The sequence below is a fragment of the Lytechinus pictus genome, chromosome 7 (assembly GCF_037042905.1).
Source record: "Lytechinus pictus isolate F3 Inbred chromosome 7, Lp3.0, whole genome shotgun sequence".
NCBI classification, from domain to species: domain Eukaryota; kingdom Metazoa; phylum Echinodermata; class Echinoidea; order Temnopleuroida; family Toxopneustidae; genus Lytechinus; species Lytechinus pictus.
The window spans coordinates 10,375,525-10,497,420 of record NC_087251.1 but is presented as its reverse complement, the minus strand read 5'-3'; the positions used below and the strand labels follow the sequence as shown (position 1 = coordinate 10,497,420).

The window sequence follows — 121,896 nt, the reverse complement described above, 5'->3', positions numbered from 1 at the left end:
TTTTTTTTTTTTGCTTTTCTTTTTTCTTTTCTTTTCCTTTCTTTTTTTCTTTTCTTTCTTTTCATTTCTTTTCTTTTCTTTGTAAAGATGGTAATGAAGATGCCCTCCACTTCATCTCATGCTTTGCAGCTGTCAATCTCATCGTGTCGCCTTCCCGGGTCGCCTTTCATATTGAACGTCAATAAGAAGCTGCCTGATATAGTGACAAACTTCATAGAATTGGGGGGGGGGGCAGTAAAATGTTTTTCAACGTACATGCGTGACCAAATTATTTCCAAACACCCCCTAAATAAGTTTTGTCTCGTGCTCGAACACTTTTCAGAAACGAGGAGGAAAAAGCCCCAGAAAAGGCTTGGGAAAAAACATACCCCATGCAAACACGCTATGGAAAATAAAAGAATAACCTAAATACGTTTGGTTTTGGGGTTCTGATGGCAAACAGCCAGAATTGAAAATTTTTTGCCAAATCTTTTAAAAATAATTTAATGATAGATTCTTTCATATTTTTCTTTTCTTTTCCTTTCCTTTCCTTTCCTTTCCTTTTCTTTTATTTTTTCTTTTCTTTTCTAGTGGAAAGGGAATGTATAAATTTTAGAGAAATCAGCAAATATAACATGTACACTGAAATGAGAAAATACAGATAAACACAATCTACTGGAAAAATACATCAAGTTACATGATGTCGGGTTTATACCTGAGCAAAGTGAATCTCTCATGCATAATTCATCAATCTTCGATTTGATTTGGTTTGCCATCCTACGTTGTGAAAAATTGTACGCTGGATCTGGATACTGGATCTGGACGAACGATTCGCACGTGTCGCGACGTCGCTAATCTGACTTTGCCAAGTTTGGAACAGAGGTCAGAGACTCAGAGCAAGCTAGTGCCAGACGTAGACAGAGAGTCTTAGGAACCAACCATAAAATAAAGCCAAAACAGGAGCTAATCGTAGTCAAGACCAAGACCCAAGACGTACCCTCTGCATCATTGTGGTAAACCCAAACCACTCGAGGACAGAAAATGTTGGAAGGTGTAAGTCGAGATCCCGAATTCCCGGTTCAAGATCATGTGGTACCGGTAACGATACGGTGCTGGAGGCTCACGGCGGGCCTCCGGGCCGGGCTCAAGCCTCGCGGGGGTGGAGCCTGTAGTACAGACCGCGCTGCGCTGCTCTGTCGACAGGCATTGGGAATGCATGGTGATTTTTCTTTGCGTACCGTACTTATGAAGCCTAGTCTTTGAATTTGGATAAATATCCATTTTGAAAGGCCAAATTTGTTATTGAATATTATTATGCCTAGCTGCATTTAAAGGGGATGTTCATCCTGTCAAAAAGTTTATTGTAATGTAAAAATTAGAAAAGAATATCAAAATAAATACATTGGTGAAGGATTTTTTTTGAGGGAAAGCTTTTATAGCTATCAAAGACAAAGAATAGAAAAGAGAGATTAGAATTTTTAATTTAATGAGAGCATTTTCAAATTACCTTTGATCTCAATTCAATATCTTGTGCACAGGTGTATTGAAAATTCATTGTTTTCAGCTTTACACAATTAGACAATGCATATTCAATGAAAGAAAAGATAATGGGAATGATTTCAGAATACAGATTTATCGTAATTTTCACTTTGAAGATACAAAAATATTTGTGTAAGAATCTAGTAAGAGAATCTCTTGAGATGTGGTATTCGTATGTTGCCAGCACATACATTATTTGTACACTACATCAAAAACACTGAAAAATGAGTGGATTGATTGGCTATGATGAAAGTAAAAAATCTGTAACCTGGCTAACCTGGCTTTCATAAACTCTAATGAATTATATATCATAAGAAAGAGAAAAGTATAGGTCTAACGTTAGTCTGACTCTTTGTTTTACATCTAGTTGCAAATTGTCATCGGTCACACATGACACATGAATGATTATAATTCATTCAGTGTGATAATGCATATTTCCATACCATTTTGTGATCATTGAAGCATAACTCGCAATGCTTCGATGATCATGACTTATTTTTTCTTAGAGATGAGATGACATGCCTTAATTTCATATAAAATTCAAATCCTTTTCACCCGTTTTATTCATTTTGACAGGAAATAAAATATTGAAAGTGAATCTAATTACACCCATGTACTTATACACCCATGTACAAAAGTCAATGGGACAACAGCAGACAGGTATCAATTTGTTTAAAATCTTTTATGAAATCTGTAATACCGACTGAAATATTAAGAACTGTATATCAAATGAAAGCACATCATCTCATCTCTCAGAAAAAAAGGAAATGAACCATGATCAATGAAGCATTGCATGCTACACTTCAATAATCACAGCAAGGTCTGAAAATATGCATTGTTGCATATAACAATTCATAATCATTCATGCATGACTGATTACTATCTTGAAGTAGTTGCAAAACAAAGGCCATACTTTCCATTTTATATTAATTTGAAAGGAAATGAAATATAATAAATTAATCTAATTACACCCATTTACAAAAGTTATTGAGTCAAGAGCAGTTAGACATCAATTTGTTATAAATCTTTTACGAAATCTGTAAAACTGACTGAAATATTAAGAATTGAATACTAAATGAAAGCAAATCATCTCATCTTTTGGAAAAATAGGGAATAAGTCATGATCAATGAAGTGTTGCGCATTACGCTTTAATAATCACAGCAAGGTCTGAAAATATGCAAATTGCATTTCATAATCATGCGTGACCGATGACAATTTTCAACTTGGTGCAAAGCAAAGGCTACACTTCCTCTTTCATAGGATATATACGGTAATTCATTATATTTTATGATGGCCAACCAAGTATTTTTTGGGTTCCAGCATAGTTTTTAGAACTTCTCATTTTGCATTGCTGTATGTGTGTAAAAACAATTCTTGTAGACACTACATTACCAGAAAACATAAAAAAATTATGTGAAAAAGAAACAACAATGATTGCAAAAACACTGTTAAAAGGAAATCTATCATGCAAATGTTCTGTATTCTGATAGTCATAAACATGCAAATTGTAGATCAAAGGGAACTGTCATATTGCCATAATGATGGAACATGAAGATAGTTTGGCAATAACCTTCATTTATATCCATAATTATAATGAATTGTTTTTCAAGTTTGCTGATTATCATTTCTGATGCAATTTGAATGTCTTACAATCTGGAATGTTTTATGGACATTGTGTCTTTTTGAGTGATTTCATTTTTTGCGTGCCACAAAATTGAAGGCTATATGTATACAAAGAGAAACACTTATCCAATAGGAGAGGAATGTACATGCTATGGGTAGACCAAAAGATTCAATGGGCTGTCTATCTTTGTTCTACATCTTGTTCCTCCACTTCCATACAAAGAATAAGGAAAATTTTTACTTGTTAAATGATTCCCACTTTCCCGGAACAGAGGGGCATTACTTCCACCTCCTCGTTTGCACTATTCAGGCCTGGAATTTTAGGCCTTTACAATGAGTATTTATGAAAAATCCTATGAAATGATATATTAAAGGACAAGTCCATCCCAACAAAAAGTTGATTTGAATAAAAAGAGAAAAATACAACAAGAATAACACTGAAAATTTTATCAAAAGTGGATGTAAAATATGAAAGTTATGACATTTTTAAGTTTCGCTTAATTTCACAAAACAGTTATATGCGCACCCTTGCTGGTATGCAAATGAGGAGACTGATGACGTCATCCACTCACTATTTCTTTTGTATTTTATTATATGAAATATTCTAATTTTCTTCTCATTGTCAAGTGAAACAACGATTAATTCCTCCCTGAACATGTGGAATTAGCATTGTGTGATACTATATGGTTCAGTCAAGTTGGTCCTTATTGTCAAATCTGTAAAAATTAAAATATTGTGTAATTCAAACAATAAAAAAAAGAAATAGTGAGTGATGGACATCATCAACTGACTCATTTGCATGTCACTGAGTTAAGCACATCACTGTTTTGTGAAAAATAAGCGAAACTTTAAAATGCCATAACTTTCTTATTTTACATCCGATTTTGATGAAATTTTCAGCACTATGCTAGTTTGATTTTTCTCTATTTATTCAAATCAACATTTTCCTGGGGTGGACTTGACCTTTAATGAAATCCTTACATGCTGTCCGCATCTTATATTTTTTAACGAGTCTTTTATCCGAATGACAATATGATTTGGCAGTCAAGAAAAGGTTTGGCATGAGTGAGCACCACTTTTTAATAGTTGATGAAAAAATGACCTGCAAATTTTTTTTTAAAGGAGTAGGGCCTAGTGTGGATAAAATTGGAGAAAATCACTAAGAGCTTATGCACTATAGCTAAGAAGAATGATTTATCCCCTTTTCTAACTTTTTCCCTTCGCGAGCATCGCAACATTCTCTCATGCCCCCCCCCCCCCCACGCACACAAGTAGACCAATGAAGAATATTATTTTTAAAAAATTGATAAAAAATGCTATTCAGGTTTGGAATGGGCTGATATGTTCTTTGTATGTAGCTATTTGACATCCCCTTACTTAATTTGTGAGAGTTATTCATTTTGCTTGGTTTTATTATCATAATATATTTCTAATTTAATTTGCTTATTACAACGTTTTCTATTTTATACAGATTTTTCAAGATGTTGATGAAGATAACAAAGGTTTCCTATCAAGGGAGGATGTGAAAGTGGCTGTGATCAGACTTTTTGGATACAAACCATCAAAGGTGAGTTGGAATAAAGGATATAACAGGATTTTCAGGTCACTGGCATAACTTCAAGCAGCAAAATATTGTTCAGAGGGGGGGGGGGGGGGGGGGAGGGTGATTTCATCTATCATCCTTCACTTGAATGGTGTGGTGTCATGTATTAACGCCCTTGTGTCAGGCAGATTGGGTTACTGCAAAATCCTGTTTTTGTTATTAACTGTATATTTACTCTACAGAAGAGTCTGGTTGATATTTAAATAAATCCTGTGTATTTTCATTTTAGTTTTTAATCATTCAAAGAATCAACCTAAACCTGGCCCTGGCTTGCACAGTAGTCATGCTTCATGCAGATAGATATTGAAATTATGTCCGGCAGTCACACCCTGAAATGAAAATGAATTTGAATAATAGAAAATCACATTACAATAATCAATATGATGTTGGACATCAAGTGGTCAATTTACAGTGCACCTAATAACCTCCATATGATACATCCAAGTGTAAGCTATATTGCTTGAGTGAATACCAAAATGAAATCATGTTTCTTCATGTACATGTACTGTGAATCTCTTCATAAACCTCTTTTTCAATGAATCAGATAGTTTTGTGGGCTATTCAAAAGCATCAAGTTACTGTATAAGCTGTAATTTTCGCGAATTGCCGATCGGCCGCGAATTTAACAACAAGCGAAAATATTGACACACTTCTTAGTCAGTGCCAATGTCCCCAACAGCAAAGCTTTGCTATTGAAAACATATTGTGTAGTGAGAAAATGGAGATATGCACCTCTATATGTACAAAAAATAAGGCTTAGAAAGTACAGTTAGTGATTCAAAAAGTTAGCTAGAATTTCACTTTTTTTAATTTCTCAAACAAAATCAGAGCCTAAACTATTTTCTAACATTATTTTATCAATATCTATACACTCACTGTAATATTAAAATGTATTTTCCATGAAATAATTTGATTTTATTGTCATCTGATTGACTCTATACACACGTATTGGCAGCTATTTGCATACTCATTAATATTCATAAGTCACATGACCAGAGCTTTTAAGGTGAAGATTGTGTTCACAAAATTCCACATTTTTGCACTTTTACCAACTTTTTGAAAAATTAATAGAACAAAACACATTTTCTAAAGATTGCTTAACCCTATAAATTACAGATCAAACTGTGGCATGATGAATTTTCAGATCTAAAGGTAAAAAAATTGAAATTTAAACCACCTTTTTCCACAGTTTGTAACTGTTTTTACAGGGACATATTTATGTATAAAAGACACATCAGCACAGAGTCTGTGAGAAGAGATTTGCATGTGATTAGCACTAGTTTTACTTCTTTTAAATGCTGTGGAAATGTTTACTACATCTTCCGTTCGCTAATTTAACAACCCGCGAAAATGTCGGGACCCCCGCGATTCGCGAAAAATTCTGTACGCGAAAATAACAGCTTCTACAGTATATATTATTTGAAAACTTTCTCAAACTTTTTCCATATGGCCTCATAAAGTAAACATTCATTTTTTCCAAACCATGATGGATTTTGACATGAGCTGGTAGGTTATATTTAATGAATTTCATTGTCTCGTGTCAAGTTTAATTTGATGTATTAACCAGCTTTAATAGCCAGGAAGGTCTAAGGGGGTAGACATGGTAAAAGGAATACACCTGTGAATATATGCTTTACAATTTTCATTTTGTTAGTTTGTTTAATGCAACATTGATAACTTTAGAAAAAAATTAAAGAAGTATTATTTGTCACTCAGACCTAATTAAATGAAACATTTGTTTAATGTTGGCCTTAAAGGTCATGAGAATGCAATAATGTACTCTGTAACTGGACAAGTGAGTGAAAATTGAATGTGGTTTGACTTTTGGATTTGTCATAGTTTTTAAGACAATGAACACTAACTGTTTTAAACTTGATTGTTGTAGGATGCAATAGAAATAATGCATGAGACACAAGTATTGACTTAAAATATAAATGATTTGTTTGTTTTCTTCTCTAGTTTGAGGTTGATGAGCTGATGAAAAATATTGATGGACCTGGTGAGTTCAAGACAACAAACTTCTTAAAAGTATTTAAGTAGTGAAATGAAGATTGGAGCATTGCTTTGAAAATATTTGAAAGATACACATCCCCTTTGAAAGACAAAAGCAAACAAAATTGGGAATAGAATAACATACTCTAATTGCTTTCTATATTATTCCTGATTAAGCTATTTGATGTATTGAAAGAAGTGGGTTTTCATAGTTGTCCATAATTTCTTAAATCTCAATGGAAATTTCTTATTTTCATTAATTGAACTTTTAATGTGGAAAAGATGCAAACGATCATTGTGAGCTTCCAGGTATTTAGGAAGAATGTTAATTATGGTAAACACACTTAGGTCCTCTGTAAAGGATTGCTCTTCAGCTGCCTTTATATGTTAAATCTGGCAAAAAAGTGGCTGAAATGTTCAGGCTGAATATGTGTTGTGTCCCTCATATTCGTTTCTGTGTGCAGTGCATGTGACTCTATGATTTCACATGATACAACAATTCTTTGGTGCATTATTGATTATATTTTCTGATTACTTTAAAACAGTTTCTTTCTCAGTTCAATCTTAATAATAGAATATATGTTTAAATCCTTAAAAAATATAAAAACACTTATTGATGAAGTGTAACATTTGAAAGTAATGTTAAAACAAAATTTTATTTCTAGTAGATAAATCCTGATTCACTGACTCACCTTGACCTCTAAATTACCTTTTCACCCACTTGATTTTATGCAACTCATGTAGCTACGGTATTCTTTTTCCCACAAAGGTATAACATTGAATGAATTCAAATCTGCAATGAAACCCAAATTGGCAGCACAAGACCCAGATGAAAAAATCAGACAAATATTTGTGGCATTTGACTCTAAATGTAAGTACAAGACTTTGATTCCCAAGAGAGTTTATAGAATGAAGAGTTTTGGTGACTCCAGATATAGGATGAAGGTTATTTTGCTGTATCTTCATTGTTGTGTATGATTCTTTGTATTATGTTCTCAGCCTTATGTCCCTTCTTTATAACCTGTTAACTGCAAGTTTAATAGAGATGTCCAAAGTGGTGTGGACTCTCTCTTGTACATGTACAAAGATGTCAATTTTCATTTCCACATGTTGAGGTTTTTACAGTATTTTTTGTTTCTGTTTTTTAAGTGCTAATAATGTGGAAAATTACCTTATACATTTAAAATGATAATTGTACAACTTACAAATATCTGCTACATAGAATATGGATCCAAATTATTTATTCATATTGCATTCATGCTACAAAGTTGTCTACATGTTAAGGATTCTTACCCGTTTAACTAATCTAAAACTTAAATTGAATTTTTTTACGATAATCAAGTTCATATGTTTCATAAAGAAATTTGGGATTGAATGAAGTATGATGAAAGAGTCAATGTCATTGGTGTATCTTAATGTGTAGGTAGAGGATTTCTTACTCTTGAAGATGTAGAGAAAGCCTGCAAATTGGTAGCTCCAAAGATCCAGCCTCACCATATCCAGAAAGCATTCAGGTAAAGACTAAATTGATTTATAAAGTTTATAAGGAAGACATTAAACATTTGAATTTATTTGAATGAACCCAAACACTGTAGCTTGTATGGTGAAATTTACCAAGAATATTATTAATTTTGATTTGTAATAGACCTTCACTAGAGAATATGAAAGGGGATGTGTAAAAAAGCTAATTTCCTACTTTTATACTTCCATTAATTTTCTTTTAGCTTCTCTTTGATCAATATGCTGGCTTTTGATACACATAATAGGTTTATCTTAACCTGTGATCTAAAATGGTTCTTGAAATTAGTTTGCTATATTTTTCTGAATGAGAATCACTCCTTCCTCTTTACAAACATCTTCATAATGTTCTTTTACTGAATAATGAAATCATATTAGTTGAAATTTATTCCTTTTTTTTTTTTAAGTGAACTAGATGGAGATGGTGATGGCCGTGTAAGCTACAGAGATTTTGAGTTCATGATGATGTACACTCTCCCTGCCGGAATATGAAAGATCATTTGGCAATGCTGTAAGTATTCTTCATTTTCTGTTATTTGATTCCATTTGTTTATTTTTATTTTTTAGATGTATTGATATGATTTGTACAGTGTGAATTGTATAATGTGAACTTTGCCTTTTTTATTGAAAAATGAATAAATTGCATATGTTTGGACACATTGTACCTGTAGCATATTCATTTATTCTCTGTATGATAAAAAAGTAATGTATAGAAATGCCTTGCCCAAGGTGTCATGGTCAGAAGTGGATGCCTTGGCTTTCATGTGTCTATTCAGGCGCTTTAGATATACAGTCATGGACATAAATCTTGTTGCAGGTACTTCTCATGAAGTAAACACTTTCTAACATTACCCAAAATCTTCTGATTTTTATGACTATATATGTTTCAAATGAATTCTACTGATTCAAATATTTGGTAGCAGTGATAAAACATTTAATCCAACCTTCTTAGAACAGTAACAAAATAATGTTAAATAGGCCAATTTTCAGCTGGACAAAAGTCATGGTGCAATTTACATATCATTCAGACTGAATCAACAAGCTTCGTTTCTGATACATCAACATCAAACTGACTGCAAACACCAGGAATTAACTCGTAGTATCTGCTTTGACTTTCTTTGGCCTTGATAACAGTTGCCATACGTCTTTGGAGAGAGTCGTACACTAATGTAAGTTAATCAGGGGTGTGAGAGTTCAGATTTTTATCTGATTTCAGATTTTTTTTTTTTGATTTTCAGCTTAATTCCAGCTTATTTTGGGCCTTTGTACAAAAACTTTGGGAGCTCTTTCTATTTCAGAGTTTTTCAACACTCTTCAGCTTTTTTCAGATCTTTTTATTTGTGACCACTCACACCCCTGGTTAATGTAGGCATCAGGAATGGCATAAAAGGCGGCCTAACAATCATTCCACAACCCCCCCCCCCCCCCACATTCTTTGGCTTTGTTTTCCATGTTCCTTGTTCATTCTGTCCCATACATGCGCAATAATGTTGATATCTGGAGACTGTGTTGGCCAATTTTCAAGACATTTGATCTTCGTGAGCATTAGAATAAATTTATTGGTGGAAGCTGAAGTGTGACAAGGAACTCTGTCCTGCTGGAAAATCTGCCCTTTCTTGTAGGTGGGAATGTAGGTAGACGTCAGAATCTGTTGATACTTAATGCTGTTAATGTTCCCATCTACTCTGCAGATCTTTCTTGCACCACCATATCTGATGTAGCCCCACAACATTATTTTCCCACCTCCAAATTTGACGGTCTTCTGGGTGTACCTCGCATTTAGACAGGTGCCACTTGATCGCCGGCAGTGCTGATGACGTTTGGGATGTATTGTAGTGTTGAGAATGGATGGACTCTAGAAAAATGGAAAAAAATTGACTTTTTGGATGAATCTTCCATTGAACTACATCCCAAACGTCGTCAGCAAGTCATATGGCAACTGTTATCAAGGCCAAAGGAAGTCACAGCAGATACTAAAGTGTTAATTCCTGGTGTTGCAGTTGGTTTGATGTTGATATGATGTCAGAAACGAAGTTTGTTGATTCAGTCTGAATGATTTGTAAATTGTGACATGACTTTTGTCCAGCTGAAAATAGGCCTATATGAGATTATGTCACTATTTTAAGGTGGTTGGATTAAATCTTTTATCACTGCTACCAAATAATATTTGAATCATTGGAATTAATTTGAAACATATTCGTAAAAAATCAGAGGATTTTCTGTAAAGTTAGAAAGTGTTTACTTCATGAGATGTACCTGCGTCCATGACATGTCCATGACTGTAGAATAATATAATCCTTAATATAATGGAATGTTATATACAAAGCACATTGAAATTTTGTTAATGTAATGAGCAGTAGTAATGTAACTGGTTTTTATTTAGTTTTGTATCTGAAAATATGTTGAATATGTAATATTGAAATCTTCTTTGTTTTCCTTTCTCCCCCCCCCCCCTCATTTCCCAGTCCGTCTGTGATCCGTTCGCACTTGTACGATGTGAATTGTACAAAAGAAACACAGGAGATCCCTGAATGCATTGGTAACAGCACAGCATGGATCTCCAGTACTGCAGTGCAGGCCAGTGAGGAGAGTGATAATCTTCAATGGAATACATGCTCATTGGTAGGCAGAATGTATCTGTGAGGATAGTATGGCAGTGATTCCGATGATTGCGTCTTCTTTCCCTGAACAGGAGGGCCAGTTTTTTAGCCAAAAGCCTTAAATCACATTAAAACAGTTTAATTTAGGCCTTCTTGATTTCCTTTCTGCGTAGAAGTACAGATAAAATACCGGTATTCTGATCATTTTTCTGGCATCCCTTGTTGAAATATTCTAATTCACTGATTTAATGGGGTTTTGTTAAACTCAAGAATGTGTGCTCATTGATGTGGGTGGTCCATGTCTGTGTGGGTGATCGTATACAGGAAGTGATTAATTTAAACAGTTGGAAGACACTGGAACCAGTCTTGTGGCTATGAAAATTCAGTTGCTTCTCTGATAAACATAAACATGGTTGTTTTCACTTTTATCTACCATTGGTGCTCCCAAGTTGTGTATCGGGGTTGGAAATTTCCCCGGAAATACTGGGAAAACTTGTAAATGTTTGGAAATACTTAAGATGTACGGAGAGGTACAGGGAAATGGAAGAATATGCCTGAGAAACACCTGGACAATACCTGAAAATATTCAAGAAGTATATTTTGTAGTTTTTCCCTGCTTTATCAACTATTTCCCATTTAACTCAAAAATGTATTTCCCGGTATTTACCACCAATATTTCCCACCCCAGACAACCCTGTTGTGTATGTCTCACTGAAGCCAATTCATAATTTGAAGAAAAAATCTCGGAAAGAGGTATCAAATTCAGGGGTATCAAGAATTTTTAAGATATCCAGAAAGGGTTGGAAATTTTGGGATGACTCTTCAAACCATGCAAGACATAAAATCCTTGTTTAGGGTCTAAAAATCTGAAATGTAAAAAGGGCTTTAGAAGGTGATTTATTTGGATGATTATGTCCCCCCCCCCAGCTCTGTATAGGAATACTCTCTCCCTTGATTGAACTTATCTCGAACCCCCCCCCCCCAGCTCTGTAGAGGAATACTCTCTCCCTGGATTGAACTTATCTCGAACCCCCCCCCCCCCAGCTCTGTAGAGGAATACTCTCTCCCTGGATTGAACTTATCTCGAACCCCCCCCCCCCAGCTCTGTAGAGGAATACTCTCTCCCTTGATTGAACTTATCTCGAACCCCCCCCCCCCCAGCTCTGTAGAGGAATACTCTCTCCCTGGATTGAACTTATCTCGAACCCCCCCCCCCCAGCTCTGTAGAGGAATACTCTCTCCCTGGATTGAACTTATCTCGAACCCCCCCCCCCCCCCAGCTCTGTAGAGGAATACTCTCTCCCTGGATTGAACTTATCTCGAGCAGCAACTCCTTTAGAGATATTTCCAAGTCATGCGGGTCCTTCATCTATACCATAGAATACATTTATTGAAATGAAAATTTGACAGAAATAAGATATTCGTAATCTTCTTTTTTAAGTCTGTCTATAGGAAAAAATCATTAATAAAAGAATCGCACATGTGAACTTGTTAATTTCTTAATTGCCAATTCAGCTCTCATATTTACTTTGCATAATCTGAACTTTTTTCTTACTTGAAGTTTTGGTATATGAAAAGCTGAACCCGTTCTTCCATCTTGTGACCTAGAAGCATCCGTGTAGATTCGGAGAACATGAGACCACTTTTAGTAATTATTTCATTTGCATCTATTTTTTACTATCGGTAAATTTGAGTGGTTTGTGAATACCAAGCTGATAGAATATTTTTAAGATGGTGTGTGAGGGGGTGATGTGAAATTTGCATAGCTGTGCTAGAGACAACTTTTCTGTATTTGACAGTTTATGATAAAATCGACTGTAAGAGGGACAATGTCCTTGCAATATTCCTTCAGCAATTTATTACATCTTATTTATGAATGTACTTGTCCTGTCAAACATAATGCTACTAGTGTCTAAGAGAATATCCATTGCTGCATCATCCAAGCTTGCTTAAACTTCCTCAATATTTTTATAAATCGATATCATGGTATTTAACTCATCCTGTCCCAGGATGAGTTAAAGTGTCTCTGAGGCAGAGAACTCTCATCCTCCCTCGTGAGTCACTGATATCCTTCATACTTGCATCCAGATTGTGATATCTCATCACTCAAGGAGCCAATGTTACTGTGGCTTGGCAAATCTTTGGCTAGCTGACTGCTCCATTTCTCGATCCATTATACTAAAAGGCTGCCATAACAATTAGACAAGATTCTCGCAAATACTGCGAAGGAGCACTTAATTTTGAGGTATATTTTATTTTCCTCTGATGTAGAATGCGGCCTAGCATTGGACACGGCATGCGTTAAGTCAGGTGATAGTCTTGACTTCAGACCATGTTCTGACCTGACTGAAATGTATAAAAAGTAGTTATAAAGATAGTACCAGATGTCAATGAGAAGATCATTAAACTGAAGCTGAAGAGACTTTCCACTTTTCTTTGCAGACAGATGCATGAGGTGACAGGAACAACCACAAATATACACAATGGGATTTTCCATCTGAATGTATGTTTTTACTCCTTATGCTTACCATGCATAACCGATGTGTTATCAGTTCCAAAACTGACACAATTTATCCAAAAATTCCCCAGTTTTTCAATTCACTATCCATTTGAAAATATTCACACCAGTTGAGTTTTCGGAACATTCTCTGAGCAACAGAAGTTCACACACTACCTTGCCAATGTTCTCATGAAATGTTTTTAGTAGAGCAGGATAGAATTTGACTGCAACTTGGTCGGTGTTCCCGTCGGTAGCGATGCTGTATGTTTGATTTTGTCACATTAGCTACCAGACATTTGTTTCATTGTCGGCTAGAGAATGCATCACATTTGTTGTTTTGTATGAGCAGCAGCATATTCCTTTGCAACTTTTTAGTCCCGAAACATATTGTGGAAACAGTTGTCCAGTATGACCAAAAGCATTTAAGGTGATGTTGTGCTCAACTAAAAAATCTGTAAAGTGAACATCTGTATCAATAACAGATGTGTCTTTCTTCTTACCAAAGAATGATCTTATTTTCTGTAATATCCTGGATGCATTCACTTCAGCTTGCTTATAGCCTACATGCCAATTCTTTGACCTGTGCCACGTGATGTCATTGGCTCCCCCCCTAATGATCTCAAAATCTTGCTGACAATAAATGCAATATGCATATTCCTCCCCCTTTTAGCTTGATCTAAACCATTTTCCTCTTAGACTTAGTATACACAATTAGTTAATCTTGGGGTAAAAGGAAACACTTTCTGATACAGGGTTTGGAAAACGTGGAATTGCCCTGATTGTACTGGGATTTTGAGGGCGTCCCTTAGGCTAAAAATAGTACCCAGTTAATCCCAGTTGAAATTCAGTTGAACTGATTCCAGTTAACTTTTTGTAGTTGGTTTCCATATACAGTTGAAAATTCCATTTCCTACTGGTCTCAACTGGGAAATATTCAATTTAATTGGACTTGTTTCAATTGGGACATTTCATTTTCATTTGAAAGCAACGTAACAAACTGAAACAAGTTAGATCCAATAGGAAACCGGATTTTAGTTGAATTAGTTTAGGACCATTTGGGGATTGTGGTTCCAACTAATACTTTAACTGGTTGTCACTGGTATTTTTATAAACTGGTTGTTACTGGTATCATGAAACATTGTTTGGCATTATAACTAGAAAAAACTGGAATCCACTGGCACTATAAACCCTTGAAACCATGTCACAGAATTGTTGCCTTGACATTTTCTGCCTTGTAGTTGCCATTACGTCATCAGTCTGAACAAAATAAATACATTAAAATCATTTAATTAATAGTCAAACCAAAATGTCTGAATAATATTCAATTCTTGTCACTCTCCTTTAACCTCATGAAACTTTTTTAAAGCTCATTTGAAAAAGGAAACAAAGTAAATAATATAATGATATTAAAGATAATACAAAATATGTGCTGACTGTACTACACAGACTCTTATACCCCTTTCATAAACCTATCCTCCAATTAGCCGCCTAATAGTAATGCGGATAATTCAATAAAAATTGCGTTCACAAACTCCGAAAATTATCCGCATTATTTTTACGAGCGCCCATCCTGAAAAAGGCGGATAATCGTCATGACAACTGGATACGCCCCCTCCGATGCGGTTATGTTGGAAAAGGGTGACCTTGTGACCGCACCATGGCAATTATCCGCATTATTTGGAAATACGTTCATAAACTCAAAATCTTGTCCCGATGCTGCTATTATGCGGATAATTGCAGCATAAAAATAATGCGGATAACTCTGGTCCTCCTCCGATTTTACGACCAAATTATGCTGCTATTAGCCGCGTAATTGGGTTTATGAAAGGGATATTATTTGACACAGAGTCTTTGGAGTGTGTTCTTTACTCTAGATATGTTATAATTTAAGGTGTCAAAATATGGGTCTGCGCTAACAGAGTAGTTGGAGGTGCACGGCTAATCAAAGCAGTAGAAATAAAACAATAACAATCATAACTCAAGTTCGCAGCAAATCCTGGGAACTACACAATATGAAAATAACTACTTGTGTAACCCTGTCGACGCCTTGGTTTGCCAAAGGAAATTCATCTTGACCAATGTTGTTACCCCTCACTCTTCTTCCGCACTTCACTTTTCTTTGTCCCGTGGAGTGGAATAGGGATGGCTTGCGTCACAGTAATATGTCACTGTGAGACAACTCGGCCTTACTCTTTGTGATGAATAGTAGAGTCGCACAGGAAGAATGTCCACATGCAGATACTCCAGTGATTTGATAATGTGTGCTGAAGAAAAAATGCAAGAAAGCACAGACATACAGAAAAAGAATATACCTTAAAATACATGTACATAAATACATCAATTACAAAATCATTTGTTATTTTTTACAAAAACAGATGAACAGATCATGGAAAGAAAGCTTAATTATGTAAAAATTTCAAATACTTAAAATGATAGGATAACAGATTTTAAGGACACAACAATGTGAGTTATGATATTGTTGTAATCCGTAAGCATTTGTCTTCTAATGACTGGGCTGTGATTCATTATACCCCCGCCAAACGAAGTTTGAAGGGGGTATATGGGAATTGGTTAGTCGGTTGGTCAGTCCGTTGCAAATCTTGTGCATCAAACTACTTTCTCAATTTTCAACCAATTCTCTTGAAATTGGCATCATCGCGTCCAGGGTACTTATTTAGAAAAGGAAGCATACATTTCAAATTAATTGGTGTTTGGGCCTGGCACCCGCTTGCTGCTGGCGGCGGCGGTGGGTTTGATGCAAGCGTGGGCACCATGGGAGGTTGCACAGTTTCTGCATCTGTGCAGAAAACGGCAGTCAATTCGGCTGCTTGATCCGGTGTCATTGAATGCAAAACAGAGCAGTGGGGGTCGGGGGCTGACGATGCGGTTTGACCCATACGGCCAAGACAGGTGCGTGCGGCCTTTTCTCCGACCGTATGGATGAAAGGGCTGACTCCGGGAAGCGAGGGATGACAAGGCAGGATGTTGAAACCTGTTGCTCGCTGTTGTAATTGTCAGTATCGATTGACGTCCAGGATCTAAAAGGCTGACGCCTGACGGAGGCGAAATTGAGCGTCATAAGACCGCCAATTAAACCCCACATATCTAACAATGGAACGTACGATGTCCATGTACTTTAACAATTCCCTAGCCCGGGCTGGATGACACTCTAGATAGATCAACGCGAATATCAGAATAGCTGACATCCACTGTTCAATATTAGACAGCACAGGGGGCTTGCTATTTGGCCGCAAAACTACTGCAGCCCCTGTAGAACAGAGGCTGAAAGATTGAGGGGAATCTACCTGCATCCCTTTTTAGCAGCAAACCTAGATCAATGTATTCACTGCTCCAAATTTTTTCTTTAATTCCAACAGAAACCTCACTACCCAGCTCATCACACAAACAGCTCAGCATAGCCGGCTGTGACGAAGGGGTAATGCTGGAAGCATTGTTGAGGGTAACAGGAGTAGCTGGGGGATGTGAATTTCATGGGTTGCCTCAGAACTATTCGTAGCGCTGGGAGGGGTAACTATGGGCCAGGGAGCCCCTACAGAAACAGACTCACTGTTTATATTACTTGTGCCGGCTCCAGTGACGTCCTCTACGACGACCGGGATGGTCGATGCATTCCCAATCCCAGCTTTCTGCGAGCGAGGAGACGTTGCGGACTTGATCACATTTTTCCTTCCCTGTTTGACTTTCAGCATAATTTCAACTACTTCCAAAGATGTCGCGGAAAGACAAAAGGCCACTCAATAATTAGCGTAAACGTAGAATCCGAGCGCAAAATTTCCCAGATGACCAACATGAGGATGATGCACCGAGGTAAATTTAACGACTTCAGAATAAAGGTAAAAAAATTAAACTTAAACTGTAAACGTAGAATCCGAGCACTAAAATTCGCAGTCGCGAAACAGGAGGCTGATGAAATACACTGTGGGTTCCAACAGATCATATCCGTAGACAGCGATTACATTTTAATGTCATTTGTTTGGGTAACACTAACATCAACTCCAAGTTACATACAATCGTTTTTTCTTGTCTTCCGGTTGTGTGTCATTGAATATACAAAATATAAAGGAAAATATCTCCAGATATTACAGCTGATGGACCGTGGTACATTCAATGACTTAAACATGATTGGAACAAAAATGAAACGTAAACTGTAAACGTAGAATCCGAGCACAAAAGCTCACTGTCGACAAAACAGGAGGATGATGTACCATGGTAAATTCAACGATTTCGAAATAGTGGTCAAAAAGTTCGAATGTTACACCAGGCAGATCATAATAGCACAAGGAGAATAAACAAACGACGAGTTAGGCACCGAAACAGAGGTAAACACCTTAGTGGCAAATAGCTAGCCTCAAATTTATGCAAAGCGTCCAAAGAAACTGTAACATCAATAAAGAAAAAAGTAATTCCAGCAAAGCGTCCTGAGTTTTCCTACCATAAAAATGTGTTAAACCAGTGCAGCAAAGCGTCCAAATTTTTAGAAATACGAAAAAATCAACCAAGCGAAAGAAAGTAACATGACCCGCTACTCTGAATGAACACCACAAAGAAAAGTGAGGAGGCCTGAACGAAATCTCCCCACCGATACTTTTTGGTCAACAAAGTCGTAAAACTGGACCACCTGTCCGCGCCAAGATCGCCAGGCGGGGAGATTTCCAACTACGTCCTTGATGTCTAGACTCTGGATAACCGCTTGTTAACGAAATATTTTCGCTCAAGAATATTACCTGTTCTATTTGTTATATTAACATTATGAAAGCTACACAAAATATGCATGTACAATAACATTTAGAAATATCAATATCTAACCATGTGAAATATGTCCTGCTCATGGTAATGGTGGGAAGGACGTGGTCGATAGGTCCAGCGATGTAGTATCCTCACTCTCAGTCTCTTGCCACGAAACATCATTCATTTTCGCATAAACCTCATGGAGGAGCAAGGGGATGCCGCTGCACTCGCTGAGGTGCACCCCATCTCAAGCCCATAAAACCAGAATGCTCCTTCTTTACAAATAGCAGCAAAGGTTTTATTGAATAATTCAACTAAATCTCCTTTTTGATCGAGACGTGGTTCGATGCTTAGGCCTAGGACCTGCAACGAATCATACAGAATGTTTTTCTTTATTAAGAATTTTTATTATACTTTTCTTTTTGCAAACAAATTCAATTTCTATATGAAATAAATTATATATAGCAAAAAGAATATAACTTCTTTACTGTTTGAGGTCCTGCTCGATGTGATGGCACGTACCACCGGCTGTGCTGTTAAACGCCAGCTGGATTGGACCTTGCGGTAGCTTAACTGATCCCTGGACAACAGTCTCCAAAGAAGTAGGCAACCTACAAGAATGAGATCAATTATTAAATGTATCAGGACAGCATTGCAAGACGGCCGGTGGCCGCCCACCGTCTTGCGCTGCCCACGTACCAAGAAAGACAGAATAAAAAAATGACAAGTTCGAACGAAGAGATGAACAGGCATGAGACTTTCTTGAAAAATATCTGAAAGGAAATTAAACCTACGGACGGGGTTCCAGGGACAGCGCCCCCTGAAGCTCCTGGGTTTTAGCATTTAAAGGGGGTATAGGAAGCCATTCTGGAGTACCAATTTGATCGAAAAAGGAACCCATTGTGGAGTACCAATTTGACAGAAAAAGGAAATAAAATTTTTACAAACTATACAATGCAATTTGTACTTTATGAACACCGTTTGTGTATAGACCTATACACCACACCTATAGTAAAGTAAACCATATGCTGCTGACATTGAGAGACAATTATGGAACACAAGCATGTACAATGCAGTAGACTATTCTGGAAGCGACATAAGTATTTACCCAATCATCTGTTCTTAGCTCCCTGGTTCTAGTTCACTTGTATTCATGTGAACTACAACCAGGGAGCTACCCCTGCAATTCTAATATTGTTCCTTTTTCTTCTTCTTGTCCATCCTCTTGGCAACAAGTGTATCCAGTGCCTTTTTCCTTGCTATCTTGCGCTGTTTGGATACATATTGCACCTGCGCTGCCTTCTCATCTGTTACAGCCTTTCTCTTGAAAGCTGCTTTCGTGGCTAGCTTCTTTTCCATCTTTTTTACTTCACCTTTTCTCGCTGTTTTGTAAGCAGCTGCTGCACTGAACATGTTACGGGTGAGATGGCGATCAGGCTGCTTGAAAGCAGTAATGGCATCTTCGCCTCTTGCAAGCATATAGTACTTCACCGTTTGGATTGATGTGAATGTGGAAATATTCATTCTCCCTGTGTGTTGGTCTAGTATGTCCCCCATAATGCTGAAACTACTTTCTACTTGGGGACCGTGAAAAATTGATATCACTCCCTTAATCACTCTTCCAAGAACATTGTATTTTCTGTTCCTGAACACGTTGGTATGATACCAGGAGTCAATCCTGGAATCATCTTCTAGTGCCGGTAGCTTGTCTGTATGGAATGCTTGAACCTCCAAGTCAAAGCTATCGCTCTCATCATCAGTGAGAGGGATAGGCATCATGTCTTTCAACCGCTTCATCCACTTGCAGCTGAGACTATGACCTCTAGCTCCAGGGTCAATGGCTGATATGGCTTGCAAATTTTTATTTGTAAGAGGCAACTTCCGCTGTAAGCATTTGCCACATTCCTTGTAGGCTGCTGATGTCTTCTCAAGAAACTCAACCACAGTCTTATCCTTTGCTCCTCGCTGCTTGATTATCTTTGATGCTGCTGAGCCAAAGAACATGTCACCCTGGGCCACATACTTACTGTTGTCATCAAGATCAAGTTCCATAAGTTGTCTAGTACTTATTCCAATCAAATATTCTTGCTTCATGTAACAGGACAAGAACTTGATGTAGAGTTTTTTCCAGTTCATCATAGACTTTGTGAATGAGTGGTTCCTTTGACTGAAACAGCACAACATAAGACTCAAGTTGTGGTAGTGCAGATTTGTACAAGTGAAGTATCAGGAGGGTCTTCGGTGATGTGTAGAGAATTTTCTCATAGATCCTCTTCTTTCGGTTAGCACCATCTTCTGTGAGCTTCTTCGCTGTCAGCATTTTATGAATCTCTCTGATCTTGTCCCTATCTTCATCGCTTAATCCATGCTTTCGATACAACCCAACCAGCTGCGATTTGTAGGTCAGTTTCATATTCGATGGTAGAAATCCATGATAAAATATCTGAAGTGCATCAAACATGCGCAGGGTTGATACTGCTACATCATAGCATGACAGCCATCTGTACCAATTTGAAATAAAAGAAGAAAAAAAACAAAAATTCTATGGATGAAAATCAAGACACAGACACAAATTTCAGTGAACATTTATATTCTGAGTGAGGTGCAGAATTGTACATTTTTCATCATTTAATGGCAATGTACCGTTAATTTTTTTCCAAGAATGATACCATAGATAAAAATTCTGCACCTTGATGTACATTCTGAAGTTGATCATTTTGATCTTTATTGAAAAATGTTCACTTCACACCTACAAGGCATTAGCCAGAAGTGTGTCACTTTGGACACCCTGATTTTAATTTTTCTGATTTTTTTTTAAATGGAGAGAACAGGAAGTGGCCACCCTGATCTTGTAGAGTTAGGTATTTTGGACCATGATTGACACCCCATTTCAAAATTCTGGATAATGCTTTGCTTACCTATGTTCTAAGAAGCGGTCTGTCATAGTAAAAGATATCCCAATCAGCTCACATATGTCACCCAAGGCCTGTCGTAAATCTGGCAACCACTTCATATCTTTGTGCAAATCATTGAAGAGCTCTACATACTTCTCAAAGGGCTTGCAAAACATCTTGGTGGCATTGTGTACGTGATGGCATATGTCACCATATATATCTAGCATCTGCGGTGCCTTGTTATCCCTTATTCTCTTTTCAAAACCTGCAAAACACAAATGATGTACAGAGCAGTCAACTTTTTATCTGGTTAATCCTTCAATCACATCATAAGGATGCCATCCTCACGCTACCTAGAGTTGCTATGGAAACCTCGCTACAACTTGAGAAAAGACACAAAGGAATACACCCACAAGATGGACCTGCAGAAAAGAAACATCTACTCCCTTATCCAAGCAGAAAGACCCCCAATTGAAATTTAAAACAAAATTCTCACCTGACTTGTTTCCACGCATCACAGCACATGAGTCCATCAGGATGGAGACAAGATTCTCCCACGGTATTCCATGTTCTTCAAACAGCTGCACTAAACTGTTGTACAGGGATTCAGCTTTGACCGTCAACATCTCGATCGAAGCCAGGTGCTCTACTACGACATGACTGTCCGCTTCTGAGTAATAGCTCACTAATATAGCAAGTACCTTCTTGTTGGCACTTGTTGCCTCATCGATGTTGAGTGAAAATGGGCATGTGGAAATGCTGGCAAGCGTCTTCTGCAGAATAGTTTTCTTTAATCCGTACTGCATCTTGTACGATGCAGTAGTTCTGTCCATAGACAGCCCATCAAGAGTCTTCTTGTCTTTAGCAAGGGTCTTGGCCGTCTCTATTGTAACTGGTGCCATTGTGAATGGCATTGAATGTTCTGCCAGAGTACCCAGAACTAAGGCCTGCCAATTAAAATAACACAAAGAACAATACAATTAAAATTAGTCAAACTTTTGGCATTATAATAATAGGGGCCTTACTATTAATAAGTACAAGATTCTGAGATTTCGATTTCATCAGACAGCCCATATTTTTCTGATAGTAACTGAATATTCATCTCAAAATTCCTTGTAGGTTTTAAGATATGGATTTGGGCCCTGGGCTGTATGTCTTGAAAGGAAAGGTTGACCTAACAAAAATGAAAAAACATACATAATAATGGACCAAACCCTGTAAATCTTCAATCTGCTATCATTTACATTATTTGGTAAAAATCACTATGCCCATAGGAAAATTTATGCTCAATCATTAAAATAAGTGACTGTGACTTTTAACTATACAAAAAAAAAGTACCTTACCTGTGCCTTTGCAGATCTATCTGCCACAGTGACATGGGGCTTTGGATCAGTCGATGTCTTTCTTTCTACTTGAGGGACCTGTAGCAGGGGATTCAGTCCATATGGCCCAGAACTGGTGGAGGATTGACCTGTAGAGGATTGAACTGTGTAAAGCAAATTTAATATTCAGTACTTGTCATCCTTGTTTTCCACCAGATTTGTACCCATTTTCCACATTTTTCCTCAGTCATGTCAGTATTTTGAAAACTAAAAAATACATTGAGGCCCCAAAATGGAAAAGGGCGGGGACAAGAAACATTTTTTTTTGTTGTTGCCAGGCTTAAGGGCGTAGGCTGGTTTTGGCATGGGGAGGTGCACATCTCGGCAGGGGAAGTAGGGGAAGTGGAATAGGGAGTTGCACATCTTCTTAGGGATCATGATGGAGGTGGAACTAAAGTTGAGAAAATCAGGAATTAAAAGCAAAAAAAGGTGGGGAAATTTCTTTCTTGCTATTAGGGTGGAACTCCTATGGCTCTGCGCGGGCCAGGGGGGGGGGGGGGGTTGCACTCCCCAGCCTATGCCCTTGGGTACCCATCAATCATTCATGCCCATACAGACCACCCGATGGCTTGGTAGTCTGGCTCACGCCTGGGGCTTGTGTCACTCCATACATTGGACCATCGTGACTTGCCCCATGGGTGGTGGCAAAACAATGATAAATTGACGAAGCTCAACATAAAATCAATAAGATCAAGAGTTACTTTGTTAGGTCATCATTCAATCGTTAACAGTTAGGTGTAAGCACTTGCACTTTGCAACCACCCTGCCTGTGGTGAATCTATGCATCATACAACACACACTCAAAAAAATCTTTAAAATACCACTTTTATGACAATAAAAAAAATCAGTTCCCATCCAGTTATGATTTTTTTCATTCTAGACTTGGGAATCATTTTTTTATTCACCAGAGCGCTCAAAAACTTTAATTTTGAGCATATTTTTGTGACGACCTCTATTGGTAGAAAACTGAGATTGATGGCAATCTCCATCTCCACAGACTCTTTTTAATTCAGAAAAAAATAATTAAAAGAATTTAATCTACATTAGAGCCTAGTTACATGATGAATAACTACATTAGAAACTGACAGTGTAAAAACAATCAAGCATTCATCCCCCAAACAAGAGAAAATAAGCCAAACATTACCCACCTTATTTCACCACACAGGGTACAAACTGAGGTTTGTGGGTCTAAGTTGGTCATCAAGTTCAGAAAGTTAGTAAGCTTAACTTTAAAATGAATGTCATGTAGAGTCTACAGTAATTTATATAATATTCACAAACAAAGTATTCAAATTACCAAAGTTCAGGCAGTAGTTGGTCCTTCTTTCACGGAATCTCTTCTTGTGTTTGTCTCCAGTGGCATGCTGACGCAGTGTTTTAAGACCTCCGTTGCCATACCTTATGCTGTCATTGCACCAAGCTTCACCGGGATTGTACAGCTTACGAAAACAATCCCCGGCCAAATGTTGATCTGGGGGGCGTTTCATGAAAGGACTTGTCGGACGTTTTATCCGACAAGTCCCATTTTATCCGACAACTTTTATTCGTCCGACAACTTTCCATTTCATGAAACTTTGTCGGATGAAAAATCCGACAAGTGCTCTAATTTGATCCGACAAGTATCTTGAATTTGGTCGGTCACTCTTTACCTACCGACAAATGCCAATTTCATCCGACAAGTCCACTGCCCATGACAACAGTAACAGGATGGCGTTGGTGAATGCTCTTGTTGGAGCTGCTCTGCGTAGGGAGCGTGTTTTTCGCGACAGATCCAATCCTTATGAACTGTACGATGACAGAGATATGTTCAGAAAATACCGATTCACCAGAGATGGTGTAAGCTTCATCATAGATTATATCGGAGATGAATTGAAACACACTACTCAAAGGAGTAATGCACTGACCCCAGCACTGCAAATTTTTGTAGCACTGCGGTTCTACGCCATGGGATCTGTGCTGGATAGTTCAGCCACTATCCACGGGTGCAGTAGATCAACAGCATGAAGAGTCATAAGAAGGGTGACACTTGCTTCGTGCTCTAAAAGAGATGAGGTAAGTTCTTAATTGTCCTTTTCTATTAATTTGGATCTAGTTCTACTACGTCGTAGAGACAGTCTAACTTTAGTTTGGCCATCATGAATAATTTTTTTTTTTTTTTTTAGATCTAGTCTCTAGAATACACTAAGTTATATAGTGGGGTCCTAAAATATTGAAAAGTCATGATCCTGAGAGCAAGATTGATATAATGTATTTCATTCATTTTATTTCTTTTTCTTTCAAGTCGATATGGGGGAAAGAAGAGTGCGATTGACCATCGATCGATCGCACTCACTTCTCGTTGCACCGCACAGCCTTCACTTCAGTCCCATACATACCAAATATTGTTGGCGATTGTATGTCGTCTGCAAACAGTCAATAGTATTGTCAATACAACTCGCTCACTCGTAATCGTATACTGTACGTCCATGTCTGCAAGACTGCAGCTGTTTGCGTCCAAATATTTCAAGTTAGATAAAAACAGTTGATATGCCTAGAGATCTGTATTACTTACATCAGTTTATGAACATTTTGGAAGGTTATTCTTCAATTAAGCCGAAGTTCTAACAGTTCTCAGAGAACGGAAGACTGTCGTGACCACAACTGTATACCGTACTGTTTACATTTTGTCCAGGGTTGTTTACACATGGTCGAAAGCTGGCGGCATTTCGAAGAATATTTCAATGTCGTTTCGGCCCGCAGTGGAATACTTCAGAAATAATGATAAAAATTATATTTTAAACAAATCCTGGGAGGTTGATACACCTAATTTTGTACCTGCATGCCTTTTGATCTTGTGTTTTAATGACGACATATCTCAAACAAATGCATATTTCTCTACAAATCATTTGTATACTGTAACTGGTTTCTCATAAGACAAAACAAATTGAAATACAGCATTTATTTCTCATGAACAACTAATTCCACAACCCTTGCAAGCAGGGGTGAACCCCCCTAAATTTTTGTTGGGTATGCTACTTTTGGGAAGATTAAAAATCACCTTCATTTGGTAGTCATTAAAGACCACTTTCCTTCTTCTTTTTGGCTTGTCAATTTTTTTTTAAGTTGACAGAAATCAACTTTATTCTATGAATATGAAGACCCCCTTCGGGGGGGGGGGGGGTTCTCACAATTTTCTTTTCCCTTTCTTTTTAATTTAGACGGGGTGGGGTGGCACAGTTAGCCAAATTTGAGGGGCCCGATTTATGTAGGCCTATGGGGTAAAAAAAAATTGAACCCGCAAAGCGAACTAGCAAAAATTTTGACATTTTGATATAAATAAAATTTTTGATGCATTTTGACATTAAAAAAAACATCATATTCACCCTTCTTCCTTCTCTTTTTTCTACCCTCCTTTTGATCATGAAACTTCTGGGGTCCATGGCCCCAAGACCTTATATTTAGGCCAATATCTCCATATCTCCCTCTGGATCGACACCCCTATCCCACCCTCAATTTTAAATCAATTTTGATATGTTGGATAATTAAACAAAAAATATTTGTTTACTGGTTAACGATGCTAATTCTCGAATCAAGCATATTTTTCTAATATGAAATGAGACATACAGATGCAGTTATAATTAGAGAAGGTAGAAGCAAGATAACTAAAGAAATTAGTGAACAGGCAGTGGGGAGAAATATTCTCAATAGCCCTTTATGAAAAAGATCCAACATTGGTGGATCAAAAAGCTGCATTCTCTATATCTTGGAAAGTTATTATTCATATTTCTAGGGTTTATTAGATATGTAAATCTACATGTTACAAGTTAATTATGTTTCTTAAAAAAACTCAATGATTTTTTTCTTATTTCAAAACTTATAAAAAGATGAACATATCAACTGTAGAAGATGTGAACATTTTTATGAAAGATGGAAAAATAAAGGCAGCTCATTGCTAATCCCCTATACCATCTGCAAAAAGTAAAGGAATAGAAGCAAGCAAGTTATCTATTATAATTTACAGCATACAATTTTATTGCTAACATTAATTAATCAATTTCATTTTACACATATGTTTTCATTAATTACTACTGGCAGTTATTTTAAATATTTTCTTTAAATTCACAAATACAGGTATTATAAAATTCATTCATAAATATTATCATTTATAATTACCCACCACATAAAATATGTATTTACAGCAATTGTTAGTTACCTGGAACATATGCAAAATAGAGACAACATCCAAAAAGTAAAGAAATATAGGGAGGCAATTGCTTTAATTCTGGGATTGGAATTTATTAATAAATAATCATCAAACATGTACCGGTATCTTATTTTCATATATTACTTGTACTATATATTGCTATTTTAAACAATACTGTGTTAAATTCAAATATATATTTTTCAATAAAAATATCCAATATAATAATATTCATTATAACAATATTCATTTGTATCCTGCATCAAATAAATATGTTTGTACAACAATTGTTTTACTTTTCTGTAGAAAATACAATATGTGAAAGTAACCATGCAGTTAATAAATTATTTCAAATTTCAAGAAAATACATCAAAGAAATACACATGAGTGTTAGTGTGGAATTTTGCTGTTAACATTTTCATTGAAAAAATATTCATATCTTCTGTTCAATTTTATCATCTTGATAATTATTCTAAATCATGCATATTTATAAATAATTTAAAGACATTTCTTACTTGCTGGACATTTAGCACATGTGTAATTTTATGTACAAATATTGACCTGCTAACTGGATGTTGTACAATATGAGCATACGATTGAGTTAATCAATATCTATATAAATATGTACATATATTATTTCATTTGTTAACACAATATATCGGATACTTGGTTAAAACAACAAAGCAAGTTCTTATTCCTTGCAGGCAAGCTCCATTAGCCTTAATCTCAAATGAAGAGAGTCTTAATATTCAAACAATTCTTTTTTTATCAATCATTTTTCTACAGTTCATTAAATTTCCCTGCACACAAGAAGAAGTGCGTAATACCCAAAGACGTTTCTTCCTTCTGGCAAGCTTTCCCAACGTGGTTGGGGCTATTGACGGTACTCATGTTCGGATCAATGGAGTCCCCCTAGGAGCAGCCGAACATCTCTATGTAAACAGAATGGGCTTCTACAGTATAAATGTCCAACTAACATGCAATGCCCGGTATGAGATAACGAGCATTTCTGCTCGATGGCCTGGATCTACTCACGATAGCAGGATTTGCAGGGTAAAATTTGAAGGTTTTTTATCCTCCCTTCCCCCTCCCCCCCCCCCCAAAACAACAAAAAATAGATAACATGAAAAAAAAAATCAACATGACTCAGTTATTATTCTTGAACTGTATAAAGTGCTTTATAAATGTTGTATATTATTATTATTATTTAAAGTTAGATGAATTCATAGGTAGGGCTATAAAATGAACCTGGAGCCATAACTAGGAATTTGAAACATTATACTGAACAAAAAGAAATTTTCAGTACAATGAATACTATAAAATGTAAATGTACCTCATAGCTATAGATTGGGGATTTCGTCAATAACAACCACTGCTAATTCAAGCCAGAAGGAAGCAAATTGTGGTATAGAGGAATAATGAAGCTAAAGTTACAATGTTAGTCACTCTTTATACAAATGCCAGAAGAAAACTGAGGGGGAAATTTTCATAGGAAATGTCTTGCTCTCATTTCAACAGACCAGCGTAATTGCCCAGGCCTTCAGAGAAGGTGCACTAAATGGATTGTTGCTGGGGGACTCTGGCTACGGCCTCCAATCGTGGCTAATGACACCGGTACCACTGCCAAGAACACGAGGAGAGAGAAGATATAATCAGTATGTAACATCAATGCCACAATTTTTTAGTTAATAATACCTACTGCATTACCTGTCCACTGTATACCAATATCATATTTATCTTACAACAGATAACATGGCATTTGAAACTTCACTCACAATAATCATGTGTAAGAGTAAAGGAGCAAGAAGAAAAAAAAAATCCTGAGATCATCATAGATAACATTGTTTCTTCCTTCATACAAAAAACGGCCGGGGGGGGGGGGTGAATCAACCCCCTACGGCCACAGAACAACCAAAAAAGCCAGGCCTAGTTAGGGTTAAAAGACCTCTGAGAAGAAAATTAGTAGTCCTATTAATCTTCTCTCTCTCATTTTCAAACAGAGCTCACAGTTGCACCAGAGCTGTGATAGAACAAGTCAACGGACAATTGAAGTCTAAATTCCGTTGCCTGATTGGTGGAGGGCTCAACTTGATTCCTGAACGAGCGAGCGATGTTATAACGGCATGTGCCTGCCTTCATAACATAAGCAAGCAGATGAAGCAGCCAGAGGTTGAACAGGAGAGGGTTGACGACGACGCTGATGATGAAGCCAATGACCTCAATGAAGAGGGGGATGCCATGACAGGAAAACAAGTTAGAGATGACATCATTCGTATTTTTTTGCATAAATCCACTGTCAGTTTGTCATCCTTTAAATTTACTTGTACCAAACTTTATCTGACGTCGGTTTTAATACCAAACTTTTGAAGGAAAAGTACCAAACTTTTGAAGAAAAAGTCCTTTACTATTGTCTGGTTGCTATAAAATTCCTAATCATCAATTGTAAGTTTTCATTTGAAACCATATCTAATGAAACAAATTAGAACACAGTACCTTTGTGTGCTAGACTAGACCCATTCTGGAAAAAGAGGCCTATATAAACTTTAAGGAGCATTTTGGGGTAAAAGTTGGGAACTGGACTATTTCACACAATTCAAATATGACAAATCTGATAAGATCGGTTCCCAAGCTAATTTCTCATGTTTTGACCACCTAATTTGCATAAACAAAATGGCTGCCAAATTGACAATTCAGAATATTATTTCGACAATGTTCTTTAATTATATTCGCTTTCACAGACATGAATACTGCAAAATCCTGCATACATACGTGTCCCTTTGGGGAAAACTTGTTAATTTTGTTTGCGGCTAATTAATTATGCAAATTTATGCATATTTTGGATCATTATGCTATAATTTGATAATTTCAGCTCAAATGTTTATATTTTTGGTACAAATAGCATTTACATCATTATAAATAATTGTACGGCCCTTAGAATATAATATCCCAGTGATAATAATGTATTTTATTGTTTTTGAATTTCTTATGTATTTCTTTGTATTTTGTACCTTTTGCTTTGTACATGTTTTGTTATGGGATCTGTCAAATTATTGATTATCAGTGGCAGAAAATAATTAGCTTCAATGATTTAATTATGTAATCACTTTTTTATTCGCATATATCCATGGGCATAAACAGATGCACCCACTCCCACACCCACATCTGCATACAAAGGTAAACTCCTGCACGGAGGGCGTTCCCATTTAAAAGCACACTGATGGAGATCCAACGAATTTCATGAACCTATCTGTATTCAAGCGAATGTCACTATTATTGCTTATATTTTTATTATAAAATGGTATCTTGAATTATGATATCAATCAATTCATTCATATTTACAATTTTAGATGATGAATTATTAAATTTGAATCATAGCAGTACTGTAATTCTCAACTCCTAATAGTCAATCAGTTGCATTTAATATCCTTTGAAGTAGTTATGTTCCCGACCAACAGAAGCTGATCATACATACATGTATATATATTTAGTGTGTTTTTCTTCAGCAAAATGAAGTGAAAACAGTCTGCTGAAAATGAGATGTCTTGTGTTTTTCTCCATTACGCTTTTCAAATTGTCCCAATTTTGAAAAAAAATTATCAGAACTGAACCCACATATAATCCATCTAATTTCTCATTTTACCTATCAATTAGACCGTTTTCCGTGTTTTAAAAGCCAGACTGATGTTCTAAAGTTCCACAAGGAATAAGTCACTGCATATCCTTTAAATAACAATTTTTTATCGTTGGACTTCATTAACGGATTACATGTGCATCTCCATAATATATCTTTTCCAATGCAGTACTGCACCTGTCCTATCAAGGATTGCCGCTTCATCCAACTTAGAGGCATCCAGCTTCCCCCAGCTTGATATACACCTTTACCTTCGGGGTGTTGAATGATCAATGTCAGTTATCATCGATTTGGTGTTCCATTGGATGGCTTGATTGATAGGGCAGCCTCATATTATAAAAGTCATCTCTAATTGTTGAAATCAAACCAATTTAGTACAAGTATTCTGCGGAGGCAGTCCGTATCGAAGTCATTGTGTTTGTGTTCTTGAGATATGTCCGATTCTCATGTCACAGATCCATAGAGAAAACCTAAACTTTTGTCTTGCATGTCTTGAGAGAGAATCTGCTGTCTAACCAGATCTTGTTTCAGGTGTTAAAATGCTCGGAGTGCACCTTTTTAATACCGCAGTGAATTGTGTTATGTCTTCTAGGCCATTTATCGAACTTCTAATATTCACACATCTTCATATCTTCATAAGATAGACTATTTCAAATTGATAACGAAGATATCTTTCAGAGGATGGTGGGTTCCTGGCATGTTTGGCGTTCATTTAGGTGAATTTTAATCCACTTATTTTGATCGGTATTAAACCCAACAGCATCCAATTGCTTACCCAGCTCTAATATGCTGCATGCGAGTCTGAGATATCACCATCAAAGTCTAGGTCGAGAATTTCTTCGATTGTAGAGCCAGGATTTCTCTTTCTATGAGGAAAGCAGTTGCCTAAGTTATGTATGACTTGTCAACCGGTTTTTATACCAGTGAATATGTCATTCTTCTTGGGAGACTGACAGTCTGTTTTGGAATTGATGATTCTGCACTCCAATGGCAAGTTTAACAGAGCTGTATGAAGCTGTATTCATCACTGGCATGCAGTCTCCTGTGACTACCCTTTGATATGGAGTTCCTTGGGAGTCTGTCCTTGTCCCTTGTTCTTCAAACTGTACATCACTCCTCTTGGCTCTGTAATGTGGCAACATGGTCTTGGTATACACTTCCATGCTGATGACATCCAGCTGTATACCTCACTTTTGATCCAAAAGTTAAAGATCCAGATGTTCGTGCAGCTGCTGTTGTTGGTGCTGCCATTGAGGATTCGATGTAGGATGAAGGTCAACTTCCTGGAGCTTAACAATAAAAAGCGAAGTATCTTGTTCTGTCATCTCCATATATGCGTAATTATTATGACTACAACTCCAGTCTTAATAGGTGAGGAAGCTATATCTCTCCAGTATGCAAGGCTAGATCTCTTGGCGTAGTCTTTGATAGAACAATGAGCATGAAGAAACACACATCACATGTCTGCCAATCTGCATATTACCTGCTCCACAGAATTGCTGAGATCAGACATTGTCTTACATGAGTTGGTGCAGAAAATATCATCCATGACTGGATAACCTCTAGACTGGACTTCTGCAACTGTCTCCATGCTGGTTTACCTTCAACAGGCATCTCTAGCACTTTTTAACCATAGGACACACTGTGAAAATTTGATCTGCATTGGGCAGTGACTGGGCTGGAAACCTTCTTGTTTTTCCCATGTTTTAACCATGGAGCTAATCTGTGTTTAGCCCCATGTTTTTATAATTTCCTCTTCTGTATTCAGTATCGTTCGTCAAAGAATCTTCCAAGGCAAGGATTGGATAAAAGCTGTGGTTTTCAGTTATCACTTTCATGGTTGACTTGGGGAAAATGTATCGTTGCCAAATAAATAAATAAATCGGTAATGACCAAAAAAAACCTAGTAAGTGATCCAGTAATACAGACCCTTTGCATTTATTACAAATTGTTCTTTGGTTAACTGCCATGATTGCAGTTCTGATGAAGCTGAATCAAAAATATAATTTTGCTACAAGGATAATAACAATGTACTGATACTTATGTCCGATTGATAAACTACACTGCGTAAATCATACGTTTAATTCATTATAAAACATTTTAATATATCTATTTTAAGAAATTTAAGTTCAGCATGATTACAGGTTTTCCAACTTCTAAACTCTTCTTTTCTTACTGGTTCATTGAATTTGGTAATTGTCATGATTATAGGATCAGCATCAATGTTTTTATATTGGGCATGTCTACTATACCTTGCAAGTATATTACTTTCTATATACAGGTGTGGGTGTGGGAGCATGTGTGTGTATTTGTTCCTGAGTACAATTAACAGTTGTGGCAAAAGAAGTTTATCAAATGATTCAATCATTGAAGCTTAATATTTGTCTGCCATTGATATTAGTTTTTTAAAGATCTCATATCAAACATATACAAAGCAAATGGCAGAAAATACAAGAACACAAAAGAAATATCAAATAACAATAAAATACATATAAAAATTGACTTGAGTTTTATATCTAAGGGCCAAACAATTATCATAATGATACAAATTCTATTTGTACCCAATATGATAAACATTTTAGGTGTAATTATCAAATTATAGCATAATATTGCAAAATATGCATAAATTTGCATAATTAATTAGCCGCAAACAGAAATAACAAATTTTCCCGAATGGTACATGTTAGGTATGCAGGATTTTGCAGTATCCATATCGGTGAAAGCGAATATTATAAAAGAATATTGTAGAAATAAGATTATAAATTTTTAATTTGGCAGCCATTTTGTTTATGCAAATTAGGTGGTCAAAACATGAAAAATTGGCTTGGGAACCGGTCTTATCAGATTCAGCACATTCAAATTAGGTGAAATAGACCGGTTCCCAACTTTTACCCCAAAATGCTTCTTGAACTCAAGTTCTCCCCATATTGGTCTTGTCTATGCATTTAATGATAAATGCAATTATTTCCAATCACTTTCATTCAAACCGTGATTGTTCTAACTATTCCAAAATTGGTCTTTATAGTTATTACTTTCTTTACTCTATCAAAATTGTTTATGGAATTATGCTTCATTCTCTGACACATTGCCACTAAGTTTGTTAAATATTTGCTTCAATACTTGAACTTTTTCTCTCTCAACCTCTAGTCTCTGCCTCATTACACCTAGCTTTTCCTTTTCACACTCCAGCAACTCCCACTGATAATCTGCTTTCCTTTTTTGCACTTGTCGAAGGTTAGAATGCTGTGGTTTTTGCCGTCGATCTTGTTGATGCTGTTGTTGCAAAGGTTGCACTTGCTGTTGCTGGGTCTGGAGTGACTGGTGTTGTTGTTGGGTCTGGTGCTGTGTCTGGTGTTGTTGCTGTGTCTGGTGTTGTTACTGTTGTTGCTGTGTCTGGTGTTGTTGCTGTTGTTGCTGCCGCTGCTGCTGTTGTTGATGCTGCCGTGTTGTCTGATATTGCTCTTCCATGTCATCAAAGTCTTCCGTATTCGTTAGCTGAAATTTAAATACAGTACAATGTTAAATTTTTTACCTTTGAAATACAGAGACTTTTTAATCAGCAATGAAAAAACAAAAACTCATTTAGACTTTGTAAATATTTTTTATTAATCCAAAGAAGATTTATTACTGTAGATCATCGTTAATAGTGCATGTATCATTAAATTGATATTTTCATAAGAATATTACAAATATCATTTTTTTGTGTGTCATTTAAGGTCTAATTTCATTACATCTTTTTTAAGTAAGAAAGCTGTAGAGACTCCATTTTTCTGTGATAAATAAAATTAAAGAGTTTGAGGAACATAGAAAGAACATTCAAATCTAATTTTTTGCAATTTAAGAAAGTAAATAGAAAAAAAATCTGTATAATCATGAAAATCATTTCCAAATCTAAAAAAAAAAAATCAGTTCAAAGCAGTATCTACGAATTAACGCTGCTTTCACTATCTATTCTTCAAGTAAAAAAGTATCTGCATACCGGGTGACATGTTCATAAAATGTCTAATGAAAATGTAAACTTTGATGTTTAGAACATCAAGATTTGCATTTTAGAAAACTGAAAAAATGGTGTCTCTAGGGTAAAGCGATAATATGCCCTTTCTATTGGAAAACTTCAAAAAAAAGAGAGAGAGAAATTGGGAGGGGAGATTGCACAGATCATAAAATTTACTAGTTTTATCAAATGGTAAAACTACAATTTACAACATGCATAATTTTTGTTTTATTTAGGGGGAGGTAATCTAGCTTATTAAAAGGTACCCCCTCCCAAAAAAAAGCGGGTAATTTTCCTCATTTTAATAACAACATAGAAATGTAAATATTGAAGATCTAGGAGATGAACAAGAGCAAAAGGTAGATTTGAAAAGGAGAAAGAGAAGAATAAGTAGTACAAGATTCACAGGTGTGCTTTGGCACCACTCTTGCATTCTTATGTAATTGTTTTCACAAGAACTGGTGGTGTATGTTTGCAGACAAAGTTTCTGTTTCCATTGTAAGAAGAGAAGAAGAAATATACAGAGGATACATGAAATATATGAATGACAGAAGAGTTGCAAGTGAAGCATTAGAAATGATTACTCACTAAGGCAATTAAATTCCCTCCTTCACTCTCTTGGCCGAGAAAGCCCATGCATGCAGGTTTAGGGAGCACCTCCATGACCATTTCATGGCGCTGATGGAATCTGGGTCGAGGGCCACCACCTATTAAGATGAGTTAATGTGTTTAAAGGATTTTCCTGCTAACTTCATGAACTTATCGTTGGGATAAATGATAGTTCCTTCATTCTGATGTGAAATCAATTATCAATGTCTATCAAAATTATTTAGCAAATATTTAAGGTCCATTTGATTTCAACATGTGATTGACTTTTAGGAAAATCTAATTCAATTAAACATGAACAACATTCTAATTGGCACAAACAGTAATCAAATTTGCACAGGATACAACATTACAAAGGTTCCAATGATCAATCAATTTCATCAACAAGCATGGAATTTTTGTATTTCATGCATCTTATTCTATATTATATGAACCAATACTTGTTAAAATCCTACGATGAATAAATTCACAAGGAAAAACAAATTGTTACAACAGGACACATATTGGGTGATTTCAAGTTCAGTGTTGACCTTTTGGTGTTGGTGTTGGGTCAATTTTTACACAATTATAACACCAAACATAAAATGAGGATGGTCCCGAAAAGTCACTCACTAGTTGTTGAGATGTCAATAATGTGATCTGGATCAGTTTTACAAACTCTGAATAAGTTTTGGAGCTAGGGGAAGCAATAGAAATTTCAACACCAACACCAAGGCCAACACCGAACTTGAAATCACCCATTGTCGACGGGCATTCAAAGTGTCACGATATACGAAAGTGCGAGAACCAATTCAGAGTTAAAAGTTCAAACTGTACTATAATTCCAATTTTTGTCCCATGCCGTCCACAGTTTTTCTTGCTAGAAAAGTACATGGTTGGAAAAACAGAGACATGCTTAACCCTATCTAGGCCGGGGGGGGGGGGGGCTCCGAGGCCCCCCCTCAACGAGTCGCGTGATATTTTCGCCACGCAAATTTTTTTGACCGCGCTGCTCCCTGACTTTTTACTTTCAAGTCTTGCGCAAATTTTGAGACCAATTTTGCATCAACCGGGTACGCGGTTACGAAATTACGCAACATTATGTAAGTGCATGTCAGACCAAAAATTGCTCAAAAACGTAATTTTGTGTACAAAGTCAATGTAAATTGTGTTTTCAACCAAAAATCATAAATGTATGATGATTTTTAGTTTTGCTGGTCTAAATGTATGTATTTTATGATCTTAGAAGAGTCCCCAACGAATTTCATTGCAAAAATAATGAAAAACAAAGGGTTAAAAAAACAAAGAAATTGCAAAAAGCAGTATAATACATAAGAAATTGATCTGATATCACAAATTTTTTCATGCAAACTTGCTAAGAACACCACAAAGAATTTCTATGCCAAAAATTAGAACATTTGGAGCCTTATTTAGGAAGTTTGAGGAAAAACTATGATTTCGCATACTAATGACGCATAAATTAGCATAATTACTTAATAACAATTCGCATGAAATTATATACAATTTTGTAGATTATATCCCAGACAACCTGCGTGCCAATTTTTGGCGCGATCGTGCGGTCGAGATCTCAAGGGGGGGCCTGGGAGGCCCCCCCCCCCCCCCGGCCATATGAACTCCCAAAATACCCTGGCCTAGATATGGTTAACCCTGATCATCATCCTTTTATAGAACCATGAACTTAGAGAGAAGATATCGCAAAAGAGCCCCCTCTCTTGTAATTTTGGATTGAGCGCTTTATATTCTAATATGTTGGACATACAATAATTTCAAAATGTAACCAAGGTTCGTGAAATATGTCTCAATCTTACCTGTACGTGAACGGTCATCACGGTACTTTTTGGCCCTCGACACCATCTTGTGCCATAGGTCCCGGAGGTGCACACCAGGGGCCTTCTTGGCATTAGAAATGGGCAGACCACCACTCATCAATGTGGTGGCTGCCCTGTCCCATGCCTCTGCAACCCGTCCTTTGGTCTGAAAGGTAGACGAAAAAATGCATTAAATCTGTGTTTTGTTTATCAAATTTGATGTTTTGTTCTGAATGACACACACTCAATAACAAGTGGAACGCCTCTGGCAGTCTCGCCTGCATTACGCAATTCAATACAGCAGCAGTGCTGATGGTTAACGTTCGTTCATTTACCCTAAATGACCTTTGACCTTGATCATGTGACCTGACACTGATGCAAGATAATCAGCAATACTTGTTTAATCCTTTGTTCAAGTATCATGAAAAAGGCCTTTAAACTTTTAAAGTTATGTTGACATTTCAAAAAAACTTAACCATGGTCAAAGTTCATTTACCTTAAATGACCTTTGACCTTCATAATCTGACCTGGAAATTTGTGCAGGATGAGCAGTGATACTTGGTTACCCTTATGTCCAAGTTTCATGAAGTACATGTAGGTCCATATACTTTCTAAGTTATGACATTTCATAAAATAAACCTTGGTCAAGATTTCATTGTTGACGCTGCCGTCGTCGCCGCTGCTATCATCGCCATCGGAAAAGCGGCGCCTATAGTCTCGCTATGCTATGCAGGCGAGACAAAAATTATGAAATGTCCTAGATATTTTGAACATAAATTTTACCATTTTCATTACTAGACTAATAATTTCTTTATTTATTAAACAGATTTAGTTCATTGTATGTTGTAAATGTAAAAAGGTGTATGTCAATATTTTTTTAACAATAAAAAGTCTGTGCAGATGACCACAAGAAACACTTTAAAAGTTCAAAATCAAATCAAGATTCATTCATTTAATGAAGCATATGAAATTAAATTTAAACAAGATCAATTATACAATTTATCAAGTAAAACAATTTGGGAACATTGAATGAAACAAAACATGTTTTGTGAGGAAGATTGGGAGGATATGGAGAAAATGGCTCGAGGTGAAAACAGGGTTGAGAAAGACAAATTAAAAATGATAACTTGCATTTAAAAAGATGAAGCTGAATAGGATTATAGGATAATTTGCATGCATACTATTGAATGTTGCAGGGACCTTCATAAAACAAAACTCGATTCTGGATGGTTATTTCTTTAATTTTGACATTATAAAATAGCAATAATAAAATTTCTTTGAAATATTGGGAAAATTGCGATACAACAAGTTACAGAAATAAGAATCCTGTGTAATAACTATTGTCTGCATATGAATTAAACTGGTACTTGGATTAAACAATGTCATGGTTTCTACAATAAAGTGGTACTTACATTTGGCTTGTCACTACACGGAAATAATTCAGTGTAATTCTCTCTCACATACGAACATATCGCCTGAACTTGGGCGTCGTTATATGTTACTCTCGGTCCATCCTGTTTCAAAACAATGGAAAATTTAAGAATAAAGAATGGATGGAATTTACAATGAACACTGACCCATTTTATACATCAAAATCAGACCTAATTTCACTAAAGTTCATGTTACAAAAAATATCAATGATGAAGTGCTCATTCAGCATCCTGCAAAAAAAAATCATGTAATTTTTCCAAGGTTGAAGTTAAATTTATAACAATGGCAATTGTCTCATCGAAATGACAAAATTAAAGATTTTTAGCACTCTGGTGAATGAAAAAAAAAATGATTCCCAAGACCAAGTCTACGTCACTTTCACTCTGCAACCACCGTCTGTGGTGGGTCATACATTAAACATTTAACATACATTAAAATAAGTCTTTAAAATATCACTTTTGAGTTTTGTGAAGAAAAAAAAACAACAACACCCAGTTCCAGTCTTAGGAATCATATTTTTATTCACCAGAAAGTCCAGAGCGCTCAAAAGCTTTAATTTTGAGCATATTTTGGTGACCTCTATTGGTGGAAAACTGAGATTGATGCAGATCTTCATCTCCAGACTCTCTTTAGAGTCTAATTAGAAAAAAAATAATTTAAAGAATCCAATTTAGTTTTGGGCCAAGACATATTTTTTTTATGATGAATTAGAATCTACTGTAGTAAAATCTGACTGTGCCAAGAAATCAAGCATTTATCCCTTCTAGATCAAGAGAAATAAGTCAAACATTGACAATCTTATTCATGTAATTTTAACACACATGGGTTTTTAACTGAGGACAAGATTATCATAATATTTATAGGTGAACATTGGATAAGTGGTCTACGTTACATCTATTAGTAATACTAATAGATCTCACGTAGACCATTTATCCAATGTATTACATTCAAGGACGAGGTGCTCCATAAAGATAAAGTGCGATCGAGTTTGGAAAACTCTGTGGGGATGATAGTTAAATGTCAGAAATTATTAATAAATCCCCAGAATCTGACGGCTTTTTATGTCTAGGCCTAGACCACTTGCACTCTGCAACCACCCTGTATGTGATGAATCTATGCATCATACAACACACACTCAAAAAGTCTTTAAAATACCCTTTGTGACAATAAAAAAATCAGTTGCCATTGATTAAGTTATGATTTTCTAGACTTTGGGGAATCATTTTTTTTTTATTCACCAGAGCGCAAAAAAAAAAAAAAAAACTCTTTAATTTTAGGCAGATATTTATGACAACCTCTATTGGTGGAAAACTGAGATTGATGGCATTCTCCATCTCCATAGTCACAGACTCTCTTTTTAATTCAGAAAGAATAAGTAAAAGAATTCATTCTACTACTTTCATTGTCAAAACAAATCACGCATTCATCCCCCCAAACAAGAGAAAAAACCCAAACATTATACCCACCTTATTTCACCACACAGGGATTACTAACTCAGGACAAGGTTGTATCATAACCTTGTACATTGGATAAATTACCTAGACTAAGTATAGCTCTAGTCTAGGTCTAGTATAACCCAGGGAGCTCCCGCCGCGCAGCGGGCGGGAGCTTCCTGGGTTAGGTCTAGTACAACTACAAACTACAAGTTAGAATTGTCGAGCTCGCGTACCTTTCGCGAAAGTAAAAGGCATTGGTGGGACCACAATGAGTCTTGTCGCACCAATTTTTATACCTCTAAACTGTTGCTCCAATACCATTCAGTATCAAGGCAATCTAAATATACAGGCCAATATGCACAAGTAATATCATTATTTTAATTTCATCAGCTCAAATACTTTAAAAAACTGTACTTACCGTCGGTTCTTCGGTGTTCGTGTCCATCTTCGCTCAGACAGCAGCAGCAGCAGAAGGGTACGATCGCGAGAATTTTTAATGTTTTTCTTTGCCGCTAGTTTGGGGCGGAGCCTAATTGGTCAGTAGGCTCGTTCACTACGATGTAATAATTAAAAACCGTCTGACAAGATGTCAGACGGCCGCTGCGAGCTTCATGAAACGGTTTTTTGGTCAGTTCTGACAAGATGTCAGACGATGACGTAGTTGTCGGATCTGACAAGATGTCAGACGGGAAATGTTGATGAAACGCCCCCCCAGAAGTGCCTTCCAAAATTATATGGTCACACCACGACCAGTTCCATCTATTTTTGACGGATTTATCTATCTCCTTCGGGTCCGCTTCTCCCCCATCGCGATCAACGAACTTCGGTGTAGATGCCGCCATTTTGATACTAGAGACTGAATTAAAGCCACCGCACGATTTTCGCTCGCATCGTTCATGTCAGTGGTGCGACCGAAGTAGTGTGCGGTGCAGTCTCGCACTCCGTGCGTGTTGCTGCTTGAGCTAGCGTAGCTAGCAACGGATCGATCAGTGCGTTCCCCGCCGGCGCGGCCCGGTAAGGATTCAGCCTCGCGGTGGCTCGCTACCCCCCAAATATATCAAATTCACATCGAACTCGGTGACCACAGATTTTGATGAAAAAAAATCGGAATTCCGATAAAAATCGGGACAATTCTCATGCCTGGATGAAGTAAAGTTGTGCATTAAGTTTATTTTAAATCAACGTCAAATCAATGTGTTGGTACAATATAATAACGTCGCATCTCTGGGCTGGACGACAATTAAGTAAAATTAAGCTGACATTGCTAACGGCAGCAAACCAATTACGAATGAAAAGAATCCAACTGCCGACTTAACCCTCTCCCTTTTATCATTCTTGGCTCAAACACCACATGGCAAGAAAACCCTTCCACCAAATCGGGCCTATCACTTTTGGCGTAATGCGCCAAATTAATCCGCCCGCAATATTAGTGTATAAAGCGAAACTAATTAATGTGCGTACTCTGATTCCAAATTCAAGTTCTTTGGCTTTCCATTATTCTTCCCACTTAGTATTAGGCAACTCCTTTTACACTCCCCCAATTGCTCTCTAGATCAACTTTTCCTCTCTCTGCGACTCTCACCCTTTAACCACTCCCATTACAGCTCTCTCATTCACTCTCTCACTCAATTCTCTCGTTCTACGACTCTTCATCTTACAACTCAGTTATCTCTCCCACCTGTTCATTCTCTTTCTCTCTCTCTCTCTCTCTCCCTTTATAACCGCTGAAGAATGTAAGCGAGCCGTAGAACTGGAAATCAGAAGCAGAACAGAAAGATATTTAAGTTCAGCTGGACTGCCCATAAATTCTAATTGGGTATTCAATTCAGCTCTTCCAAATCCATCAAGTCCCGAAAAATACTCATTCAAAATCCCAGACAGCCTTTAGCAACACCTAGCAACCCAGCCAGTTTGCATTCTTTCACTTCCACATCTAAAGCACTAGCCTGGCCCAGAAAAACTAGCAACTGAAATCAACACATGAAGGAATGTAAACAATGGAAGAAGGCAAACAAACTTTTTACCAAAACAAACAAATCTCTATTTCCACCCCGCTATAACTTTCCCCTACTGAATCGATCTGTTCCATAAGATCGTAAAAAATTAAGGGAAAAGGTTTTGTTGTTACTGACGGAAGTCCATCCATGACACTTACAATTTTTGTCATAAGCAATAGAAACATTTCAATATCATTCTATATTTATGCCAAATCTATCACTCTATTTTGGCAAATAAACTGTATATACCTTTATCTTCTCCAATTAGGATATGGAGGGCTTCTTATGAGGGAAATGTCAACGCATAGGCATTTGGAAGTGGATGACCCAGGCATCCTGCTGCTTCATCGATGATATCACCCCTTCAAAGATTAACACTCCATACCCCTGTATAAAAATGAATTCAAATGTTTAGTTTAAAGGACGACGTCTAAGCATCAATTAAACGTTCATTATACTTTTTATGCACAACTAGTTATATCAAATACTACATGTACATTTACCCATCATATATACATTAGCAATAATAGCAATGATACATGTAGAAAAAAGTTTCTTGGCCTATACTTAAGGTCTCACACAAAATCTTTTTACAAAGAAAATCATACCAATGACCAACCAATTTCGAAGTCAGCAAAGATACTTAGGATCAAGGTGGATAGCGTCATGTTAGGAAAATGTCACACCAAATTTACGGAAAGCCTTGCCAACGGACATCTAGCTATGAAGTGCTCTCCCCTTCAGTAGCCCTGTACTTGTAATTACAAGCGTAAAATGATATTTACAAAGTACATGCAATGTAAAAGGTACCAATATAATAATATCAAAACCTTATTTAATTCCTTAACCCCCAATCTCTAAGAATAGGGTTAATGTGCTTCCTTTCCACAATTCAATTAATCTAACCAAATATTTCCACTTTCTTTCTGTGCCTGAAAATTATTATTTTTACTTATTGTGTTTTTGTCCTTTTCTGTATTTTTTTAAATTTTGTTTCAAATGTCCAAAATAATTGATTTTACAAATCCTTGCACATGGACAAATATAACTCATTTAAAATATTATTACAAGTAACACCCGTTCCTGATTAAATCCCATTTACCAAGACTTTGGGATGATATCAAGACTACCATCAGAGGTAGATATCCCATGCCTCCTCCAGTTCCGTTTGACACCATCCTGCCGTCTGATACAGAATTTTCCTACAAATATAATTGATATTTACATTATAACTTATATAACAGGGATACAAAGAATATGTTAAATGATCCATGTCGGCAAATCAAACTGGGTCAATTAAATCATTGCAAAATCAATCAAGAATCAATCAAGAAAATAAAACAATTATACATCATATAATAAATGATAACTAATTTACTTCATTCACCCCACAATAATAAAAAATCAATTAAACCCCAAAATGGGTCTGACAGAAACTTATCACCCTACGCATGTAGAACTCCTTCCCTCTCTCTGTCAGATGCACTCCATCAAGAATATGATGGGTTGCATCCGACAGGGAACGGTGCTCCCAAACCTAGAGCAGACTACAGACAAAAGTCTGTTGAACCTTTCCACACGGAGATTAGATTCCGAGAGAGAAAGAGCTGAACATGTGTACGCCCGAGTCCTTGGGAGGATTGGAAGGACAAAAATACTGCTGGGGCAACTCCCATTCCCCTCAAACCATCTATAAACTGTAGAAAATGTACCAGTACAGTCAATGGGTCCTTAGAACATAAATCATTGGTACCCAAATCTAAAATCAATATGTCGGGCTTACTTGCTTGAAGCACTCTTATATATTTGGAGTTCTGTAATATCCTTTTTAAGTTGAGCCTCCCTTCCCCAAAGCTACCCGGTCCTCCAATCTTTCTGCCTTTATGTCTATTTTCAATTGAAGAAAGGCATACTTTTTAGCAGTAGCTATAATAATCTGAAATAGTTTCACAACTTGTTATGACCTCTTTCTCTTCTGAGGTAGAGTCTCTCGTCAAGATTGAGTCACGTTCAGTTGACAAATCTGCAGTTTCAGTATTGTTGCTAGTACTGGAACTTGCTGATGATACAGATGTCTCATGCACAGTGTCGGTATAATTGACTTTATTCACAAAACAGTGCATCAACGAAAAAGATTTCCTTAAACTAATGTTTGTGTTACCAAACCATGTTCCTCGTCAAATTGGTACAACATTCTTTTTTTTTTTTCACGGCGCTTTGTCTTATTGAACTGAAACTGTTGTTTCACACGTCTTCCACTTTGATTGTTTTTGTAGTTTTGTTAATGTTTCTCCTCAACATGGGCAGTTGACAGTCTTCGCTATGAGTTCACTATCTTGGCCAAACCTTATCGCTTCGTCTTCTGTAATTAATCATTTCAAAAGCCTATAAAAGTTTTATTCCACACACTTTAGTTTTTCCCCCAGATGAGGCAGATGTCAATGGGCGAATCCATTTCCTCTGAGCGCACACGTGCATCTGAGTTCGAACGAAACGTCACGATAACATTTCAATTCCCAAGCCTCCCTCCCAAAATAAATATAAATATATATATACGCAAGCGACAGTCGTAAGGCCAGAACTAAGTATGAACGCATGCTCACAATCAGATTCACAATTCACTGGCGACAGTAATTAGTTGTGGGCTAATCAATGTCACATGGCTTTATTCCGTCATCTCTCAATATTACAGTACGAGGTTGTCCAGAAGGTGTCACGCGCGTAAAACATTCCCCATAGACTTGTGTGTTATAATGGCACTTTTCAAAAATTCATAAAAAATAAATGTGAAATTAGAGGGTCGAATGTTTACTACCATTGGATAGGATATATATCTGACATTCCATATCTGACCAGGAAAGGGTACCGTAGCCAGCTCATTTAAAAAATAAATCGCCATTTATGAAGATAACTATGAATGGATCAAATTCATCAACTGAAACAGTAAAATAGCCCTATTTCTCCCGCCAGTCAAAAAATAGTCCCAAGTCACTTATGTATCTCCCCAATTTGGGCAAAGGAAGTTCAGTAGTTACCATTTCTAGAATCAGTGTTAAATTTTCAATCATATTCATGCATTTTTGTCAATCAGCTATATCAAATTAAAAAAAAAATTATTTGGGTTGGGTCGAATGAATATCTTATGCCTTCCCAATGTAATTAGGCTCGTGGGACCTATAATGTATGACGTAAGAATTTTAAAAATTATTTCAGCCCCCTTGGTGTTCTTTCACATCTGTACAGTCACATGATTACAATAAATTGCACTCAAAATACAAATGTAATAAGTAATGACTCATTTAATTGACTCATATATGTACATGTTTATAGGCACTCTACACAATATTCTACCTGCACACTCATAAAAAATGTATTGTAATAAGTGATATACTTATGTAACATAAAGGTGTAAATATGTACAATTTCTGATCATATCTGTGTGCTAGAGGCCCCAAGACAATGTCCTCCCTCATTGGTACATGATTTGCATAAGAAGGAAATGAGAAAACAATAAAATAATGTTTCTTTTTACATATATTACAAATATTTGTCTTTTCTTCAGTTTATTATCATGGTATAAAGAATGAGAAAGGAGTATGGGATGAAGAGAAAAGAGAGAGAGATAGATAGATAGAAAGAAAGACATAGAGGGAAAGGGGGAGACATAAAGAGAAGGGGGGGGGCAAGAAAAAGGAGAGAGAGAGAGAGAAAGAAATAAAGAGGAAGTAAGAGATACACTGAATGGTAGTTGTGCAAGTCTATTGAGGGTGATTGAAGAAATCTGAACATTGATTCTCTGTGCACATCTTCCCAGTAAAAGATTTCAAATGTAAAATAAAATAATAACCTTATTAATTCTAAATGTCTGCGGTTCAACAGAACAAAGGAAGGATTAACTCACTGGTGCATACAAGAGTGTAAATAAACTACTCTTCTACAAGATTGAGAGAGATGATGGGGGGGAGAGGGAGTGATTTTTAGATCTCATCTAAACATCATACTGCTCAGTTTGTTCTTGTCATCATGTAGTGTGAAGAAAATTCAGTTGGTGAGATGACATTGCATCATGGCTAGGAGGAAAGATTCATACAATAAAGTAAAAAAGACACAATTTAAAGTTAAACACCAACCCTGGAATAAAGGTCAATCATGTGAAAGGGAATTGCTGAAGCCTACCAGCTACGTGCGACTGACAAGCAACGATATGAACAGAACAACTTCTGTCCATGGTGATCTACAGTCAAGCACTATCGAAACACAAGTTAAAACAGTAATGCTTCTTCGCCCTAAAATGGGAGAAAGTTTACCTTTGCAAGAATTCACAGAGCCAATATCTTTATCTGGAAACGCCACTGGCAATCGCTTTGTGGACATGGAGAAATTAGCAGAGTGCTTCAACAACGTGATCAGTCAGCATCAAGTCGGTAGTCCTTCTTGTTTGGCTCCAAATCTGTTGATAAGTGATAAGGGTGAAAATGTCAAGAGGACTAGCAGTAAGTGAGCGGTTTGAGTGCACCAACTGCAATTTTAAGAGTACCCACCAAAAACTATACAAGGAGATTGAAAGCAACAGGAGAGGAAGGAAGGCAGCTGTACCAAACATGGCGCTCCAAGTTGGTCTTTACCAAACCAGTATTGCTGGTACAGCTGTAACAAGGATGCTTACCTCTATGAATACCCCTGTCCCTGCAATGAGCTCCCTTCAAAGAAATGCTAACAAGTGTGGACAAATCATGATAGCAGAAAACAAAAGTGATATGGGTCGAATGAAGAAGAGGGTGAAGGATATACTTGAATGGAGGGGAATGGCAAGGGATACTCCCATAAACATTGAAATTGATCGCCAATACAATACTCCATTAAGCCATGCTCGACGAAAGACCCCTTTTGCCCCAGCAAGCCAGTCCAGGGACACAGTAGCTGAAAATGTAACCCATGAAAAGTACATTCTAGCATATAATGGAACAAATAAACTGTGTCGACATGGGCAGAGGCTTGTCAGGGAGGGAAAGAAACCTTTATGCCCCAATCATGGAAAGTGCACTGCAACTGTACCACTCTCTGCAAACATTGGAGATGAGGAGGATGGAGGAGAGCGGTGTGCCAAGATGCTACTAGATGGATCAGAGAGCATAACTGTGGGAGCAGTGACCACAGATAGCGATGGTCACTTTGCAAGAGGTATAAGGAAAGTAATGTACAAAAGAGCAAATATAGACCCAGAGCCGCTTCTGTGCAACACTCACCTGAACCGAGGCTTGGCACGAAGGCTTGGTAAACTTGAACTTAGCAAGCAGGCATTTCCAGCAAAGTATGTCACAGGCCGGCACAAACTGCAGAGGAACTTTTCTGATGACGTTGCATACCGCGTTGAGGCTGAAATGAGAGCAGCAAAATTGAAAAAAGGTGATATATCAAAAGTGGATTTTAGCCAATGTGTGCCAGCTATCATTCTCTGCTTCACTGGAAACCATGAATTGTGTCATATAAATAGTAATGTATGTAGAGGTGACTTTGAATTTGTGTACTCCAGTCTCAGAGTTGGACAAACCACATGTTTCACACAGCTTGATCGCCAACGAATTCAGACTGTTATAATGCAGCACCTGAACCCATCTACTGTGTCCAAATCAAGGCTACTTAGCACAACCCAGAAATGTGAGTCGATGAATAGTGCATTTAATACCACCCATCCCAAGCAAACTAAAACCTTTACCAAAAACTATGAAGGTAGAGACCACTCTGCTATCAGCTTAACCAACAATGGAGCAGGGGCATCCATCCTCTCCAAGACTGCAGCTGCAAAGGTTCCACTGTCTCAGAGTCGTGAAGAGACTGAAAGAGATGCAGAAAAGACGGGATTATTGGAAGGTCAGATCAAAGAGGATTCATGTCAAGCATGCAAGAGCTGTTCATCGCATATATAAGTTCAGACTGTACGAGAGAAAGCGAATGGACATTAACTCCAAAGAATGTTATTTGAAAGGACAGTTGGACCAAGACCATAGTCATATATATGTAGATCATAGCTATGATATAACCCTGCTGAACACTGAGAGTGATAGTGACTAGACTCTCCCAGAATAGAGGAAATAAGTGACATTAATCAGGTTTCTAGGATGAATGATTATTTTCAAGGAATAGTCTCATGCTAGTGTAGGCCAACACCTGATCTACTTTAGATGTGAGCCTAACTCATTTTTGTTCTGTTGGCCCAGTAACTAACCTGCACTGTGTTTAGATCTTGACTGCTATAGGCCTAAATTAGATTAGAATTCTTCATTCAAATTCTAACATAAAAATAAAATTAGGCCTGACTTAATAATAGACAGCCTACTTCTAGCCTACCTTAATTGGATCGGGGGACCTAACTTAGTCCAACTAAGGGAGGAGCAACTAACTATAATGTAACTTAGTCTAATTCAAAGATACATGATGGTCTGGTTCCATGCCCTAGACATCTTTGCAAAGAATTACAATTCCGTCTAGATAGGTTTTCTTCATGGCTTTCAAGGATCAAATGTGCTGGTCTAACACAAGACGGCTGACAGCACAAATGAGATACTTCAAGCTCAGGAGGCAGGGACCAAGACCCTGCAATACTGGTCATATAGGCCACCCTGTGTGCTGCACGCACGGTCTGGCCTATCCCCGGTATTGTCACATCGATACATTTGTAATTCGAGCCTTTCTTGCTCCTCCCATTAAATATCCAGCATATAGATATTGGGTCCCCCTCAGACCCGTTGTGCCTTTCTCTCAATTTTTTTCTGTAGTGCTCGCACCACTCTTCTTCAGTCAGATCTTTCAATTGACTTCTCCCCATTCCTCTTCCAACTTCAGCCATGTCTCTTTTTTCACAAGCACAAGTTATCAAACGGTGTTAACGTTCCTATCGACCGAACGTAAGAAAAGCACAACATCACAATCGTCGGTAGATATGGATGTAGAACACGCACAGGCACTTTAAGTTAGGCCTGTCCACACACAAGCATCGGCCTAGCCCTAGGCCCTACAGTATATTTACCTGCATTATGCATATAGCCCCATTCCGTCGGTCGTACGGCCTTCAAATTCCACTTTTTTGCGTCACCTGATGATTTAAACATGGAAATTAGTGCACAATATTGGCTATTGACGAGTTTTGACAGGTATTTCAGCAACATCCCCAAAACTGAAATTTTCTCCTATTCTCCAGTAGAGGTGTCAGGCGCGTAAAACATTCCCCATAGACTTGTGTGTTATAATGGCACTTTTCAAAAATTCAAAAAAATAAATGTGAAATTAGAGGGTCGAATGTTTACTACCATTGGATAGGATATATATCTGACATTCCATATCTGACCAGGAAAGGGTACCGTAGCCAGCTCATTTAAAAAATAAATCGCCATTTATGAAGATAACTATGAATGGATCAAATTCATCAACTGAAACAGTAAAATAGCCCTATTTCTTCCGCCAGTCAAAAAATAGTCCCAAGTCACTTATGTATCTCCCCAATTTGGGCAAAGGAAGTTCAGTAGTTACCATTTCTAGAATCAGTGTTAAATTTTCAATCATATTCATGCATTTTTGTCAATCAGCTATATCAAATTAAAAAAAAATTATTTGGGTTGGGTCGAATGAATATCTTATGCCTTCCCAATGTAATTAGGCTCGTGGGACCAGAAGGTTGACTTGCTACAAGGCTAGAATTATAAGCAAAAGTGAGAGCCCCATCTATTGGCCAATGCCTTACAGTTGTATCTACCTGTCTATGCCCTTTTGAAGTGCAAGCTCTCAATCTGTCTCATAGAACTGTACACTTGTATGCTGAAGGCCATTTGACAACTTGTTTCTAAAATGTTTAATTAACCCAGGCATGAATATGACAAACCTGTGATTACTCCAGTTAACAAAGATGTCATGCTAATAAGATGCGATTGTCAAATACATTGGCCCACAATCAAAAGTAGAGTCAAACACCTGGGGCCCATTTAATAAAACTTGTTAGGATAACAATCATTCTATTTGATTGGCTGATCATAAACTGAATTGCAATAGATACTGTACATTTGTTTTAATAAGCCCAGAACCTCTTTTCTTCATCTCTCATCTTCAGTTTGCTTATCTGTGTATAACACACATTGTGGCATTTATCAGCTTTCTCTTTCATGACAAAATCTACTTTCTTTACAAATTCATGTTAAGAAGCTCATTAAAATCAGAGCTCTTTAAAAAAAAAATATGATCAATGTTGTTCCAGTTTTGTGTACATTTTAAAATTAATTATCATATCTCAAAATAAATGTACATGTAGTTATTTTGAAGAAAAAATATGTTCTACTGCATGGATAAATTGTGACATCTCCTGTAACTCATGCTGGTCAAATAATTGTTCCAAATTAAACAATAATAGTAATTATATCTATTAATGTTACATACAGAACAGCCATTTTTTCTAAGGTTCACAGATGGAGTAGAAAACAAATTATGAACATTGAATTGTTCAATTTATCTTTACGAATATTTGCAGATTCGCACACTGAACACTCAAAAGAGTTATTAATATACATTCATGAGGCCATACCTTGCTTGGAGAACTGCGGTTTAGTCCACATCAATTCGCTCATCCGTTTGGGCTGAAAAGCACGTCGTCCACTAAAAGCAGACCATTGACATGGCAGTGATGTACAGGCAGGATTGTTCAAACCATGTCTCCAAGCAAAATCTACTTTGAACAGTAGGGCGGCAATATGATTGCAAGTTTTGCTGAACCTGCAGAAAAAAGAAATGAAAAAAAAAATACAAAATGTAAGTACATGGATTTCTTCATAGCTATTTTTGACAATGAAAAACCAGGAACTATGAAACAAGTGTATTTATTGTTGAATTCATGGGTTTGAAGATTTTCCAGCGGCAATTTTTTTTCTTCAAATGCTGATAGTCGTCGTAGACATATTTCTACACACTGATTAAACCATAAATATTTCATAGACTCACAGACTAAGTCTAGTGACTACAGTTGTTTATTGTTACATGATAATATTACAATTTGTTATATTCACTGATTCCCTGATCCTGACGTTTCTGCAACATTTACCAAACTGTAGATCTAGATATATACAAAGAATCACAAACACTCACCCGGCTAAGCATGTACAGTAAGTACAGTGAATTTTCCCACTCTTCTTTTCAATCGAAACCCACACTTTCCATGGAATATCTCGGATCCGTTGGGATGGAGTACACTCTGCTCTTAATGCACGATATTTATTGTCATGACTGATTTCGTTGTACTCTACCTCCCCTATCCAACCCGACGCGAAATAAGAATATGCTTTCTGGTACTTGTAGTTGGCCATCAGTCTGGTTCTCAAGTCAACATCGTCAATATTGTTCAGATAGTCTCCGATGTCAAAGGCCATTGTTGGAGGCCACTTCTTTACACCTTCCTCCTCTGATTCCCAATTTAACAAGTTTTGGGGATCCGGTATTGTCCCAGTTGGAGTTTTCAGAAGATCGGCATATTCCCCTTTCTTCTCTGCCTCAGCTTCGGCTGCGCTGGTGGCCGGCGGTGCGATACCTGGCATGATCTTGGCAGCATACACGAGAGCGACCAACTCGTCTTTTTGACCAGAAACCTTGAGATTTCTGCTCTGAAGAAAGTCTTTCAGGGCGCTCACTGTCCAAAGCCGTATCTCATCTATCGATACCTCTGTTTCGTCAGCCATTGCAGGAATTACGGAGAAATGGAGATGAATAATCGATGATATTGATGAAAAGTTCATTCACTGGAATTCAGAAAGAAAGCTACAAACACTGGTTTGTTATTAATAACGGCACGCGCAATTTACATTCGTTTTGTACATGTTCCGAGCGGCCCACGGACGAGTATGACCTTTCTCGTTATCGTCGGCAAGCACGATCGCATTTTGGGTCTCCAATGACCTCTCGAGCCGTGACGTCAGAAATCGCCGAGTGTATCTGTGAACTCGCTTATTAATTCATTGCAAAATCTATCAAGAATCAATCAAGAAAATCAAACAATTATACATCATATAATCAATGATCACTAATCCACACGGAGATTATATTCCGAGAGGGAAAGAGCTGAACCTGTGTACGCCCGAGTCCTTGGGAGGACTGGGAGGACAAAAATTACTGCTGGGGCAACTCCCATTCCCCTCAAACCATCTTTAAACTGTAGAAAATGTACCAGTACAGTCAATGGGTCCTGAGAACATAAATCATTGGTACCCAAATCTAAAATCAATATGTCGGGCTTACTTGCTTGAAGCACTCTTATATATTTGGAGTTCTGTAATATCCTTTTGAAGTTGAGCCTCCCCTCCCGAAAGCTACCCGGTCCTCCAATCTTTCTGCCTTTATGTCTATTTTCAATTGAAGAAAGGCATACTTTTTAGCAGTTGCTATAATAATCTGAAATAGTTTCACAACTTGTTATGACCTCTTTCTCTTCTGAGGTAGAGTCTCTCGTCAAGATTGACAGAGTCACGTTCAGTTGACAAATCTGCAGTTTCAGTATTGTTGCTAGTACTGGAACTTGCTGATGATACAGATGTTTCATGCACAGTGTCTGTATAATTGACTTTATTCACAAAACAGTGCATCAACGAAAAAGATTTCCTTACACTAATGTTTGTGTTACCAAACCATGTTCCTCGTCAAATTGGTACAACGTTCTTTTTCTTTTTTTTCACGGCGCTTTCTCTTGTTGAACTGAAACTGTTGTTTCACACATCTTCCACTTTGATTGTTTTTGTACAGTTTTGTTAATGTTTCTCCACAAGATGGGCAGTTGACAGTCTTCGCTTTGAGTCCACTATCTTGGCCAAACCTTATCGCTTCGTCTTCTGTAATTAATCATTTCAAAAGCCTTTAAAAGTTTTATTCCACACACTGTCGATGGGCAAATCCATTCCTTTGAGCGCACACGTGCATCTGAGTTCAAAATGTCACAATAACATTTCAATTCCCACCCCCCCCTAAAAAAAAAAATATATATATATAAATATATATATATATAAAACGATATTATATTTCACGTGTTGGACATAGATGAGATAAAAGAGGCAAAGAGGTAATGCATTGTACTAGTTCCAACAGAGCTTATTTCCAAGTCCAAATTTTCGAAATAAATCCCTCGTCTTTTTCAGGAATACATTAAAGCTCACAGTGACAAGATATTGAAATAATAGATGCATTCATGAATATGGTATATATATATATATATAAGCAAGCGACAGTCGTAAGGCCAGAACTAAGTATGAACGCATGCTCAGTTAGCAGATTCACAATTCACTGGCGAAAGTCATTAGTTGTGGGCTAATCAATGTCACATGGCTTTATTCCGTCATCTCTCAATATTACAGTACGAGGTTGTCCAGAAGGTTGACTTGCTTCAGGGCACACACCACTAACTATTTCCCCATAGACTCATGTGTTAAAAATGAGATTTGAAAAAATCGCCCAAAATAAGTCTTAATAACGACATCATCCACACCTTCATCATTTGGTAGTTCATCCAATATCCTTCAAACGCTAAAGATATGAAAAGGTGTTTTTCAACATTTTTTCGCGCTACAGGGGCTCGAACCAAGACTACATGCAAACTTGGTTGCAGTCGCAGTGCCCACAGGGTTTCTTGGGCAACTAATTAAGGTCCCATAAAATCTAGCATTGACAAATTACTGCTCTCCCATGGGTGTGAACAGATCCAGTAGTAATCCCTCTCTATGCCCATATGAAAAAAATTGCTGAGATATGCACCGTTGATTTTATATGAATATTTTTCCAACCATTACATCATTTTAGGTACGGGTCTAAAGGGGATTCCCGAAATTGCCGGATCCTATTAGTGGTGTGCGCCCTTCAGAGGGTGCGATTCTCACTGAACTTGGGATTTTTTTTTTTGGCACAACCTTAGGGTATCATATGCATAATGTTTAAAAAAAAAAAAAAAATTGAGACCCTGTTCTCTTATGATCAGGGAGTAAACATTGTCTCTCCAGGGTTATAATACAGACAGAATACACAATGTTGAAACAATGCACCTATAAGAAAATTTTGTAATGTTTAAGCTCAATCCATGTTCATGAATTGAAATTTAATGATAATCATCACCTTTGAAATGTTGTAAATGTGTTTTAATAGTACTTGATTCATTTTTCTAAGTCATTATCACTTGAAATTAATATCACAATTCAAGAGAAAAAACAATAAAAACAAAAGAAAAAGCAAATCTAAGTGCCTCGTGTGTAATAACATTCATAGTTTTACAGAAGGCAGAGAAAATGAGTGGCATGTTGACAGAAAGGGATGAGAAATGGAAGGAGGAAAGGGAGAGAGTGGGGGGGGGGAGAGAGAGAGAGAGAGGAAGGGGAAAGGGGAGGGGGTTATTGAGAAGAGCCAAATGACAGAGAATGATAGCTGAATACATTGTGATTATTATCATGATCCAGAGTATTAATTCAGTAGTATACTAAAGGGACATTTATTGCTGGCCAGTGTGGAATATGAATCTGTCACCATAGCAATTGTGTAATGTAAACTAGGTGAAGGACATGGAAGTACTCATGGAATTCTGGCTACAAAATACGTCACTGCTGCCCTTCTGGGTTAAAAAGAAAATGATTTCCCTGTAAAATAGGGAGGAAATCATGACATAATTTTGATTTTTTTTTTCTTCTCCTTATTGTGGGGAGGAGGGGGGGGGGGAGGATGCACAGTAGAAAAGTGTATAAATACAAGTAAAAACTTTCCCTGCCAAACCAAAAGCAGTCACAATGGGCCCCAAGAAACTATCTGACAAGCGAAAGAACCTCCTTGTACCTGGCCATAGAGCATGGAATAAGGGGCTGAAGTGGGAAGCTGGTAATTCCAACAGTATTCTCAAGACCAAATATGTACGTCTAACAAGAGAGGACTTGGACCGCACAATGTCCGGTGATGAGCGTGGCAACTTTCTTCACAAGCATGATCAACCTGTCAGTCGCTCTTCTACAACCATGATTCTCAGGCAAAAGACATCAGAAGACTCTGTACCACTGGCAAAAATGTTAACATCCACTGATGGTTCAGCTGTCGGTCATCGGATTGTTGATGTAGAGAAGCTCACCATGTCCATCAATGAAGCTTGCCAACAGCATTCACATTGTAGCCCTGGGTGTTCAAACATGGACTGGATGATTCCTGAAGAAAAAGAAAAGATAAGAGGAATTGCAGTTACTGTCGTATTCAGGTGCAGGACTTGTAAATTTGAATCAACCGCTCTAAAGTTTTTCAGAGAGATTGATAAAACAGAATCAGGGAGAAAAACTGCTGTACCAAACATGGCTCTACAGGTGGGGCTATACCAAAGCAGTATTGCAAATGCTGCTGCAAACAGGATTCTAACAGCAATGAGTATTCCAACTGAATCACTTAGCGGTTTCCAAAAGAAGCTAACAAATGTGGTGATATCTTGGCCGCTGCCAATGAATTGGATATGGCAGAAAAGCGCAGGAAGGTGAAAGACAGTTTGGAGTACAGAGGGATGGACAGAAATACACCTATTAACATAGAAATTGACAGACAATATAACATACCTCTCAGCCATGCAAAGGGGAGAACACCATTTGCACCAGCGACTCAAGCTCGCGATGTTGTGACAGAAAATGTGACCCCAGAGAAGTACATTGTAACTTACAATTCAACAAACAAACTTTGTAGAGTAGGCCAGAGATTAGTTGGTCAAGGAAAAGAACCTGCCTGCCCTAACCATCCTAAGTGTACAGCCACAATAAAGATGAGTGATAACATAGGGGACGAAATGCTTGGTGGACAAAAATGTGCACAAAAATTACTTACTGGAGATGAAACGCAGCTACTTGTCAAAGGTGTTAGCGATAGTGATGGACACTTTCACAGGGGAGTCCAAGAAGTCATGAAGAGCGCAGCTGGTGTAGATCCAACATCATACCTCTGTGTCAATCACCTGAAGCGGTCTCTGTGTAAAAAATTGGAAAGACTTACTCTGAGCAAAAATACTTTCCCAGGTAAAACTTCAAGACTGAGAGACAAGCAGCAGAGAGCAATGGCAGGCGACATTGCTTACAGGGTTCAAGCTGAATTAAATTCAGCACATAATCAATCAGGGGACATTTTAGTATACGAAGAACAGTTACAAAGATGTGGGGAGGCAATGATTTTGTGTTATACTGGAAATCATGAACTGTGCTGGAACCAGAGCCTAGCATGTAACGGAGGGTTCAAATTTCCCTTTTTACCTTTGGAGTTTAGACAGCGGATAACGCTTAATATGAGAGATCAGCAACAAATTTTGGGAACAATACGTCAAAGACTGTCCACTCAAACCCTCAGGAGAACAAGGTTTAATTTGTCAACACAAAAGGCAGAGTCAATGAATTCTGCTTTCAGAGTAACCTACCCAAAACATTCCACTACCTATGTAAGAAATCAAGCAAACAGAGAGCATTCTGCAACAACTTACCAACGGGGGCCCCGCATCGATCCTTGACAAGGCCTTAGCTGCCCAGGTTCCAGTGAAAGGGGGATCAAGACTTCGACACAAGCTCTTGCATCTGCAGCAGAGAAGGGACTACTGGAGAAAGAGAAGTAAAAAGATGACAGCAATTAAGTCCAAAGCTACACATAGGGAGTATAAATACAAACTGTATCAAAAGGTAAAAAGGTGGAAAGATGACAGCAATTTCCACTCTTATGTGAAGGGACAATTAGAAAACACTCGCATATCTATTCAAAGTGATCACTCCTATGACAGAAAGATCTGCGATAAAGGGGAAACTAGATCTTGACTTTGGATCACTTTATTTGTTTAATAATTAAGTAGTCTAGGCCCAGACCTCTATGCCTACTTTCCCTAAAATTAGTTAATAAACTCACTGTCGTCTCGGTTAGTCACAGTGATACTTAAGTCAGGCTGATATGATGCAAGGGGGCTCGTGGGATTGGCAAGTTTTCAAATTATGGCAAATTTGACGCTGTTTGTTCTCTTCATGGCTCTCAAACACTAAATGGCTTGGCCTCACACAGATGCGATTACCGCAAAGGTGAGAGGCATAGAGCTCAGACGAAACCTCCCAAGTCATCGCCACCTTTGTCATCAGCACAAGCCGATGGGCATGCCTAGTGGTCTTACGGCTGCCTGGGATGTTAACATCCACTAGGCCATACCCATTTTTTTTTCGCCCTTTAAATGGCCAGCATGCCGACGGCTCATTTCCCCTCTTTTCTGTCTTACTGTCTAATATTTTTGAATATTTTGAGCACCATTCCTGATGTGGATCAGCCATGATTGTGTACAGCCAAATAACATTACTTAATAGTAAGTTTTGCCCTCTGTAATGAATTTCAGTAACCAGACATTCATTGCTATAAAATTCCATATAAAAACTTTAAATTTTACCTTGCCATGCTATTCCTTTTAACTTGACTCAAAATCCTATCTTAGGAAGATGTTGAAAGAGAATTACTAACAATAAACTAGGTGCCGGTGTCGGTGCTGGCCTGTTTATGTTTTGGTCTACGATCTACACGTATTTCTGATTATTGCGCGCGTGCTAGTCTTGCATTTAAGACCCCCAATGTAGGAGAGTGCCAAAATTACATACAAAGTCAATGGCAAAAGTGGCATTTTTATATTTGTTTGAGTATTTTGATGAAAATGGTGCCTAGTTAGCTGCCAATTGGGTTTTCATGATAGAACAACAGGGCAGGCATTTATTCAGAGTGTTTGCACCCCTTCTTTTTAATCAGTTTCCCTTCCAGGAGCAAGACATCCAGCTAGCCCTGTTCACCACACATCATCCATTCAGGGCACACACCACTAACTATTTCCCCATAGACTCATGTGTTAAAAATGAGATTTGAAAAAATCGCCCAAAATAAGTCTTAATAACGACATCATCCACACCTTCCTCATTTGGTAGTTCATCCAATATCCTTCAAACGCTAAAGATATGAAAAGGTGTTTTTCAACATTTTTTCGCGCTACAGGGGCTCGAACCAAGACTACATGCAAACTTGGTTGCAGTCGCAGTGCTCACAGGGTTTCTTGGGCAACTAATTAAGGTCCCATAATATCTAGCATTGACAAATTACTGCTCTCCCATGGATGTGAACAGATCCAGTAGTAATCCCTCTCTATGCCCTGAAAAAAATTTCTGAGATATGCACCGTTGATTTTATATGAATATTTTTCCAACCATTACGTCATTTTAGGTACGGGTATAAAGGGGATTCCCGAAATTGCCGGATCCTATTAGTGGTGTGCGCCCTTCAAGGCTAGAATTATAAGCAAAAGTGAGAGCCCCATCTATTGGCCAATGCCTTACAGTTGTATCTACTTGTCTATACCTTATGACCACCCGAGCTGCTAACTTCTTTTCGCAGATTCATTGTGAAGGCGAGGGACTCACATGCTCAAAGACTCGGGTTTAAGTCAGCATTTTCGTTTCTTGATCAATAAATGTAATTATGTTAATTGTTCAATTCACATTCTATAATCCTGACAGATACAAAATAGCAAGCAATACAAGGTTACAGAGTGACGGTGCACATGGATTGACAGAAAGAGAGGGAGGAAGAGAGATGGAGAGAAAGCAAGAGTCAGTTAAAAAAAGTATTTTTTTTTTTTTTTTCATTTTCTTTTATAATAACCAAAAGAAATTCCACGCCTAATTTGTTGCTCAACCCCCATAAAAAATTTGCCCTCATTAAGAATGCTGGCTAGTCTAATATTAATATCCATCGATTTTGGGTGGCTGTCGCAAAAGGAACTCTATCCATCTCTTCTCCCATGAATTTAATTGTCCCCGGCAACATTCTGACACCCAGTTTAGCTAGCTTGGCTTCACAGTTTCTCTTATGATGAAGTATGCAGTGAAAATTCCTTGAAGCTTGAGGTTGCTGCTATGCCCTTTTGAAGTGCAAGCTCTCAATCTGTCCCATAGAACTGTACACTTGTATGCTGAAGGCCATTTGACAACTTGTTTCTAAAATGTTTAATTAACCCAGGCATGAATATGACAAACCTGTGATTACTCCATTTAACAAAGATGTCATGCTAATAAGATGCGATTGTCAAATACATTGGCCCACAATCAAAATTAGAGTCAAACACCTGGGGCCCATTTAATAAAACTTGTTAGGATAACAATCATTCTATTTGATTGGCTGATCATAAACTGAATTGCAATAGATACTGTACATTTGTTTTAATAAGCCCAGAACCTCTCTTTTCTCATCTCTCGTTGTCTTCAGTTTGCTTATCTGTGTATAACACACATTGTGGCATTTATCAGCTCTTTCTTTCATGACAAAATTTACTTTCTTTACAAGTCTCCTAACAAATTCATGTTAAGAAGCTCATTAAAATCAGAGCTCTTTAATACACTTGCTCCCTAACCCTTGGTACAGAGGCAACAAGTGCTGGTAACACTGAGGGGCAATGTGAAGACTTCATTTTTTTTTTTGTTGGGGGGGGACTCAAGGAAGTTTCTATATTTTGATATTGGCAGCCATTTATTGTGGACAAATGTGGGGGGAAATTAGCCAGCGTCCTGCCTTTCTCGCTGCAAAAAGAACTGGTATTTGTGCTAGTCTTGACCTTCTTATGAGCATGTGAATGTCCTCCCTGATAGACATTTTTTTTCTTTCATAATTTTTGCATTGCATATGTTTTCTCTTTTGGTGTATGGCACGAAACGTCCTTTGATAGGGGTGTGGCATCGATCCCGCTGCAATTCTATGCAACCACTGTTATTCTACCCCATCAGTCTCCTCTTCAGTCAGTGAATTTTTGTAAAAATCATTCAGAAGTGGCTTTATATCTTCATCTTCATTCCTCACTAGTCACGTGAAGATCAGATTCTCTCTTGCCACATACATAAACATCTTATCAATTTCCATTTGCAAAATTGATTCTAATTCTACCACTTCCATCTGCTTCCATCACCTTCAGTTTTTCGCTCCTTTCTTCTCAACTCTTCACTTTTAATAGGTAATAGTTTCTTTCACATCTTTAAATTGTTTTATCTGTCCTTTCAAAACTGGCTTCAGATGATGAAAACCTTGCCTCTGATCTTTTTGTTTGCTGGTTTCGCTGGGTAGCCGGCTTCAGCCTGCGGCCTTCTTGTTTTTGTTTTTCTTTTCCTTGAATTCCTTGAGGCTCAAGAAAATACTTCTTCACAATTTCCTTCTAAATCAAAACAATTATAAGGTTTCTTTCACATCTTTAAATTGTTTTATTTGTCCTTTCAAAACTGGCTTCAGATGATGAAAACCTTGCCTCTAATCTTTTTGTTTGCTGGTTTCGCTGGGTAGCCGGCTTCAGCCTGCGGTCTTTTTGTTTTTCTTTTCCTTGAATTCCTTGAGGCTCAAGAAAATACTTCTTCACAATTTCCTTCTAAATCAAAACAATTATAAGGATATGCCGGTATGGAAAATGGATGGTAATTTTGTGGATGTAAAGATTAAAAATGTGAAATTTCAGTAATTTTTGGTAAAGATTTATTACTGCATCACATAATTTACAAACCCAACGGTTTTAAAGATGCAAATTATTGGTTAACTAATGAGACCCTAGTGATGTGTGACTGACAGTCATATTTACCATTTTTTGTAGTGTAGGTAAGTATTCCAAAGAATAGTTTTAACAAGTATTTTACCTAACTTAATTGTTGAATCAACCAATTATTCCCTCTTGTGAGACATGATAAGAAAATATGGCAATGAATTATTCATGTGTTTGTCCATGGCCTTTTTCTAAGGGTCAAATCCCTCTTCACCTCCTGCAACTTCAGTTGCGTTGTCATTGACATATATCAGTGGTGAACAAGAACAACCAATATGGTATCACGGAGCTGAAATATGGGTTTGTCTTGCTTGCTCGTGTGGACCAATACTCGGAATGGTGCTCCTTTCTCACAAGCCCCATACTCATGCTTAGTCTCAAGTGTTTTTTGAGCAAAACAATATTGATACCATTCACAGGCCATTTCTTGAACCGCAAATTAGGTTGCCCGCTCATTCATGTTACAGCCGCTTCATTTGTGAGGAACACATTGGCATAACAATTAGTTCTATTTACAATTTTTATCAGCAGTTCTCTGCCAAGGAACAATTCCACATATGCTATTGGTGGGCTGTTTTTTGCAGGAACATTTATGGGTCAAACATTTCTTGGTAGAAACGATGCTCTCCCTGCTGGATCAGCCTCTGGTTCCGGTAGTTGAACCGGAACCCAATCAGAATCCCCATCATCACCTTTCCGGCGCTGCCGGACTGCAGGATGGTCTTCATGCGTTTTGCGAAAATGCACTTGATTGTGATGATAGACGCCAGAAGGCTTCCCACTGACATAGGAATGCTCATTAAATTGTCGCCTTAATATTGCTCTTTCCTAACCTTTCTTGCCCTGAACAAGGGTTTGCGTTCTTACTGTATCCCCTTTTCCAAGGGAGGTAGATCTTTGGCTGACTTGTAGTTGTCAGCTTGCTTTTGCACTTGTGGTTTTGTATGCTCTCACTCTCCAACTACTCTTGGTTCGAGCAGTTCAGCCATTGTTGGCAGGATTGTGTGAGTATGCCGATTCATTAGATGCTGGGCCAGTGCTCAACCCTTGGGATGGCGTATTCTGATAATGTAACAACGCTAGGTAGGGATCAGAATGTGATTTGTTAGTCTTCATCAGAATTCGCTTCACTGTTTTGACCGCTGACTCAGCTTTTCTACAATGGAGACATGTCACTGTCAGGCTGATCATCAACTTTGTGGGCTTTCTTTTTGTTCATTATGCATACATTGGCAAAATGGTTTGACTAACCAGATGCCTTGCATGTCTCTCCATAGGCTGGACACTGGCTTTTATCCCTAGTACTAGCATGTTGCTGATTGTCCTGTTTTCCCGGTCCTCTTCTGCTTGTTCTGGCTCTTATTTAGCTGCTCCCCCATGCTTTCCAAAGTACCTGGGGTTCTGCTTCACCTTATGGATGGCAGCTGCTGATCTGTTGCTGGTATCAGAGAAGGCTTTCAATAGGGAATTAGCTGTCTCTGCGCTCTTGTAAGGACGTTCATCAGGTAAATTGATAAATTTTTATTTTCAGGGGGTACTTTTCACAACTTGCTTCTTGAATCTGCAACATTGAATAAGCTATACTATTGCAACAAATTGGAATTCTGGGGCTCTTTTATGAGTTTGCAGGGCTGTTTTGAGCATTTCAGGGGCTCATTCGCCCCCAGCCCCTGTGTAAATTTTCCCTGGTGTCCAGTAAATATGATATGCATGGCATATCTACCACATGGAGCAGAAACAATCCCTCAACTCTGACAGATGATGTTTATACGCATTGTTGATGACCAACATTGCATGGTTGCATTTATCACTTTTGTTCTGATTTATTGTAAAATTGATAAAAGCTCAACAAACTACATTAATCATGAAATTGGTGAAGTCATTTTGACCACATATTTTTACGAGTAAAAAGATTTGGGAAAAGAACCACCCTTTCACCTCTCACCTTGCTCTTGAACATTTTTTTGTTAAGAATAAGAATACTACCCCTCCCCTCCTTTTGCTTCTTTAAAGGTCAAGTCCACCCCGGAAAACTGTTGATTTGAATAAATAGAGAAAAATCAAACTAGCATAATGGTAAAAATTTCATCAAAATCGGATATAAGATAAGAAAGGTATGGCATTCTAAAGTTTCGCTTATTTTTCACAAAACAGTGATATGCACGACTTAGTGGCATGCAAATGAGTCAGTCGATGATGTCCATCACTCACTACTTCTTTTGTTTTTTCATTGTTTGAATTATACAATATTTAATTTTTTACAGATTTGACAATTAGGACCAACATGACTGAACCATATAATATTAAACAATTTGAATTACACATGTTCAGGGAGGAATTAATCATTGTTTCACTTGACAATGAGGAGAAAATTAGAATATTCCATATTTCATATAATAAAATACAAAATAAATAGTAAGTGGATGATGTCATCAGTCTCCTCATTTGCATAACAACCAGGATGTGCATATAACTGTTTTGTGAAATTAAGCGAAAATTTTAAATGTCATAACTTTCTTATTTTACATCCGATTTCAATGAAATTTTCAGTGTTATTCTTGTTGGATTTTTCTCTTTTTATTCAAATCAACTCTTTGCTGGGGTGGACTTGTCCTTTAACCTAGTCTGTCACTAAATGATTCATTCTGACTTGTTCAAATGCGTACTCCAATAGACTAAGACATTGGCCTAATGCCATAGCATACCAATAATTGATTCCACTCTGTTGTCTGTTCTATTTTATTATCATGCTGCATGAGGGGCAGGGGGCTTGCAGTATTTAAGATGAGAGACTTGTGGCATCATGATGCAAAGGATATGTTTTCAAAGTGCATCACAAGATATCTGTAATAGATCCTAATAAAATAATTAGCCATGTAATAATGTCCATATGACCCACATACAGTACATGTGTTGCGGAAACTGTTGCCAGTTGTTTCTCAAATTTGCTGAAGGAAATTTGATACATATTGATCTCAATGCATGATCAGGATTTCCAATGTCACCCTTTATAGACGGGCAATATAATTGTTCAGGGTTCCCACAGTTATGGAAATCCTGGAAAAATTTGTGGTCATAGAAAGTCAGGGAATTCGGATAATTTGTGAAAAGTCGTGGAATTGCATTTACCTCTTGGCTATGGCAGTTTTCCATTTTGTCATGTCTTGCAACTCTCATACTCAGTGATCATACTTTGCTATTGTAATTGGTGATCATGATTTTCATTTTTCCCAGTTTTGTGACATCCCAAGTTCTACATAACTGCTCTGATGTCACGGGAAGTCATGGAAAGCAGCAATTTAGTCATGGAAAAGTTGTGGAATTCCGTTTTTAAATTTCTGTGGGAACCCTGTTGTTGTTTCTAATGATGGCTTAGAATATAAGATTATCATATGTAACGAGATCACATTGTAATTGATTAATTTCTATAATAATATTGTAATGTAAAAACGTGTTATTTCATTTCAAGATGGTGAAAGTCTATTAATCTTGACTACATTATAAAAGGACTAGTTTGAGCTATACTTTCAAAAGAGCTACTTCATGAAAGTAGTCTTATTGTTGTATCAAATATTTATTTGTATTTGCTTATTTGTGTTTAATACAATGCTTTAAAAGTAGTTTAGTTAAACTTTATTGAATCACTTTGTTTTTAACAAACAAGTGGTTTTCACAATCAAAATAAGAAGAAAATTAATTGATTTATAATGACATTATGTTGTTTTTTATTAATTTATTCAAGATAAATAAAGTTCCTAAAGCCTGGGTGACATATTGGTAAAGCTAAATCATTTTCTTACCAATGTGAGATGAAATTTATTTGTAGTAAAGAAATTAATGTGAAAAAGATGTGATTTAAAATAATAGTCCAGTATAATTGAATTTTTACCGAAACCCTAGACAGGGTTTAAATTAAGTTTGGGTGGTTGTAGTAAGATTTGCAAATGTTAAAAGCTAACAAATGTCCAAGCTTCTACCAACACCTATGGACAATCTCAAGCCAAGTGATCTGTCACAGGTCCCCCCCCCCCCCTCCTGTCATCTTGTGATCACTGGACTCGACCAAAGATCAGTGACGGTGAATATCAAGAGTTCCTATTTAGAGTTGGATAAATCACATAGAATTACTCACCTTTCTTTGCCAGAAATTCTTTCAAACTCGGTAATGAAGACATAATTCCATTCTATATTGACTCCTGTCTTGAAGGTTTGTTCAGCCAGAACATAATGGGATGGGTTTAATCAATCAGAGTATTACCAAGAGAAAGTCCATAGAATTGGACAAAAAATTGCATTCTAAATCAATAGAAAGGGAGAAGCTTGAACATCTTTTTATATATATATTATTTGATCATCCCCACCCAATCTTGAGATTGTGCCAAAATATTCCAGTGGTTAAAAAATATAATATGAACACTTAGTATGTTTTTACAAATCTCTTTATTATAATAAAGGGTTTTTTCAGTATATGAAAAGTACAACACCAGCAGAACTGCAGACTGTTGGGACAACAATCCATGTACATAAGACAAACAAGCAGCATTTAAAATTTCTACACCTTAGCTTTATTGCATGTTTAGCCTGAAACTCCATATACAGTTACACTTACTTTCTTATGCTTTTACAATTGTATACATCTTTTCCTATTTTCATTTTGTAATTTCTATAGAATATGTGTAAAGATAATAATGCTATTTTCCATGTTTAATAAATTATATTTCATCAAAACACTCATAAAAATTTCAATTTTATTTTTGTGAGTAATTTGTTTATTGTGCATATAAAGATTAATACACCACACACATATTTACATTTTGCCCATATCGTCGGCGTTCATTCGAACCGTCATATCAGTCAATTTTAGTATAAAAAAACAATTTTGAGATTTTTGCAGAAAATGAAAGTACATTTCCTATCCTTTTCCCAACTAAATTTCTAGGCAGCAATGTATTTTAGTTTCTGAGATATGTGGGGATTTTCATGGCGATGCCATGCAAATTGTTGATAAAATGCGCAAATCCCATATTAAACAAGTACCATAGCAAAGCAAATAACAGCTGCATGCACTTAATATGCAAATGCGCTGTCAGTCAAACCGTCGTATCAGCATTGCATTGAGTTTGCAGGTGAAAAAGAGATATGACGTTTTGACGCATTGAAATCATGGTCAGCGTTGTTGTATAGCCTATGGCGTTTTTGTACCTGGGGAAAATCTAAACCACTCAAACCAAAATTACAAGCATGTACATGTAGCTCTTTTGCGATATTTTCTCTGATCCTTGGTTTTTTTTTTGTAAAAAAAGATACCAATGTCAAGCAATTGTCTTGGTCTTTCTAACCATGTATTTTTATAGCAATGAATATGTTGTAAGGCTGGGGAACTAAGTGAAAATTACAGTGAACTTTGAAGTTGATTTTCACTGAAATGGGTTTGCACTGTCGTTTGTGTGATACAATGGTTCGGATGACCGCCAATGATACATAGTCTTTATCAATATCAACTGAATGTTGATAATGATAAGGATAATGATATGATCTTCTTTATATGAATTAAGGTAAAATAAAGCGTGAATTGCAACAGAATGAAACATTTGAATGATACAAGTTATCAGTAGATGAAAATTTGAATTTAAAAAATGGGAATACATGTTACAACTTACTTGTTTAGACAAGCGGCCATTCATGTTTCGCTCAAAGAACTCCATTGATAATCGCAAACTGTCACAACAAGTGAGTGGCATTATGCATTTCTTAGAATTTAATGCCATCTTATTGAAAAAGACTGAACAAATAAAGGATTTAATACATAGCAGTCTAAATATCAAGATTGATTGAGACAGTTACACAAACCACATGGTATTTACAATGCAAATGAAAACGTTTTTTTTTTTGCTTTTAAAACACAATTATTCAAGCTCTAAAAGCACTAATGACAATTTGATTGGTGGAAGACGGAAGGGTTATATTTTTACCATTAATTGCTTTGAGAAATATGTATCAATTCTCAACTCATTTTGCTCCTTGTTAAGGGTTACCAAAATACAACTGGTCATTGTATACTATTTATCACAACTTATTCTTTACAGTGAATTGATTATGAACTGTATGTGCCTGGTTGCTAATGTTTGAAAATGTACAATTTTCACACATTGGGACATACAGTCAATCTCAAAAGTTGGTGAACCCCACCAAAAAAGCACTCATTCATGCTGAGTGTTGAATTTAGACAAAAAGCACTATTATGTTTGGCGAACCCAGAGAAACAAACTTAATTGAATGTAATATTTTATCACCTGACTTCACAATTAAATGTCTATAATATGGTAGAAAGTGAACAATTTATATTTGTTCATTTTCTGGTGAGGTTCACTAACTTTTGAGCACCTTTGTATATCCATATACTAGTAATGTTATGCATGAAAAAAGCAATGCTTTTAATGGTTTAACTTCTACTCCTTTATTTAGGGTGGGCATTAGTAGTAAATATTTGATAATTCATAAGCACATATCTTTTGTCGTATTGAAGAACACATTCTTTCTTCTTGACTCTTTCCTGTAAAATTGGTTATCCTGTACAAACCATTTTTTGTAATGAATTTACAATTAACATAGATGGTGTGAATGTAAAAAAAGAAAACTCTGATGTTAGTCATTTTGAGTTTTTGTCAATTATACTTAAGTTCCTATTTTATTATTTCATAAATCTTATTTGGGTTAGAATAAGGTGAATTGCTTCTTTTAATCAAATTTACCATGAAACAAGCAATTATATAATGTCATCAAGAATTATCGGTAAAATTAAAAATTATTATGATCTTATTCTTTTGAATTGATAACATCATAAAGCAATATCTAATATCGGATGTTCTCTAATTTCTGTTCATACTGCCTTATAAGTCATAATCATACATTTTAAATGCCCATTTTTATTTAATATTTTTTGGGGGCAGAAAGCAGTGAGTAAAAGCCTTTGCTGCTAGTTTATTGCAGAACAACTGCAAATCACAAAAATGCATTTTATAAATTGTTGTATAAAGTTATGAAATGTGGATCTGTTTGCTAGAAAAAAAAAGAATATTTCAATTGTTCCTGATAGTTTTCCATATATCTATTTTGTTTTGTTGCTATGAAATAGGGATCAGTCTTTCTGCCAAAGTTATATTTTTTTGCCTACAATTTTAAAGTCACCTTTTTTCCTGGAAGACTGAATTTTGTTTTACAAATACTATATACAACATATTTTATTGATTAGTTTCAAACTTTTAAACCAAGTTTGTGATATTGCTCTCTTATATATTTGCATTTTTATTTTCTGGTTTCATTCTAGCTTTTTTTTTTTGGTGTGTGCAACCATCATGCATTCATTTGGCATGTGATTCTTTATGATTATCATAAATATTCCTCCTAATGAATTTTGTTATTTGCAATATATTTTGCTTATACCAGTGCATGGAAATCTGTAAGCACTTATATCTGCCAGCAAAATATGTTCATACCTTACGAGTGATCATTCTTGAAGATATGAAAATTAATATGGCTACAAATTATCCCACATAGCAAAACTGTCTATATCCCTTTTGCAAAGGCAGTCAAACCTTCGTCCTTCCTTTTGCTCTAATGCTTAACTGGTAAGCATCAACTTTGGTCAGAGCTTTTGATGTTGGAGCAAATTTTGCAGAATATTTATTATTGAATGTCATGCTTTGAGGCTGTAGGAACAACCACAGCTACTGTTACTATGGCATATATCATGGAGCCATATGTCACAGAGTAATTGTTGATGAACTGGGGTGCTGGGAGCCATCTTTCCTGCAAGACATCTCTAACAAGAACTAAAAGGATGGACTGCTTGTGGTTACTGGTCCTTATTGAGATCTGGAAGTCTTGATGCTCTTCTGTCTGGTGAAACATGAGTCTTGCTGTAAGCTATCATGGCATGATCAAAACCCATGGCTACCAACATAGCGGAGAAGACCATTGTTGCTATGAGAAACATTGAGAAGAAACCAACCTCTGACATCCACTGCATAGGGAGGAATGATACAAAAATATAAAGGTTTCTCGGAGACAATTCAGGATAAAAGTGAATAAGAAACATTTAAAAATTGTTAGAGAGGAACAATGATTTAGAGGGAAATACATGAGTATAAAAGAAATAAGAGGAGAAATTTAAGAAAATAGAATTAAATGAATAAGTGTTTAGTACCGCAAAATTGTAAAATAGCCTTAAAACAGACATACTGAAGCTCTTTGACATGCACTCATTTGAATAGAAAAAATAGAATTGGAGGCAAAACATGAGATTGGGATAAAGAGAGCATGAAAAGAAAAAGAATTAAGTGTGTATCAGAGATGACAGTGGTGAAGAAAACTGAAGAGGTTTATTTATAGGGGATAAGAGAGGAATATTTCGATGAGAAATTTCTATAGTATTGAAAGAGCAAACAAGCAAATAATAATTTTTTGATGTATTCTTCTTTCAAGTCTTCTATTCTATGTAATGCTGCTCTTTGGCGATTAATTGTGAAATATTTAGAGTCCGGTGAAAGATTATCAATTTTTTTCACCAAATTTCAAGACTCTTTCACATAATATATACACTTTGATACATTTAGTTCACTGCATCAGAAGCTCCAAAATTATAAGCCCACATTGATATGGTTCTACCAAGGTGGGTCTTTGAGGGTATTTTCTTCTCCAAGAGCAGAACATGACTTATTGTTGAATTTATGCTTCTCAAGAAACTTAAAATTAATCTGAAATAACATTAATAATGTTGCATATGATTTATAGGACTTGTACTCACCAAACCAATCAATGAAAACAAGACAATACAGGCTACAACTCCTATTTTTACATACATCCTTGGTTTAGTGGTCAGTAATGAAATGGAAATCGATGTCCAGTAGACTGAGTAGTTGGTCAGACTTATCCAACAGTTAGAAATAATTGCTGAAATGCAGCAAATCAGATGACCTGTATAATGTGAGAGAGAAGACAAGAAATCTTGTTCTTGAGACTGTATGAAGTAATATCAAAGAACTGAAGACAAGAGTAAATACAAGTGAAAAAAAATGCAATAGAAGAACACATCAATATCCCTTATACATACAGTCTACGTGTTGATATGTAAGGGAAGAATAAAATGTAAGAAAAAAATGCTTGGTTTATGATTATGTATCAAGTTTGTAGCGAAAATTGAAATTGGTTTCCCAGTCTTTCATGATGTAATTATCATGATTAGGTCAAGAGAAAATGTATTGTGAGAAAGCTTGTTTTTTAGTAAATGAGATTAGACCTTGACACGGGGGGGGGGGGGGTGGAATGGAGATTAAGGACACAGTGTAGTCTGCTGTGCAAACCCTTCACTCGAGTTATGGGTCTGAATTGCAGCCTACTCATGCCTTGTGCCTTGTGTACTGAAGGCCCTCTCGCCCAGGGTCCGCTTCATCTTTCGAAGTTGGGCACAAATTGAAACAGCAAGTTTTGTATGTGCTGGTCTTTGCATGGAGACACACTTGTTGATCAAAGTTTCAATCAGGGTCTGTGCCTGCAGACTAGACACGGTGTATTGATAAATTTGAATTAGTGGAAGGTAGAATGGGAAGTTAAATTTCGTCAAGAAAAATGCATTATTCTTAAGATCAAAATTCAATTAATAAATATCTGAGGACAAAATGACAAGATTCCTACTTCCAAAATTATTATAGTGAAGTTACACGAATATGATAGCTCAATTGTTTTCTGAAATAGCAACATTCTGAAGCCCATGTACTGTCACCCAAGGCATAGATATATCAAAACATGGGGTTCTTGCTGGTGGGTATTAATTCATCTCCAGACTGTTGATTACGCCCCATTGAGAAGGGAATTTCTGCTTGTTACTTTGGAAAATGATTAGAGATGTGGAAGGGCAAGAAGAGTAGAATTATCAGAGTGGGGGTACTGCACAGGAAGATTCAGTATACACACAAAAATGTAATTATGGAAGATCTGTGAGGGAGAGTTCATTTAAAAAAAAAACTTTTATTAATTATTAAATCTTTTTGCCCATTTAGGCTTCATGAGTGGGTTAAACAATTGTTATTAATGGAAGGGAAGAATATGCACCGATTTATGGCTTTCAACCTCCCCACATTAAGCGGAAATCTTAAGCTAATTCGGACATTGACATTCCTGATGCTCTTCCACACTAAAACAAGTAAACATCCAGCTTGATGATAAACCTCTAAAAAAACTTCCCCCAAATTGAGGTTTTTCAATTCTCTAGTCTTGGCCAGAAATATAGTTGCACATCATACTGGACATTTGGGGGAACAATAAGTTTGAAATATATATCATTATAAAATGTTCATATCTTACAAAGATGTGTGCCAATGCTTATTGAATTTATTTTCATTAAAAAAGAACAACAGTATTCATATGTTTAAATCAATTCTTTACATTTTTTTAAAAGATAAGTAGGTTTTTATTTTTAAAAGATTTCTTGTTACACAGTCAATTTTGGAGTAAAAGCAAATTATTTTTTCTTTGCCGAAAAGTACCAAGGATATGATTTTTAGTAAGGAAGTAAATGTAGTTCAAGCCATGAAGTGGCTGTAATTAGCAAAGGTTTTAAGTCTTCATCAAAGGTTTAAAGAAATTGATCTATCATTTAGTTTCAGGAAACTTTAGTACAAAAATCTAGTTATAAATTTATAATATACAGAAGAGCTGTGATGGGAAGTTCATTTTTTTTTTTACTCATTAAGTCTTTTTGCCCATTCAGGCTTCATGAGTGGGTTAAACAATTGTAATTAACAGAATAGAAGAGTATGCACCGATTCATGGCTTTCAACCTCCCCACATTAAGCGGAAATCTTAAGCTAATTCGGACATTGACATTCCCGTTGCTCTTCCACATTAAAACAAGTAAACATCCAGCTAGAAAATAAACCTCTAATTCTAAACTTTACTGAGTTTTTTTAGTTTTTCAATCTTCTTGTCTTGGTCAGAAATGTAGATGAACATCATACTAGACATTACTAGGGAAAAATTAAGATCCAAAATATGTACCATTATAAAATGTTCATATCTAACAAAGATGTGAGTGAATGCAGATTAAATATATTTTCAATAAAAAAAAACAACTTTGCTTTTTCAGCCAATTATTGCAATATTTTTTTTAGTTTGCCAGTTATGAATAAAGCAGCATTTTGATGCTTTCAGTTATGGATTTATAGCAAATAATGTAGTTTTATTTGCCTACAAGTACCAAGGATATTATTTGAAGAAAGTTTAATATAGATCAAGCCAGGAAGTGGCTATAATTTAATCTTCATCAAAGGTTTGAAAAATTTATCCTTTAATTTCAATTGCTCCTATTAAAATTTATTTCTGTTGAAAACTCTTTATTTTCTTATATTCTGATATTCAGACAAAGTATGCTTGGTGGGAGGATAATTAAAGATAAATTAATGTTTTTGCAGTGAATACTGATTTCATCTGAAATTCTGTAAGACTAAGGTTGAATAATAAAAAAAACTTTTTGAAAAATTTTTAGGCTTAATCTTTTAAAGAAATGTATATCGTTAAAAGTGATTAGGATTCTTTGTTATACACAGATCCAGATATGAAACTAATTGATATATGCTGACATCATAAAGAAGTGAGGTCTGATCAAAGACTAAGTAACCAATTCAAAACATGATCTATGATAGGAGTCGTCTGACTACTAAGGTAGGGTGTCTGTATATAAATAGAACATTTGAAATCGGAACTCCATGTTGCTCTATTCTAGATGCACAAATTGGAATACCTTCTGGTGCATCTTAACCATTTGGTTTCTGTCACAGTCCCTATAGTCAACCAACTTTATTAGTATAAAGCATGCTTGGAATCGTTTGGTGACATTCAACAACAAAAAAATAAAAATTGCGAAGGATTAATTGATCTGTTGACTACCTTTAATCATCTATTGTAAAAGATTTTGAAATTCATATTTTGCCATGAGTATAGATTAGAGCACACAAGAGATAACAATCAACAATTTTCTTTTTAAAAAACCTGAAAGGATAATATCTGTGAAATGTATCAAACATTTCTTGTGAGATGTCCAACAAATTGATAATTTCTAAGAGTGCATAAAGTAAAGTGGTGCAGATATTTCTTTTGATGTTATCAGAATCTCATTACGATTACCCATAACAACTCTCTACTTGTCCTTTTCTATGTGAAATTTTTAAATCCTTTTAAAAAGTTTTTTTTTTGGTAAGCTTGAAAACTCCATTCTTTCATCTTCCTTTCCCTGTGTTAGGGTTAGATCAATGTCATTTGTAAAATACTTGAGTTTGATCTATGAAGGATGTGGTATGGCTTCTGTCTGTCAGCGAGGGACATGTGGTTAATTGGGGTAAACATGGTCAACTGAAGTGAATAATAAGCATTTCTAATTAGAATAAGACAAAAAGGAAGTTTTAAGCTTGTTCTGAGGCAGCGTCCTTTATTCATGCCCATCTTATCCTCTGTTTGGAAGGAAATAGAAAGAATGAATGAGGAATATAAACCATCTTTCATCCTAAGTTTTATAATGTTTGATTGTAAAGTTTTTTCAATAAAATATTTGTTATGTCCACAAATTAATAACAAAAAACAGCACAATTTAACAACTATACATGAAAACCTGAGAAACAAAAGTCAAATGCTGGCAAATATCTTCCAGTCTGCCAGTTTATATTATCAAATATCCCAAAATGTTCTGATAATATTCATGATTTTCATATAATCTGCTGGTATAAATTAGTAAATATCCCCAAAAGTTCTGATAACATTCCTGACTTTCATTATGATTGAAATTTGAGAAACCAGATGTGGTTTGATCTTACTCTAAAATTGTTCTCAGATAGATTATTATGCAGTTCATCTACCTCATAATGTCAAAGAGTTGTACTATCAACACTACTGTAGGCCTATAGATAATACTGGCACCATGAGTGAAGATGATCTCTTCAGTATCAAATGATCCTCCTTCACTGGCCATGATTGTAATGAAGTATCCAGCTTATCATAACATCTACTTGTCATCTGTCATATGTTATCATTCTCTAAACACTATCTATTTCAATTGTAAATGAATACCTCTTAACACCAGTGATCAAAGACCCATGTGTTGGGTTTAGCCTACGTAGTTTGTCATTGGATGCAACATAAGTCAGTGTAACTGTACAAGTAGATGAAGTTTCAAAATGATGTATGATTATGGCAACCTTTTTTCCAGTAATTTACATACATTGGGTAACTTTTCATTGACTACTGAGCCCTTTTTGCTATGGTATTGTCAATAAAGCAAAGTTGCCATAAACCGTCCTGGAAAATTCTTTTTTTAATGGGCATCAGATCCATGGACATGATAAAATGTTATTTGAAAGGGAATAAAATTTGTCATATCTCAATTTAATAAGTCAGCAGTATGCAAATAATATACATCAGAGGTATTGGTAAGAATTACATGCGCAAGGTACTTCTGGAACAATTCTAACAATTGGCGTTTCTAATGTAACAAGTATGGGCAATTCTAATGCCTGAAGAAAATTATGATATGTTTTATAAGATAGTATTGTAGTTCCTTTGTCCTGTTTCATAAACACTTGTTATAATAAAACATGGCACGATTTCTATAACCAATTTTCCATCAGCCAACCAGGTTTGAAGGATTTCAGTAGCTTTTAAATGTTATTGTAGATTTTGTTGTTATAACAATGTTTTGAAATGAACCATCTATTGTTTAATATATCATCCTCAAAACCATGACCGGTCAATAGAAGTAGTCATTGTTACCAATCATGAGCAAATATGACTCTTAGCTAAAATGAATAATTGGTCATGTGATGGATTTTAGCCAATCATCTTATTAGGCTCTACATCACCGTTTCATAATGTTCTCTACTTCCTGGTGATATAATTCTTCCATTTGTCTCTGTGGCATATAAATTACATCTCACACATGAATCAGAATTAAAGGTCGTTTTTTTTATCCTATAAGGATTCGTTCTTTATGTAAGCTTGACTATGTTTATATCTTCATAAGATATCAGTTTCTGTGATATGTTCAGTTATATGAAAGCAAAATATTCAAGAGCCTACTACTGAATGTCTGGATCATACCAAATAGATCAACATAGATTAAACACAATATTCATGTTGTTAAATCATTTCAAATACAAGCTTAAGAAAGTTTTAAAACTACACAGGATTGGTGATTGCAGCAATTCAATTTCTCATATCTTCAAAAGAATATATTTCTAGATGTGTAACAAAGTAATTTACAGAATTGTAAGGTTTGTAAAAAAAAAAATTTTACCTGCAAGATAGCTTGACTAAATCCCCAAATTAAGTGATCCACAAAGAAGAAATCTCAACAACCTGACCTCAATCCCATTGGATACACAAGAGAGTGTTGCAAAAAAGAATAGAAATCCAAATTAAGTTCCCTAGTAGATTCACAGCAAGAGCATTGTCTGAGGACAGGTCCAATTAATCAATTCCTGTCTAATAGGTGCTGGTCCATTGATCGAGATAGACAGTAATTGTTTCGGCTGCCTGCAGTTTGTTTGACGTGTACACAAACAAAACACAACCCTCACTTCCAAGTTGATGGTAGAAGAATTACCTCCTCACTGGGCTGGAGTAGTTGCACCCCACATGGGTATAATCTGTAGGATAATGTTGCCTAGCGATAGTCTTAGGGAGGACGTGTTGGATGTAGGTGCTAGTATGGAGGGAGTTAGCCCATTTACTCTTGACTTTGGATCTTAAAGGAATGGCCCTATTGAAATGGATTTTAGTTTCTTGGCAGAACAAAATATATATTATTGAAAGCTCATTGAGTACTAATGTCAGGGATGATCATGATTCACAAGCAGGTATAATCAATTCAAAGTTAGATCAAATCAAATGGAATGGGATATGATTAGATTATAGCTTTATTATATTTATTGTAGCTGTGAGTGAATCATCCCCAGGTGGTAGGAGTCAAAGGGTTAGATTCCATTTTACTATTGTATAGGACTTTTACTTTTACTTACTGCAAAGTATATAAACAAAAGTACAGGAAAAACTTTATGACAAAGTTCCTTTTCCATTAAAGAAATTCATGGAATCCATTTTCTTTAGTGGTTATAATCTTCTAAGACATCCAGTATTTAAATAATAACAACAAAGTTTACATCCGAGTGAATGTGTTGTTTTATCAAACGATATGAGGTTCCTGAGAACATGCATTAACCCCCAGTTTCATGCAAGCCAAAACCATAAATGACTTTATCATGTGTCCAGTATTAATGGGGTTAACCAAGTAGGGTTGTCCCAAGGAGGTGACGGCAAACCAAGCCTGGATTTGGCGAGACTTGACTGGCTGGAATGTAAGGTATGAGAGTTATGCTACGATGCAAGTTCAAACTGATGGTAGGCCTCAGTCAAGCCCATGTTACTACAAATCAAAAACAATGTCATCTTAAAATGAAGTCTGTTGGACTTGGTCATAGAAGCGATGGAGCTACTGGGGAGGGGGAACACCCCTGAGAAAAGTTTTGTTAAAGAAAATCAATCTTTTCCATAGATCTCTTGCCATAAATGTATATGTAGGTAATTCAATGAGAGGAAAATGTCTGAAGTCTCTAATGGGGAAAAGACGTCCTGATATGTTTTTTTTTTCATGCAAAATACATGTTTGGATTTTTGCCAATGCCTGCCCAACTTCTTGGATTCCATATTCCTTCATTTGCACCACAAGAACTGCCATGTTGTCCCGTTTAGCTTAGTTATACCATGGACCATCAGTCATCCAGTTCACTTTAAATGTTAGGATAAATATTTGTAAGCCATCATGAATTATTGGATGCTTCAAGATATCTTTACTGCATTTCTGATACCATTTATCCTACTCTGGCAAAACATTTTTAAAGAGTTGAATAAATGTTCAACATACTAATTCTTAGTTATTTTTGGTTATATGCTCAAGCAATAAGCTACTTTGTCAATTTTTCCTTTAGACCTTTTATTGATTACAAATATGAAATTGCTATGGCAAATTTAGTTAGTATTTCAGAAGCTTTAATTTTTTATGACCAATTTTCTGAAAAAGGACCAGGAATATTACACACACATCATTTAAATATATACAGGATTACAAGATTAAGGAGGAAGAGCAAGATGAGGAGGAATCAGAGGCGGATGAAAGAGAAGAATAACTGTCTTTAATTATATCTTAAATTCCTGTTCCTGTCAGGAAATGAAACATTTGTTATATTTAATGACACTATTGTAAAACTGTAGTAGAACTTATTTAAGAACTGTTTCCCATTATTTCATTCTGTTTCAGCATTATGGAAGATGTGTATATTTACAATAGCCTTGTTTTATTCACACATGGTATACCTTACATTAACACCACATGGTTCAACTTACAGACGCCCCAAGCTGTATTCAAGCTGGTGAACCTGTCAAATTTTAAATGCAGCTTGATTAGTTCATAATTTTACACAAATTAAAACAGAGTAGGATAGTAAATTGAAGATACAAAATCTCTAGGAGGCAGTTTATTGGTATTCTCAGAGGTTTTGTACCCATGAAGGACTTCCTAATTTATAATATCCATGATTGAAATTCAGTCAAGTTATCTTTCTTTTGATATTAAATCTAATTATTTTTAATCTTCAGAGAACCTTAACTTACAAGTGTTTACTTTGTGGAAAGAATGTAGGATAAGAAGAATGAGAGTAAAAGAGGCTGCATGGTGAGTTAGAAAGGAGAGAGAGAGGGGGAGAGATGGGTAATATACTTGGGAGAAGGGGAAAGAGAAGAGAACATAATAGATAGGAGATTAGAGGGGCACCATTTTAAGATTGAAGGAGAGAGAGGAGTGACGTAGAAATAGACTGAGGAGAAGGGGAGAGAAAACAAAAAAATAAGAGATAAGAAATGGGAGTGAGAGGGGCAATATTGTGAGATTGAAGGAGAGAGATGGGGAAATAGACTGGGAAGAAGGGGAGAGAAAACAAAAAATAAAGAGAGGAAATGGGAGTGAGAGGGGCAATATTGTGAGATTGAAGGAGAGGGGGGGGGGTGATGAGGAAATAGACTGGGGAGAAGGGGAGAGAAAACAAAAATAAAGATAGAAAATGGGAGTGAGAGGGGCAATATTGTGAGATTAAAGGAGAGAGAGAGGGGGAGTGTTGGGAAAAGGGGGGGGGCAAAAAATAAAGATAGGAAATGGGAATATGAGGGGCAATATTGTGAGATTGAAGGAGAGGGGGAGTGATGGGGAAATAGACTGGGGAAAAGGGGGGGGAATAAGGATAGGAAATGGGAATAAGAGGGGCAATATTATGAGATTGAAGGAGAGAGATGGAAAATAGATTAGGGAGAAGGGGAAAGAGAAAAGAACATGAGAGATAGGAGATGTGAATGAGAGTGAGAGGGGCACCATTGAAAACAAAAAATAAAGATAGGAAATGGGAATGAGAGGGACAATATTGTGAGATTGAAGGAGAGAGGGAGAGGGAGAGAGAGAGAGAACATGAGAGATAAGAAAGAGAGAGATGGGGTGAGAGAGAGAGAAAGAGAGGAGGATATTTTAAAGAGAGAGACTGCAGGGATGTATTCAAGGCCAGCCTGGGCCACATTTTGCTGGCCTTGGTCTCAGGCCGACTCACAGTTACAAAGACTCTGGGAGAAGGGTTTTTTCCAGCGGCCTCGCTACTCAGAAGTATGGGCGTTAGACAACATCCTAAAAAGAAAGAAAGTGATGGAAGTTAAAGGAGTAGAGGAGAAAGAGAAAAGAAGAGTGATGATTTCAATTGATACCAAGGGATTTGCTCTATATACCCAAAGATCGGGGGAAATATAGACTTTTTAAATGAAGTAGACACAGTGCGTTACTTTGCTGCATGTGCTGATGTCTTGTTAAGTCTACTTGCATGCAGATGTGATGATTGATTATAGAATTAAGTCACATGTGTACAGAAGTTGTTATCTATCTCCTGAGGTTCATTATGAGTAATTGGTTGTTGGTCTCTAATTATACTTAGTTGATATCTACTGCTGATATCCAAAGTCTTAGTCTACATTGCCTTCACTTTTGGACAAAAAATCAGAGAAAAAATAAATTACATGGAAGAATACATCATAGGTGAAATTCTATTTAGATGGTATTTTTGCCATTTTGTATTTTACACATTACGTCCGATAACTTCAATTGTTTATTAAGACCTGTGTATTTGGATTTTTTTTTTTTTAAGTTGTAATAAAACTTTTTAATGGATGGAAATGCATTTTTATAGAAGTGAAATTATATTGTGTTATACTATTCTTTTTCTGATGTCTGTCGAGTGCATCATGTAAATCAGAACATGATTCAATGAGATATGACATGAGTTCCTCCTCCCAGTTATAGTTCCTCTGATCAACCTATAGATAGAAGGCATTGATAATACTTTACAGATGTTTATGATATAGCGTCTCAGACTAGAATGATATTGACAGGAGAATCTCAATTATTTTACAAGAACATTCAAAGGTATTAAAGGCCCCATTTCCAGCTACCAAAAAGGAGCATTCATTATATGTCAATTTATTTATTTTTTCTGAAGTAATGGAAAGGTATGGATTTTTCTTAAAAAGAAATACTGGTAATTCTGCAAACATTGAATTTGGAACCTAAGTTTTGCTCTCTTCAAACACTAACATCATGAAGAGAATTTAAGGTCAGTCTTATAACTCATGTTGGTGTGCAGTTTGCCTACAAATTATTTTTGTTTATTTAAACGTCTGGATATGTTTCCTTATTTCTTGAACTGATTTTGCTTTATCTTCAATGGAATAAGTGTGATATTCATGTAATGTATTAATTGGTGGATGGGAGCTGTGACTTGTCTTATGAACATAGTCATTATCACAGACAATTGTATAGATTTACTTGTAATGAGTTGCTGTGTTTTAAGTATTCCATAGTACCTATAGAACATTAATAGCTGACCCTGGGTGTGTGTATAGGGGCAAAGGGGTAGGAATGTGATTAATTATATAATATTGACTGGCATAGAATGAGATACAAACCTATATTGCCCTATGTGAATCCAATATTGCCCGCGCCTTCGGCTTGGGCAATATTGGATTCAGAGAGGGAAATATAGGTTTGTATCTCATTCTATGCCAGTTAATACTATTATTATTACCTATATAGTAAATTGATTTTAAAAAATCCCCAAAATCTGTGTTGATAAATTTCCCCAAAATTTGACACATAAAATTTCCCCAAAATCTTTCCAAGGGTCTCTTTATCCAGTGTCTCGAAATCGCCCGGAATAGATTTTTCAAGCGGATACTCACGGAATACAGCAACGGCCTGTTTCATAGACTTTTTGGTATTTTCAGCGTCTTTGTCACTATATTTTCAAATTCGTCTGCACCATAACAAGCGAATCTCTTAGAAGTAGCCATTTTCTCACGTCTATGTGCATGACATGCATCGCACTATGCGCTGCGCTGTATAGAGCCGCGCTGCGCTACAACTGCGGTCTCTTCACAAACTGGTTCCAACCGGATTTCGCGAATATTGCCCGCTGTTAAATTTACACACAAAGTCAATGGGAAAACCCGGAAGAGAGAAAATACGGCACGATATTGACCGCTGCGAAATCAGAGAAAGCAAAATATGGATAATGATTGCCAAGGAGAAACACTTCGTATAGGTAATAATAGTAAATATGAAAGGACAATTACGATTGGTTCCTGGTCAATATTCTAAGCAAAATACACATGCAACAGTGATCTTGATTGCCCAAGCTGGAAAAAAATGAGTACTAGAAAGTTTGTTAGTGGAAAATGAAAAGAAGTAATGAAGCCCTCATCTATTTCTAATTCATGTCACTGTTATTATCCTCAGATTAATGTAGTATAAGGAATATCTTTTAATTCTATTTTCATATCACTTTTATAATCCTCAGATTTAATCAGGGATAAATATATCTACAAAGGCTTGTGAGACTTGCATATTTTGTTGTACACATGCATTGCGATCTTTGTGCAGGTGCATTTTGGTGTGTGACGTCATGATTAGTCTTACTAACAAGCGATTGCAATTTTTAAATTCTTTAAAAAATGGGTAAAGTACGTAAAGACTCATGTCACATATTCGCAGAACTGTGACTTTTTGTGATTAGAAAGTGTAGACCCTGTACTTCGTAGAGGATGCGTTTTTATGACTGCTCAGAATGCGATAGCGAACCATGACATGATTACATGAGTACACATTGCAAGCCATCAATTAATGATTAAACCGTCATAAAATTAGGATGAAGGATATCTTCTAATGATGAAGCCCTTATTCAGTTCTATTTTCATATCACTTTTATAATCCTCAGATTTATATCAGAAGGAATCTTGTCTGCTAATGATCATGGAAGCCATATAAAATTTGTCCTGTCCTTTAAGCAGTCCGCAGATGAGAAGGTAAGATGAAGATAGTCTTAACTGAAATGCAGGAAGTATCCACCGTGAAATTTGAACTAGGTTCAACAGTTTTGTCTGTTTAATTCTTAATATCTAGTAGATCAACACCAGGGCGTGGTGACTCAGTGTTGAGCACCCTTCTCATGAATGGCAGGTTGTGGGTTCAATTCTATTTTTAATCATACCAATATGTTGTGGATGTGAGGTTAGATAATGATAATAATACATTTTTTGGGGGGCCCCTCATTAGAACAGTTTCAAAACTGAAGTTGCTATATTATTCTTTGTAGATGAAGCACTATCATTAGTCTTGTAATTTTTTCTACACGCAACATGCATGTGACTTCAATTCAAAGCCACAGTCAAGCAGGCAAATTGTGGCTCTGAGGCCAGCCTCTTCTTAACACGAGTTATATTGGTTTGTTTTATATGAATATGAAATTTAATTGATTGTGTACTCCAATCAATGAGTTCCATGGCACCTATCAAGAGAAATGATATGCTGCCCTCTACCTTGAAGTGTTACGGTACATCAGTTACTATTGTCCATATTTTTTTTATTCTCCCTCCAATTGTCAGTATAAATTTCAGAAACGGAATACCGTATACAGTCTGTCTGTATTTTTGTTTACAGTCTCATTTTTCTCCATCGCATACTCTTTCATCTTGATTTGTTAACAAATCGGCTAATTTTACTATTTATCTTTGGACGGTAGTGGTACTGTAATTTTGATTTACCTCACACAATAGCAGGATAATGTAATTTACAGTCAATTAAGTTTAGTTTCTGTGCACCTCAGTAGATGTGACCTGTGGCTAATTTTATGAAAAACCCTTGAAGTTCATGCACAACTCTGCAACTTTATCATCAAGCATGCAGGACCATGCAAAACATGCAGTTTGACACATCATCGTACAAACTCTACATGTGGCCACATGTTTTTATAAACGCAAGTGCACAGCCATATCATACCCCTGCACATGTCATTTTCAGCCTGCTTGGAACTTGTGCACAAAAACTTTCACAAATTGTATAATTAAGGAAAGCCCCAGAAAATTGCAGTGACACAAAACATTGGAAAGGTTGATAGTAATTAATTTCTGAAGATTTGATTAATCTATCTATTTTGTATTGAAATCAAATTCTCAGCTAAAATTCTACCATCAACTGATTGGAGGGCAGTTGTGGACTCAGGGGACATCTGTTTTCTCTTCAACGGTTGAACACTAGAACATTCAGCAATATTTTAGTATTTTTCTCATCAACCCAGTTATTATTCTTAAGATGGATATATTAACAAAAAAATCATTTTCTCAATTGTTTATTTTATTCATATCTTTCTTCAGCTGTGGATTGCTTTTAAGTTACTAGTTTTTGTCTCACCTGCATAGCAGAGTGAGACTATAGGCGCCGCTTTTCCGGCGGCGGCGTCAACACCAAATCTTAACCTAAGTTAAGTTTTTGAAATGACAGCATAACTTAGAAAGTATATGGACCTAGTTCATGAAACTTGGCCATAAGGTTAATCAAGTATTACTGAACATTCTGCCTGAGTTACCATCATAACTTTGAAAGTTTAATGGTCTAGTTCATAAAACTTGGACATAAGAGTAATCAAGTATCACTGAACATCTGTGCGAATTTCAGGTCACATGACCAATGTCAAAGGTCAATGAACTTTGGCCATAATGGGGTATCTGTTGAATTACCATCATAACTTTGAAAGTTTATGGATCTAATTCATGAAACTTGGCCATAAGAGTAATCAAGTATCTTTAAATATCCCATCCGAGTTTCAGGTCACATGACCAAGGTCAAAGGTCATTTAAGGTCAATGAACTTTGGCCATGTTGGGGGTATTTGTTGAATTACCATCATATCTCTGTAAGTGTATTGGTCTAGTTCATAAAACGTGGACATAAGAGTAACCAAGTATCACTGAACATCTTGTGTGAGTTTCAGGTCACATGACCAAGGTCAAAGGTCATTTAAGGTCATTGAACTTTGGCCATTTTAGAGGTAATTATTAGATTGCTGTCATAACTTTCAAAGTTTATAGATCTAGGGGTAATCAAGTATCACTGACAAGTTTTAGGTCACATGATCAAGGTCAAATGTTAATGAACGTAGTATTATATCATTATATGAATGGTGTTTTTTGTGAATAATTGTTTTATAGTAGTTTTCAAAGTCAGCACTGCTGCTATATTGAATCGCGTGATGCAGGTGAGACAGCCAGAGGCATTCCACTTGTTATTGTATTACTGTAAGTTAATATAGTACTAATTTTGTTTGTAAACTATAAGTAAATAAGTTTAATTTGATTCAAAAGAAACAATTTAATTTTCAATCTTTTTATTATGCTAGTGCCTATCTAAAATCTCCTGTATCGTATAGAATTTTTTCTTTCTTTCAACCCATAGACTTCAATTTTCTGCTTCCAGTTATCGTTTTCAAATCAGATTTGCGTGTGATGATTTATGTACTGAATCCAATTGACAGGTGTGTCTTGAGAATGTAGAATGATATACTAGATTGATTAAAATGTCACTAGACATAGACAATTAATTGACCTGATCTTAGCAATGAATAGTATGGTACCATGACAGGGGTTCCATGTTGGAAATTGCTTGTTAGTAAATCACTTTGATTTTGATGTTCTCATTTCCGATATTGGTCAACTTGTTATTGCTTTTATTTTTTTCTTTCTCAGAAATTTCCCGTTTTTGATAGGGATTCAGGAAACGTTGATAAGAAAATAATGATAAAGATTCTTTTTTTTATAAATTATTGGAGAGGAAATAGCATAGAATGATAATGATGTTAGTCAAAAGATGGAGGAAAACTGGAGAAAGAAAAACAACCAATAATGAGTCTTTTCATGTAATTCTTTATGAAGGCAAACTTTCTTTAACAATGGAATACAAGGAGAGCCTTAAACATTATGTGTGATCACACTAAATTACAGCTTAAATTTGATTACAGCTTAAAATATTATTGATGAGTATGAATAAAAATGGAACATCTTGGTAAATGGTTCAGCTTATTAGTAGTGCAAACAATGTGAATTTGATTTTATTGAATTGCTGAGGAAATATATACATTAAAATGATTTATGCCTTGATGGGCTGTAGATATTGTGACAATATAGTCTGATTAATCCTGATTAATCTTGCATTTGAGAATATCATCAATAGTATGATTAGGTCAAACTTACAAAGACTTTGGGGTATATCATTAGTGACAGTATAGGGTCAAATTTACATATAGGCTTCTTTGATGTTCAGTTACAATACTACATTCTTGACAAGTTATGACATTAGAGAGACATCTTAAGCATAATTATATGATGTTAAATGATTATACTCTGAATGAAATATTTTGCAGGAATGCCACAAGATTGAGTTTATTGAAAATATTGAAACATTGAAGTGGGATTACATTCATCTTCACCATTTCATATACCCCCCCCCCCTTTATATCATAAAATTTCCCTTTGCTATTTTGTATGAATACGTGTTTATGATTTATCTTTGATATGTAATTGTGAACAATTGCCAATCAGATCTAAAGGAGAAATTCATTGTAAGCAAGCAATGGTTTCTGCATTTTGAAATGCAGATGACATTATAAAATTCATTTTAATGTAGATACAATTTTTGTGATGATGGAATGCAATATTCATTATAATGGATTCATTGAATTTCAACTAGCCTAATAACTGACAGTTTTTTGTTTTTTTATTTGTGTTAATCAACATGCAGGTTATATATATATGTAACCCATCCTGAAAAATTGGGTATTATAAATTAAAGGTTAAGTCCACCCCAGAAAAATGTTGATTTGAATCAATAGAGAAAAAGCAAACAAGAATAACGTTGAAAGTTATGACATTTTAAAAAGCTTTGCTTATTTTTCACAAAACAGTTAGACACTGTAAAAAATGAAGTGCTAATTTAGCACTTACAGTGCTTGTATAGTGACTGCACTACGAGTGCTGATTTTCTAGTTCAAATTTAAACTAGAGCACTCGTAGCGCAGTCACTATACAAGCACTGTAAGTGCTAAATTAGCACTTCATTTTTTACAGTGTATGCACAACCCGGCAACACGCAAATGAGAGAGTCTGTGATGTATTTCTTTTGTTATTTATTTTTTTAATTATACAATATTTCCATTTTTTAAAGATTTGACAATAAGGACCAGTTTTACGGAACCATAAAATTGTTATTCCACATGTTCATGGAGGAAGAAAACTTATATCACCTTCCAATGAGGAGGAAAATAAGATATTTCATATTTCATGTAATGAAATACAAAAGAAATAGTGAGTGAGTGACGTCTTAAGTCCCCTCATTTGCATATACTGACCAGGATATGCATATAACTGTTTTGTGAAATTTAGCAAAACTTTGAAATGTCGTAACTTTCCTATTTTACATCCAATTTTGATGAAATTTTTAGTGTTATGCTTCTTGGATTTTTCTCTATTTGTTCAAATCAACTTTTTGTTGGGGTGGACGTGTCCTTTGATAGGTGAAATTTCAGATTTTGGTTTTTTATATCGACATACCTGGACACATGTGTAATTCATACGCCTCACATATACTTTTTTGTAAGTTGTACAACAATGTGACACATGAAAGAAAAAGAAAACTCTGACATTTGCAGAATCACGCCCACTTACTCCTCTGATCTTAAGTAATCCAATACACAAGGTTGAATGATACAGAGGTGGTTATTAAGTCATCGGATAGAATAGTTCAGGGAATGCAAGAAATTCCTAGAAGACCTTAATAATTAGTCTCTTGTTAGTTAGGAACAGGAAGTCAATAGTTAGTTGGGCAATTCCATAAAATACGCATGTCCAACCCCGTATGTGTGGGACCTTCATGACATTTTCTGTCTCTGATTTCTGGTTCTTTTGACAGTCTGTAATGTTGTCAAAGGACCATGACTTGGTCAGTTTATGAAGTAAAGTAAGACTTGAGAAAATGAGGGTTGGAGGTACAAAAAGGTTGATCATTTAATGGAATTGCCCAGCTATATAAGCCAGAATCCAATCATACAGATATATACGCATAACTGTTAAGGGCCCTCACACACTTTACAACTCATCTACATTCTGATTTTAGAACAAAATCGCATTTTGATCATTTTCTGAGAATGTGAATGTAAAGTATCTTTTTATTTGAGACGCAGATTAATTGAAAAAATACTAATATAACAATTTTAGATGATTACCAGCCTTTATTTTGGAGTAAAAGTCCAAAATAGTTTCAAATCGTAGCCAATTATATGATTGCTCTGATGTCAGTACGACTAGAAATTAAATTTGATTTTGTTCTAATAAGGATGATAGCTGAGTCTCAGATTTGAACATAGGTATTTGTACGATGATTTAGAATATTACACTGTTAGATATTTCATATCACAATATTTGCATCAAATTCTAGTACTATTTATTCCAGAATCAGGTCGGAGACCAATCGTAAGGTGTGCGGTCGCCTTAAAAATCGAGTACATTCAGGAGCAGCTATGGAATGCACAAAAGTGTTATTTTAGTAACATGGACGATCGTAATTGATGACAAATAAAACCACAGCAGTGACAGCACAAATTTACACTTTTGCAGTAACCCCTCCCCTCTCTCTCTCTCCCTCTCTCTTTTTCTTTCTTCTTTTGCCCTTAATGCATTCTACTCTTGTGTGAATATTATAAATGTGACCTACCTACCACAAAACTAACAATAAGTTACAACGGAAAGTTCTATGTAAATAGCCAAAATAATAATTTGGGCTTGCTAATGCAAAAATCATAAAATTTGCTTATCTGAAGGAATAATTCTACTTCTTCATAGTTCAAAAAATTGAGGTTGTATTTAAGTTTAATAAGAAACCGTACAACAGTTCTTCGACAATAGATTGTCCAAATTTCTTGAAAGTTTCACTGAGATCGCACAGTGTGCACAGCTCATGCTCAAGTGAACCTCAAACTTCAAACCTTGATATATCCGTACTCTTTGACACTCACTGAATATATGGGTTATGGCTGATTAATTTTGACAATTTATGTATCAATTTGATGCTCAATAAAAATCTCAAAATTCATTTTTTCACATCTTATTGTTGATTTTTTTTTTTTTTTGGGGGGGGGGCTGGTCACAAATGAAATTTATAACATATTTAGAAGATTGATTATCAATTGATAATCAATTAAGGATGTAACGGTAAACTCTCCTCCAACAGAGAATCAGATAAGTAGTGCACTGAAAATTTCATAAAAATCAGAACTGAAATGAGAAAGTTAGGGGATAATTGGGTTTTGTCTATTTTCACAAAAGAGTTGCATGTACACATCCTGGGCCCGTTTTGTAAAGGACTGTTCTAACTTTGCCATAATGGCAATTACCATGGCAACGGGGCTCAACAGCCAATCAAAATCAAGGTTACCATGGTAGTTGCCATAATGGCAAGTTACAACAGTTGCAAGTTCTTTATGAAACAGGCCCCTTGTCAGTGTGCAAATAATATCACACACAAACAGTTCTTTTACATTTCTAGTCTAACATAGGAAGTATAATAATATCAATTTTTATCAATTTCATGATGAATTCAAGAGGATCTCCACCAGATTACAATGAATTATGATAATGATGTAATTTTACATTTATATGAGATCATATGGTATAGTGGTCATAGCATTGAATTCATATTTGTAAGGTTGTCAGTTCAAATCCCCACTCTGCCATTGTCTCCACTTTGATAAAAAGACTCGAGAGTAATTTCTGTCATCTAAAAGGCCAGTCTCTATGCCTGATTGACTTAGACGTAACATCTTTCCAATGTAATTGGTTATAAACCAGCTTGGTGTTTACCAGCGAATAGCTGTCCTGCCAAAATCCTGTGGGAGTTACCATAACAGTGAGAGAAACAGGATTGAACCATGTTTAACAATTTTTGAAGAAAAATTGAAATATTTGATATGTCGTACATATAATAGATCATGGATATGTATGTCATCAGTTCTCTCATTTGCATATCTATGTGTGGTGTATGTCACTGTTTTCTGCGAATGGTTGGAACGTTAAATACCATAGATTTCATATTTGACATCCCAATTTTGTTTGTTTTGTTTTTCTCTATTAAAGTCAACTGTCTTATTGGGATTGACTTGTCTGTAAACAATACACCAGTTGAAATTTCTAGAATAAATCCAAGGATAAGTGGGATATGTAGACAGTCAGAAGACAAGTGTCAAGCCTAGTTTACTTCATGTGATTCACCTATTCTACCTTAATGATCATTTGATGAAAGCACTCCAATCTCAGCAAATAAATTCCATCCTTCCCTTCTATCCAGAATGCGATATCAACCCGTGTAGGCACAAATTGAAGTTAAACATTTCTTAAAATGAGACCACTTTTTCTGAGTAATTCCCTATCAGAGATGGTGGAATGTTGGAGAATGTGCAATTATTCCCTCTCTCTACAGGAACTTCACCTCAGACAATGTTTGAGCAATATTATTGACAATATCATTCATTATCATGATTTCTGTTTCTGCGTAATCAAGTTCCAGATAGCCTGTCATAGGATTTCCTCCTCTCTCTCACTGTCTTTTCCCCTCTTCTTTTCCTGTAGGCACATCTCTCCCTCTCCCGCTCTCTTCATTTCAGTTGCCTTCTTTCATCCTGGATGCAAGTTTTCTCATCCTGCATGGGGCAGTCTTTTCATCAATATTGACATGTGCAGACATGCTGTCCATTCATTTCTTTTTAAATATCAAAGTGACATTTCCATTCATATCCATGTTCTATGAATTTTTTTGCCTTCTTCACACACGATCTACAGTAGATGTGAAGTTATCTAAATGACAATTTTGCTCATTCTTGCGGACAAGACTTTGCCGATATTGACAAGTGAGACCATTTGTGTGTGCTTACAGCGGCAGTCTTAGCCAGACCTAAATTTCAACCTTTCAATATTCTGTTGTAGTGACACTCTACATGTAAACATGTAATTATTTGGTGGCCAGAGGTGGTCACAGTGTAGTACCAGGCCGAATCGCATTTGTACTGCGTTTGGCCTTTTGAGCGTTTACACTGAAAATTATGCAAGCTTGGCACTGCTTTTCTTTCACTGTAAATGGGGTCTAAGATAGCTTCTCAACATAACGATGTGAGATCGAAGTATCAGAGATTCACTTAGTGCTTATTTGTGATGTATTGTCCATTTATTTAATTATGCTTGAAATGATATTACATGCCTTTTAAACACATGAGCCCATGTTACATAATTTAAGCCTAATGTTATAGATTTAAGGGTTTTCTTCAAAGTCCGGCTTGAAAGAAGAAGTTGGAATCTAGTCCTGGATAAGTAATTATGAAGATCTTTATCCAAATTTGTGATTTATTAATAGATCACAGGTTGGGGAAAAATTAAATTGTTACTTACCTGATATTTAATGCACTTTTACATTTGGGTATATTGAAAAATATGAATGATTTGTTGAGTATTATATATTCCTTACTGCATTTAACAAAAAGAGCCTGTATTAATATCATCGTTCAACTGATATATAATAAACCATACATCTTCATGTATGTAATGGTGAGTGCTCATCATAGATTAGATATACTTTATAGATTCTGTTCAATTTCATAGAAATCTGACATATGATAAAGTATCTGCTAGATACAATGATGTAACTCAATGATCCCATTGGGATAAACACTGGGGAAAAGAATTGTTTTCTCTAACACCTTCTTGCTCTCCATCTTAATGGCACAATTTATGAGCGCAACAGATCATCTGAGACTGTATTCCATTTCATGTTGCTGCACGTAAACCACGTGGGAGCACAAACGAGATTGACGTAGAAATCCTCTGATGTTTGCGCATGTTTGTGCGTCCAAAGGGGATGAAAAGATAGGGAGAGAGAGAAAGGGGAATTGGTGCTATCCAAATGAAATATCCCTTTTTATATTCTGCTTTGTGGGCTTATTTTGCAAAGTAGACTTCTCTTCTTTGGTCGTATCCTGTGGTTATAGTTTTCCAATCAGGCAAATAGGGCCAAAATGTGTGGAGGTGGCGGCGAATATAAATGCATTTGATCTCTTCAGGATTGTAATTGAAAGAGTCTAGAGGTAGTTGACCTATTGTTAGGAGAAAAAAGGCGTGGGTAGTTTTCTGTGAATGGGAATGTGTTCCCTCTTGTTTAGTCTCGTAATCAAAGGAAAATCTGATGTAAAATAAATCAGATGGGACTGATCAGGGTTGTGTTATTACATATTATGCACTCTCTATGTGAATTATCTGATGAAAGTGCTTTGCTAATTCCTTTATCCAAGAAAATGAGAATGACTCATCTTTGAATGTGGAAATATAGAAATCATGTTATCAATATGCAAAAACCTTTAGTAGATTGTGAAATATATCAGGCAATTTAGTTTTTATCATGATCTCCTGATCACTCATGCTTTGTTAATGCTTGTGTTACAAAAGTAAGATTTCCATGATATGGAATATAATTTTTCCTCAATATACAATGTAGAGTGCAATGTTGAATTCACAAAATAAAATTAACAAGTTAAGTTGAAACATTTATTATTGCCTTTACAATTCATCGATTGGATTGCATTGGCTTGACTGGGAAGGCTGCAAGGCATTTAGGGTGAAAGAATGAAAAATGAGAACCTAACTATCTTCTACCTGTCATAGTCGTAATTGTATAATTAACCAATTTAACTTACTCAAACAATTCACTATTTTATTAATACCTTTATAAATGTTGTATATTATAATCATTATTATTTGACCATCTTTTCTGCTCAGATTGTTCTGGTGCTGTGAGTTTGACCAAAAGCATCTCTGCTCTTGGAACAGTTTCAAGAGAATATATTTTTCTCAAATTTTCCCAGGAAAAGAGAGACTCGGGAGGTAATTAGTAAATGGGCCCCCAAAACACAATTCTGTTAAATCATTGAAAGTGAATAATAATCAAGAATTTAGAATTTCTCATTACTGGTAATGAATCCTCTTAACAGAAAATAGTGTGAGAAAGGAAGGAGAAAGAGAAAAGGAGAAAAACAGAGACAGAGACAGATGAGAAGGTGCAAACAGATAAAAAAAGGCAAACATGCACTGATATTTAAACCCTTTTTATCATTCTTAGCTTGCAATGCTTTAATGAACATGACTTTTTTATTTCCTGAGATGAGATGATATGTTTTTACAGGATTTACAATGCTTTGTATTTCAATCAGTATATACTCTTCTTGCAAACAGTTTTGGATGAATTAATTTCAAAATACTGTTGCATCATTAACTTTTGTATAGGGGTTGCAATAGGTTCATACTTAATATACTGTCAAAATGAAAAAAAAAAAAATGTCAGAATTCCATCAAATGAAAGGCTATCACAGAAAGGTCAGAAAATAATAAATCATTTATAATCATTCAGGCATGCATGATCACAATTGCAAATAGGTGCAAAACAAAGGCTATTCTTTCCTATGATAATATACAGATATTGACTGATGGGGTGTGTAATATAAACATTCTTTTGACTGCCGGATTTATATTTTCCTGAAGCGCACAGCGCTGAGGGAAAATGTAAATCCTTTAGGCATTCCAAAGAATGTTTTTTTTACACACCCCATCAGTCAATATCTGTTATATTAGATAGCCTTGAATGATGAAGATATAGATCTAACCTTAGATCTAAAGTTAGGTCTGCGATGCGTGCATATTAAGTGACTGATGGAACTGGTATAGATCTAAGTAACGTTAGCCTAACGTAATGAATGACCCTTTTCTAATCAAAATCAAGTTTGTTTAGGCCTAGATCTAGATCTAATTTAGAGTCCGGTCCAGGCCCAGGACCCACCCAAGGCAGATCGAATGCATGTGCATGTTGAGCAATGATCAGGTGCAGATTAATTGGGGATGAGATAAACATGACTAGAGGTCTAGATCTAGGTCAGACTACTGTTGGTGGTGGTCCGGACCTTTTTGTTGTCGAACCAGGTCCAGGACCAAATCTAACTAACAAGTACGTTAGATCTAGATGTAACTGTTAATGTTTTGTCAACACTAATGTTAACTTACGTTGTCGTTGAAGTTAGCAAGATTAACATTAGATTTCTCTAACTTTTAACGATAGAATCAAGCCTGGCCCTAGATCTATCATTAGATCTAAAAAAAATAGGTCTAACATAAGTCTAGAACTTATTTATAATGTAGATCTAACGTTAGATCTAGATCTATCTACTTACCCAATTTTATTGTCCAAAAGCTGATCTTATTCCTCATTGCTCATCAGACATCACACATCACACAAATCTTTGACGTTAATAGACCAAGTCCAAAAGTCTGGATCTAAAAGTTTTAAAACTAACTAGACTAGTCTAGGTCTAATTTAAGCTTCTTCAGTCTCTATCTGGCGATATTGGCTCCACTCACCAATACATATCCAGAAATTGTTAAATAAATCCCCAGAATTTCAGAAATGACGGTTATTCCTGTCTACACAAATCTATATACTCCATTTTAGTACCTGAAGAAGGCCTAACGTTAAACCTAACTCGTCGTCGTTGGACTCACTTAAATTCGGCGGTCCGGTTCGAAAATTGATTTATTCCAATTGATATCGAGTGTTGATCGATTGCAAAAGAATGCTACTTTAGCCTCACATATGTTATTTCCGTGTAATTGGTAACATCTAATCCACAAGAGGGCGCCATACACGAAGAATATATTCATCGAAGGTGAACCGGCTGGAAAATACATTGATTTCGATAATATCACGTGACACGCTATGGACCAATCGCGCTTGGCTATCTGTCTTGGCTATCTAATATTTCATTATATTTAATGATGGCCAAAGTTAAGAATTATTTTGTTTAAGCGTTGTTCATCTTCTCCTTTTGCTTTCTTGTATGTAGTGCACAAAATTCATTGAGACACTGCATAATGAAGTACAGCAACACATAAATATCTATGTCACAGATAATTATATAATGAAGTGTTTGGTAACAGCATAACCAATTTTGTATTTTTTAATGCCTTGTACCACACTACAGTACCCTTACAATGTTTAACTTGAGTTTATACATGTATTTTAGAAAGATATATGCAACTTATGACTCATAAATAAAACCAATTTCAATGTATGATCACCGGAACTTAATTCATGTATGGAAGTGGTTTCTAAGAAGAAATTAAAATGAAAATAATCGATCTTGGATATGGATAAATTGCCAATTCAAATTCTTTGTGCCCCCTTCATCCACTCCACTTGGTGATGCTTATAGCCCCATCATGTTATTTACATGGCGACGCTAAGTATCAGCCCATTTACAGTAGGGCGGGATACCGTCCCCTCTCAGACAGCTCTCCATGCCTTTTGATTTCCCCTCACATCTTGGTACTTGATATGGATATTGGTCATTCCCTAGGAATACATACCCTCCAGCTCATCCTAATACATCATAATGTGGTGCACAATGAAGAATGCTAAAGCAATAGGGCCTATATGGAGGCATGATGATTAAAAGGTGGTATGATGGCTCAGTTGGTAGAGCAGTGCTTCTCACAGATGAATCAGTCCTCTGGTAACTTGCTATCAAGCATTCATGCTCTAAAGTTAAAAAAAAAAAAAAAAAGACACCACCACTACCTCATTCCAAATAAGTGTTTCTTTAAGCTGTTCGTAAGTTACGAAAAGACTGACGGTGACTCTTTTGTAGGAACTACATCAACACCCATGAAAAATCTGATGTCTATCATATACCATAACAAAGGTTCACCATTCGTTCGTAAAGTCACTCGTAACTTACGAACAGCTTTATGAAACACCCACCCAATCAAAGAATTGTGATCACTTGCCTCTTTCAATCAATGAATCTAATTGGTTGATAGTGAGTATGTTAAACAATATGTGTATGGAAGGGTGATCTTGATTGGATATCTTCATATTGCAATTGATTGCAAGCCTTTATTTTACAGGGTTCTGGATGGTAACATAAATAAAATCCATCACCACTTGTCAAACATTCTTGACACGGTTTTAGAAATTGGAATGATTAATATATTCAAACAAGCTTTAATATACCAAACAAGTAATTATCTTCAACTTTTCTCTCCTTTGGGGGTACAGTATATAATAGAGAAAAAGTTCAAAGCAATAGAAGGTGTTATTAAATATTGAGACTAGTTTGCCCTTGCATTTTCTTGTGTTAGTGGTGTACAATTATTATACCTTGTCTTTGCCTATTCACTCCAAGTGACAGTTCATATCCTTTGATGAAGGTTGTGTAGTTAGATGTCAATGCCCATTTTCTATTCAATTTCCTGTTTTGAGGCCCTTTTCATAGAATTTATTTTTTTAATGAGTATCAAAAAAACTGCAACAAAATGAATAATAGTGTAGTAAGTGCCATCTATCTGGAGTTCAGGTTCTGCAAATTAGTTATAATTGATATACTACTCTTGTTCCTTTTGGCTCCTGTCCTCTTTTTATGTATGTTGTGTTTTGGGGGGGTTTTTTGGTAGAAAATAACATGGAGTTTACCCACAAAGATTGAGCAAGGTTATTTGATAAATATCCAATCCGAGTATGCGAGATCAATCAATTGCATTTAAAATGATAAATGAAATAAAAATACCCACATGATCTGTTTGTTGATTCTGTTGATTTGCTTTCATAAGTTCTTTTTTTTTTGGGGGGGGGCACTCGGAAATGTTACAATACAGCATCTTGACAAATAAAGTAGAATATCAAATGTATCTACCTTTTATTACAATAACAGATGAAAAGTGATTAAAAAGTTTCTTCTTTTCAGTCATGAAAAAGTCTTGTAGACAGTCACATGTATGTTTTACAAACACTGCTTCATCCTATTAAGTCCCTACTTTTCCTTTTGCCAGATAAATTGAGATAAAAAAACACTTGACAATCTGAGTAGATTCATTAATCATAGAGTGGTCCAGTATCACTACAAAGGGTTATAGAACAAATTATGCATCTTTTACCTTACTTTTTTTTTTTTACTTTCGTAAAGGATTTATAGCTTTGTGTGTTGTGATATATGAAAATTATTATTATCATCATCATCATCATGACCATCATTACTATTGAAATAAGAGGTTGGACCTATCATTTTTCCTATGGTTTCATAAAGCCCAATGAAATCATTCAACATCTGAATGTGCTCTGATGATGCTAACTTCAACAATACAATACATTTTTATTTTAATTAAAATTAATGTCTAATGCACATCAAGATCATTGAAAAAAAAGACATTGATAACAGAAAAAACTATCAAAAGAAGGAGATTTTGTAATTTGAATAAACATTAGTGTTACATAATGGGGAAATTGTTAATGCTTTGATGAAAAGATTCACCACAAAAAGGTTAAGTACTACTCTTCTTATCTTTCAGGACTTTCCATTCCCCCCATGGATGCCTTGACTACCCCATCTGCTCATACCAAAGCCCTCATGGTGAGTGCACTTTTTTGTTCTAATGGAGATTGATTTAATTGCTTAGGGTGAATGTATCCTGTATTAATGATCTCAATTTGATTGTTGTTGATGAAATGATTTAAACCACTTTGTGACCTTAATCTTAATGAAATTCAGATATTGTATTTCCAAAATTATTGTATAGCTGTACTTTTATGATAAATGGTGCCCCCCCCCCTCCCCACATAAAGAATGTGATCAGATATTTCCCAGCACTTTGCCTTCCCCTTACTCCTCAGCCTCTATCTCTCTCTCTTTCTACCATTGATTCTTCAGATTTACATATCATCTTTCTCTCATCTTTTTATAATCATAATTAGTAACGAAAATTGAAGTAGAATTAAGTGAATGGGCCAATTAGCAGACACCATACAGTATGTAATGTGATTAATTCAACTACATCAAATAAAATCAGTGACTACTTTGTCAGGTAGAGTATTGGTTAATCATTTGATGGTATCTACATCATTGGAAGCCCCTGGATATCTTCCATCTGGACTTTTTCTCAATGAACTTTCCGTTGGATGTTATTACTTACCGTAAAAGCCGAAATGTGAGATTGTATCTCACTTCACCTCAAGGGCTGCGTACGCTAATCATTGGCTCTCTAAGTACTGAGATGCCTTTTAAAACATAGAAAAGAAAGAAGAGAATCAGTTGATTTTATTTTGACTAATTGAAATTTTTGGAGTAGATGTAATGCAAGGCTGTTCCAGTAATGTATAGCTACGTACGCCCCATACAAAGTATTTTTTTAATCAGCTTCAGTGAGACTGAAAAGATATTTAGAAAGCTGTTTGAAAATGCTGAGGATTGATTACAGAAATTCCCTTAATTTCAAAATTGATAGTGATACTCCCTAGATTTATTAGTAATAATCAATTTAGAAAATTCAAAATCCCAAATTTTTAATATCAGTCCATGGATATTTATTTTTATTAATCACATGTTATTCTATTGATGGAACATCTTTGTAGTGGAAAATGGCTGTAGCTGTGATGAAGGGTTTACTATTTCATCTCCCCCCCCCCCTCTTAAAGTTTTTTTTTTATTGTATACTCCACCCACCACCGTTCTAGTTGTGCATAGATTGTTGTGCACTGCTGAGTTGATCTCAAAGCAGGTGAAGTGCTGAAAGTTCAATATTCTTTTCCAATCATTCTTGAAAAGTTCTTTCCAATGTATGTCAAGAGTGTATCAAATTGCCAGTCATCTCATTCTCATCATATCTTTGCAGATACCCTACACCCTACATCAATTTCACCTTCTTCAAGTACCAAATACTTGACCGTTTATCACCTGTACTTTCATATTTCAATTAAGTCGTATAGTTAGTGCCCCATATTTTTGGGAAGGTTCTAGATGAAAATTATAGAGTCCTATTTGAAAGAAATATGACGATGAGCTAAAGTCAGCAGCCCTTTAATATTATGTACTTTTTAAATTTATTGCTTACGAGTTACTCAGGAGTTCTCATCAAACTATGAAGTTGACACTTCTTGTTTAATGCTTTATATTCAAATTTTGCTTGATACATAAATAAAATGAATGTGATTTCTTATAAATAGACACTGTTTTTAATTGCATGAATTGAGAAATTGTCTTAATCATTGTCTTGTATTGTACTTTTCTCTTTCTTTCTGTCTTTTACTGCGGCTTTGGCACTCTGCCAAGTGGATTTGGCGCATTACAAATTCCATATATATTACTATTATTAAGTGGATAGCTTTCCCTGAGCATGATAATGCTGTATTAAATATATTTCTTTCCAGTAATCAATAATATAATGTATAGTAAGGATATTATTTATTATTCAATGGCATACACAGATAAATATTAGCCAACAGAAGAGCTGAAAGGGCCAATTTGCAATGCCATTACAAATGAAAATTACATAGATCAAAGTACAGTATGTAGAATTGTAAGTTTTAAAGATAGAATTGCATCAACTTTAGAATCAACTTACAATATGTAGATCTATGTATTTCAGAAAGTAATACAAGGAGATTGATCGGAGAGAGAAAAGTGAGGGAGCAGGGAGAGACAGCAGTAGAAAAGGAATGCATTATAAGAAAATTGAGAGAGAGAGAGAGAATGGGGTAGAGCATGGCCGCAGAGACTAAAGAGATGAAGCCAAAACCCCAGTACATCATAAATTATTATTAAAATTGCAAATAAGCACATAAGTAAACATTCTACACAATTAACATAAATAATATATCTTGCAACATTTCATGTCAAATATACAAAGAATGGTATAAAGGGAGGAGAAGAAGACGAAGAAGAAGAAGGATCTTTTCACAAATTTTTGCCAACTATCTGGTCATTTGCTATTAGAACATGGTCATAAGATTTTTTATAGAAGATTTTCATCATTATTTTTTCTTTGAACTAACACAAGAGTACATTGCAGAAGAGTTAGAATCAAACTTAAAGATTATATTCCCGTTGATTTTCTGCCAATCAGGAATACATATTTGTGTACAATACAATACAATTGCCAGGTTTTTTAAATTTTATTTATTATGTTTTGTTCAAAAGCATACAATTGCTTCTGATTAATTCCATGTTGAGAGTTACTAAGACCCCTGCTACATCTAGAAAATCAGTGAAGAAAAAGGAAGAGGAAGAAGAAGGAAAAGAAGAGGAAGAAGGAGGAGAAGAAGAAGAGGAAAGAGAAGTAAAGGGAGTGGAATGCAAAGTATCGTGAATAAGATAATATTGCAATACAGGCATATCATTTACTTCTGTACAATAATCACAAACCTACAATACATCCAAAAAGGTATGAGTGATTGTATAAATTGCTTAGGAGACTTATTGTTATTGTATATTTGATTTTTAGAAAAAAAAATAAATTGATAACATCATGTTATCAAACAAAAAAACCTAGTGGTCCCATATCCCACTCTTTCATTTCTTTACATGCAGCTCGACCCGTGCGTCCATGTTCCAGAGAGGGGAGGAAAAATGCTGTGATGTAAACAGGCACACTTACGGACCAGGTCCGTTTTCGAAGCTAATCCTCGTAATTCTCGTCAAGGTTGCAACTGGATTCGGGCCGGCCCCCCGGGACACCGATTTCCAGATGCAACAGAAAATAAATACTTTTAATCATGCATAATATCATATTCGAGCATAAAAATAAGGTATTTTGTGATGTCTTGTTGAATATAAATCCAAGACTGAACCAGCCTCTGCTTACAACAAGCCTTTAATGGTGTTTATCAGATGAATAACAGACTTGTTGATCTTTTGTCATGCTCCACTTAAATTCAAGACCTGTTTGCTTTTATGAATTCATCTATTTTTAAACACACTCTCCTCAGATCGTCTGTATAATGAGAATTTCTTAGTACCCTAATGCTTTTACTCATTTTAGGATGTTTTATCTCAGTATCTCATCAGGGAGATTGAAAATTATTTATCCAAGATACTCTGTTTTTTTAGCTGATCATATTTAGGTCACTAGGCTATCATTCTCAGAACCTGTTTTCTTATTCTATCAGCCTGGAAAGTGATAACCTTATTCCAATCTTACACTTAATTTGTCATGCTTAAACTTCATTTAATTCCATGCATTGTTATTGCAGGGCTTTATTTCTTTCTTCTTTTATACAGATAAGTTTTGTGTTTCTGAGTTAATAAAAACAGACTGGTATGAGATCAAAATCTTGTTGAGTAAATTGGATAATGGACCCACTATAACCCTCCTTGGTAACCCTCCTGTTATTCCTTTATGATGGGTTATATACAGCAATCTGAATTTGGGTCACTGTCAGTGGATATATATTTCATCTGTTTATGGGGCTGATTATTTACTTTATCTTGAATGAATTCATTGTTGACAACTCATAAATTGCATTTAATTGGAAAAGATATGTGTTCTGAGTGCATATTAGATTCTATGATTATAATGAAATTAAAACATTATGCGTTTAATAATCAAGCGTCAGCACAAATGGTTTTGGGATTCACAAGCTGTCAATTGCTGTAGGTAATCTTCTTCAATTATTTTTTTTCCTCCATGTGTCATGTACAATTTTGTTTTTTTTTACTACCGTTAAAGCAATCTTCCCTTCCACATTATTACAAGCAATACAAACATAAGGATAAGCCTGAAATCTGCCTTTATTTTACTACCTGGGGAGTGTTTTATGTACATTTGGCATCTGCCATGTTGTCAGATCTGACAACTTTCCTTGATTTTGATTGGCTGAGAAGCATTGTTACTATGGTAATTATCAGATAAGTCCAGTATTGTCGATAAAACAGTCCTATCTTGAAATGCGTCTCAGATAAGTTATTGTGCATAGATGGAAATTCATCTTGTTATCATGCATGCTGTGCAAAAACATATTTTAATAATGAAAAAAAAATTATCGGTTCCAGTATACAATGGGTTAAATTATCTCTCTGTGTAATATCCTGTTTCTTATTTCTAGACTTCATTTCCCATTAACTTAAGACGTTTCATGACGTCTATACACTGAATTTCATCCATAATTCTTCTTGTGAATCCTTGGATATTTCCTTTGACATGGAGTTTCAGTGTCATGTTGTATGTCTTTTACAACACAAATACAAAATGAATCTCAGGATAATGAAACCCTGGTGAAAAGAGAACACTCTAGAAAAAGGCAAAGACAGCTAGAATGCAAATGCTTGATCAAAAGAAGTTTTTGAAAATGACAAAGTTATAGGCATGTATTCTGAAGTCTGTAGATTAATAACTAGTTCAGAATATGGGCTGTTGAGTTTAAATGTCTTTATCTTGAAGAAAAATTAAACCCTCATCCAAAGAAAAGAGATGGTAACTGTCATGGTAACAATCCTAATCAGCCAATCAGAATCAAGGATTTCAGGGAAGCTACCATTTGATGGCAAAGTTACCATTGTAGTAACTTTTATGCAATAACGAAAGGACAATGGTTTATCTGACAAGTCCTGTTTTAACCTGACATTTACCATAGTAACATTGCCTTTCAGCCAATCAAAATCAAGGAAAGTAGTCCAATCTGACGACTTGTCAGATGATAAATGTTGATGACATGCACCCTGATCAAAATAAGATACAAAATGTCAGTAAGTTTTAATTCTATGATTTAGAAAAAAAAAAATCTTGGTGAAAAAATATTAGAGGAAAGAGTGAACAATGAGAAACCAGATATCAAAACAATTTGAAAATGACACATTTTAATGGTTTCACGTTCTATGGTTATCTATAAACTGGCAATACTGCTTTAAATTGGGGTTTCAAGAGAAATATCAATGTCTATAATATATTCCCCAGTATCTGACAAAAAACATGGAGTTTGTGTTCTTAAGATACATTGTGCATAAGTTTACAATGAAAGTTTATATGTATTTATTTTGATCATCAGATGATAATGAGTAGGATACATAAAAATGTGGGTTAAGCTGTGAAGGAAATTTTGATGAGTTACCAGCTGAGTCAACTATTGTTTTTACAGCAAGAGGCAAAAATTTCATGTATTCCAAGAAAATGTGATTATTTCTCAGATATTCCAAAAAGATTGTGCTTACTCTGTTGTGCTTGTTGTACTATTTATTTATTCATTATTTATTTATTTATCTATTTATTTATTAATTTATTTGTTTATTTATTTATGATATTCAGACAGGTTGACTCATCCATACCAATGATGGTGGTCTTAAAACAATAGTAGCATAAAATAAACATATAATGTTATGATATTACAGATCAAGAATATAAACTCATAACAGCAACAAAGAATAAGGACATGTATAAAAATATATACAAAGTATTTGATGTCCTCATAATAAATGTTTTATTTATTTTGTTTTTGCTATGTTTATGATTTATTTTGTTAAATTCCAAAAAACATTTTGGCATTATTATAATATCTTTATATAACATTACAGTAAAGAGGGTATAATAGGGTTTTTTTTAATTCAATAAAAGTAACTTCTAACACAGATAAATATTTCTAACAAAAGTTAACACACTGCCAACACCACTTTAGATATTATCTCTTTTTACATGGGAAACTTGGATGTAATAAAGCAATATCTTTGAATAAGCAATAAACATACAGACTTCAAGTGATAGAGTAAAGTAATATGGAGAACAGTTTCATCTACCAACTCACTCAAAGAAATTTACCTTTTATAAACGCATTGCATTCATTGCTATTGTCTATTACCTTACATGTAGAGGCTTTTCATAAAAATTCTTGAATTGTAATTGAAAGTGCCAATGTTAGCACTGCTCCAAACAACAGAAGTGCACACTCAGTATATTTGTGATACATTTTATCTTCTTTTATAGAATCTTCCATCCTTTGAAAATAATCCTGTCAAAAATCCATTTAATAAAGTTCTATGTCAACAAATGGAAATTAGATCAAATAATCTTTCTTTTCAAATCTGAAATACTGTCATAAAAGAAGTTGCCCTCCCTCACTTTCACAAAGTAATTCTGATTTTCCCTCTTATGATATCGTTGAGGAGTAAAGGTGATATTGATAGTGAATCATGATTGGATTGGGCCGGATGTTTGTAAAAAAGTGGAGCTTCTCGACAAGCTTCCTTGCTACAACGCTTAGGTGTTTTCCGGTTTTGATGAAGGCAGGCAATTATTAAGGAAGTGATGGCCTCGGGTGAAGGAATCTTTGATTTCTTCAAGTATTCCTAGACCCTGTCATTTTACTCTCAATGTGAAAAAAGGAGTTGATTTAATCTTAAGAAATAAGAAACCACCATTATAATGAAAATTATTGTTTGTTTCTTCTGATTTGCCTAGTTTCTTCGTACTCTGCTCCTTAATCGTCCCATATGTACATCACAAAATGTTATTAGTCGTTATAAAACCATGCGGTCCTTAAGTGTAATGGCACACACATATCCTATACCTTTTTGTTACCTTCATATTCTTCTGGAAAGTTTCACAAGATATATAGCAGATATATTTCTAAGCCCATGATATTATTAAATGCTTTATAGCGTAATTAAAAATGTCTACCAAAGAATTCTTGCAAGGTAGATGATTTATTCCAGTATATTTGCAATGTATGCGTGTAATAGAACTATGATGGTTCACATATTTTCCAAGTTATTGGCTATTTCATGATTGGGAAGTTAGGGACACTAGTCCACTGAAATTGTCAACATAAAAAAAGAACTTTTTATAACTTGCTAGCATTTGATTATATATTAGGTCAATATTGTCCCTCTAATTGGGGTTTTTTTTTGCTCACATTTTATTTTGCTGGTCACTAAGACAGGTACAATTATCATCACAGTGAGAAATTATAAATGACTCTATTTTTCTAGTATCTTAATTCTCATTTATATTTCAAGGAAAGCGACAAGCAGTCTTTTGTAAGGATGGCAGAAGACGTCAAAGCACTGTAAGCACAAGGTCATTGTAAAGAGGATCATAACATCATGATGAGGAGGAGGAAGGGAATGGCATGTGTCTTGTTAGTATCTAAGATCCTTGACTGAGATCACGCACCAAGAGATAATATTTACAAAACAAATACTTCAGCATTTTGAATCGTGTCTACTAGTTTTATAGGGTTAAAGCATCTTGGCAATGGATTATCTTATCTGCTGGAAAGAACACAGTGTCCCACAGTGTCAAACAATGTGTTCACAATTCATTCACAGTTTGTTCACACTTCAGTGTGTTCAAAGTGTGTTCACAGTGTGTTTACAGTGTGTTCAAAGTGTTTTCTCAATTTGTTCACACTTCAGTGTGTTCTAAGTGTGTTCACAGTGTGTTCTCAATCTGTTCACATAGACTGCATGAAGATGTGATTCACATACATGCTCAAATTCAAGAGTGTGAAATTAAACACACTGGACACCTCAACAGTATGAGTGTCCACAGTGTTCTGTGTGAAAGTGTAATTCACACTGTCGAATTGCATAGTTGTGAAGTGATTTCACATTGTATTTCACACTTTAGGATACTGATTTTTTTCCAGCAGGGTTACAAGGTACTGCTGGTAGTCTTTTATATTTTTCATTTTGAGAGATATATATATATCTGGCGTATATATGGAGGAGGGCTGGGGGCTATGGCCTCCCAAGGGGGAGAAGAGGGAAAGGAGCAGCAAAATATATTTATTATTTATTTATTTATTTATTTATTCATGCATGTTCACAATATACGATGTAAAAGAATACACAGATAATGTATAAATATATGAAAACACAAGTAAATAATGAACATTCAAAGGTGTATCATTTCTTTAACATTATGTTAAAATTTAGTGTTTTGTATTTAAAAGGTCAACATTTTTGCTTGCTCATTTGCATCTTTTAAAATCTTTTGCTCCATCCACAATATGACCCCCTCAATATATTTGGGGTTCATCACACCACTGGGGGATGGGGGTCTTTCAACAATTCAAATATATCAGTTTTCTTGTTCTCAAGGTTTTAAAAAAATGTCATCTCATCGTTCAAATTATGAAAATCTCAAAATATTATATTACTTGTAAAGTAATCAAATAAGCCTTCTTGTTTGATTGATATTTGAGAAAAAAAGAACAATCTTTCAAGTGGGCAATACTTTTAGATTCCCCTCAAGGCAGACTTGTAAAAGATTTTTGTTATAAATTTGATTTAATGAATGATCATTTCATATGTGAAAAAGGCCATGACAGTGATTTAATCCCCTTGCCATGAGCAGTAAACATTTGAAGTGGGAATCTAATATTTTCCAGAGAAATATTTTGTATATTTTGTACTTAAACACCACTTGAGGAAAAAAAAAACTGTTTAGACGTTGGCATGAAATAAGTGTTTAATGTAATTGATGCCATGGGAACAGTTTTACGCAAGTGATCAATGCAAGGAAGTTCTACCTAACCTCACGGGGTCCTTGCAGTGTCAGCATAAGTGATGCTTTGAGATGCATAAAAAAATTTCATGAAAATGAAGAGCACAAGAGTGAATGAATTAAAAAGATTGATAATGATAACAGTTAATTAGTAAGAAAATTACAAATGTAGAAAATAAAAGCAGTAAATGGATTACAATTTATTAATAATGAAATTTCTAAATTGAAATATGAGTTGGGATATAAGATGTATTGTCTTGAGAGTAAAACTTAAGTGGGATGAAATATTTATTTCTTGAGAGTGAGATATAAGTAGCATAAAATATTTACTGTCTTGAGAGTAAGATTTAAGGAGGATAAACCAATTCATTAACATGTTAGCTTAGCTCCTGCCTTGCTACTGATCTGCTGAAATCAAGAAATGTGTCTGAAAAGCATTCCAAAACTCATATACCCCACCCACTTGAATGGGGGCATATTTTCCCCCTCGCTCATCATTATCCCTACTTGGTCCACTAAATTCTTTTTTCTTTCTTTCTTAATCAACATTATTAAGCAAAGGAGAAATAAAATTGTTGAGAAAGTAGTTTGAAGCATTGATGAGTATCCTGATAGCCAGATGTTTAAGTCATCGTCATGGTGATGATTGATGAGAGAAAGGTTTGGAGGAAGAGGCTGCTGGTGTCATGAATGACATTCAAAAAGGCTCAAGGCTGAATCATTGTACTAGACTCATACAATAATAATTGCTTTATCCAGTCAGGTAATTGACCCAAGTATACATATGTGATCTGAAAAAAAAAGGATCTTGATGAATTGGTTAATCTTGTATATATATCTTTGTTTTAATTTCTTGTATAAAACATTTGCCATACAAATGTAAACAGAATATTTAAATGTTTACTTCCAAAAACAGTATCCTATATTAGAGTACATTTGTAGTATAGTGTGAATGAATTTCTAATGTAAAATGATGAGATATGTGTAAAGCAATCAAAAAAGGAAACTTTCTTCAAAGATTTACCAGAAGACAAAGTGTTCAAGAATTTTTTTTAAAGCAAATCATATGATCAGACTATCAAAGATAAGTATTTGATTACTGTTCCACGTTTTAAAGAGTTTTAATTGATATGTAAATAAGCCATTATTAGAACAAAGACTTTCATTTCATGTTTTCATTGATTTGATTAATGGAGGATAATAAATTCAGTTTGATGTTTTTCCGATCACTACATCACCCTTTACACACAGGAAGTGAACAATCACATGATAGCTCATTTCTCAGCTGCCATTTGTGAATGTTACAAATATTTGTGGTATTTTTTTTCTCACTACATTGGCATCGATTACAGTAATAAAATTTTGTGATCTCTGACATTTATTTTCGGTCCAAAATGTCACTATAACAGAACTTAATGTAGGCTGTTCAAGTAAAAATGAATGTCGGACTGTAATTTATGTTTTACCTCATCTTGTTAATTTGTGAACAGTTGTCTTGGGGAATGTTTTCATTGATTATTATGTTTTCATATCTACTGGAGATGATTTTTGTAATATTAAGAATTTCAGCAGAAAACCATTAATAAAAATTATACAATGATAATAGATAATAGAGTACCCCTCCCCTTTCCCCTCCTATCTCTGTCCATTTATTGCCATCTTTCTCTCCCTTCCCCTCCTCTCTTACTTTCTCTCTTTCCCCTTCTCTCTCATTCACTCCTATATAGTGGGTGCGTCGTGGTCTAGTGGTTCTGACTCTCGCCTTTGAAACAGAGGGTCGTGTGTTCGAATCGTAGCCATGGCGTATTTTCCTTCAGCAAGAAATTTATCCACACTGTGCTGCACTCGACCCAGGTGAGGTGAATGGGTACCCGACAGGAGTAATTCCTTACATGCACTGAGCGCCGGTGATGGTAGCTCGAGCTAAAGCCGGGGTAATAATAGCAGCACTTTGTATCCTCTGGCAAAAAGCGCTTTATAAATCCAACTATTATTATTATTATTATTCATTCTCTCTTCCTCTTCTGATTTCTTACCTAACTGTATGTACAAGCATGAGACCCTATCATGTCCCCTCAACTATTTTATATTCTAGCCTGCCATTCCTTTTTTTAAAATATGTCTCTCTGTTTTTGCCATTTTATCTCTTTTTCCTCCCATCACAATCACTAAATCTATCATTCTTAGTAAAAAAATCTTTGTTTTTTTATTATGTCTGTACCCGTTTATCACTTTCATAACAGTTCTACTTTTATTAGACCATATTGGTATGTAACAGTTCTATTGTTATTCTAAGAGAACTCCCTCTTTTATAAATTCTTCATTGTAGTTTTTTCTGGATGTTTTTTCAAACTCATTTTAGGATTACTCCCAGAACACTTTTATACAGAATCGTGACATTTTAAAACTTTTATCTGCTCATAGAAAAAGCGCTTGATTTGCAAAGTCATATATTTTTTGTATTGAATTTATTCTATCACTGATTTGAGTTTGGCCTTCTATTCATAAACTTTTGACATTGTAGTATCATAATACACTTTGACACTGAATTGTTTTAACTGAAATAAAAAATATCCCCTTCATAGTGTTGTCGTCACATCAAATTAACGAGCTGAGTCATCAAAGATTTTCTATAATTCACTTTTCTGAATGATCATCCAACCTGCCTGTAGTAAGAGCGTACTAATGATGTCTAAAAGCTGTTTGTATAAAGCTTCTCTTCTTCATCATTGATGTAGGGACTAGCATCTAATGAAAGACATTTTCTTACTATATCTTACAAATTCAAAGGCTAGTTAAGAATCAAAAGATGATTGTCATGGAATTAACCAGAGTTTGCTTCATCAAACAGATGATACAGAACACAAATGAAAAGAGCAGGGCACATAGAGGCAAGATAATGAGAAGTCAGATGATACATAATCATTTCATTTGATTTTTGTCCATGTCTTTCAATCAAGTAGAGCTCAAAGCATAATCATATTAATCTTTTCCTTGAATGAAGAAAGAGACCTGGGGAAAGCTGGTGCTGAAGAGAACAACCTGGAGCCAAAGCACCGTCATTGTCGTCACTTTGTTAACCCAAGAACGATGACAAGAGATGAGAAGATCTACGTCCTTCCATCCTTGCCACTTCACCTGGCAAAATTGAGCCTAATTTGATAAGCCTGCGTATACAATGCAGTTCATTTGTTTGTTTGGTGGGCGGAATTAGGCACCCAGGCAGACTTGGGGACGTCTTGTATATTAATATTCTTGCTTATTGTGTGCCCTGGAGGGGGCGCTTGTTGGAGTATGGGTTATTACAAGTCAAAATATTATTCTAATGATGTTTCTCATTAGAAAAATCAGTTCAGTGGTTTAAGGCAATTTTGTGTAGATAAGTTGTTCATCCATGTACTTTTGGTAATGAAAGCCATCCCATTAGAAATGCAGTCTTGTATTCCCTTTCTCATCCCATTTCATAATAAACACATATCAATGCTGCATGTCACTTAGTCTTGAATCATATTTCTTTCAGGAATATCGTTATTTTGCTTCAAATGAAGGACAAAAAAGGATGTTAGATATATGATTTATTTACTAGGAATGCTTCAGATACCCATATTTCATCCTTCATCTTCTTTTAGTTTTCATATTTTTTGCAACCAGTATTTTGTTCAACCCTCCTTTTTAACTAAAACATTAAAGGCATACAGAAAGAGAGGCAAAACCACCATTTTTATACCTTGTACTGATACTGCCTGACATGTTTTTATGATAGAGAGAAGATTGTTTTCTGGTATAAATGGATGGACACTCAAACCTTGAGGTATGTGCCTAAAGGTACTCTCACTTTACAAATACTATCATCCCCAAAGTGCGATAGGTTCACCTTCCTACAGCTGCATTTAACAGAAACACCTATAATGGAATGGGTAAGGTTTATCTAGTAACATGCTGCATTGTTATCATGAGAAAGGCAAGAAAGGGGACATACTTGATAGCTTTTAGCAACCAATTAAGGTTTGGGTGAATAATAGAGGCTTCCTTCTCACCCTGCAAAGAAAAATGCTTCCTGTGCCTTTTTATGTTCAATTTATTTTATGTGGCTGCAATAAACACCTCTAGATGATCATGATGATGATAAGGATGAGGAGGAGGAGGAGGAGGATGAAGATGATGCAAAAAATTATTAACTCTCTTGTAGGGATTCTTTTGTGTGGTAAAAATAAAGGATATTGGCTCTTTGGAGTTAGCCAGTTTGGCTTCTTTGTTGTAGCAAAACATGAAAATTGAAGGACTCGGGATTATTTCAAGATGTTTGTGTCGTGAAGTAGAACAGAGCATGCTTTTTTAAGGATTCACCCAATTTCATAATTAAAAAGAGGTCACAAAACTCTTAAATTATAACATCACTAAATTAATACCACAGTTATATATCTTAAGCCGCAGGTCAAATCCTTTTTGTAAAAAAGTTGATTTATAATGAACTGAATGAATGTGATAAGTTAAATTGTACAGTGCCTACTTAGCTTGTTGTACGCGAGCAAATGGGAGGCTGAACATTCGTACCGTTGCACACGACTTACCATCCTAAATGTACCGTTGCACGGGTCAAGAAAAGGTGACGTCACAATAAAAAATAAAGATTCAACGCATCGCATGCGCTTAGTAATTGCAAACTCATTATCTGAATAAATATCTATGAAAACAGTGACTTTGTATTTGAACATTTCTTGAATATAACGAACCTATGTTTTCGTGTTTTTTTTTTGCAATAAGATATGTAAATGAGGTCATTTTTTACCTAGTAAGCATGGTGAGTCCACACAAACCATTATTTTAAAGACTGGTCCGTATTCTGAACTCGGGTTTAAATTAAACCCTGGTTTTAAGTTGTGGTTTAACAATGGAGAGCCAATGGGGCACAAATCCCTAACAGTACAAATCCACTTTATTAATTAATTTGACACTCAAATTGTTCATAATTGTCTGGAAATGATAACTGAAGATTTTTTTTCATTACGAAATCAAAAGAATATGAAATAGTAAACATAAGAAAAATAAACAGAATTTTTGAAATTTTGGCTCCCCATAATTTTAGTAGAGTTAGACCGTAGTCTAAGTTAAACCTGACTTCAGAATACGGACCCTAGGGTTTACTGGCTAAATGCGCATTTTCTCTCTCATTTTCATAGATTAACAGAGGAAAAACTTAATTATTGTTTGTATTTTTGCTAACTTCCGAGGCGTTGTACAACACAAATATTGAATATTTTTATTCGTGCAATGGTGCGAGATTTCGCATTCAGTGAAATACTCTATTCAACTTGGCTAACGCCTCGTTGAATAGAGCATCTATCTTTCACTTCATGCGTTATCTCGCACCATTGTTATTTCGCTATTTGTATAATGAACTTTCCATGAAATTATTGTTATCACTAGAATACTAGAACAAAGATTCTTGTTGCTTTTCTTTAGGTTAGGAGTGATATTACAGGGGTCATGGGATGTAGGCAATTCAAGATTTTGTTTGATGTTTTTAAGGGTTTTTTTTTTTAAGAGGATTTTTACCTGGTGAAATATGGTGAGCATTGGAACAGAATGCATTTGAATTTCATTTTAAATGATACAGATTTAAATCTCACTACTGACACTTTTAACAAATTTAATACCTCAGTTGAAAAAATATAGCTATGGACTTTTCAATTGAGTACCTTTAGCGTTTTGAAGATTATATTCATATTTGAAGTATAGATATAAACACTGATAGATTCAGCTAAAGTTCATTGAAAATGTGGGTATATGACATTTTTATATTTCATAGACTAGTGATAGATTTCACTTCGGGGGAAATTATGACATATTTTTGGCCAGATTGATTGATCACATTTGATCCCTTGGAGTTCACTAGGAAGATTACTTCATCTCCGTTGTTGTAATGTTATGGGTTTTAATGAAAGACATACCAAAGGCCTTTTAAGACACAAAAACACTCATGATACCGTCTTTCTTCTAAATTTCGTCAAATGCAAGATGGTGTTAGATGGCCAAAAACATCATTTTTTCCTTGCCATGGATGATTTTGTAAATAAACTTAAGAGAGAAATAAATTTATGTGCTAATTTATCAGTTGGTATCAAATCATTTATTTCCACAATAATATAAAAACATTACAAATATGTACAAAGTAGGAAACAAACATAATTGAAATTGTATCATTAGATGGCACCTTGTGAGATGGCCTTAAAAAGTAATAGCTCAAATAATTGACCTGCAATACCATTTTTCATAATCACTGCTACTATTAAAAAGAATATTGTCCGAATGCTCTCTTTTACTCTTTATTGAGATATTTGAATTTTGTGTTGATAAGATTAACAAGATTCCGCCTCAAAATTTCTATTTTTTAGCCACCATTTATAGAAAAATAACATATTATATTGTCTGTTTACTCGTGTCAGGACTTTGATTTATTAAAAACGCTTTTTTTCCTCTGCAGTTAGTGCCATATTAAGGATTTTCCATATGATAGGCAAATTGCTCTACAAAGAAAGTAAATTTGTCTTTTTAGGTTATTTGAAACACAGAACTTGTTTTGTCTTTCGAATTTTCGAATTTTCCTGTTTTCCAAATCTGATATGGTTTGAAGTTAAAACTTTCCTCTTATTCCCTTCAAATTTATGATAATATAGGGTAAACAGGTTCAGCACCCATAACAAAAATCATTCAAAATTGATATTTTAATTACTTTTCATGTTATGTAACCTTTCAGTCGAAGAATCATGCTAATAATCAGTGACAAAATATGATACATTGTAAAAAATTATTGGTCGAAACAATGGGTAGGCAAAAACAGTGGTCAGAATCTGCCCCAAAAAATTGTTATTTGGAAATAATGACTATCCAATTGGCCAATCCTTGCCATTTATATTTTGGATTGGATACAAGTCATATTCACCAACACAAAATTTATTTTGATCAACCCTTTATAATAGGAGGATAGACTTTTAATTGATTTTGATATATCAATTTAATGATATTGTTACATTATCTCACAAAAGTATGATGATGTATGACCCTTCATAATATTAGTGTCTTCATGGATGTTTAATAAGTAGTTCCATTGTGTATCTACTAATTTATTGCCACTCACTCATTTGAAATAAACCAGTTCTTTCTATATTACAATCCCCCATATACCCATCAAAAGTCCTTCCATGTCAAAATGCCATCATTTGAAATGGTTCCCTATTTAGTCAGATCAATGCTCATTCATTGTGTTTTTACTAGGTCAAATGGATTATTCCAACATTTCAAGTGAGTATCGAAGTGGTTCATGTGTATTCCACCAGGAGCGGGCTCTCGTTTTGCAACAGTACAGATAAATTCTTCTAGGATGTTTATATTCCGGGACTTTCTATTGCTTTAAATTGTAGGTTATTATGATGGAGAGCTTTCCTGGGCAGCCATTCTAAGAACATGAAGATTATTACTGAAAGAATCCTCATCTAAATCAATTTGGCTAAAATTTTGATGAATGTCAGAAATTGTGATTACTGATGCAGTAATATAGTCAGAATTCCGTAATATAATTTAATGAAAATTGTATAAAGTGTATTCCCTGTGTAGAGACAACAGTAGAATACATTTTCAGAGCCATCATTCAGTTTTGATGAAACTACAGATTATTCTTTTTTTCAAAGTTTGATTTCACTGTCAGATGAAAAGATTATGTAATGTTTTGTGAGAGATGTGATCTGAGATGAGAGGTTAGATGTACTATTAAAATGTCGAACTTTTAAAACTTGAGTCCCTAACAATTTGATCTTGTTTTCATTTTGGTATCGAAACCAGTTCTCAAGCATGATAGAACTTGATAGAACTGTTTCAAGTTTAAAGAATCAACTGATAGGATATACCTTTCTAAGACTGGCATGTTCAAGTATTGTCCAATATCAGATTCGCAGCATTTACTCTTTACCAAAACTTAAAGGTGAAAAAAGGGTAAAGACTGGTGTCATATTTATCAAAGATTATCTCTCTTTAAAACAAAAAAAAGCAAGAAATACAAATTACATACCAAATAAAGCTGGGGGAAAGGAAATATTTTCTGTGGAGGATAGGGAATCATCACTCTAGTATTTGCCACTGTAGGAAAAAAAATTTACAGGGCTCTGGGAATGATTTTTTTTAATGGGGTGCTGACAGCTGAAATCTCTCCTAAAAGGTGGGGGACACAATTGAGTTTTTCATTGTTCTTTTATATACGCACACATGCAAGGGCACCCCCCCCCCATACACACATTATATACAGTCACTTCTAAGCTTTATTTTTTGTAAAAGAATTCAGATATAAAATAGTGCGAGTGCGGAGCACGTGCTAAAATTTTTTGAAATTTCATGTATTTTGTCCTGAAAATTGAAAATTTTGAGCAATGTTTGTCAGTGACCCTGAACAAGATACGTACGCAACAAATAATTACTGTGAGCGCGATCAGCGCGAGCAGATATTTTTTACGTTCTGACCTGTTATAAGGACTGTTTGCAGTCACCCAGCACGCCCACTTCCCAGGGCCATGCAAAGCAAGATACTCTCATGAACACATCACCAAAGGTTCTTTAGTGAATGTCTATGTATTGTTCATTTTTATTTTCAATTCTATGTAATTATTTTTTTTCTAATTTTTTAGATAAATGTAATCATTTTATATTTTGTATGCAGTTGATTCATTGATAAATTAGTATTAATTAATTAATAAATTAATGAACAAAACTATGAATTCACAAACCAAATCAATATATAAAGAATTGGTAAATAGAAATCGAACATTTTGGAAAGCAAAGGCTGTTTTTGCAGGTTTCCCCAGAAAAAAGAATAGTTTCTGTTGTGAGAATTACTTTGAGCTATTTTTGTGTGCAGTGATATTGTACTTACTTACATAAATATTATAGTTATTGGTAGGTCTTGTTACTTTGAGTCATAAATGTAGCTGGGTGTAGAAAACTAAGACCCTGTTCTCATCTAATTATTTGAATCGGTTTCCTTTAAATCAATTTAGGAAACCAGTTTAGAAGATTGATATAAATAATAATAATATAGGGTATTTATATTGCGCACATATCCACCTTGTTAGGTGCTCAAGGCGCTCCTATATTACCCGGCTAAGCTAGGCGTTCATAGCGCACACAGCTTTTTAAGGAATTACTTCCTACCGGTACCCATTTACGTCACCTGGGCTGAGTGCAGCACATTGTGGATCAGTTTCTTGCTGAAGGAAATTACGCCATGGCTGGGATTCGAACACACGACCCTCTGTTTCAAAGTCCGAAGACTAATCCACTGGGCCACAACGCTCCACACTAGCCATATACTAGCATCCTCATTGCCATCTCCTGAATTGGTTACCAAAACCACTTTACATATAGTGATCTTGTTGTTGTAGAAATGCTCTCAGTGGGCCACATTAAATATCATGAAATTTCAAACTGCAGTGTAGCATTCTACACACGTTGTTAACTTAGTAGTGCACCAAACATGCACACACTCTCACTCTCATACTTCCGTGCAAAGATTGCTTCCCCAAGAACAGTTGTGTCCTCATCTACGCCTAAACCAGTTTATCAATAGAAGCAAAGCGGTCTTGAAAGCTTCATCATGAGGTGTTTCCATTATTTGTTTCCACTTAAACTAGTTTAAGAAACTAGATGAGAACGAGAACAGTAAATTCCCAGTCATAAAGACCTCTGATGTATAGTAGCCTCTCTGTGGGCTTTCAGCTATGTTGACATTCCAAGAAATGCTTTTTAAACTTCAAGCATATGTCACACACAGAGTACTTTCAAACTGATACCTCTTTGACCAGTAAGAAAAGCGTTTGTGAAAAGGATATAGGGAATATTTCTAATGAGTTGAAGAGAAATCTATGGAAACACAATATTTACGTTCATCAATACTACTGGTATCATGTGATAAATTAATAGTAGTGACCTTTACTTTTTTATATTGATTACACAATGTCACATTAATGTTATATCAGGTTTATGTAATATTTTGATTAATTGCATTTGCATTGTTCCCCATTCGTATAATGCTTTTTACACAAATGCATTTCATGTTCAGGAAATTTTTCTCCTTTTACAATTTTTTTTGGGGTGAGGGGATTTTCTATTCTGTCATGTACTCATGGTGCATAATTATAATTTTATTTCAAATACCTTTGTTTATTAAGTGCTTATATATAGTTAATTTAATTTGATTTAATTCAATTTACTGATGTTTATTTGATTTCTATATTTATGTACATAGTTTAATAAAATGATTTTCTTTAAAAAAAAACACACAATTTTATACTGATCTCTACCAAACTAAGATTTTGTCTGGTTTGTTTTATCTTAAAGCAGATACGAACCAATAGCGCCATCAGTTCTCAACTACTTATACCTGGTCAGTTTCCTTACCCATAATGCTAGTGTAGTCTAGTAATATAGACCCACTTGAATGATAACACGCTTATTAACTACTCAATACATTTATACTGCAATAATTATGTTACCAAGTAGCAAAACAGTTACTTTTCCTCTCAAAACATTTTAGTTTCTCTATACAAATACAATTATAGGTCAATAATAATAATGGTCTTTATTAGGCATCAAAACATTCTTGGCAGCCAAGGCTGAATTGTAAATGTTTGTACAGAGTAAAAAGATTCACATACAAATTTAACAGAACAGTATACAAAATACAGAATATATATATGTGAAATATAATTAATCAATATACACAAGAAAGGGCGGACTCCATCCAACCTTGCAAAGATAACTAGAAAAAAAAAGGGAAACGTTTGATTGGGACGGTATGAAGTTGATTAAGCAGTTTGAAAAACCATATTAAACTGACTGAAAGAAAGAGAGACAAAGAAAAACAAAAGCGTATCCACGGGCACAGTTGAGTGGGATTGTTGGTAATTGAATGAAATTGGGTAAAAAAAAACAGTATAAAGATACAAAAGGCACTTTGCAAAGCTGAATGGAGCATTAAACAATGACGTAAGCATGAGACTTGGTTCAAAACTTTAAACAAAACTTGAAACGTAATCAAAATCCTTCTCTTTAGTATAAGTAGATATCTGAAAAGTGTATATTTTAAGACTATGTACTTATAACACACAGTCAATGAGAGACCGCATGCAGTTCACTCCCCCTTTAATTTCTGAATTTGTTGAGAGTCTTTTTGAAAGCTCGAAAATAACACTTAAAATCAACACTAAGAAAGTAATCATTATTATTGATTGTTATTCTCAGAACATCAGCATTGTTTTACCAAGGGTTTGAATCAGTCTTTATAGTGAGGTAACTAAATCGCCCGGAAGCAGAAGAGGATATGGTTTGCATGTTGAAAAAATCTGACTGGAAGAAAATGGCATGATGTTATACTAGTAGTTGAAAGGAAGTGCTGTTTCTTTTTTACTCTTTGTGATGAGGAGTTATATTTCATTTGTATCGGAAACGATCAGACAAGCTTCAAGGCATGAAAAAATAGTATGATTTCTCATTCTTCAGTGGCGACCGCACAGAAGCGTTGTTAGCGTAACAGAACACTAACATTAGGGCCAGTCACACCTTTCACGGGTGACCACTGCCTTGACGCATTGTTTCCACTAACAGAGCACTAAAAGTAGGCCTACCAGTATATCGATAAACTCACAGAAGCTTAGCCGAATTCCTAATAATCTAACAATAAAAGGCTTAGCAGAAGCTAACAGTGGCGCTAATGTTAATACAAATCACTAACAGTGCCAAGGGCACCAATAGTGACGATGTTAGTGAATAATTTCTCTCTTTAAAACTTGTCTCCCTTTCTTATACCAAAATAACTTAAAATATACCTTGACCGAATTAAAGGGGTATTCTGGGCCCAACAATATATGAATAAATTGAGTAAAATTAGATAAGCAAATTGCTGAAAATTTCATCAAAATCTGATAAAAATAACAAAATTCTTGAATATTAAAAATTAAACACTGCATTTTGCAACTGATATTACTCTGCAGCATGTGGCTACAAATATGCAATAAATGGAACGATAATGCCATATCTTCTAGCTCTTTCCCCTTTTTCTGTTTTTATTGAAATGAATTCGTAATTGTCATAAATGTGTGTATGCAATATTCTGTGTGGACAAAATTTAAATAAACCTAATTTTGTATGATACAACAGACCCTCATTACATATTCCTGAAGACATGAATATAAATTTCACCGAAATAGGGCCTAATGCAAAATTTTAAGATACCATGATTTTTTGTATTCATTTCCAATTTTTATCAATTTGTCAGTGTTTTGTTTGTCTCACTTTACTGTTCAAACCGTATTATTTTCTTCAGCCTGGAGTACCCCTTTAGGAATAGGTATATAGCGGGGGTTGTTGATTAGTGCCAAGATATATGATCCTTTTCACCTTTTAGGTGTTTGAAGACATTTTTATGAATGGACCCTACATTAGAAAGAAGAACAATAGCTGATGAAATTTATCGCATGATAACCATCATTGGCAAATACTCTATCATGAGCATGATGAGTGAGGTCTGTGAAGAGCATTTTCAAACAAAAGAAACTGATGAAAAATGAGATTGCATTTTTTTTGTACAAAATCTCCATCGTAATATCATGATAGGCTAATTTTTCTAAATCTTTTTTGAAGCTTATTCGATATATTTTAAAATTAAATTAGTAAATATATATTTACTACCTGCTGCCATTTCATGTTTAAAATGTAATAATAATTCAATTTTGTAGGCCTATATGATAATGAATTACATTCCTTTACCCTTTCCTAGACAAGTTTTTAAAATTTGTAGGATGTGCAAATAATAACTAAATCTAAGTTAAATCTAGATCACTATGCACAAATTATAGATTTTGCCTAACTCTAATCCCCTAACAATAGCTTTCTGTGCCTTCTGTGCGGTAATTCTACCCATGTTGTTAGGAGCTGATTTTTTAATGGATAATGCTATACAGATTGTGATGTCAATCGTTGATCTCAGATGTAATAATGCATTATAGCCATTGCGGCGAGATTACCGGTTGTAACAGGGCCCTTTGTTAGCACAGTGTTAGTGAAATGTTACGCTGTTACAGCGTTTCTGTGCGGCCGATACAGGTAAATATGGTCTGCAGAAATAAATATAATTCTGTGGTGTTTTTATTACTCTTTCTAATACTCCAGTATATATGCTTCCATACAAAAAAACTGATAACATATTTTTATGTGTTTTTCTTAAAGGACAAGTCCACCCCAACTAAAAGTTAATTTGAATAAAAAGAGAAAAATCCAACAAACATTACACTGAAAATTTCATCAACATCGGATGTAAAATAAGAAAGTTATGATATATTAAAGTTTTGCTTAATTTCACAAAACAGTTTAATATTATGCACGTCCTGGTTGGTATGCAAATGAGGAGACTGATGACCTTGTCCACTCACTATTTCTTTTGTATTTTATTATGTGAAATATGAAATATTCTAATTTTCTCATTGTCAAGTGAAACGACAATTAATTCCGCCCTGAACATGTGGAATTTAACATTGTTTAATACTATATGGCTCAGTCAGGTTGGTCCTTAATGTCGAATCTGTAAAAAATGAAATATTGTATAATTCAAACAATAAAAACAAAAGAAATAGTGAGTGAGAGACACCATTGACTGTCTTATTTGCATGCAACAGAGTTGTGCATATTACTGTTTTGTGAAAAATAAGTGGAATTTAAAAATGTCATAACTTTATTATTTTACTTTTATTACTTTCTTTTAGATGGCTAGTGGAAGAGACTTAGGAAGAGAATTTCAAGGAAATGCAGAGAAAGGTGAGAAAAATGAGAGAAATCAATATGTGCATTCAGACCAAGCAGGCGCTAGTACCACAACAACATACGCTGGTATATAGAGCCACACCCAGTACCCCTGTTCAAAGGGAAGGAGAGAAACCAGTTTACATCAGGCAACGGGACATACCTAATGTTCAAAATAACATGGCAACCAGTGAAGAGTTGTACCTAGCCTTGGCCAAAGTGGTTGATCACCAACGCTTAACTGGAGTGCAGAAGGTTAGAGGTTTGTGGCAAGGATCACTCTCATTAGCAGTGGAATTCTACTTAGATGACAAATGGTGAGTGTTTATGACAGAAACCCATTTATTTCATACGAATCCGAAAATTCTGTGAGGCTCACTATCAAAGATGTTCCACTATCTGTCTCTGATGATCTCATTGTAGCTGAATTAGAAGGATGGAAACTTGTTGTGAAGGGGAAAGTCTTTAGACAACGCTTGAGAGTAGGAGGTCAACTTACTACATGTCTTAATGGGGACAGTGTTGTTTTCATCGACCAGCCACGTCAGCCGCTTGCCCGCCATGTCAGCATAGCTACTTTCAAGGCGCGAATCTTTCACGAAGGTCAGATAAAGGAAGCGTCGGTAGCAACGTGTTCACGGTGCTTAGCGACGAGGCATCACTCATCTCCCTGTTCTAATTAAGCCTTTTGTCTGCAGACAATGCAAGAATCCCGGACATCGCGCGTTCGAGTATGACCAGCAACTGGCGGCATCCTCCGTTTCTACTTCTGAAAGAAAGCGAGATGATCACATGACAACAGAGGGTTCTACGTTAGAGAGGACACAAGATGTCAGGCCAAAAGAGAAGAACAGAGGCTTAGAAAAAAACAGCAGAGTATCTGAGATATGTGGGCGCGAGAAGAGAAGTCTTCAGATCCAGTTGATCATTCAACCGATGATAGCGAGTCGTTTGAATCAGAATCCGAGCAATCACGTGATTCGAGAGGTATTCGGCGGGAGAAAGGTCGAAGAAAAACCAGGAAAAGGCGTAGAAAAGGTTCGAGCAAGAAATGAATGATGTTAAGGGAATCTCTCTTTTGTCCCTCAATGTGAGAGGGATAAGAAATAAAGAAAAGAGAAGGTTACTATTTCATTATTTGGAGAAGAAAAATACGGATGTTATATTCTTACAGGAAACTTTTTTCATGGAAGATCTAAAGAACATTGTGAAAAGAGACTGGAATGGAACAATTTTTAATTCATACGGAAGCAATCATAGCAGATGTGTTTCAATTTTAGTGAAAAAGAATACCCAAATACCTGTTAATTTGATTTACTCATCAGACGACGGAAGGATTTTGATTACAGATACTAAAATAAATTACAAAAATGTATTTTTGGTTAATATTTATGCTCCGACAGAGAAGAAGAATAAAGAATATTTTTTCTTAAAGTTGGAAAAGATTATGAGTAATTATGATTGTAAGACTACTGGTCCACATGTTTTAATCATAGGAGGTGATTTTAATTGTGTTAACGATCCAAGTATTGACGTGATAGGTAATAAAACAATATATAAGAAACCAAATGGATATATGCAATTTGTTAAAAAATTTAAGATGGTTGATGTATGGAGAAAAATTAACAAAAACAAAAAACAATATACCTATATAGAAGTAAGTATCTGAATATGTCATCAAGGATAGATTACTGGCTAGTTCAAAATGAGTTTGTGGATTACATTTATAATATGTCCATTAAACCAGTCTCAATGTGTCCAGACCATTGTGCTATTACTATGACAATACATTCATCACATAATGCTGCCGTGGCTCTTCATACTGGAAAATGAATAACTCACTCCTGAAAAATGGCGATTATAAAACTGGTGTCATTAATGTTATCACTCATACTAAAAATGAATTTAAAGCAGAATGTGATCCTCATTATATTTGGGACCTATGTAAGTTGAAAATTAAAGATTATACTATATCTTTTGCTAAGAAGCTTAGGAAAGCTGAGAAGGAAGAATTAATTTCATTGAAAAAAAGAACATGTGCAACTTTATGCAGGTAATTCGGAGATAGAAGAACGGATGATTAGTGTTCAAAGAAAGGTTAATATGTATTACAAAAAGCAATGCGATGGTGCCAAAGTTAGGTCTAGAGTTACACATTTTGAAGAAAGTGAGAGCAATATTTCATACTTTTTAAATTTAGAACATAGGAATAGTACAAAAAAATAAATATCAGGGATAAAGATAGGAAAGAAAGTAGTAACTCATAGGGACAAAATTATGAAGTCAGTAGAAAAGTTTTATTCTTCATTATACACAACACAAAATCCTGATCTGTTGTTGATCGAAGCGTATCTTAAGCCCCTTTCACAATTGACGTACGACCTGTTTACGACCACCTGCAACAGTTTTTTCTTGTTGTTGCACGATCGATCCCTTGGTGTCTTGCGAGCACTCGCAGTCGTTGTAGACGATCGCACAAACTCGAGGTGGTCGGAGGTGATCGTGACTGGTCGCATCTGAACTTTGAACATGTTCAAAATCCAAACGCGATCAAATACGATTGATTCACTCGCAACAGGTCGTACCATCGGTCGGGCGATCATCGTGTGGGTGTTGTTCAACGTTGTACGACTTGGTGCGAGAGGTGGCACAACTAAGTATAGTCGCATTTAGTCGACTGGAGGTCGTACAACACTTGCACATGTGCTGGAGACCTACAGAAACCAGTCTTGCGACTGGGTGCGATAATATGAGACTGTTGCAAGACCGATCGAAATTACGGCTTACTACATTCCACTACCGTTGCATTCGGATGTATGCGACCGTTCAGCCCCTTTCACAATTGACGTCCGACCAGTTTACGACCGCCTGCAACAGTTTTTTCTTGTTGTTGCACGATCGATCTCTTGGTGTCTTGCGAGCACTCGCAGTCGTTGTAGACGGTCGCACGAACTCGAGGTGGTCGTGACTGGTCACATCTGAACTTTGAACATGTTCAAAATCCGAACGCGATCAAATACGATCGATTCACTCGCATCAGGCCGTACCCGGGGTCGTACCATCGGTCGGGCGATCATCGTGCGAGTGTTGTTCAACGTTGTACGACTTGGTGCGAGAGGTGGTACAACTAAGTAGTCGCATTTACTTGACTGGAGGTCGTGCAACACTTGCACATGTGCAAGCGACCTACATGTACAGAGACCTGTCTTGCGACTGGTTGCGATAAAAATATGGGCCATAAGACTGTTGCAAGACCGATCGCAACGGCTTACAACATTGCACTACCGTTTCATTCGCATGTATGCGACCGTTCCGCTCGCAATCCCTCGTGCAACACTCGCATGTGATCGCACGAGCACAATAAGAGCATATGCGACTTACTCGTGCAACGGGGTTTACTGGTTGTTTTTGTTGTACGACAGCTGTTGCAACTGTGAAAGCCTCTGTGCGATCTTATGAGATGACTAGCGATTGATGCCTGTTGCAGCCTGTCGCACGACCAAAAGGTCGCAAATGGTCGTACGTCAATTGTGAAAGGGGCTTTAAAGAAATAAATCATCCTCATTTATCTGGTAGTGAAGCCGAAGAATGCGAGGGACTGATCTCAATTAAAGATGCCACAAATGTGTTAAAGGAAATGAGTCTCAATAAAACACCCGGTATCGACGGATTAACAGTTTTTTAGGGAATTTTGGGTAGATATACAAGATCTTGTTGTGAATAGTTTAAATGAAGGTTATAGCAAAGGTAAGCTTAGTTTTTTGCAGAGAAAGGGTGTTGTAACTTTGTTATTTAAGGGTGGAGACTCAATGGAATTAGGTAACTGGCGACCAATTACATTACTTAATACTGATTACAAAATACTTGCTACAGTACTATCAAACAGACTCCAAAAGGTTTTAACTCATTTAATTAATGAAGACCAAGTAGGTTATATCAAGGGCAGGAGTGGTATTTATAATGCCAGAATAATCCAGGATGTTATAGATTATAGCATTTTTAACATAACCGATGGTGCAATTATATTTGCCGATTTTCAGAAAGCATTCGATACGTTAGAATGGAAGTTTATTGATGCTTGTTTAAAGATATATGGTTTTAAAGATAGTTTTAGGAAATGGATTTCAGTTATATATAATGATC

The 121,896-nt window shown here is 35.7% G+C and overlaps 2 protein-coding genes and 1 long non-coding RNA gene across 6 annotated transcripts; 2 read left to right on the top strand and 1 right to left on the bottom strand.

Annotated features, from left to right (window-relative positions):
• The first annotated feature begins 792 nt into the window (after window positions 1-792).
• Window positions 793-81,839, top strand: LOC129266027 (EF-hand calcium-binding domain-containing protein 11-like). Of its 4 annotated transcripts, XM_064101890.1 has the most exons (9): window positions 813-1,032; window positions 4,614-4,709; window positions 6,705-6,744; window positions 7,507-7,608; window positions 8,161-8,251; window positions 8,663-8,766; window positions 10,721-11,728; window positions 12,486-13,040; window positions 13,162-14,781. In XM_064101890.1, exons 1-6 carry the CDS (start codon window positions 1,021-1,023, stop codon window positions 8,745-8,747), a joined length of 426 nt encoding a protein of 141 aa, XP_063957960.1. In that variant the 5' UTR covers window positions 813-1,020; the 3' UTR covers window positions 8,748-8,766; window positions 10,721-11,728; window positions 12,486-13,040; window positions 13,162-14,781. The 4 variants fall into 4 exon arrangements, with proteins under 4 accessions (XP_063957959.1, XP_063957962.1, XP_063957960.1 ...); XM_064101889.1 differs by lacking the exon at window positions 12,486-13,040 and having other exon boundaries at window positions 793-1,032; window positions 10,721-11,747; window positions 13,139-14,763; XM_064101892.1 differs by lacking the exon at window positions 13,162-14,781 and having other exon boundaries at window positions 808-1,198; window positions 12,486-13,160.
• On the top strand, window positions 24,088-29,014 carry LOC129261056 (putative nuclease HARBI1). Its single transcript, XM_064101357.1, has 4 exons — window positions 24,088-24,367; window positions 27,162-27,613; window positions 28,079-28,215; window positions 28,561-29,014. The coding sequence occupies exons 1-4, from the start codon at window positions 24,088-24,090 to the stop codon at window positions 28,925-28,927; spliced, it is 1,236 nt and encodes a 411-aa protein (XP_063957427.1). The 3' UTR covers window positions 28,928-29,014.
• On the bottom strand, window positions 64,483-74,814 carry LOC129266031 (uncharacterized). The gene is made up of 3 exons (XR_008585027.2): window positions 74,400-74,814; window positions 68,868-69,037; window positions 64,483-68,084 (listed from the first exon to the last, which is right to left on the bottom strand). It is a non-coding gene; the product is annotated as an uncharacterized LOC129266031 (long non-coding RNA).
• Window positions 81,840-121,896: the final 40,057 nt, after the last annotated feature.

Coding starts and splice junctions, on each gene's coding strand:
- LOC129261056 (XM_064101357.1), top strand. CDS start 24,088: ATGGCGTTGGTGAATGCTCTTGTTGGAGCTGCTCTGCGTAGGGAGCGT. Junction 24,368..27,161: donor AGCCACTATCCACGGGTGCA/GTAGATCAACAG, acceptor CATACGATTGAG/TTAATCAATATCTATATAAA. Junction 28,216..28,560: donor GGAGAGAGAAGATATAATCA/GTATGTAACATC, acceptor ATTTTCAAACAG/AGCTCACAGTTGCACCAGAG.
- LOC129266027 (XM_064101891.1), top strand. Junction 4,710..6,704: donor TTGGATACAAACCATCAAAG/GTGAGTTGGAAT, acceptor TTTCTTCTCTAG/TTTGAGGTTGATGAGCTGAT. Junction 7,609..8,160: donor TGTGGCATTTGACTCTAAAT/GTAAGTACAAGA, acceptor CTTAATGTGTAG/GTAGAGGATTTCTTACTCTT.